Here is a 144,179-nt window from a genome sequence, read left to right on the forward strand (position 1 = left end):
ATCTGTTTGTTGACTTGGCATTCGAAGACCTTAGATAGGCAGGGCAGGATGGATATAGGTCTGTAATAGTTTGGGTCCAGGGTGTCTCCCCCTTTGAAGAGGGGGATGACCGCGGCAGCTTTCCAATCCTTGGGGATCTCAGATGATACGAAGTAGAGGTTGAACAGGCTGGTAATAGGGGTTGCGACAATTGCGGCGGACAGTTTCAGAAATAGAGGGTCCAGATTGTCAAGCCCAGCTGATTTGTATGGGTCCAGGTTTTGCAGCTCTTTCAGAACATCTGCAATCTGAATTTGGGTAAAGGAGAAGCTGGGGAGGCTTGGGCGAGTAGCTGCGGGGGGAGGTTGGAGTAGCCAGGAGGAAGGCATGGCCAGCCGTTGAGAAATGCTTGTTGAAGTTTTCGATTATCACGGATTTATCGGTGGTGACCGTGTTACCTAGCCTCAGTGCAGTGGGCAGCTTGGAGGAGGTGCTCTTGTTCTCCATGGACTTTACAGTATCCCAGAACTTTTTGGAGTTAGAGCTACAGGATGCAAATTTCTGCTTGAAAAAGCTGGCCTTTGCTTTCCTGACTGACTGCGTGTATTGGTTCCTGACTTCTCTGAACAGTTGCATATCGCGGGGACTATTCGATGCTATTGCAGTTCGCCACAGGATGTTTTTGTGCTGGTCGAGGGCAGTCAGGTCTGGAGTGAACCAAGGGCTATATCTGTTCTTAGTTCTGCATTTTTTGAACGGAGCATGCTTGTCTAAGATGGTGAGGAAGTTACTTTTAAAGAATGACCAGGCATCCTCAACTGACGGGATGAGGTCAATATCCTTCCAGGATACCCGGGCCAGGTCGATTAGAAAGGCCTGCTCGCAGAAGTGTTTTAGGGAGCGTTTGACAGTGATGAGGGGTGGTCATTTGACCGCGGACCCGTAGCGGATACAGGCAATGAGGCAGTGATCGCTGAGATCCTGATTGAAGACAGCAGAGGTGTATTTGGAGGGCAAGTTGGTCAGGATAATGTCTATTAGGGTGCCCATGTTTACGGATTTAGGGTTGATGCCATACATGTTTAATGCTTTTTGACCTGTCCCCAAATTAATGTCATTGGTTCAGAGTTTGTTTTGGTATTTTAACCTGCGTGTCGTGATCGCGTTTGGTGTAGGGGGACAAAATAAATGTATGCACGATAGCGCATGAACGCAGCAGGTTTTGGTTCCGTGTTAGTAGTCCTAAAAATAAAAATACAGCCATGATGGCATTTACAGAGAAGAAAAGAGTAAGTGAAATTATATAATGAAATACAGTACCAGACAAAAGTTTGGACACCTACTCATTCAAGGATTTCTCTATATTTTTTACTATGATATAAATTGTAGAAATATAGTGAAGGCATCAACACTATGAAATAACACATATGGAAACATGTAGTAAGCAAAAATGTGTTAAACAAATAAAGATATATTTTATATTTGAGATTCTTCAAAGTAGCCACCCTTTGCCTTGATGACAGCTTTGCACACTCTCTGCATTCTCTCAACCAGCCTCATGAGGAATGCTTTTCCAACAGTCTTGAAGGAGTTCCCACATATGCTGAGCACTTGGCTGCTTTTCCTTCACTCTGCGGTTCAACTCATCCCAAACCATCTCAATTGGGTTGAGGTCGGGTGATTGTTGATGCCAGGTCATCTGATGCAGCACTCTATCGCTCTCCTACTTAGTCAAATAGCCCTTACACAGCCTGGAGGTGTATTGGGTCATTGTCCTGTTAAAAAATGAACGATAGTCCCACTAAGCGCAAACCCGATTGGATGGCGTATTGCTGCAGAATGCTGTGGTAGCCATGCTGGTTATACATCACAGACAGTGTCACCAGAAAAGCACCCCCAAACCATCACACCTCCTCCTCCATGCTTTACGGTGGGAACCACACATGGGGAGATCATCCGTTCACGTTCATTGCTCGTGTTTCTTGGCCCAAGCAAGTCTATTCTTATTATTGGTGTCCTTTAGTAGTAGGTTCTTTACAGCAATACGAAGGCCGGATTCATGCAGTCTCCACTGAACAGTTGATGTTGAGATGTGTCTGTTACTTGAACTCTGTGAAGCATTTATTTGGGCTGCAATCGGAGGTGCAGTTAACTCTAATGAACGTATCCTCTGCAGCAGAGGTAACTCTGGGTCTTCCTTTCTTGTGGCGGTCCTCATGAGAGCCAGTTTCATCATAGCGCTTGATGGTTTTTGCGACTGAACAAATTTTCCAGATTGACTGATCTTCATGTCTTAAAGTAATGATGGACTGTCAATTCTCTTTGCATATTTGAGCTGTTCTTGCCATAATATGGTCTTGGTCTTTTCCCAAATAGGGCTATCTTCTGTATACCACCTCTACGTTGTCACAACACAAATGATTGCCTCAAATGCATTAAGAAGGAAATAATTTCCACAAATGAACTTTTAACAAGGCACGCCTGTTAATTGAAATGCAGTCCAAGTGACTACCTCATGAAGCTGGTTGAGAGAATGCCAAGAGTGTGCAAAGCTGTCATCAAGGCGAAGGGTGGCTACTTTGAAGAATCTCAAATATAAAATATATTTTGATTTGTTTAGTTACTACATCATTCCAAATGTGTTATTACATAGTTTTGATGTCTTCACTATTATTATACAATGTAGAAAATAGTAAAAATAAAGAAAAACCCTGGAATGAGTAGGTGTGTAGATCAGGGCTTGGCAGCCAACCCTCTTGGAGAGCTACTTCTAGGCAGGATTTTCTACAGTTCTATTTTAGAGGGATAGGGCACCCAAATTAATTACATATTTACATGTTGGTTTCTTATGGACAAGGAGAGACTGCAATCCATCATATGGTTAGTCACTGCCACCAACCATTAACATGGGCATTTTCTAACCAAAAAACAATGCCATACAATATCCCCCAGTTAGCAAACATTGTATCTCTTTGGGCTTCTTGCGGTCAATTTGCAGTCTACAAATGATTTGTTCTGGCCCCCTGACCAAGCGCTCAAGATGAAAACGGACCCCGGCTGAATCTAGTTGATGATATCCCTGGCCTAAGCTATGTGATAATATGTAGAATTGCAGGAAATTAGCTTTAAAACGGTTTGTTTTCTATGGGGGGGTCCTGCACAACTCCAGGGCTGTGCAGGAAAGATCATTGCCACCCCTCCCACCTCGGTCACTCTGGCAGACGGTTCATGTCACCCATGACCAAAACCACCCACCACCTGAACAGTTTCTTCCCCCGGGCTGTGGGCCTCACCATCTGGCCCATAGAAACTAAAGGACTATGCTGTGGGCCTCACCAACTGGCCATATGGCCCATAGAGACTAAAGGACTATGCTGTGGGCCTCACCAACTGGCCATCTGGCCCATAGAGACTAAAGGACTATGCTGTGGGCCTCACCCACTGGCTATCTGGCCCATAGAGACTAAAGGACTATGCTGTGGGCCTCACCCACTGGCCATCTGGCCCATAGAGACTAAAGGACTATGCACTCTATCCTGCACACCGCATCAAGGCATCTCTTCACTGTACACTAAATAACTGCACTAAACTGCATTGAACTCTGTCCATCTCTCTGCATTTAGATATACTCATACTGATACTGTAAATTTGTACATCCACTGTATATCAACCGTATACAAACTGTACATCTGCTCATTCTCTTATAGCTCTATGCTCACTCTGCCTAGTTGTATATAATGTATATCAACTTTGTTTAAACTCCGTTGCCTGTATTCTGTCTCTAAATGTTGTCTATCACTAGCAGGACCATATCACCAAGTACAATTCTGAGTATGTGTAAATGTACTTGGTGAATGATTCTGATTCTGATAACATGAGTTACCTGTTCATATAAACCTGGTTGCTGGGTTGCTAGGCAATTCAGTTTTGTTTTGAAACACCATGTTAACTAATAGTTTTTGGAGTTACAAAAAGTTTAATATTGTATAATAGGTATAATAGTTTAGATTTATTTTTATGAGGTTTGGTGTGTGCATCTTAAAAGGTGTATGAACAGTAGTGTTCCAAGAATGTCCTATTTTGGTCACCATTTGACCTCTATGTTAAATGGTTTAAAAGTATGATGTTGAGTAGCAAAAATAAACATGTAGGCAACTCAAGTTAGATATATGGTATTTGAGACCAAGTTAGTCTGAAGGGATAGGAGTTTTTCATATATATTTTTGTTGAGTCATAAATCTGGAAAGACAGACATAAGCAATGGTAAATAATCTGACCCAATTAGTCAACTGAACTGCCTTAGAATGGCTATGGTAGCCTCTGAGTTATGAGCAAACTCACAGAGCTGTTTACACCCATTTCTTTCCTTTTGTCATCTTTTATTGATTTATGGCCGGTATTATATTTTCATATATTCTGCTGGTGTTTCTGAAGAAGGAAGTATTAGGATGATTTCTTGAGTGATCCAACAGTATCTACCTTGCCTTGATGCATACACAGATGTTCTGTTCATGACTTTTTAAAAGAAAATCATATTCCTGACTCCCAGCCACACGCACATTATCTGAATGCTTTTGTATAATTTTGACCTTTGGGCAGAGTTGATGGATCCATTCACATTGAAATCACATTGAAACCTGACAACTGGTTCTAATAATTACAATTTCCTTTATGTCACATTTTTAAAGTTGAATCAATTAGCAGACACTCTTATCAAATCAAATTGTATTGGCCACAAACACATATTTAGCAGATGTTATTGCGTGTGTAGCGAAATGCTTGTGTTTCTAGCTCCAACAGTGCAGTACGTAACAATTCACAGCAATACACACAAATCTAAAAGTAAAAGAATAGAATTAAGAATATGTAAATATTAGGACGAGCAATGTCGGCGTGGCATTGACTAAAATACAGGAGAATATAATACAGTATATACATATGTAATGAGTAAAGCAGTATGTAAACGTTATTAAAGTGACAGGTCCATGTCTATGTATACGGGGCAGCAGCCTCTAAGGTGCGCATTTGAGTAACCGGGTGGTAGCCATCTAGTGATGGCTATTTAAGTCTGATGGCCTTGAGATAGAAGCTGTTTTTCAGTCTCTCAGTCCCAGCTTTGATGCACCTGTACTGATTTCGCCTTCTGGATTGTAGCGGGGTGAACAGGCCGTGGCTCACGTGGTTGATGTCCTTGATTATATTTTTGGCCTTCCTGTGACATTGGGTGCTGTATGTGTCATGGAGGGCAGGCACTGTGCCCCCGGTGATGCGTTGGGCAGACCGCACCACCCTCTGGAGAGCCTTGTGGTTGCGGGCGGTGCAGTTGCCGTACCAGGTGGTGATACAGCCTGACAGGATGCTCTCAGCTACTGTTTAGTCAATGAACAGCATTCTTACATAGGTATTCATCTTGTCCAGATGGGATAGAGTAGTGTGCAGTGCGATTGCATCGTTTGTTTATCTATTGGGGCGGTATGCAAATTGAGGTGGGTCTAGGGTGTCAGGTAAGGTAAGGTAGAGGTGATATGATCCTTAACTAGCCTCTCAAAGCACTTCATGTTGACAGAAGTGAGTGCTACGGGGGGCGATAGTCATTTAGTTCAGTTACCTTTGCTTTCTTGGGTACAGGAACAATGGTGGACATCTTGAAGCAAGTGGGGATAGCAGACTGGGATAGGGAGAGATTGAATATGACTAAAAACACTCCAACCAGCTGGTCTGCGCATGCTCTGAGGATGCGGCTAGGGATGCCGTCTGGGCCGGCAGCCTTGCGAGGGTTAACACGCTTAAATGTCTTACGTCTGCCACTGAGAACAAGAGACCCCAGTCCTTGGGAGCGGGCCCGCCGTCGGTGGCACTGTATTATCCTCAAAGCGGGCGAAGAAGGTGTTTAGATGGTCCGGGAAGAAGACAACATGGGTGCCTTTCCCTTTGTAATCTGTGTTTGTCTGTAGTCCCTGCCACATACGTCTTGTGTCTGAGCCGTTGAATTGCGACTCCACTTTGTCTCTGTACTTACATTTGCCTGTTTGATTGCCTAACGGAAGGAATAACTACACTGTTTGTATATTCCCAGTAACCTTACTATGGTTAAATGTGGTGTTTCGTGCTTTCAGGCTTATTATCCAAAGCAACTTAAAGGAAGAATTAGGGTTAAGCACCTTTCACTTAGTCGGCTCAGGGATTCAAACCAGCGACCTTTAACCGCTAGGCTACCTGCCACCCTATATTCTATATTATTGGTTTATGTCATTGACAGAAAACCCAGTGGGGATTTCACCCAGGAGATATGAGACCTTATGCAAACTATTTCTATTCTCCAGTATTTGCATGTGTTCTTCTTTGTATGGGGTATAATGTGCCTGCCTAATACAATATATACAGTATGTCTGTACATAAGCCACTCTTGTGTAGTCGGCAGCTGCTACAGATTGCTGCAGCTCTCTACTAACTGGACTGTGGTCGGCGTTGCTATCAGATAGCCCGGGCTGTGCTGCTGTCCACACTTCTCCATTAGCCCCAGTAATGAGGCTGATCACATGTGGCCCTCTAGTCCATACTCTACCGCAGCAGCCAGGCACAGACGTGTTGCAGAGCCAGGACCAGCTGTCTTCAACATGACTCAACTACTGTTTAAGGACGTTGGGAAACGGCGCCGTCTGCTCTGCTACGTGGAAATAGCATTGCTGTCTGCTTTGCTATCATCCATCTTGTCCTGGGTGCCTTTGATCAAGGCTCGGTGGCCGGTAGCCACTAAACAAAACATGTTTTATTTGGGTTGGTTTAAGGACGAGTGTCTAAGGTTCAGCACACTGTGTTCCTGTAACAATCGTTTAGAATGCTGCTCAGCTGGTTCAACAGCTAGCTTCTGTTCGTCGAGGGAACCACAAGGCAAGTTGGGCATCTGTTCTTCATTCACATTGGAATGGGATACCTTTCCAAAGTGGAGAGGGTTTCGATGAGAGGGGTTTCATGTCCTTGCTCTAGACGAGGAAGGATGTGACAACCATAGATAATCTCAACCATCCATGCCCTGGGATAGTCTGTTTTACTGTAGGTAAATCTGGGTGGCCTCCTTTATGTTCAATATGTTAGAGACATTCATTTTCCCCAAGTAGCACATTTCCAATGGAACAATTGCCACGTTATGTGCAAAGGACCCAGCAATGGAGTTTTTATTGTTGTTGTTACAATGAACATAATCCAGGCCCATATATGATTTTATGAAAAGACCCTTGAACGAGTTCATTGAGATCACAATGATGAACAGGGAACGTATTCAACCTGTCTTTGTTCAATCAACTGGAGTAAAACAAAGCAACACTAATTCCCTGCTAGGTCTTATGAGACAAATCAAAACATGGCCACAGTAATACCCTGCTTCCTCCTTGACCTCAGCATAATGAGGACGATATATGCAGGTGGCACGCAGGGCCCCGTCTCACTCCTGCCAATCTCCTACACACAGCATTTAATGGTTAACTGTCCTCGCCGCGGTCCTGTAATCACTTTGTTGCGCTTAGAGCCTCTAAGAACTCGCTAGGGCCCTCTGAAGCAGTGGTCCATCATGCTGTTAAGCATGGGCGATTCATTTCACAGTCATGGTGAGGGTTTGGCCCTGCACCGCTCCGAACGTTGTACAGACTGGAGAGTCAGCCTGATAATAGAAGGGTGAGAGGAACAGATGTGAGAGCTAAAGTGTTTATCTCTGTGTAAGAGAGGCATACCAGAGAGACATTGCTCTGAATGGACAGATTGGAGACTGACTGAAGATTTGACATGCTCCTTATATTCACACAACTTTTGTTTGCTACTTCTTCTTGGTAATACTCAAGTAGTAGAATCCAAAATGCTTATAAAATATGAATGGAAGAAAAACTACTGATGTACAGTTAATGCACTTGAATTAATGTGACATTTATTACATGTAAATTTGCAGTTTTATGTGTGAAATAGCTGTTTTACATTTTACACGTGAAACTATATTTTCACATGTATTTAATTTAGAGTTCACATGTTAACACCACCTTTTCACATGTAAGGCGGCTAATATGTTGTCACCTCACATGTGAATTTCAGTATCAAATTTGTGGTTTCATGTGAAAATCGTATATTCACTTTCACATGTGAAAAACATTCACGTGATTGTTTTTCACATGTGAACTTACAATTCCATTGGTGAAAGTGAGATTTTCACATATATATATATTTTTAAACATGTGATTGTTTTTCCCGTGAACTTGCAATTCCACATGTGAAAGGGAAAATCGAATTTGCCGTTTCACATGTAAAAAAAACGGACTTTAAGTAACGTTATATTCTCCTCGCATGAGAAAAGATAGTGTTAACATGTTGCACTATCAATGTTCCACAGGGTGGAATTAGGGTGATCACATCTAAAATGCCCAAATGCAGAACAAGGGAACGATTTTGCGGGACATTCGCAGAACAGTTTTTGGGGGGCAGGTTAATGGATCACGTTCAAATGGCGACATAGTTCTACTGTATGACGGTATCTGCCTGTTAAAGGGTCAATCAATCTTTAGTTGCTACATCCATTTTTGGACATATAAATAAATTATATATACCCATTGATTCTTAAAGAATATAACGTATGAGTTTAGTTCAGCTGTTACCCATCAGAACCCAAAATATAACTTTGTTTTCCTGCAATGTTTGTTAACAACTACTGCATAGCCTCAAAACATGGTTAAAATGATAGTTTTGATATCATGGACAGTCAGCTTGTGCCATCAAACCCCTGCAACTTATTCAGGACAGCAGTCCCTATCCCTCTTCCGAAATCACCTGAAACCCTACCCTACCTCTTCAAAGAGTGTCATAAATAATACCCCTTCTCATCTCAACCAGACTTTGGTACTTTATTGAGGAAAAGTGTACTTACTATGACTGTGATATGTGTTTGTCCCACCTAGCTGTCTTAAGATGACTGCACTAACTGTAAATCGCTCTGGATAAGAGCACCTGCTAAATAACTAAAATGTTAAATGTAATCCATAGTGTAGTCTATAGATTTCAGAGGGGTTGCATTTCTCCAGCCCTGCCCTCTGCTTTTTACCACAACTGTGGCAGGGAGTCAACTTTGTTGATGTTTCAATGAAGGATTGCTGCTTTAAACACATTTAATAGAGTAATAGTGTTATTATATGGTGCAATCCTCTAGTGACTGAGTTACTTTTGTGCTGTTAATATCAAGCCAAACTTAATAAATCATTGCAAGGAAATAATTTCGAAATGCGAGAAGAAATGAATTTTAAATGGATGAAAAAAATAATAATTCAGTCATTGTTTTTATGGTAACACGATTTTTAAATAAACACATCCTTCTTTCCTGCAATTTTCCCTATCTTTGGATGTTACCCTGGCCTATGCCTTTCCTGCCTTTTTTCCAATTGTAGGTTTTGGCACATTCATTCCAGCAACATAGCACCCTGCATCCCCTGATGGTTTGCCACTGAGGCTAAGCAGGGTTGGTCGTGGTTGGTCCCTGGATGGTAAACCAGATGTAGCTGGGAGTGACGAAAAATAACATGTGAACTCAAAAAAACCATTTGTCTGACTCATGAGAAGATAAAAATATATATTTTTTCATCACGTGAACATTTTCCCATGATTTGTTCACACGTGCCCGAAAACCATGTTTTTTTTGTAAGGGCAGTCATCTCAGAACAACCAGCGCTGGTGAATTTAATTAATTTAAGTGACTAATTCTCTCCACACAAAACACATACATTATGCTTTCAGACCAAGGATAAACGTGGATATCATCCTTCTACATTTGACAGTCCACATTCGTCACTCTGGATTATACATAGGAAGATAGGAAATCTACAAAATGAGTGGTAAACTGTGTTAACAGATGCAGTGTTACAAAAAATAAATAGATCATTAAGCTATAAGGCACGAGGGGGTGTGGTATATGGCCAATAAACCACAGCTATGGGCTGTTCTTACGCACGACGCATCACGGAGTGCCTGGACATAGCCCTTAGCCTTGTTATATTGGCCATAAACCACAAACCCCCGAGGTGCCTTATTGCTATTATAAACTGGTTACCAACATAATTAGAGCAGTAAAAATAAATGTTTGGTCATACCTGTGGTATACTGTCTGATATATATCATATATCAGCACATATCAAAGCTGCAGGCTAACAGGATGACTACACAGCTCGCATTGCAAAATAAATTTAGAAATCTATATCATTCAATTATTGCACCCACACTGCTCGCGCGTGCCAACGAGCTTCTGCGTAGCCAAGGGCTAAAATAGAAGTCAGTTCTATTTGTGACGCAGATCGCGCTGCAAGTCCTGCCTCTCCCATCTCCTCATTGGTTTATAGAAGCAGGTACCCACGTGCCATCACCTGATTGGTTATACCCACGTGAGTGACTGAAAGACGAACGAGGTCAGTGGCGGTAATGCACCTAATTTATGAAAGTTGCCAAATAAAAAATATAAAGTCAAGAGAAGAAAAAGCCTAGGAGAGATGACTAGAAACGATTCAGTTCACCGTTTTATGTGTGGATTAATTGTCGGAGTAGAGGACCTTGTGCATTTCAGGTAAAATAACAACTCCATGTTTATATCCCAGAACAAATTAGCTAGCAACAGCAAGCTAGCTAAATAGGACAAATGAGCTAGCAAGTGCAAGCTAGCTAGCTAAATTGCCATGAATGTTTAATGCTTTTCGACCTGTCCCCAAATTAATGTAATTGGTTCAGAGTTTGTTTTGATATTTTTTTTCCTGCGTGTCGTTTTCGCATTTGGTGTGGGGGGGACAAAATATATTTATGCATGATGCCGCATACGCGCATCCAGTTTGGGTTCCGTGTAAGGTTAAATCTAGACTTGGTTTTCTCTATCGTAATTGCTCCTCTTTTTTTATTTGATTTACCCCAGCTGCCAAACTAACCCTGATTCAGATGACCATCCTACCCATGCTAGATTACGGAGACGTAATTTATAGATCAGCAGGTAAGGGTGTTCTCGAGCAGCTAGATGTTCTTTGCCATCCGGCCATTAGATTTTCCACCAATGTTTCCTATAGGACACATCACTGCACTCTATACTCCTCTGTGAACTGGTCATCTATGTATACCCGTCACAAGACCCACTGGTTGATGGTTATTTATAAAACCCTCTTAGGCCTGACTCCCCACTATCTGAGATATCTACTACAGTCCTCACCCTCCACGTACAACACTCGTTCTGCCAGTCACATTCTGTGAAAGGTCCCCAAAGCACACACATCCCTGGGTTGCTACTCTTTTCAGTTTCCTGCAGCTAGCGACTGGAACAAGCTGTAACAAACACTCAAACTGGACAGTTTTATCTCCATCGCTTAATTTAAAGACTCAATCATGGACACTCTTACTGACAGTTGCGGCTGCTTCACGTGATGTATTGTTGTCTCTACCTTTCTTTTTTTTCCAAATCAAATCAAATTTTATTTGTCACATACACATGGTTAGCAGATGTTAATGCGAGTGTAGCGAAATGCTTGTGCTTCTAGTTCCGACAATGCAGTAATAACCAACAAGTAATCTAACTAACAATTCCAAAACTACTGTCTTATACACAGTGTAAGGGGATAAGGAATATGTACATAAGGATATATGAATGAGTGATGGTACAGAGCAGCATACAGTAGATGGTATCGAGTACAGTATATACCTTTCTTGCCCTTTGCTGTTGTTTGTGCCCAATAATGTTTGTACCATGTTTTGTGCTGCTACCATGTTGTGCTGCTTTCCATGGTGTGGTGTCATGTATTGGTGCCAAGCTGTTGTTGTCTTAGGTCTCTCTTTATGTAGTGTTGTCTCTCTTGTCGTGATGCGTGTTTTGTCCTATATTTGTTTAATTTTTAATCCCAGCCCACTGTCCTCACAGGAGGCCTTTTGGTAGGCCGTCATTGAAAATAAGAAGTTGTTCTTAACTGACTTGCCTAGTTAAATGAAGGTTAAATAAAAATAAAATATACCACGGCTGTCAGCCAATCAGCATTCAGAGCTCGAACCACCCAGTTGATAATATTCAGTAGTTGACTTCAGTGCATACCATATTTAAGGTGAGTTTGTGACTCATTCCAAAGTGCCTTCAGAAAGTATTCATACCCCTTGATTTATTCCACATTTTGTTGTTACAGCCTGAATTCAAAATGGATTAAATATATGTTTCTCACACATGTACACACAATAATCCATAGTGACATAGTGAAAACATGTTTGTTTTTTTAGAAATGTTAGCAAATGTTTTGAAATATCTAATTTACATAAGAATTCACCTTTGGCATCGATTACGGCTGTGAGTCGTTCTGGGTAAGTCTCTAAGACCTTTGCACACCTGGATTGTGCAACATTTGCCATTTTTGAATTCCTCAAGCTGTCAAATTGGTTGTTGATCATTGCTAGACAACCATTTTCAGGTCTTGCCATAGATTTTCAAGTAGATTTAAGTCAAAACTGTAACTAGGTCAATAACAGGACAAAAACCTTCCTTTGCTTAGCTCTATTCTGTTTCTTTGTATCATAAAAAACTCCATAGTCCTTGCCGATGACAAGCATACCCATAACATGATGCAGCCACCAACATGCTTGAAAATATAAAGAGTGGTACTCAGTGATGTGTTATGTTGGACTTGCCCCAAACATTTTTGTTTTCTGGACATAAAGTATTTTTTTTTGCCACAATTCTGTAACTGTTTTAAAGTTACCATTGGCCTCATGGTGAAATCCCTGAGCGGTTTCCTTCCTCTCCGGCAACTTAGTTAGGAAGGATGCCTGTATATTTTTTGTGACTGGGTGTATTGATACACAATCCAAACGGTAATGACTTCACCCTGCTCAAAAGGATATTCCATTTTTATCCATCTACCAATAGGTGCCCTTCTTTGCGGTTGAATCTGTGCTTGAAATTCACTGCTCGAATGAGGGGCCTTACAGATAATTGTATGTGTTTGGTACAGAGCTGAGGTAGTCATTCAAAAATCATGTTAAACACTATTGTTGCACACAGACTGAGTCCATGGAACTTATTATGTGACTTGTTAAGCACATTTCACTCCTGAACTTATTTAGGCTTGCCTTAAGAAAGGGGTTGAATACTTATTGACTCAAGACATTTCAGCTTTTCATTTGTAATTAATGTGTAAAAATGTTGAAAAACACAATTAGACTTCTACATTAGTGTGTGGGGTAGTGTGTATAGGCCAGTGACACAAAATCTAAATGTAATCAATATAACATTTGGGCTGTGACAACAAAATGTGGAAAAAGTCCAGGGGTGTGAATACTTTCTGAAGGCACCGTGTCATCCTTTATGATGATGTTATCATGACACATCAGATATCCCTCATCCCTTCAGCAGAGCTGGTCTTCATATTGTTTACGGAAACAGTCACCGACAGGAAAGAATTCCCAGCATCGCTCCTGGTACATTTTCCATACGTAGGATTCCTGTCAAGGACAAGTCAACAGTGTCAAGGGCAACAGGAATTCATATATTAGGCTACATCATGATCTTTCATGTAACTTTATGCACAGAATAGGTGGATATCAGCAGTATTACCTGGCCCGTGTGTTCTGTTTCATCTTTATTAATGAGGTACATCACAAAGAATCTGTCAGGAGAGAACAGGTTGAGAGACACATTGAGAAACTCCTACCAACATGTGACTGTTACAGGCAGTAGAACATGGTCGATTTGGAAACAGGGTTGAGGCTTTCACAACAAAGAAATGGAATCTCATTCTACTCTATTGAAAATGTACGCTATACGTTACAGTACACAATAACAGTAAGTGTAACGGAGTCAGATCGTACCGGATAAACTCACCCCACAGCTTGAATTGGCGCCAATGAATTTAATCCTTTTTAGTGGGCAACTAGTTAGTACATTCTAAAGCAGCACAGTCACGTGTTGGCGAGGCAGAAGGCTTGAGCTAGTGGTGCGCGGGTCAGCTGTTTGTTCACCTGCAACCGCTAATAACCCATCCGCCCGACTTTATGTGATAAAGTGAATCTCCGAGGCCCGCAACCAACCCTAACCCACTAATATACAAAAATGCCTTGTAGGTTTCAGTCAGAGACAGCGGGGGAAAAATTGACAGGGGGTGCAGGATTTTTTTTGTCTGATTTAGTTCATATTTATACATTGGTAGGCTACTTGTCTATAATTAGATACATGCAGCTTCCTTTCTGTTATTATATGTTGTCCTAGAACACTAAATAAACTGTTGCTCACCAGAATAATGTCAGAAATGATAGAATGAATGCTTAAATCTAGTTGACAACGGTAAAGTTCTCTGTCATCTCTGCTTTTTTTGAGGAGCAAAGACATTTAGGGACCGTGGAGAAAATGCAATAACTTTTCTTTACAAAATTCCCAAATGACATCAGTTTGACCGAATGTAACGAAATAAAAAGCTAGGAAAACCTAACATGTTTCTGATAAGGTTTCAGTTTGGCTTGGATGCATATTTTATGGAGTTGAAATATTATCTGTTTTTATGATGCTTATAAAGCACCTCTACACTCTTTTTCTTTCCACGTTGTTACGTTATATCCTTATTCTAAAATGGATTCAATTTTTAAAAATCCTTAGCAATCATGAAGTGTTTAGAGTGATTAGAGGGACTGCCAGGCCATTAGCAAGTTGGGTAGGCTACCCATCAGCGCCATTAATTTGCCCAGTTTTAGATGTGATTACCGTGACCAACAATAACAGGGAATTTGACTGCCATCATGACTCGTGACTGCCATTGTGGCGGGAATATTGTCACGTCGAGAGCTCTAAGTCAGTTTCCATTTAACCCATTTGAAGAGTAGGCTACAGTTCCCTTGACGTACCATAGGCCTATTTGAAATCTCTGTCTTGTGACTGTTGAATTTGTATAGCGCCTCACAATCATCACACAACATACCCACTATCATCCTCTTTTACCACTTCAAAACGTTTCCAAAACATTACTTTTCTGGCCCTCCCTTCTCTTTATTTACAACTTTCCATTTCACAGCTTTTCTCCTATTAAATGAAACTCCGACATTGTCCTTTTTGCCTCTGTGGATTGACGTTAACTTTACGAGTCAACCCGCGCATTACTAGCGTGAGCACAAGTACTGGCAAGGATATTGTGAGCAAGGAAGCAATACTGCTAAGCAGCACAGTGATGACTGTTACATAACCACATGCAATGTTAACTGGCCTTAGTAAACTATTGTGGATGTATTGTCTAATTTTGATGGGGAGGCCGGTATAATTGACTCGCCAATTATAACGATGTCAGTGATTTCCAACTCATAATAAAATAATAAGTTTCAGCTTACATGATTAGAGATGCATATCAACCAATAGTGCTAAAATAAAACACCCTAAATAATTAAATGGGTTATTAATATTGACATTAGTAATAAACTGTTGAAGAGAGCTAAGAGTGGCCATTTAAGCATTGATCACCACATTTAATGTAATAGTATGTATTGACATCTATATACAGTGGGGCAAAAAAGTATTTAGTCAGCCATACAAGACCACTGAAAATCTCCCTCGATCTGGGGCTCCACGCAAGATCTCACCCTGTGGGGTCAAAATGATCACAAGCAAAAATCCCAGAACCACATGGGGGGGATCTAGTGAATGACCTGCAGAGAGCTGGGACCAAAGTAACAAAGCCTACCATCAGTAACACACTACGCCGCCAGGGACTCAAATCCTGCAGTGCCAGACGTGTCCTCCTGCTTAAGCCAGTACATGTCCAGGCCCGTCTGAAGTTTGCTAGAGAGCATTTGGATGATCCAGAAGAAGATTGGGAGAATGTCATATGGTCAGATGAAACCAAAATATAACTTTTTGGTAAAAACTCAACTCGTAGTGTTTGGAGGACAAAGAATGCTGAGTTGCATCCAAAGAACACCATACCTACTGTGAAGCATGGGGGTGGAAACATCTGCAAAGGGACCAGGACGACTGATCCATGTAAAGGAAAGAATGAATGGGGCCATGTATCGTGAGATTTTGAGTGAAAACCTCCTTCCATCAGCAAGGGCATTGAAGATGAAACGTGGCTGGGTCTTTCAGCATGACAATGATCCCAAACACATCGCCCGGGCAACGAAGGAGTGGCTTCGTAAGAAGCATTTCAAGGTCCTGAAGTGGCCGAGCCAGTCTCCAGATCTCAAACCCATAGAAAATCTTTGGGGGGAGTTGAAAGTCCGTGTTGCCCAGCAACAGCCCCAAAACATCACTGCTCTAGAGGAGATCTGCATGGAGGAAGGGGCCAAAATACCAGCAACAGTGTGTGAAAACCTTGTGAAGACTTACAGAAAAGTATTGAGATAAACTTTTGTTGTTGACCAAATACTTATTTTCCACCATAATTTGCAAATAAATTCATAAAAAATTCTACAATGTGATTTTCTGGATTTTTTCCCCTCATTTTGTCTGTCATAGTTGAAGTGTACCTATGATGAACATTGCAGGCCTCTCTCATCTTTTTAAGTGGGAGAACTTGCACAATTGGTGGATGACTAAATACTTTTTTGCCCCACTGTACATTTCCTGTTGGACAAGTGAAGCTCCACATGAATTGAGATGCAATCAAATGTGGACATGATAATGATTCCTTCAATCATGGTCATATTACTGCCTACAAAACTACATTACACCTGTAAAAATATCTGATGGAAGTACATGACAAGCAATTACCTTATTTCAAAAGTTTAAAAAAAAATACTATAAGAAAATGTTCTGCTTAACAAGTCGTGTAAGGCAGAGGTATGATATGTCAGCAATCATCGTATGACAGGCATGTCATTCCTGTGATTGTGGGGTGGCAGTGTTGCGAGCATGTTAGTCCAAAGCCTAGACGTCAGGCACATGACGCTACAGATGGCAGGTTTATTTAAGTAAAGTGTTACATATCAGTGAAACTAGACCGCAGGTATCAACTCACAGATAGTTGGCCAGGTTGTGTTCCTGCAGAGTGTGTGTTTCGAATCCATGGGGCACATTGTCCAAGTAGTCATTCCCAATTCCACAGATGAAACACTTGGTCTACAGGAAATAAAGAGAGAGGTATCTCACATTTACATAACACATTTATAGCACATGCATATTGTTCCATGTGAATAACATAAAGAGACAAGCGACAAGACAAGTACTTATTGTGTTAAAGATAGTGAATGCATTCCCCTAATTCTAACTCTGCTTTAGTTGTTTTCATGCTAGAAGTAATTTGTAATATTGTAAAAGGTCATTCATTGTAGACTGGGAAATCATGAGGGCTGTTAATCAGTTAACTCGAGTTAACGTTTTTGTAATTTTAGTGCACAATTTTTTGAAATAATTGAAAATACACTGAAAACATCCAAAATACATAATCTGCTGTGCCTTTGGAAAATATTTAGAGTATTTTTCCACATTTTGTTACATTACAGCCTTATTCTAAAATGGATTAAATACAAAAAAAATCTGAATTAAATCGACACACAACACCCAATAACGACAAAGCAAAAACAGGTTTTTAGAAATGTTTGCAAATGTATTAAAAATACATAACAGAAATACCTTATATGCATAAGTATTCAGACCCTTTGCTATGAGACTCAAAATTGAGCTCAGGTGCATCCTGTTTCCATTGATCATCCTTGAGATGTTTATACAACTGGATTGGAGTCCACCTGTGGTAAATTCAATTGATTGGACATGATTTGGAAAGGCACACCCCTGTCTATATAAGGTTCCACAGTTGAAAGTGCATGTCAGAGCAAAAACCAAGCCATGAAGTCAAAGGAATTGTCCGTAGACCTCCCGAGACAGGATTGTGTCGATGCACCAATCTGGGGATGGGTACAAAAAATGTCTGCAGCATTTAAGGTCCCCAAGAACAGAATGGCCTCCATCATTCTTAAATGGAAGACGTTTAGAACCACCAAGACTCTTCCTAGAGCTGGCCACCCGGCCAAACTGAGCAATCAGGGGAGAAGGGCGTTGGCCAAGAACCCGCCGAGTTCCACTGTGGAGATGGGAGAACCTTCCAGAAGAATCCGCCCCATTTTTAAAATGTTGTCTAAAATTACATACACAAATCTAACTGCTTGTAGCTCAGGCCCTTAAGTAAGGATATGCATTTTCTTGGTACCCTTTCAAAGGAAACGTGAAAAGAATGTATGAAAACATAACACAATAGATCTGGTAAAAGATAATACAAAGAAAAAAACAACCGTTGTTTTTGTATTTTTTTTGTACCATCATCTTTGAAATGCAAGAGAAAGGCCATAATGTATTATTCCAGCACAGGTGCAATTTAGATATTGGCCACTAGATGGCATCACAGTATGTACAAAGTTTTAGACTGATCAAATGAACCATTGCATTTCTGTTTTTAAAAATTGTAACATGACTGCCCAAATGTGCCTAATTTGTTTATTAATAACTTTACATGTTCAAAATGGTGCACTCTTCTCAAACAACAGCATGGTATCCTTTCACTGTAATAGCTACTGTAAATTGGACAGTGCAGTTAGATTAAAAAGAATGTAAGCTTTCTGCCAATATCAGATATGTCTATGTCCTGGGAAATGTTCTTGTTACTTACAACCTAATGCTAATCACATTAGCCTACATTAGCTCAACCGTCCCGTGGAAGGGACACTGATAAAAGGCACATGACAGCCTGTTTTGAGTTTGCCAAAAGGCACCAAAGACTCTCTGTTCTAATGAAACCAAGATTGAACTCTTTGGCCTGAATGCCATGAGTTGCGTCTGGAGGAAAACTGGAACCATCCCTACGGTGAAGCATGGTGGTGGCACCATCATGCTGTGGGGATGTTTTTCAGTGGCAAGGACTGGGAGACTAGTCAGGATCGAGGGAGATGAAAGGAGCAAAGTATAGAGAGATCCTTGATGAAAACCTGCTCCAGAGTGTTCAGGACCTCAGACTGGGGGGGAAGGTTCACCTTCCAACAGGACAACAACAATAAGCACACAGCCAAGACAACGCAGGAGTGGCTTCGGAACAAGTCTCAATGTCCTTGAGTGGCCCAGCCAGAGCCCGGACTTGAACATCTCTGGAGAGATCTGAAAATAGCTGTGCAGCGACACTGTACATCCAACTTGACAAAGCTTTAGAGGATCTGCAGAGAAGAATGGGAGAAACTCCCCAAATATAGCTGTGCCAAGCTTGTAGCATAATACCCAAGAAGACTCGATGCTGTAATTGCTGCCAAAGGTGCTTCAATAAAATACTGAGTCAAGGGTCTGAATACAAAAATTTATAAAAACTGTTTTTGCTTTATCATTATGGGGTATTGTGTGTAGATTGACGAGGGGAAAAAATGATTTAATCAATCTTAGTACAAGGCTGTAACGTACCAAAATGTGGAAAAAGCTAAGGGGTCTGAATACTTTCTGAAGGCACTGTTTCTACCTAAAATCTACAATGCGATGTAAAAACAAATTGACATTGAGGTTAAAGTGTGCTTCTCAACAACGTGATTAATCACAGCACATCTGACAATTAACATTTTACGAGAGACACTTATCCAGAGCAACATAGTAGTGAGTGGATACAGTTTCAGATTTTTGGTGGTTTATACTGGTCCCCCATGGGAATCGAACCCACAACTCTGGTGTTGCAAGTGCCATGCTGTACCGTCTGAGCCACACGGGACTTGACTACATTTATTTTCTTCATTTGACAGCCCTAGTCATCAAATTATGAAATTAACACATTTGCATTTCACAAGATCAAGTCATTATGCAGCAAATACACTCTCCGACTTTCAGAACACATTATTCCTTAAAGTGGTGTGTGCACGTGCACATGCATCTGAGTGTTGTCTCTAAAAGGTTCCAATCTCCTTCAATTTAAAGATGTATAGGGATGCAAATATGTATTTTCTGATAAACCACAGCCCAGGTTATCTGCATATGCAATTTACAACTTTTTTTCAAAACATGGTCTAATTATCTCCATCTCATTAGAGATAAGTGTATCCTCATTAAGACTACTGATTGAATAACATGCTCTGACAACACTATCTGAATCCGCTTAAAACATGAGCCACAGTCTCATCAATTTACACACTGATTAGAGTTGACCTCAAGATAACATATGGCAAAACCAATATTGTTACCGCACCCAAAAGTGCACTAGGGTAGGGTAGGGTAAGGATAACTTCCTTTGATAAGTCACTTTTACAGATAATGTTTTAGGAAATGTTTGAAAGAGAGAATTATAGGTGCGGTAGGTTCTACAAATAATTACATAGGTGTGTGTGAATGTTTTAAAGAAAGCACGTAACTTATCTCACCTCCATGTCCTCTTTCACCTGCTCCTGCTGGTCACGGAGCTCCCCAAAGGCATCAATTATCAAACCTACAGGAAACACAGACTTGAGTGTTGGTGTCACAAGTATTTGTGCATGATTAACTGACAGGTTACAGGAGAACTTTAAGACACTGGAGGGATAAACAGATACATTAGCATTGCTCGATTCTCAATAACATATGAAATATTCATAAAGACTGACAAATCTATCTGACCCACTGGTGAATAACGGAGAAGAATGTGTGTGTGTGTATAGCGTCTACATTCTGTCTCACCCTGAATGATGGCCAGGAGGATGACGATGACGAAGAAGAAGAAGGTGATATCAAAGATGATCCTGACCACCTCAAACTCGTCCCCGGCCGGGTCCTCAATCTCATCACCGATGCCACCCCCCGCTCTCACACCCACATACATGTGGAACATATAGCACTGGAGAACAAGAAGGAGTAGCCAATTGACTTTGCTACTTAACATTGCTGGGGTAGTCCATGGGGCATTCACAGCTCTTATTGTGAACGAGTTGAGCAGTCTTATTCTTTAACTAAACATGTCGTTGCTGAGATATTGCATGCATGTACATATCTACGTGCCATACTAACATTACTGGTGAACCTTCAAGTCTGGTGTATTGTATTGTAATGCAATGCATTTCTAAAGCATAACAAGTCTGTCTGTCCTGAGTGAGTGACAGTGAAATCCATATTGGAATAAAACAGACAAGACCATATTAAAGTGGAGAATTCATTCCCATTGAGACAAAGAGCCCAGCTCAGGCTGGAGAGGGTTATCTTAATCCAAGTGTCCATCAATCTAGGGTGGATATAGAGGGGCATTAAGGCAAAGGCTATGTTCACCTCAACTATGGGCATCACTGTCAGAAATCCTTCTCTTTGGCTTCTCAGACTCCGTGGCTAGTTTAGACTATGTGTCAGTGTGTCTGCATGCATGTGCTACTACATGTGCTGAACTCACAGTGAGCATGTCGTCACATTTCATGTCCAGAGCTACTCCATTTTCACTCTTGTTGTAGAACTTGCGGAAAAAGTTGAAGGCCACCACGGTGTAGAGATACACCACCACTGCCAGCAGCCCCAAAGTCAGGACCAACTGACAAACATATACAGCATTATAAAAATGTAATATTCTCTAAACCCCCCCCACCCCACACGGCAACAGGGTTTTATAGTTGCCTATACTGTACCTGTTTTCCATTGTGGGTAACAGAGGTCAGGATGGTTCTAAGGGTCTTAAAGCCCATGGCAATATCCAACAGGTGAGCAGCGAAGAAGAAGTTATTATAGTGGCCCAGGACAGACATGGTCATATACCATGCCAGGTACAGGAAGGACTGTGTACACACACAAGATAAGACAGGAAGACAGCTTGGGTACATCACAGACACTATAGCAGCTATCATCATATGGTCTACATTATCATCTATGGAAAACAATGACTGTAAAACACATACAGTGGGGCAAAAAAGTATTTAGTCAGCCACCAATTGTGCAAGTTCTCCCACTTAAAAAGATGAGAGGCCTGTAATTTTCATCATAGGTACACTTCAACTATGACAGACAAAATGAGAAAAAAGATTCAGAAAATCACATTGTAGGATTTTTAATGAATTTATTTGCAAATTATGGTGGAAAATAAGTATTTGGTCACCTACAAACAAGCAAGATTTCTGGCTTTCACAGACCTGTAATTTCTTCTTTAAGAGGCTCCTCTGTCCTCCACTCGTTACCTGTATTAATGGCACCTGTTTGCACTTGTTATCAGTATAAAAGACACCTGTCCACAACCTCAAACAGTCACACTCCAAACTCCACTATGGCCAAGACCAAAGAGCTGTCAAAGGACACCAGAAACAAAATTGCAGACCTGCACCAGGCTGGGAAGACTGAATCTGCAATAGGTAAGTAGCTTGGTTTGAAGAAATCAACTGTGGGAGCAATTATTAGGAAATGGAAGACATACAAGACCACTGATAATCTCCCTCGATCTGGGGCTCCACGCAAGATCTCACCCCGTGGGGTCAAAATGATCACAAGAATGGTGAGCAAAAATCCCAGAACCACACAGGGGGACCTAGTGAATGACCTGCAGAGAGCTGGGACCAAAGTAACATAGCCTACCATCAGTAACACACTATGCCGCCAGGGACTCAAATCCTGCAGTGCCAGACGTGTCCCCCTGCTTAAGCCAGTACATGTCCAAGCCCATCTGAAGTTTGCTAGAGAGCATTTGGATGATCCAGAAGAAGATTGGGAGAATGTCATATGGTCAGATGAAACCAAAATATAACTTTTTGGTAAAAACTCAACTTGTCGTGTTTGGAGGACAAAGAATGCTGAGTTGCATCCAAAGAACACCATACCTACTGTGAAGCATGGGGGTGGAAACATCCTGCTTAGGGGCTGTTTTTCTGCAAAGGGACCAGGACGACTGATCCATGTAAAGGAAAGAATGAATGGGGCCATGTATCGTGAGATTTTGAGTGAAAACCTCCTTCCATCAGCAAGGGCATTGAAGATGAAACGTGGCTGGGTCTTTCAGCATGACAATGATCCCAAACACACCACCCGGGCAATGAAGGAGTGGCTTCGTAAGAAGCATTTCAAGGTCCTGGAGTGGCCTAGCCAGTCTCCAGATCTCAACCCCATAGAAAATCTTTGGAGGGAGTTGAAAGTCTGTGTTGCCCAGCAACAGCCCCAAAACATCACTGCTCTAGAGGAGATCTGCATGGAGGAATGGGCCAAAATACAAGCAACAGTGTGTGAAAACCTTGTGAAGACTTTTACAGAAAACATTTGACCTCTGTAATTGCCAACAAAGGGTATATAACAAAGTATTGAGAAAAAAATTTATTGACCAAATACTTATTTTCCACCATAATTTGCAAATAAATTCTTTAAAAATCCTACAATGTGATTTTATGGATTTTTTTTCTCATTTTGTCTGTCATAGTTGAAGTGTACCTATGATGAAAATTACAGGCCTCTCTCATCTTTTTAAGTGGGACAACTTGCACAATTGGTGGCTGACTAAATACCTTTTTGCCCCACTGTATGTAAGGATGAGTCATCATCATATATACAACACAGTAGGATGATAAAGTAAACGTCTGCTTTACTTACGTTGTCAGTGAACACTACTCCTAGTTTCCACACCTGATACTTGACATCAATGGAGTTTAATCTGAAACAGACATATCTAGTCAGTATTCTTAGGCATGGATACATCCCTGTCTGGTCTCTTCATTTAAGGGGACACCCTCAATACAAATAAGAGAGTCATACAGGTAACTGTAGATTTCAAAAAGTACTTAATCTCAAAACCATGAACCATAAATGAATAACCCAAGGAGGCCGAAATGCAAAAATAATATCACTGATTTAATTAATGCTCAAAAGAATACAAAAAGTGAGAGTGCAAGGTGCTAAAAATTCAAAAGGAACGGAGCATATCGGCCTCCTTGGGTTATTCCTTTTCATGGTTTTGAGAGTGAGTACTTTATTATATCTACACATATTTTCTCTCCCACGCACCGGCCGCCTTTCATTCCAGCCTGAGCACAAACCCTCATACTAGCTTTCTTCATGCGGTTAACTGCCATAATAAAAGGAACACTTGAGTAAATGAGGGATACAAAGTATATTGAAAGCAGGTGCTTCCACACGTGCTGTTCCTGAGTTAATTAAGCAATTCAAATATTTATATAACCCTTACATCAGCTGATATATCAAAGTGCTGTACAGAAACCCAGCCAAAAAACCCAAACAGCAAGCAATGCAGGTGTAGAAGCACTGTGGCTAGGAAAAACTCCCTAGAAAGGCCAGAACCTAGGAAGCAATTAACATCCCATCATGGTTAGGGTCATGTATAAAAATACCCAGTTGCCAGTTATTTTGGCTACCATGGCTAGAAGAGATCTGAGGGGTCTCAAAGGAGCATAGGGGGTTTAAAGGATGTGTGTATGTCACCAGATCGCAACCCAATTTAATACTTTTGGGAGATTCTGGAGTGGCGCCTGAGACGGTGTTCTTCATCACCATCAACAAAACACCAAATTATGGAATTTCTCGTGAAATAATGGTGTCGCATGCCTCCAATAGAGTTCCGGACACTTGTAGAATCTATGCCAAGGTGCATTGAAGCTGTTCTGGCAGCTCGTTTATGTTGGTGTTTCTTTTATTTAGGCAGTTACCTGTATATTGTACTTAACATAGAACTCCTTGAGTTTGAATAACCACATATTACTCAGATATGTAACCAAAAGAACTCACACGTCCTGTTTTATAATTTGTCATTACCATTTACAAAACACATTGGATTATTGCAATACAACCTGATTCAAATTGCACATTACTGCCACCTTCTGTCAAGACACTTCAGAATGTACTACATATTCTGTTTTATTCTCATTTCTTCAAGTAAGTGATACACACAGACACACCCACGCCTGACATCAGTGCTGTCACTTTAGCCGATAATGCTCAAAGTGCTGCTGAATACAAGGTCATGTTTTCTTTGTAAAGTGTCCGTCGTTGAAGTCATGAGGTGGATAACAATAGCCAAACATCCTTAAAGCGTATCTGGAATAACAATTACATATTCTATTTAGTTTAGAGACAAACATTTGTGGGGATTCTATAGATGGGTTGGCTGGCAATGTCACGAAAATGATGGGTGCGCATTGTTGAGGCAGAAGTCCGTGTAGTGTTATGATTCTGAACGGTCAGATAGCTAGCAACAACGACAAGAAGCTGCCATGTGGGGAATCGTAGGTGGCTCGTTTCAGATAGTTTTATGTTCTTATTGATACCATGTCTTGTTTGGAGACATTTTGACTCATATAGCTAACCAACAACTGAAACAATGTATCTGAGAGACAAGTGCTCATTGTGCAAATGTATGTTTTCAATAAACATTGGAGACGAAATATAGTTTACATGTTGTCAACTATCTAAGCCAACCCGGTCTGTTTTGCCACACAATTATGCACACGTCGGTTTTGATGCTAAACAACCAACACGTCTATCTATTCCTGGCTAGTGAAGGGTGTGGCTACAGTCGACTTAGTTCAGCGATGTAAGTTAGTGACTGATAGACCTAGACTCTAGCCTCACACAGAAGGTATGTACAGTACAGAACAGTATAGTACAGTAAACAGTACATGGATTTAAGGGATCACACATATCCACTCACAGAGCAGTCCAGGCTCCGTCTCTCCTGGGCCTTCTCCTCTCTTGTCCCTCAGAGCTGAAGTCGAGAGCAGCCTTATCCAGCCCCAGCAGCTCACTGATGCGGTCACAACCATAAAACTTCCCATACTTGTCCATCACCTGAAGAGAAAGGTTGAGGGTGATTGACTTTAACGGCAATGCTATGGAGAGAGTATAATTGCTTAAGCCATTACATGGTTCATAGATCTCCAGTCTCTTTTTATTACACTAGACTGTGCTGTGATATATGGGTAGACGCTGACGCAACTATACACAGAGAATCATGTGAGGTGAATAGGGCTACTGTACCTACCTTCCTTTTCACAAATTTATCCCAGTAATTACTGGGAAATGATCTGAAACAAAAAACATAATTGAGCATCATAAAACACAACTTATTATTTTGTAGAATAAATCAAAGAGTTCTACAGTAAAAGTTGTAATGGTCTATGAGAGTCTATGAGAGAGATCTGCGCATGCACAGTGATGCACTGACAAACTGGTTCTGTATGTCATTCCAGAATTCAGCCTGCTCCTCACTGAACTACACGGAACTGTAGATCAGATGAATGTAGGACTTTAGAGTGTTGTAGTTAAACCATGTCTTGTTAGCCGATAGACAGGGTTTATTAAGCAGCTATAAAGGCCCTATGAGAGGACTGACTGTGTGGTGATGACAAGCCTGTCCCATTGGCCTTTGATGTCCTCATCAGGTGGCTGCTCAGTGACATAGAGGCCGTCAAACTCCATCTTCCTCGACACGTCTTTCTCCCGCTTAAAAATAACCAGCGGGACCTACAGTAGCAGCCAATCACAAACAACAAAGTGATACAGTAAGTAGAAAAAACACTTACTTTAAAGCTCACATTTAAAATGCACTACATTTTATCCTTACACTCTTAGAAAAGATATGCTATCTAGAACCTTAAAGGGTACCTCGGCTGACCCCACAGGAGAACCCTTTTTTTCTACCTGGAACCAAAACGTTCCCCATAGGAAAACCCTTTTGGATTCCAGGTCGAAACCTCTGTAGAAAAGGTTCTACACGAAACCCAAAAGGGGTCTACCTGCAACTAAAAAGTGTTCTCTTATGGGGACAGCCAAATAACCCCTTTGGAACCCTTTTTTTCTAAGAGTGTAGTTGGTGCTGGAAAACCAAAGATGTGTAGCCCTCATCTAATTACTAGCTACTATAAACTAAAGACAGAATATGATGTAATGTAGATTGACGCAACACTCATTGGTATGCACTGTCACAGAGGACTGATTGGCTGTCTGTTCCCTGTGAGCTATTGTACCTTCAAGCAGTAGTAGCCAATGATACAGCAGAAAGAGATGAGGGTGTGAGCGATGGACAGGAAGCGGAGAGAGGGCTCCATGTAACCAGTGCTCTCCTCCAGGACAAACTGCATACTGCCTGAGGTGTTGTCATTGACCAAGGGGCCTTCTTCATCCAGGTCCTCTGAGCTGTCGTATAGCACTGCCACCTTCTCCTCTTCCTCACTTACAGAAGATGATGACACCTGGGACACAGTAACAATTAGACAGTTAAGGACAGTGAGACAGTCATTCAATTTCACAGACCAGCCGAAAATGTCAATTTAAATATTTGCACTGGCAGTCATACAATAACTCACCTTGTAGAAAAGGAGAATGAAGTTGATAGAGAAAGCAACAAACAAAGCCAGCATCCGCATGTTGTAGAAATTCCTCGCAAAGTAATTCTGAGAAATGAGATATGGTCAAATTCAGAGGGAAAAAATACTTGTGTGTCTATCTCTGTCTGTGTGTGTGTGTATATATCTGTGTGATAGAAACTCTCTAACCAACAGTCTCTTCTGGTGAGTGGTTATCATTTCCCAGAAGGCTGATTCCTTAGGCTCTGTCTCCTCAGGTTTGCTGGAGCATATCCTAACTCTCCGTTTAGCCTTTGCCTCCTTCTTCTCAGAATCTTCCCTTCTGCAAAGTCAGTTTTAAACTTCAGCTCAAAGTCAACCTAAACTGTTTTATATTTATTTGTTTCCATCCTGTGATGGAAACAAATTATGCTAACACAACAAAATATTCAGTCATTTTCTTAGTTTCAATTTGCCTGAAGTTATTCTGAGGTTGGATTACAGTCAGAATGTAATCAGGTCTTTAAAGGTGAATTTGAAAAATACTCACTCTGCTTTCTCCAACTCAGACTCTTTGTCTTCTCCTTCTTTACTATCTCCTTCTCTGGCACCTTCAACCTGAAGCCATTAATAGGATATGCATTAAACATGACCCAAGACTACATTACTAACCTCGATCACACAATAGTGTTTGGACAAACTGTCAACAGGTTTCGCCCTAAACTGAGCAAAATGTTGAAGGGAAAGATTTTATGGAATAAATACAGCATGGTTCTCCGGCACCAACAAACAAAGCATGCCATATCTAGCTCACGAAGGACAAGTCACAAAAATCTGCAATAATACCTGTTGTTTCCCATTGGGCTCAGCAGGGGATTGTTGGCCAGTGGTTGTGTTGAACAGGTCAGTCAGACTGGCTGTTAAGTCATGAGTCATTAGTCTGTATTGACCTCCTTCTCTCCTCACTCGCAGACCGAAAATGTCTGACAGGACATTGGTGTCACTGGAGGAAACTGTTGACTGGCCTAGCCCCCTCAGCTCGTCCCGGGGGGACCTTGTGCTGTATCTCCTCTCCCTGTAACCCCCTGACCCCCCTGTAACCTCATCGAGTGTGGGGTCAAGGATGCCTCCAAAAAGGTCGAACACCTTTATCTTCTTGGCCCCCTCTATGAGTCCTCCACTTACAAAAACAATATACAGTACATATAAGAAGAAGCGAACTACAGAACAGACAAAGTGGACCAGACCCATGATCATGGCCTGGAAGAAGGAAGCAAATACCATGACTAAATCTCTCAGAGTTGTCTTCTTGATATGCTTCTTCAGGTCTTTCACAGAGAGCATAGACATCAGCATCATCAAGCCATAGGGTAGAGCGTAGACGATGAGCCAAATTGTAGACATGCAGAAAAATCCCATTTTGGATCTTTCCAACTCCTCCTCGTCATTCTTCCCCCTGTCTTTTATTTCCTCTTCTTCAGCCTCTTTGCCTGCGGTCCTCTCCCCAGTGTCTGTCCCTGATATCTGGGCAGCCAGCTGCATCTCAAAGATGGTGTCTTCGCAGAAGTTGACAAACATCTCCATCTTCTCTTTCCCGTCGCCCTCATTGACCACGTCAAATATGAACTGTCTCTTGGACTCTTTGACCTGAGGCTTCTCCCACTGCGTGCGGCTGGACTCGCTGATCTCAAAGTAGACCCTCTCGATGCGCTTGCCACTGCCAAGGATCTCAATACGGCCCAGGTAGGGCTGGAAGTAGCTCAGAACACACTCTGCAAGCTGCAGAAAGGTACCAAGACGTGAATCGTGAGGCATGTGCTCAGACAGGTTGGTTAGGAGAACAGCAATGTTGAAGCCAATTTCTTTGGCTGGCTCGTGGAAGCGATCCACGAAGGCCTCATAATCCAGGAGCTCGCTTTCATCCGTCTCCGTGCAGGAGAGGAGGAACTGGGTCTCGGATTGAGAGTAGCGCTTGTAGGCCTCCATGGCCTTCTGGAAGTCCTTTTTGGAGATGTGACCTTCGCCGTCGTGATCATACTCTTTGAATGTGTCAGAGGATGTCAGGTCTTTGAGTTTGAGGAACATGTCGAAGAACTTTAGGATCATCTCAACATTGCTAGATGATTCCACCAACATGTCCACCATCTGCTTGCCAATTGTTCCATTTATCACATTACCTAGAGAAGAAAGTGAGATGAGTTCACAAGTTTAGCTTTGTCTATTGCAATTCACAAATATATTCACCATGTAAACAACTCAACTAGTTTGAATCTTACCTTCTAACATGGACAACAACATAACAACCATGTCCTTTTGCAAATCCATCAATTCTTTCAGAAGTTCAATTTGGCTAGAATCCTATAAATGACAAAACACCAAAACAAACCATGTAACAACTAGTTTGATTAAGTGTAAAACCTAAACAAAGAAACGGCCCATTGGGAAAAAGGGAAAGCTTGTTAAGCTCTACACGCATTCTTTACTTGACCCTGGTCCTCCACCTCTTGAGTTCTACACTACACTGACCTGAGACAGTTTCATCTGCATGTGAGCAAAGACATGGAGAAAGCCCACCACTGCATCCCATAGGCGACTGTGGGCCAGACTCTGCTGGTTACCAGTACACGGCCCCTGGAGAGGATAGTAATACAATGAGCCAGTTAGCTTCCCAGCTGGGTAAACTGTCAATAGCCAGAACTGAGACAAACACACATACTGTAAGAACACAAATAACAACATTCACAACCTTTAAATACATGAAATACCATTTGAAATGGGTCATCCTCTCAGTGGAGAAAATGACACCCATCCCACTGGGCAGAGATGTCAATTCAACGTCTATTCCACATTGGTTCAACGTAATTTCCTTGAAATGACGTCGAAAACAATGTTGATTCAACAGTGTTCGCCCAGTGGGATGAATCAACACCTAGGGCTCAACCAACCTGGATGTACTCTGTGAGAGAGTTGAAGACCTGTTTGGCCACATTGATGGCCTTGGAGAAGTTACGTTGGCCATGTTTGTCAATCACATCCTTCCCAGAGTAATACCAGTAGAAATCACTTATCGACTCCTGGAGACATATTAGTAGGAAGGAGATTCAAATCATGATAGTACCAAAATATTTAAAAGGCTTGTAAATTATATTGAATCAGGTTACAGGCCAAATCAATCAAAATGTATCATACAGATAATGTCTCGTAGATCAAATTGTTAACCTGCACTCTGAGAAGGTAGTCCACAGTGGATATAATGATGTTCACAGTCGTGTTGTTTCCTGTTTGTGTTCTCAAATAATTCTGAAAATCTATGGGACAATTTGCAATCGTAATCAGTTTTTAACAGCCCAATAACACACCTCTGCCATAACACACAGAGAGAAGTGCACTGTGGTTAAAACGGTTAAGGGTGAGCACCTGAGTTGTGTCCTTCACAGAGGAGCTGTAGAAAGCGAAAAAGATCACAGGTCAACTTCTCATCAGGCATAACCTTCTCCCCTGAGAGAGAGAGAGAGAGAGAGCGAGGGAGTGAGAGAGAGAGAGAAAGAAAATAGATATGTACAGAATGACAGGTCATGAGTACGTATCAGAGCCAAGGTTCTTTACATTCAATCTTAACTCACTTCAGCAGTCAGATCTTAGCGGTCAGTGGATTTTTCATTTCCATAATGTACCTGAGCTCTCCTCGATGACCATCCCTAATCCTTCGGCTTTGTTCTGCCTCTCAAACGCATTCAAATCCAGCACACTGAGTCAGAAAAGACAACAAAAGACGTAAAGAGGATGAGAGCAGTCCCTGCATGTGAGTCCTGTCATGGTCACCAAGTATAGCCTCTGTGACAGATGATATTGAGGATTATGTTACCATGTACACAGGGCCAGCCATAGCCTTTTGTGGGTCCCACACCTTGCGGCAAAACATTTTAGTGGCCACCCAACATTTTATGCTAATTTGCTTCAGTTCTACACATTTTGCCATGGGGCGGAGAGAACATTTTGCAATTTTACAACACATTTCATGCAATTTTTTAAAAACAATCCACTTTTTTGTGCAATTCTACACATTTCGCTATGACTTATGCCATGTTAATATGATATCTCAATGAGAATGACTAACCAAATCAATGGGGGCCACCTGGAGGTCAGGGCCCCTGGGCATGTGCACTGCGTGCCCGGTCAGTTTTCGGCCTTGATTACTACAAATTTAGATAGCTGGCAAGACTAACAACCAATCAAATAAAAAAATTGTTAGCTGACATGGCTAATTGAGTGACTGTCATTGGCTGACATAAGAGAAAAACTTACGATATTTATACAGTATCAGTCAAATGTTTGGACACACCTACTCATTCAAGGGTTAATCTTTATTTTTACTATTTTCTATATTGTAGAATAATAGTGAAGACATCAAAACTATGAAATAACACATGGAATAATGTAGTAACCAACAAAAAGTGTTAAACGAATCTAAATATATTTTATGTTTGAGGTTCTTCAAAGTAGCCACCCTTTGCCTTGATGACAGCTTTGCACACTCTTGGCATTCTCTCAACCAGCTTCATGAGGTAGTCACCTGGAATGCATTTCAAGTAACAGGTGTGGCTTCTTAAAAGCTCATTTGTGGAATTTCTTTCCTTAATGCGTTTGAGCCAATCAGCAGAGGATAAGTTCATTAGTGTTACCAGCCTCGGAAATTTCAGCCCAAATAAATGCTTCAGAGTTCAAGTAACAGATCCATCTCAACATTAACTGTTCAGAGGAGACTGCGTGAAATCAGAACTTCATGGTCGAATAGCTGCAAAGAAACTACTACTAAAGGACACCAATAATAAGAAGAGACTTGCTTGGGCCAAGAAACACGAGCAATGGACATTGGACCAGTGGAAATCTTTCATTTGGTATGGAGTCCAAATGTTTGATTTTTGGTTTCAACCTCTGTGTCATTGTGAGATGCAGAGTATGTGAATGGATGATTTCCGCATGTGTGGTTCCCACCGTGAAGCATGGTGTAGGAGATGTGATGGCGTTGGGATGGTTTGCTGGTGACAATGTCAGCGATTTATTTAGAATTCAACGCATACTCAACCATCATGGCAACCACAGCATTCTGCAGCGATACACCATCCCATCTGGTTTGCGCTTAGTGGGACTATCATTTGTCTTTCAACAGGACAATGACCCAACTCACCTCCAGGCTGTGTAAGGGCTATTTGACCAAGAAGGAGAGTGATGGAGAGCTGCATCAGATGACCTGGCCTCCATAATCACCCAACCTCAATCCAATTGAAATGGTTTGGGATGAGTTGGACAGCAGAGTGAAGGAAAAGCATCCAACAAATGCTCAGCATATGTGGGAACTCCTTCAAGACTGTTGGAAATGCATTCCAGGTAAAGCTGGATGAGAGAATACCAAGAGTGTGCAAAGCTGTCATCAAGGCAGAGGGTGGCTATTTGAAGACTCAATTATAAAATATATGTTGATGTGTTTAACACATTTTATGGTTACTACATGATTCCATATGTGTTATTTCATAGTTTTGATATTTTCACTATTATTCTACAATGTAGAACACTTGACTGGTACTGTATATTTCCAGTGGCTTGCGAAAGTATTCACCCACCTTGGCATACTTCCTATTTTGTTGCCTTACAACCTGGAATTAAAATGGATTTTTGTATCATTTGATTTACACAACATGCCTACCACTTTGAAGATGCTAAATATTTTTTATTGTGAAACAAACAAGAAATAAGACAAAAAAACAGAAGACTTGAGCGTGCATAACTATTCACCCCCCAAAGTCAAATACTTTGTAGAGCCACCTTTTGCAGCACTTACAGCTGCAAGTCTCTTGGGGTATGTCTCTATAAGCTTGGCACATCTAGCCACTGGGACGTTTGCTCATTCCTCATGGCAAAACTGCTCCAGCTCCTTCAAGATGGATGGGTTCTGCTGGTGTACAGCAATCTAAAAGTCATACCACAGATTCTCAATTGGATTGAGGTCTGGGCATTGACTAGGCCATTCCAAGACATTTAAATGTTTCCCCTTAAACCACTCGAGTGTTGCATTAGCAGTATGCTTAGGGTCATTGTCCTGCTGGAAGGTGAATATCCGTCCCAGTCTCAAATCTCTGGAAGACAAACAGGTTTCCCTCAAGATTTTCCCTGTATTTAGCGACATCCATCATTCCTTCAATTCTGACCAGTTTCCCAGTCCCTGCCGATGAAAAACATCCCCACAGCAAGATGCTGCCACCACCCTGCTTCACTGTGGGGATGGTATTCTCGGTGTGATGAGAGGTGTTGGGTTTGAACCAGACAGAGCTTTCCTTGATGGCCAAAAAGCTCAATTTTAGTCTCATCTGACCAGAGTACCTTCTTCTATATGTTTGGGGAGTCTCCCATATGCCTTTTGGTGAACACCAAACGTGCTTGCTTATTTTTTTCTTTAAGCAATGGCTTTTTTTCTGGCCACTCTTCCGTAAAGCCCAGCTCTGTGGAGTATATGGCTAAAAGTGGTCCTATGGGCAGACACTCCAATCTCCGCTGTGGAGCATTGCAACTCCTTCAGGGTTATCTTTGGTCTCTTTGTTGCCACTCTGATTAATGCCCTCCTAGCCTAGTCTGTGAGTTTTGGTGGGCGGCACTCTCTTGGCAGGTTTGTTGTGGTGCCATATTCTTTCCATGTTTTAATAATGGATTTAATGGTGCCTGTGGGATGTTCAAAGTTTCAGATATTTTTTATTACCCAACCATGATCTGTACTTCTCCACAACTTTGTCCCTGAACTGTTTGAAGAGCTCCTTGGTCTTCATAGTGCCGCTTGCTTGGTGGTGCCCCTTGCTTGGTGGTGTTGCAGACTCTGGGGCCTTTCAGAACACGTGTACATATACTGAGATCATGTGACACTTAAATAAAGTCCACCTGTGTGCAATCTAACTAATTATGTGACTTCTGAAGGTAATTGGTTGCACCAGATCTTATTTAGGGGCTTCATAGCAAAGGGGGTGAATAGATATGCACGCATCACTTTTCCGTTTTTTATTTGTTTTTGAATTTTTTACTTCACTTCACCAATTTGGACTATTTTGTGTATGTCCATTACATGAAATCCAAATAAAAATCCATTTAAATTACACGCTGTAATGCAACAAAATAAAGAAAAAACTTTGAATGTTCTAAAACCTCACATGGTCTCTCCTATCATTGCTATGCAGACGACACACAATTAATCTTCTCCTTTCCCCCTTCTGATGACCAGGTGGCGAATCGCATCTCTGCATGTCTGGCAGACATATCAGTGTGGATGACGGATCACCACCTCAAGCTGAACCTCGGCAAGACGGAGCTGCTCTTCCTCCCGGGGAAGGACTGCCCATTCCATGATCTCGCCATCACGGTTGACAACTCCATTGTGTCCTCCTCCCAGAGTGCTAAGAACCTTGGCGTGATCCTGGACAACACCCTATCGTTCTCAACTAACATCAAGGCGGTGGCCCGTTCTTGTAGGTTCATGCTCTACAACATCCGCAGAGTACGACCCTGCCTCACACAGGAAGCAGCGCAGGTCCTAATCCAGGCACTTGTCATCTCCCGTCTGGATTACTGCAACTCGCTGTTGGCTGGGCTCCCTGCCTGTGCCATTAAACCCCTACAACTCATCCAGAACGCCGCTGCCCGTCTGGTGTTCAACCTTCCCAAGTTCTCTCACGTCACCCCGCTCCTCCGCTCTCTCCACTGGCTTCCAGTTGAAGCTCGCATCCGCTACAAGACCATGGTGCTTGCCTACGGAGCTGTGAGGGGAACGGCACCTCAGTACCTCCAGGCTCTGATCAGGCCCTACACCCAAACAAGGGCACTGCGTTCATCCACCTCTGGCCTGCTCGCCTCCCTACCACTGAGGAAGTACAGTTCCCGCGCAGCCCAGTCAAAACTGTTCGCTGCTCTGGCCCCCCAATGGTGGAACAAACTCCCTCACGACGCCAGGACAGCGGAGTCAATCACCACCTTCCGGAGACACCTGAAACCCCACCTCTTTCAGGAATACCTAGGATAGGATAAAGTAATCCTTCTCACCCCCCCCCTTAAAAGATTTAGATGCACTATTGTAAAGTGGCTGTTCTACTGGATGTCTTAAGGTGAACGCACCAATTTGTAAGTCGCTCTGGATAAGAGCGTCTGCTAAATGACTTAAATGTAAATGTAAAACTTTTGACTGGTAGTATATATATATAGTATATATACCGGTTAAAAATGTTAGAACATTTAAGGGTTTTTCTTTCTTTCTTTTTTTACATCCATTCACCCACACCGCGTCTCACAAAGACACGGCGGTTGGAACCAAAAATCTCCAATTTGGACGACAGACCAAAGGACACATTTCCACCAGATCCTGGACTTCCTGACAGGCCACCCCCAGGTGGTAAGGGTAGGTGACAACACATCCTCCATGCTGATCCTCAACACGGGAGCCCCTCAGGGGTGCGTGCTCAGTCCCCTCCTGTCCTCCCTGTTCACTCATGACTGCATGTCCAGGCACGACTCCAACACCATCATTAAGTTTGTCGATGACACAACAGCGGTAGGCCTGATCACCAACAACAACAATGAGACAGCCTATAGGGAGGAGGTCGGAGACCTGACCTTGTAGTGCAAGAACAATATCCCTCTAGTGGTGTGGGGGCTGTGCTTTGGCAAAGTGGGTGGGGTTATATCCTTCCTGTTTGGCCCTGTCCGGGGGTGTCCTCGGATGGGGCCACAGTGTCTCCTGACCCCTCCTGTCTCAGCCTCCAGTATTTATGCTGCATTAGTTTATGTGTCGGGGGGCTAGGGTCAGTTTGTTATATCTGGAGTACTTCTCCTGTCCTATTCGGTGTCCTGTGTGAATCTAAGTGTGCGTTCTCTAATTCTCTCCTTCTCTCTTTCTTTCTCTCTCTCGGAGGACCTGAGCCCTAGGACCATGCCCCAGGACTACCTGACATGATGACTCCTTGCTGTCCCCAGTCCACCTGGCCATGCTGCTGCTCCAGTTTCAACTGGCCTGGGCCCTAGGACCATGTCCCAGGACTACCTGACATGATGACTCCTTGCTGTCCCCAGTCCACCTGGCCATGCTGCTGCTCCAGTTTCAACTGTTCTGCCTTACTATTATTCAACCATGCTGGTCATTTATGAACATTTGAACATCTTGGCCACGTTCTGTTATAATCTCCACCCGGCACAGCTAGAAGAGGACTGGCCACCCCACATATGCTCTCTCTAATTCTCTCTTTCTTTCTCTCTCTCTCGGAGGACCTGAGCCCTAGGACCGTGCCCCAGGACTACCTGACATGATGACTCCTTGCTGTCCCCAGTCCACCTGACTGTGCTGCTGCTCCAGTTTCAACTGTTCTGCCTTATTATTATTCGACCATGCTGGTCATTTATGAACATTTGAACATCTTGGTCATGTTCTGTTATAATCTCTACCCGGCACAGCCAGAAGAGGACTGGCCACCCCACATAGCCTGGTTCCTCTCTAGGTTTCTTCCTAGGTTTTGGCCTTTCTAGGGAGTTTTTCCTAGCCACCGTGCTTTTACACCTGCATTGTTTGCTGTTTGGGGTTTTAGGCTGGGTTTCTGTACAGCACTTTGAGATATCAGCTGATGTACGAAGGGCTATATAAATAAATTTGAAAATTTGAAACAACAACCTCTCCCTCAACGTGATCAAGACAAAGGAGATGATTGTGGACTACAGGAAAAGGAGGGCCGAGCACGCCCCCATTCTCATCGATGGGGCTGTAGTGGAGCAGGTTGAGAGCTTCAAGTTCCTTGGCGTCCACATCACCAACAAACTAACATGGTCCAAGCACACCATGACAGTAATGAAGAGGGCACGACAAAACCTATTCCCCCCTCAGGAGACTGAAAAGTTTTGGCATGGGTCCTCAGATTCTCAAAAGGTTTGACAGCTGCACCATCGAGAGCATCCTGACGGGTTACATCACTGTCTGGTATGGCAAATGCTCAGCCTCTGACCGCAAGGCACTACAGAGGGTAGAGGGTACAGAGGGCCCACTACATCACCTGGGCCAAGCTTCCTGCCATCCAGGACCTCTATACCAGGCGGTGTCAGAGGAAGGCCCTAAAAATTGTATAAGACTCCAGCCACCCTAGTCATAGACTGTTCTCTCTGCTATCGCACGGCAAGCGGTACCGGCGCGCCAAGTCTAGGTCCAAAAAGCTTCTAAACAACTTCTACCCTCAAGCCATAAGACTCCCGAACATCTAATCAAATGGCTGCCCAGACTATTTGCATTGCATTGCCTGCCCCCCTCTACCTACATGTACATATTACCTCAATTACCTCGACACCGGTGCCACCGCACATTGACATTGACTCTGTACCGGTACCCCCTGTACATAGCCCCGCTATTGTTATTTACTGCTGCTCTTTAATTATTTGTTATTCTTATCTCACAATTTGTTTTGTATTTTCTTAAAACTGCATTGTTGGTTAAGGGCTTGTAAGTAAGCATTTCACTGTATTCAACGCATGTGACAAATAAAATTTGATTTGATTAATGTCCATTGCTCGTGTTTCTTGGCCCAAGCAAGTCTCTTCCTCTTATTGGTGTCCTTTAGTAGTGGTTTCTTTGCAGCAATTCCGTCATGAAGGCTCTCCTCTCAACAGAGGGTGTTGAGATGTGTCTGTTACTTGAACACTGTGAAGCATTTCTTTGGGCTGCAATTTCTGAGGCTGGTAACTCTAATGAATTTATACTCTGCTGCAGAGGTAACTCTGGGTCTTCCATTCCGGTGGCTGTCCTCATGAGAGCCAAACTCATTATTGTGCTTGATGGTTTTTGTGACTGAACTTGAAGAAACATTCAAAGCTCTTGAAATGTTCCGTATTGACTGACCTTCATGTCTTGATGGACTGTCGTTTCTCTTTGCATATTTGAGCTGTTCTTACCATAATATAGACTTGTCACAATACAACTGATTGGCTCAAACGCATCAAGAAGTAAAGAAATTTCACAAATTAACTTTTAAGAAAGCAAGCCTGTTAATTGAAATGCATTCCAGGTGCCTACCTCATGAAGCTGGATGAGAGAATGCCAAGAGTGTGCAAAGCTTTCATCAAGGCAAAGGGTGGCTATTTGAAGAATATCAAATATAAAATATATGTTTTATTTGTTTAACACTTTTTTGGTTACTACATGATTCCATGTGTTATTTCATAGTTTTGATGTCTTCACTATTATTCTACAATATAGAAAATAGTAAAAACAACAAAAACTCTTGAATGAGTAGGCGTTCTAAAACTTTTGACCAGTAGTATATACAGTTGAAGTCGGAAGTTTACATACACCTTAGCCAAATAGATTTAAACGCAGTTTTCACAATTCCTGACATGTAATCCTAGTAAAAATTCCTCGTCTTAGTTAGGATCACCACTTGATTTTAAGAATGTGAAATGTCAGAATAATAGGAGAGAATGATTTATTTCAGCTTTTATGTCATTCACCACATTCCCAGTGGATCAGAAGTTTACATACACTCAATTAGTATTTGGTAGCATTGCCTTTGAATTGTTTAACTTGGGTCAAATGTTTCAGGTAGCCTTCCACAAGCTTCCCACAATAAGTTGGGTGAATTCTGACTCATTCCTCCTGACAGAGCTGGTGTAACTGAGTCAGGTTTATAGGCCTCCTTGCTCGCACACACTTTTTCAGTTCTGCACACAAATTTTCTATAGGATTGAGGTCAGGGCTTTGTGATGGCCATTCCAATACCTTGACTTTGTTGTCCTTAAGCCATTTTGCCACAACTTTGGAAGTATGCTTGGGGTCATTGTCCATTTGGAAGACCCATTTGCGATCAAGCTTCCTGACTGATGTCTTGAGATGTTGCTTCAATATATCCACATCATTTTCCAATCTCATGATGCCATCTGTATTGTGAAGTGCACCAGTCCCTCCGGCAGCAAAGCACCACCACAACATGATGCTGCCACCCCCGTGCTTCACGGTTGGAATGGTGTTCTTTGGCTTTCAAGCCTCCCCCTTTTTCCTTCAAACATAACAATGGTCATTATGGCCAAACAGTTCTATTTTTGTTTCATCAGACCAGGGGAAATTTTTCCAAAAAGTACGATCTTTGTACCCATGTGCAGTTGCAAACCGTAGCCTGGCTTTTTTATGGTCGTTTTGGAGCAGTGGCTTCTTCCTTGCTGAGCGGCCTTTCAGGTTATGTCGATATAGGACTCGTTTTACTGTGGATATAGATACTTTTGTACCCGTTTCCTCCAGCATCTTACAAGGTCCTTTGCTGTTGTTCTGGGATTGAGTTGCACTTTTCGCACCAAAGTACGTTCATCTCTAGGAGACAGAACGCGTCTCCTTCCTGAACAGTATGACGGCTTCGTGGTCCCATGGTGTTTATACTTGCATACTCTTATTTGTACAGATGAACGTGGTACCTTCAGGAGTTTGGAAATTGCTCCCAAGGATGAACCATTTACCATTTTTTTCTGAGGTCTTGGCTGATTTCTTTTGATTTTCCCATTATGTCAAGCAAAGAGGCACTGAGTTTGAAGGTAGGCCTTGAAGTACATCCACAGGTACACCTGATGTAAATTGATGTCAATTAGCCTATCAGAAGCTTCTAAAGCCATGACATCATTTTCTGGAATTTTCCAAGCTGTTTAAAGGCACAGTCAACTTAGTGCATGTAAACTTCTGACCCACTGGAACTGTGATACAGTGAATTAATAGTGAAATAATCTGTCTGTAAACAATTGTTGGAAAAATTATTTGTGTCATGCACAAAGTAGATGTCCTAACCGATTTTCCAAAACTATAGTTTGTTGACAAGAAATTTGTGGAGTGGTTGAAAAACTAGTTTTAATGACTCCAACCTAAGTGTGTGTAAACTTTCGACCTCAACAGCTTAGGTCACTTATGCCTGGAGCCGGCCCCATATGTACCCACCTACAAGACTGCATGAGTCCTGCCACACTCTGGAAGAAACCCACATCCCTCTTCTCTTTCAGGTAATCCAACATTTTCTGTGAAACAAAACATCAAACAATTAGCTGAATATAGGATGAGACAATATTGCATGACAAAGAGAAAAGGATATTCCTCTTGTTGAGAATATCATCATGATGTTGTATGTAACAGCCATGTAACTTGCAGTACAGATGCAGGATCTTAATTTGATCACCCTGTTGCAGGATAACTGTCCTGCAATGCTGGAAATGTAAAACTTGTAGTGTATTTGGGTTTCTGAAGTTTGTAATTTCCATTGAGAAATTTCAGACTAGATTTTCCCTTACGAAAAATGTATCAACCCCTACAAAAATGGCCATTAATTATAATCCACATAATAATTCACATTTCTTATTGCTGCAGGATTATTTTCCTGCTGTTGCAAACTGGCTCAAATTAAGATCCTACATTTATATAGAGTGAAAAAAATGCTTGGAGAAAGTGTGGAAAAGTAACAAATATAGTTTATTCTTAGCCTGAACAGTGTTTACCTGAACCAGCATTCAAAACAAAGTGTCCTCATCTGTAGCTAAAATCGGTAACTAATTATGTTATCAAAGACTAACCGTACCTGCTGAACAGTGGTATTTCCTCCATTCAGAATAGAAATACCAAGCTTCAGAGTGGAGGCCACCATGGACCCCATGTCACCTTTGTGAAATAAATAATTACATCAACTCAATGCCACAAATTGCAACAATCACAAGCCATTTTTCAATTGACTTTCAATCTTTAAGCATTACTGTATTTTGGATTGTAGGTAACTTTGAATACTTTAGTGATATCTAAAAACCCACATTCAAAAACAGTTGGTACTCTGGTTACCTTTACTAGCACTGATAGTCTGGAGGACCATCTGAGCAGCTCCACGGTCATGCAGCCTGGCCTGCTGATACAACAGCTTCTGTTTCTCCATCTCCTTCTCCTGATAATCCATAGATCCATCCAACAAAATAATCAAATCAATCAAATCAATCTGATGTCAGTCAGTTAATCAATATTGGACTGAATAATCAATTTGCAAACAAAGCAACAGACCACTCAATAAACTAATTATCAACTCATTAATAAACCAATACAATCTCATGATTAAAATGATAAAAATGACTGAAATATAGAAAAACATACTACATAGGAGAGAAATGACTCACTTACGTCAAAGATTTTCACCTTCTCTTCCTCTGTAGTGTATTTTTTTAAGTGTCTATCTTTCCATAATGAGATTGTATTTCCATCATGAGATTGTATTGAAAGGCGGAATTGAGTCACTTACTTCAAAGCTTTTCACCTCCTCATCCTCTTCACCACAGCAACTCTGGGGAGATTTGATTGGCCAGAAAGATGGATTGAGCAGAAGTTGAGAATCTCAGATGAACAGTGATGAATAAGAACATTCCCAAGTATAGAAATACACACTGCTACTGTATCCTCTGTCTTACCTTTGCCATTATGGCAGCATAGGACATGTAAAGACTGTCATCGCCAAGCTTACTGTGGACATGGGAAGTGGCAGAGAAATGTCAGCGCAGGCAAGGCTAATTGCTTTAGAATTTGAATAAACATTTCAATTAACTTTCCTTTGCAACTGAGGATAGGAAAAGATAATGACTTATTGCACAGCCGATAAAACTAAACTATATTGCTCCGAATAAAAAATGGATAACGCAAATGTTTCTAATTCAATAAAACTAGGAAGTTTAATAATCTGATGTTTATTTTTTATTTACTCCCTTTTTCTCCCCAATTTTGTGATATCCAATTGCGATCCAATTAAGATCTTTCCTCATCGCTGCAACTCCCCAACGGGCTCAGGAGAGGAGAAGGTCAAGTCATGCGTCCTCTGAAACATGACACGCAAAACCGAGCTTCTTAACACCCGCTCGCTTAACCCAGAAGCCAGCCGCACCAATGTGTCGGAGGAAACACACCCTCAGGTGCCTGGCCCGCAACAAGGAGTCGCTAGAGCTTGATGAGCCAAGTAAAGCCCCCCCAGCAAAAACCTCCCCTAACACGGACGGCACTGGGCCAATTGTGCGCCGTCCTATGGGACTCCCAGTCACGGCCAGTTGTGACACAGCCTGGGATCGAACCCGTGTCTGTAGTGATGCTTCATTCACTGCGATGCAGTGTCTTAGACTGCTGCCCCACTTGGGAGGCCCAATATTCTGAAGTTTTACCTCTGATTGTCCTTAATACAGGAATAACACTGGAGTGTGCACACACACACACCTCCTCTCGGTCAGAGCACTCCGACTGAACAGTGTGATGAGCTGCAGGAGCGGATCAATCTGTTTGTCATCGTCCTCTCCATCCCCTTCCTCCTCTCTCTCAGAACACTCCTGCTTTCCAGCTCTCTGCAACGTAAACACACCACTAATCAAATATAATTTTATTTGTCACATGCGCTGAATACAACAGGTGTAGACCTTACTGTGAAATGCTTACTTACAAGCCCTTAACCAACAATGCAGTTTTAAGAAAATAGAGTTAAGAAAATATTTACTAAATAAACTAAAGTAAAAAATTATAAAATAAAAAAGTAACACTAAATATCAATAATGAGGCTATATTCAGGGGGTACCGAGTCAATGTGCGGGGGGTACAGGTTTGTCGAGGTAATTTGTACATGTAGGTAGCAGTAAAGTGGCTATGCGTAGATAATAAACAGCAGTGTAAAAACAACGGGGAGGGTGTCAATGCAAATAGTCCGGGTGGCCATTTGATTAATTGTTCAGCAGTCTCATGGCTTTGAGGTAGAAGCTGTTAAGGAGCCTTTTGGCTCAACACCCACTCTGTACATGTGCGTCACACTGACCGTCTATCTAGAGTATAGGCGCCCATGGCTGACCCCCCCTCAGACCCAATGTCATATACATCAATTCAGTCACCCATCCCTTAAGCCAATGAGTTCCACCGTAACGCTGGCATGATTTAGGACTTCTATCCTCTTTTGTACATAGTGTGCTTGAGATACAGACTTCTGGGTTGTACCAGATTCTGTATACATTGGTAACAATCATTAGAGTGTGTGATTGACGGGAACCTAGAGCGGTGTTCATGAGACAAGGGATGATCCCTTGACAAAAACGTCTGTAGAGTCCAAATGGTTTGAGCTACAAACTATTAAAAGCTACTTTACCTATGAAAAGCTGAGACTCTCAAAAACATGCACATGTATGTTTTGCTCTATGGTACAAGCTACACAAGAGTTAGAAGGTAAGGGGTTCCTCTGCATAGAAGATAAAAGGAAATCCCAGGACATAGTGTCTATAATACTGTAATAAGCTCACATATAGTGCCTTCAGAAAGTATTCAGACCACTTGACTAATTGCACATTTTATTGTATTACAGCCTGAATTTAAAATGTATTAAATTGTGATTTTGGACAACTACACACAATACCCTATAATGTCAAAGTGAAATTATGTTTTTAGAAATGTTTATAAATTAATAAAAAATGAATAGCTGAAATGTCTTGAGTCAATAAGTATTCATCCCCTTTGTTATGGCAAGCTTAAATAAGTGAAGGAGTAAAAGGAGCTTAACAAGTCATATAATAAGTTGCATGGACTCACTCTGAGCAATAGTGTATAACATGATTTTTGAATGACTACCTAATTTCTGTACGCCACACATACAATTATCTGTAAGGCCTCTCAGTCGAGCAGTGAATTTCAAACACAGATTCAACCACAAAGACCAGGGAGTTTTTCCAATGCCTTGCAAAGAAGGGAATCTATTGGTAGATGGGTAAAAAAACTGACATTGAATATCTCTTTGAGCATGAAGTTATTAATTACACTTTGGATGGTGTGTCAATACACCCAGTCACTACAAAGATAGAGGCGTCCTTCCTAACTCAGTTGCCAGAGAGGAAGGAAACTTAGGGATTTCACCATGAGGCCAATGACTTTAAATGGTTACAGAATTGTGGGAAAGAAATTAACTTTATATCCTGAATACAAAGCATTGTGTTTGGGACAAATCCAACACACCTCACTGAGTACAGTACCACTCTTCATATTTTCTAGCATGGTGAATCATGTTATGGGTATGCTTGTCATCGGTAAGGCCTAGGGAGTTTATATGGATAAAAATAAATGGAATAAATCCTAGATTACCTGGTTCAGTCTGCTTTCCAACAGACACTGGGATACAAATTCACTTTTCAGCAGGACAATAACCATTTTGTCAATATGGGGTATTGTGTGTGAGAATGTTTTATTTAATCCAATTTGAATTCCGGCTGTAACACATCAAAATGTGGAATAAGCCAAGGGGTATGAATACTTTCTGAAGGCACTGTAGTTGCTGTCACAAACGCCAAACAGTTATCCCTGACTAGTTGGATATTAATTTCCCACTGAGTAAACCATGTCTGTACTTACAGCATTAATATAAATTCATTTTTTATTAGCTTTTTGCTTTGGTGGACCTTTAAACATATGAATGCAACTGTTAATGTCAAATTGTTTTGTGCTCTGGTTGTCCTGAAAATAAAATGGTAAAACACTTTATTGTGAGGCTAAATATAAGGGCTGGACATGCAGATAAATGAAAGTCAGATTTTTGCTGCGGTCTTGGGACTGATAGGGTTAACACCCTTTTTAGCACTCTATTTAGTTGTTAAGCCCACTGAGTGCCGGTAGTGTCTGGGAATTGAGCTTTGCCATGTTATTTCCCCCAATCCTACTTCCATGGAGAGAAACAAAGTTCTAATTGAACCCAGAGTAACAATGCCCTCACAGAAAAACTATGTGATTTCAGATGTTGAAAATCACGTGTTTTTTACGTAAGGGTGACAACCCAAATAATAGAGCCCTCACAAATAATCACTAGGTAAAACTCAATGGCAAATGTGTCCAATCAAACAATGAATGAAGTAGTAATGAAACACCAGAAAACTGATAACATGAATGAATGGATAGCTATAATAAGACCGTGTGAAAGAGTCGTACAAAGATGAAGTAATGAGTTGAATTAAACTTTCACACTGTTGCCGGTTGAGAATGCTCACACTGACACTTACAGCCAAATCGTCAACCAACTTTTCTTCAAAGGAGTGATCCTCAGCATATATCCAGGACTTGTCATAGCCCTGTAGAAAGAGGTTGACAGCCCGGTGCCTATAGAGGAGGTAAGTGAAAAGGGGAGAGAGGGAGAATCGAGACACAGGAAGGAATAGCGTATAGGAATGAGTTGTGATTAGACTCATGAGTTCAAGGCTTCTTATTTAATCTAAGTCAGGCTCCTTTTACATTGGACAGATGGTGGAGAATTGTCTTGGGGCTGCTAGCTTATATGTTAATCTTGTATGTAAATCTAGAAGTTATATCACTGTACAAACCCACAAGCCTTTTACTATGCTAACATTGCTGTGTTCATATAACCTGCCTGACAGGGGTATGATTATATGGACTTCCCACTGAGAACACCACGCCATTTCAACATGGATAATTGGGTAATATTTGGTTGATCAATGAGATTACAACCTATATTCACCCACTCAAGAAGACAGTCAAAATGTTGTTGAATTTATAATGTGTTATCACTATGCTTTCAACCATCTTAAAGCACAACAAAATTCCAATGGAAAACAATGTCAGATTTTTGGTTTAGTTGTCACCCAAATGTCTTTCCCTAGACGGAATTCTTACTGGTTGGTAGGTGATCAAATACTTGCAATAAATATGCAATAAAATGCAAATTAATTACTTAAAAATCATACAATGTGATTTTCTGGATTTTTGTTTTAGATTCTCTCTCTCACAGTTTAAGTGTACCTATGAGAAAAATGACAGACCTCTAAATGCTTTGTAAGTAGGAAAACCGTCAAAATCGGCAGTGTATCAAATACTTGTTCTCCCCACTGTACATCTCTTAATGTTGATATTTGGTTGCATTGTCAACCAAACACAATTCAATATCACTTTTCATTATTACAATTTAATATTACTTGTAATAATTGATATGCTGGAATCACATCAAGAATAGGACTAAATCAAATCAAACCTTAAACATACTTTAAATAATGTTTGATTTGATTTAGTCCTATTGTTTAGCTTAGATTTCTGGTTGAGATGGAGATGTGAATCCAACATATCAATGATTAATTTGCAGACAAACTGAATTTAAAGCCAGACTAAGTCAGTGGCACAGATGGAACTATCCAAGCAGAATATACTGTACATATCTTTCAAATGTTGATATTTGGTTTTGAAATCCATTTGAAATCAACCAGAGCTTGAAACACTAGGCCTATTATATTGTCTATTTTTAGTTGAATTATGGGTTGAATTGAAACAATAGCTGTTGATTACTTTGCAGGTGCTATATACTGTAGGCATAAATAGCATCATTGATGATATTTGAAGGATAAAGTCTGGTCACATTTGATTGTCTCTGCTAAATCTACTCTTTGGAATGACTTTGATAACAACAATGAATCTCTTTAGTTCTTAAGTGGAGATCTCTTTACAATCATTCTCGCGATAGCACATTGGTAATAGCCAGTGACAAACATCATAGCTAAACTGGGCTTGGTTAAAACCCTGGACGGGGGACCAAAAGGTAGCTGTAAATCAATTATCCAGTAGGTGTACTGTCCAGCCCCCCCCAAAAAAATCTGATAGTGGATATAACATTGAAGATCTGACATATTTTCTAAAGGGTTTGTCTATATTGAAATTTGGTTACCAGGATGACGATCTTGTGGTTGAAATTTCATCATCAAAACAACAGTTGAGGGTTGATTACTTTTTCAAATCAAATGCATTTTACACATAGTTTCCACGTCACAATACATTGACAAATTACGCTGAAACAATGCTGATTCCAACAGTTTGTGCCCAGTGGGTCATCTCTGGGTTTTACAGTGCATCCCAATCACCAACACACTTCAATATCCTGCTCTGCCATTTCATATTCTCACTGTACTTACCAAATGAACCACTGTTTACTGTGGTCTATTGGTAAATTAAACTGTGCCCATGTCTTTTCTATTAAACCTGACACCACTCATCCACTAGCTGAGGTTTCTGCGATACCTGGGTAGGTTGTAGAGAGGAGCCATTCTAAGGCAGGCCACCACAGCCCTCTTCCTCTGTTTGGATAACACCTTGTGCCACACTGCCTTCTTCCTCTGGGGATGCTCTACCTATAGACAAAGGCAAATGTTCAGATTCAGATAACAATCAAATTGCATTTTTAGCTAGTTTTCAAAAGGTATTTAGTTACACAACCATAGCCAAGTCTAAATAGCTTTGGGAGCCAGAGAGTAGCTAACTTCTGTGATTCAAGGCTTTACTAAAAGCTCTACTAATAGCATATCATAGGGTAAGCGAGCAGCATTCGTTAAGCCCACCTGGTCCAGGTGGTAAAGCACACAAGCAATGTCCAGGACCCTTTCTACTGTCCTCAGAGGGTCCGAGGTGTCCCGTCTGGGGCCTGGGAAGTCCCTGAACAGGACATCCTGCCATCGAGCCCCTGGAGCCTCCCGCTGGTACAACACAGAGAGCAGACTGTTAGCACAAGTGTCGCTGGGACTTGGCACATACACATTCAGTGTTTCCCATATATGCATTTAACAGCTCCACTGCAAAAATGTTTTATAAATGTAATTATAATGAAGTGTTAATGTATGCCCCAGGAAGGCCCCATCCGCTGCCCCCCGCAGGACAACATTAGTGTGTTAAATAGACTATTTAGGAAAAGTCAAGGACAGGGGGCATGACTTGAAAAATGGCAGAGATATTACAATTTTCAATTCACATGATGCTCAAAAGACATCATTGGCAGTTCTAGTTAGTGGGGTTAGATTACTGGAGCTGATCATGTGTGTTTTATACATTGATGTATTCAGTTCATTTATGTCATATGATAATTGAAGTGGCAAAATAAGCATTGTTGTAATAGCTACATAAGATGTGGGCAAGTTAATAGATAGTTTGGACCTATGGTTCCTGTGTATTCTATGTGCTATGAGTACGACAAGGAAAACCATGGGGTTTAAATCATATGTACTATGACTGCAATTACTTTGCTCTGAAGACGTAGCAGGCCATTATGAATGCTCTCTCGAATCTCGTCCTCTGTGTCCTTCTGTGAAAAGCAGTGAGCTGTCATTATTAACGATAGCAGATTGGAGACACAAAACATGGGGTTTGCACATTGCAGTTACATGACATACAGTGACAAAACATCTTTGAGCAGTACTAGGTATAGACATGTCATTTACGTGCTGCCATCATTGTAAATAGGAATTTGTTCTTAACTGACTTACCTGTATAAATAAAGGTGAAAATAAATAATAATTGTAGTTCACTGTGCAGTGAAAGATGAAGGTGTGTGTTTAGTACTCCACATAGCTCTGAATCCACAATACGGCAGAGGTTGAAAAGCCATAACACATACGTTTTTTCAACAACAGGTTATTATTGACCATAACATGCTGTTGAAAAAAAAACATATGTGTTATGGCTTTTCAACCTCTGCCATATTGTGGATTCAGTGCTATCTTTCTAATAGAACAAAGGGTTTTCTTTAATAGAAGCTTCTCTAATGGCAAACATATAAAGTATGGTGTAGCACAGGGCAGCTCTCTTTTCTATTTTTACCAATGACCTGCCACTGGCATTAAACAAAGGATTGATGTAGGCTACGTGTGCCTTTTACATTTTTTTTTAATGTAGTTCAGTCTTTGAGTTGGTCTTGTCTATTGATGTTCTGTATTATGTCATTCTGTATTATGTTTTGTGTTGGACCCCAGGAAGAGTAGCTGCTGCTTTTGCAACAGCTATTGGGGATCCTAATAAAATACCAAATTCCATACCTGGGTGAAGCGGCTCTTGGCCAGTGTGATAAGGCTGCGTTCTGCTGGGGAACACACACTCAGTCCCACAGGAAGCAATCTCTTCAGGGAGGCTACGATGAGAGAGGTCTGTGTGGAGTAGCGATCCCCTTTCCGCTTCATCTTCTTCCTCTCCTGGTCTGACACCTGCTCATTAAAAACCATGAATAGAAATACATAGTTGACTTATACTTCAATCATTCACTTTGCATGGTTAGAATGTAAATTATTTGTTCATATGTTTTACGCAACCACAAAGCACACATAATGGACACCCAGTGCTGTTTGTGGTAGTTAAGAAACAAATCTGTAAGGTTCTCACCTTAGACATTTTGTGATTGTTATTATTGACCAAGAAAGCCATGTTGTTGATCTCATTCTGGACCACATAGTTCTGTTCCTCCCATTTGAAGTTCTGCAATAGCAAATCAGACAGGTTACAAGTGAGAACATCATTAAGATGTGAGGCAACATCCAAATCTTTGTTATTTCACACACGTGAGACTTGGCCCAGAATATGAAGATCTCTGCCACCATGCCGAACATCTTCTCAGCCTCATGGTTCGGTTCCCGTAGCCAACTTGCTCTGAAACAACAATATGTGAGAGCTGTAAACAAAATGCATTAACACATTCTACACTGAACAAAAAACACAACATGTAAAGTGTTGGTCCCATGTTTCATGAGCTGAAATAAAAGATCCCAGAAATTTTCCGTATGCACAAAAGCTTATTTCTCTCAAGTTTTGTAAACAAATTTGTTTACATCCCTGTTAGTGAGCATTTCTCATTTGCCAAGGTAATCCATCCACTTGACAAGTGTAGCATATCAAGAAGCTGATTAAACAGCATAAATCATTACACAAGTGCAACTTGTGCCGGGGACAATAAAATGACACTCTAAAATGTGAAGCTTTGTCACACAGCATAATGCCACAGCATGCAACTGGCATGCTGAATGCAGGAATGTCCACCAGAGCTGTTGCCGGAGAATCTAATGTTAATTTCTATACCATAAGTCGCCTCCAACGTTGTTTTAGAGAATTTGGCAGTACGTCCAACCGTCCTAACAATCGTAGACCACATGTATGGCGTCGTGTGGGCGAGGGGTTTGCTGATGTCAACGATGTGAACAGAGTACCTCATGGTGGCGTTAGAGTTATGGTATGTGCAGGCATAAGCTATGGACAACAAATACAATTGCATTTTATCAATGGCAATTTGAATGCACAGAGATACTGTGGCGCGATCCTGAGGCCCATTGTGGTGCTATTTATCCGCCGCCATCACCTCATGTTTCAGCATAATGCACAGCCCCATATCACAAGGATTTGTACACAATTCCTGGAATCTGAAAATATCCCAGTTCTTCCATGGCCTGCATCCTCACCAGACATGTCACCCATTGAGCATGTTTGGGATGCTCTGGATCAAAGTGGACGACGGCGTGTTCGAGTTCCCGTAACTTTGCACAGCCATTGAAGAGGATGTGGCAAATGGTGGTCACACCACATACTGACTGGTTTTCTGATCTATACCCCTACCTGTTTTTTAAGGTATCTGTGACGAGTAGATGCAGATCTGTATTCCAGTCATGTGAAATCCATATATTAGGGCATAATTCATTTATTTGAACTGACTGATTTCCTTACATGAACTGTAACTCAGTAAAATCTTTGAAATTGTTGCATGCTGTGTTTACATTTTTGTTCAGTATAATATTGTCAGAATCTCAGATAAACATTTTTATAAGAAAACACCACTTTCCATGTTGTCAAAATATAACCTTGACTGTTGATATATTACTGGTATATTACTGGTTTGTTATGTATTAAATAATGATCAGTGAACATAATACTTTTACCTCCCATATCCCCATCCCCTGGGCAGGATGCCTTACCTATTGTAGTCCACAAATGGGATGAGGACAGGGTAAAAGGCGTAGAGGTCTCGCACCAGCACAATGAATTTCTCCTGAATCTGTAGCTCCGCCTCAGACGCATCGACCCTCCCCTCAGCCTTTATCTGCTCCTCCTCCTGAAGCACCGATTCTGCCCTCTTCTTCAGTTTCTCCATCAGCGGCAGGAAGTGGCTCCTCAGCAACTGGGGGTGGGCCTGGCAGATGATTGGCTGAGAGAAAACTGAAAGGAAGGATGTCATGATGTCACTCATGTCATGATTGTATCAATCAGTTCTCTCATTCTAAAGCATTAATTGTCAGTCTCTCTGAATACAAGCGTCTGCTGAATGACAAAATGAATTAGACTAAATTATTTAGTCTAATTCATTTTGTCATTCAGCAGACGCTTGTATTCAGAGAGACTGACAATTAATGCTTTAGAATGAGAGAACTGATTGATACAATCATGACATGAGTGGAAGGAATGTCTAGATGAAACAACTGGGAAATTAGGCCTGAATGTGTCTAAATTAACACTGTTGTCATGACGTTGGCCTAGGGGGAAGGTTTATGACAGTCATAAATACCTCTTCCCCCCTTTTTCCTCTCTCTACCCTACTGAGGTTACATTTGCAAAACCCTTGGTTAACATAGAGATTCTGGGAACATCAGAAGGTGGGGGAAATGAACTATGTTCTGGTAATCCGACAAATGGAACATATGCGGTGGTACTTAATGAATATGATGTCAGTTCGGTTGTCATCTGAGACATTCTCATCAATGATAAGATGACAAACTCTACAGTGGAAAGTCTACACATCAGAGTTATCGGATTCACATGGAATTGTTGTTCAATATAAATGTTTGATCATGAAATTATTTGTGATGGGATGAAATGTGATTTTAGCTTCTAAAATGTGAGATTTGGGTTTTCGTAAGATAGGGCTCTGCTCAATCAGTGGCCAGCCCCTGTGAAAGGACATGGGCTATAAAACTTTTCAAACACGCCCTCCTCTCCATTCCTATATAAGCACTTGACAACAATATAACCTCCTGTTCCGAGGACGACGGTCTGATGTCAGAATGGTTCAGATAATAACTACAGAATGAAGCCAACATCAGCGTGAGTTTTGGTTGCAAATGTTATGAACTTTGAACTCTTATTCACTACAGAAGTGATACCTCCTAGCCGTTGAGTTAGCAACAGCAGCTGCAAACGCAGGTTCTGATGTTCCCAGCAGGTTAGGAAGGAACAGACAGAATATCCCGTCTACCACACAACGACATTACTACAACGTATCCAATTGACAACCAGAGACATTCTTCAAAAGACTTGGTTGGGCAACATGGCCTTCCATCTACCACCAACCTACCGAAGCGCAGCTCAGAGTAAATATTTATTGCATTTTCCTTTTCCAAATGGGCGGTAATTTAGAATGCATAAGATACTGTATTTGCGATAGCACAGCTTCTTCCCTTTGTTCCTCAGTCTTCCCGCTCTTTCACTCAAACCCAGCCCTTTTCTTTTGTGTAACAAGCTGTCATATCTGTTTCGCCCGCTAGGGACGTTTTCCTTTATGACGTCATTTGTAATCAAGTTATGATTTAATTATGTGTATGTGTAATTGTGTGTGATTAGTTAGGTATTTAGTAAATAAATAATTAAACCCAATTTTGCATTGTTGATTCAAATTGTTAGCCAGGGTTTGTGCAGATAACCAGACAACTACTATATCATCCTTAGGGTGGACAGAAGATGCAGATGGAAAAGATAGCAGTATAGGGCTACCTGCCAGGCGCTTCATCCAGTCTCCCTGGCCTGTTCCCAGGTGGTTGTGGATGATGCGGAGGATGTTGCCCATCAGTGTGCTTGCATGCTGGGAGGTGAGTGAGGTGCAGACCAGGCTCTCCAGCTGGCCCTCGGGACCGTGCTGCCACCAACGGGACACATAGCTGCAGAGCAAGGGTAGGGTGATCTCGGTAACATGGCTGTACTGGGCTTGGCGTGCCCCTGAGCCTGCCCCTGCCAGCTCCTCCACCTCCCCCAGGAGCTGCTGCAGAGATGGCAAGAGAGGACACACCTCCTCCACCTCGTCCGGAACTCCCACATCTGAAACAAAGGAGAAGGGACAGATTCAAACACCTCAGCTACACTCCAAGAAAAAAAAGGTTATTTGTGGAAAGGGCTCTACAAGAAACCCAAAAGAGTTCTTCTACCTGGAACCAAAACGGTTTCTTCAAAGGGTTCCCCTACGGGGACAGCCAAATAACCCTTTTAGGTTCTAGATAGCAACTTTTTCTCTAAGAGTGTAACTAAACAGAGTAGTAGGTGTGTGTACAGTTACCCTCTCGCTCTCTGGGGCTCATGGTGTTGTAGATGGAGTACGGGTTGTCCTCATTCAGAGCTGGCTCCAGGAAACATACAGGGAAAGCCCCTGACAGCGCTGCCAGACACGCTCCTGCTGACGGCCTCTGCCTACAAACACATGCACAGATTGCTGACAGCTCTGTCTCCCACACAATACACCATGTGCATGACAACACAGCCATATTAAGCCACTGAGAGAGAGGAATATTGATGTGTACAAAGTCGTGCATACTTTATGACTGTATTAATCTGGAGCATTTACAAACATATACATTAACTGTCATATACTGGAATGCTACATCACACAAAGCTAAATGACAAAAAGTACCCCTCCACGTAGAAACTTTTGCTGATGCCAAGTGAGTGGAGGCTGTTGAGGATCTTATAACAGGACACCTGGACACTGTCCACTGTAAAGGAGAAGGTGAGACTCGCTGAGACTCGCCCTCTGAAGCTTAAGATTTCCAGACAACTTCCTGAGTGTTGGCTAGTAGCTACAGTGTGAAGGCTAGAGGGAAGTTGATATGTAGAGACAGCGAGGGCTCACAGCGGGTGAGATTTGATTCATGTAATAAATAATTAGTGAATAGCCGTCGTGATCACTGGCAGAGAGAATGTGCCACCTCGCCATGTAAATGACTGAGATTTAATGAGATGAGGCATGGAAGCTGGCTGGGCATTTCTGAATGATTTAAGAGGTCTTAAATCCAGCTGCTCACTGGCGTCTCACCCACTCCCAGACATATGGAAGGCATTGACAATGTACGGTATGATGGAAGATGGGCTCTTGTGGACAACGTAGTTGGAAGACAAGCGGTTGTGATTACAGATTGATTTGGATGATTGTATTTACACTATTGATACTGTGGGTTTTGAGAGTGACTCATACATCCAGCAGATTAGCATTTTTCGTCATGAATCTTGTTCTGGAGTCAGCTCTGCAGAGTGGTCACTAGCTGGCACAGCCACAAAGTCTGATTTTAAACTTTACCCTAACCACACTGCTAACCCTAATGCCTAACCCTAACCTTAAATTAAGACCAAAAAGCTCATTTGAGTTTTCATGAATTTTTACAATAATGCCAATTTTGACTTTCCAGCTGGCCTATGTAGTAAACATCACGCAGTTCTGCCTCCAGCACAAGACTCATTCCAATAAACGTCAACCTGGAAAATACACAAGAAATCCATTTATCCCACAAGTAACCATAAATACCTTACTCAACTTTGAGAGGATGAATGATTATTCTGATGTATGGCCTCCCCAAACTGACAAACTCTCATAATAACACCACACATATTATTCTACCTCCCAGGATACAGAGCCACACCTACCCAAGAGGTCCTCTCCATACTGATTGTGGCTGAGGTGTTCAAAAATGGAGGTGAGAATCGGCAGCAGGGTGGTATTGGTGTAGTCCAGGATCTGGGCCACCCCTCTGGACTGGGTCCAGTTCTGGGTCATAGAGAGGTTCTCCACAGTCATCTCCAGGTCCACCGCTGCAGCCTCGAAGAAGGACCGTAGCGAGACCCTTGCTGATTCTGGAGCAGTCTTCATCAAAGTCCTGAAGGAGGTTACCCATATTATTGAATGAATTGAATGCCATTATTGGCTCATATATAACATCTGGTCTAAATTAGCAATATACTGTTTATAATGTCAAAGAGTGTCATTTGCAAACATGAATGAAGAGCATTTTTATATAGTGTTTTTCTTCATCAAATATATCTGCTCACTAAAGAAAGAGTACTACACATGAGTCCTCTAGCTATTGGCAACACTATTTGTTCATTTATCAACTGAATCCTTTATCTAAGCAAGTGAGTTCCATTGAGATCGCAATCTTACAAGGCAGCCCTGGCACCAATAGTGATACCAACAGATATGTTTTATTTATTTCACCTTTATTTAACCAGGTAGGCAAGTTGAGAACAAGTTCTCATTTACAATTACGACCTGGCCAAGATAAAGCAAAGCAGTTTGACACATACAACAACAGAGTTAGACATGGAGTAAAACAAACAAAGTCAATAATACAGCAGAAAAATAAGTGTCATGCCCTGACCTTAGAGAGCCTTTTTATGTCTCTATTTTGGTTTGGTCAGGGTGTGATTTGGGTGGGCATTCTATGTTCTTTATTTCTTTGTTTCTGGCCGAGTGTGGTTCCCAATCAGAGGCAGCTGTCTATCGTTGTCTCTGATTGGGGATCATACTTAGGCAGCCCTTTACCCTCCTTCTGTGAGGGATCTTGTATTTGTTTGTGTGCAGGTAGTTTGCACAACGAAGCTGTTCGGTCATTTTATTCTTTATTGTTTTGTCTTTTCTAAAGTTTCACTTCGTTAATAAATTAAGTGGAACTCAAAGTACGCTGCGCCTTGGTCTCATCCTTCATCCGACGACACCCGTGACAATAAGTCTATATACAATGTGAGCAAATGAGGTGAGAAGGGAGGTAAAGGCAAAAAAAAGGCCATGGTGGCGAAGTAAATACAATGTAGCAAGTAAAACACTGGAATGGTAGATTTGCAGTGGAAGAATGTGCAAAGTAGAGATGGAAATAATGGGGTGCAAAGGAGCAAAATAAATACAGTAGGGGAAGAGGTAGCTGTTTGGGATCAATTATAGATGGGCTATGTACAGGTACAGTAATCTGTGAGCTGCTCTGACACCTGGTGCTTAAAGCTAGTGAGGGAGATAAGTGTTTCCAGTTTCAGAGATTTTTGTAGTTCGTTCCAGTCATTGGTAGCAGAGAACTGGAAGGCCAAAGAAAGAATTGGTTTTGGGGGTGACCAGAGAGATATACCTGCTGGAGTGAGTGCTACAGGTGGGTGCTGCTACTGTGACCAGCGAGCTGAGATAAGGGGGGACTTTACCTAGCAGGGTCTTGTAGATGATCTGGAGCCAGTGGGTTTGGCGACATGTATGACGCGAGGGCCAGCCAACGAGAGTGTACAGGTCGCAGTGGTGGGTAGTATATACATTTACATTTACATTTAAGTCATTTAGCAGACGCTCTTATCCAGAGCGACTTACAAATTGGTGCATTCACCTTATGACATCCAGTGGAACAGCCACTTTACAATAGTGCATCTAAATCTTTTAAGGGGGGTGAGAAGGATTACTTTATCCTATCCTAGGTATTCCTTAAAGAGGTGGGGTTTCAGGTGTCTCCGGAAGGTGGTGATTGACTCCGCTGTCCTGGCGTCGTGAGGGAGTTTGTTCCACCATTGGGGGGCCAGAGCAGCGAACAGTTTTGACTGGGCTGAGCGGGAACTGTACTTCCTCAGTGGTAGGGAGGCGAGCAGGCCAGAGGTGGATGAACGCAGTGCCCTTGTTTGGGTGTAGGGCCTGATCAGAGCCTGGAGGTACTGAGGTGCCGTTCCCCTCACAGCTCCGTAGGCAAGCACCATGGTCTTGTAGCGGATGCGAGCTTCAACTGGAAGCCAGTGGAGAGAGCGGAGGAGCGGGGTGACGTGAGAGAACTTGGGAAGGTTGAACACCAGACGGGCTGCGGCGTTCTGGATGAGTTGTAGGGGTTTAATGGCACAGGTAGGGAGCCCAGCCAACAGCGAGTTGCAGTAATCCAGACGGGAGATGACAAGTGCCTGGATTAGGACCTGCGCCGCTTCCTGTGTGAGGCAGGGTCGTACTCTGCGGATGTTGTAGAGCATGAACCTACAGGAACGGGCCACCGCCTTGATGTTAGTTGAGAACGACAGGGTGTTGTCCAGGAGCTTTGGTGACAAAATGGATGGCACTGTGATAGACTGCATCCAATTTATTGAGTAGGGTATTGGAGGCAATTTTGTAAATGACATCGCCGAAGTCGAGGATCGGTAGGATGGTCAGTTTTACAAGGGTATGTTTGGCAGCATGAGTGAAGGATGCTTTGTTTGCGAAATAGGAAGCCAATTCTAGATTTAACTTTGGATTGGAGATGTTTGATGTGGGTCTGGAAGGAGAGTTTACAGTCTAATCAGACACCTAGGTATTTGTAATTGTCCACGTATTCTAAGTCAAAGCCGTCCAGAGTAGTGATGTTGGACAGGCGGGCAGGCGAGGCAATCATTTGAGAAACCAAGGCTGTCGAGTCTGCCGATGAGGATGTGGTGATTGACAGAGTCGAAAGCCTTGGCCAGGTCAATGAATACGGCTGCACAGTATTGTTTCTTGTCGATGGCGGTTAAGATATTGTTTAGGACCTTGAGTGTGGCTGAGGTGCACCCATGACCAGCTCTGAAACCAGATTGCATAGCGGAGAAGGTGCGGTGGGATTCGAAATGGCGGGTGGGATTGTTGACTTGGCTTTTGAAGACCTTAGAAAGGCAGGGTAGGATAGATATAGATCTGTAGAAGTTTGGGTCAAGAGTGCCCCCCCCCTTTGAAGAGGGGGATGACCGCAGCTGCTTTCTAATCTTTGGGAATCTCAGACGACATGAAAGAGAGGTTGAACAGGCTAGTAATAGGGGTTGCAACAATTTCGGCAGATAATTTTAGAAAGAGAGGGTCCAGATTGTCTAGCCCGGCTGATTTGTAGGGGTCCAGATTTTGCAGCTCTTTCAGAACATCAACTGACTGGATTTGGGAGAAGGAGAAATGGGGAAGGCTTGGGCGAGTTGCTGTGGTGGGGGGGTGCAGTGCTGTTGACCGGGGTAGGGGTAGCCAGGTGGAAAGCATGGCCAGCCGTAGAAAAATGCTTATTGAAATTCTCAATTATAGTGGATTTATCGGTGGTGACATTTTTTCCTATCCTCAGTGCAGTGTGTAGCTGGGAGGTGGTGTTCTTATTCTCCATGGACTTTACAGTGTCCCAGAACCTTTTTGAGTTTGTGTTGCAGGAAGCAAATTTCTGCTTGAAAAAGGGCTATATCTCTTCCTGGTTCTAAATTTCTTGAATGGGGCATGCGTTTTTTTTAAATAACCAGGCATCCTGACGGGATGAGGTCAATATCCTTCCAGGATACCCCGGCCAGGTCGATTTGAAAGGCCTGGTTGCTGAAGTTTTTCATGGATTGTTTGACAGTGATGAGTGGAGGTCATTTGACCGCTGACCCATTACGGATGCAGGCAATGAGGCAGTGATCGCTGAGATCTTGGTTGAAAACAGCAGAGGTGTATTTAGAGGGCAAGTTGGTTAGGATGATATCTATGAGGGTGCCCGTGTTTACGGCTTTGGGGTGGTACCTGGTAGGTTCATTGATAATTTGTGTGAGATTGAGGGCATCAAGCTCAGAGTGTAGGATGGCTGGGGTGTTAGGCATGTTCCAGTTAAGGTCGCCTAGCAGCACGAGCTCTGAAGATAGATGGGGGGCAATCAGTTCACATATGGTGTCCAGAGCACAGCTGGGGGCAGAGGGTGGTCTATAGCAGGCGGCAACGGTGAGACTTGTTTTTAGAGAGGTGGATTTTTCAAAGTAGAAGTTCAAATTGTTTGGGTACAGACCTCGATAGTAGGACAGAACTCTGCAGGCTATCTTTGCAGTAGATTGCAACAACGCCCCCTTTGGCAGTTCTTTCTGGTCTGAAAATGTTTTAGTTAGGGATGGAGATTTCAGAATTTTTGGTGGCTAAAGCAGTGAATAAAACAAACTTAGGGAGGAGGCTTCTAATGTTAACATGCATGAAACCAAAGCTATTACGGTTACAGAAGTCATCAAAAGAGAGCGCCTGGGGAATAGGAGTGGAGCTAGGCACTGCAGGGCCTGGATTCACCTCTTCATCACCAGAGGAACAGAGGAGGAGTATGATAAGGGTATGGCTAAAAGCTATGAGAATTGGTCGTCCAGAACACCCGGAACATAGAGTAAAATGAGGTTTCTGGGGGCGATAAAATAGCTTCAAGGTATAATGTACAGACAAAGGTATGGTAGAATGTGAATACAGTGGAGGTAAACCTAAGCATTGAGTGATGATGAGAGAGATATTGTCTCTAGAAACATAATTGAAACCAGGTGATGTCATCGCATGTGTGGGTGGTGGAACTGAAAGGTTGGTATAATGAGCAGGGCTAGAGGCTCTGCAGTGTAATAAGCCAATAAACACTAACCAGAACAGCAATGGACAAGGCATTTTGACATTAAGGAGAGGCATGCTTAGCCGATTGATCATAAGGGTCCAGTGAGTAGTGAGGTTGGTTGGGGTATCGGCGATTCAGACAGCTAGCCGGGCTATCGGTAGCAAGCTGGCATAGGATGGAGGTCTGTTTTTAGCCAACTCGTGCGTTTCCGTCGGTAGATTAGTTCGGTTCCGTGTGGTAGAGGGGATCAATCCAATTGGCAAAATAGATATAGTTATAGTGACCCAAGAAAATTGTCAGATAGACCTATTTAGATAGCAGCCGATAAGACAGCTAACGATTAGCAGGCGTTCAGGTAATGTCGCGATGGAGGGGCCAGTTGGATAACTCCCTCGGGCAGATAACGTTAGTAGTCTAGTCGTGAAGGCCCTGTAGAGTTCCGCATCGGCAGTAAAACGGGTCCGGATAGGTGATTGTAGCCCAGGAGTGGCTGATGGAACTCTTTAGCTGGCTAGCTCCGGAATAATTGATGTTTGCTCCGGGATCGAAGTAAGCCAATAGTCACTCGGATAGCAGCTAGCTAGCTGCGAGATCCAGGTATAAATGTCCAGAGCTTGCGGTAGAAATCCAGGGATATGGAGAGAAAAATAGGTCCGGTATGTTCTGGTCTGAGTCGCGATAGTTTTTCGAGCTAAAGGATAGCTGATGACCACCAACCGTGGTTAGCTGAATACTAACGTTAGCCAGTAAACTGGCTAGCTTCTGGTTAGCTTCTATTTGTGGATTTTAGATTTGAGGTAAATAATACATTAAAAAAAATATATATATATATATATTGGTGAGGCAGGTTGCAGGATTGTGTTTTGAAGTTGCGTTTTTAGAAAATAAAATATATAAAAGATATGCGAAGAAAGATGTAAATATATATATACTGTATATATATATACACACACACACACGGGACATCTGACTGCAATGCCATCTTGGTTTAAACAAGATTTTGTAGATTTTCATTTAGTAAATAAGCTTCTTTCTTAACCAGGCAAAAGGTAGCTAACTAGAGTCACTGGTGGTGACTGGTTAGCCATGGGGAAGCAAGAGGATCAGATAACATCAAGTGCCTGAGTGACAACAGCTTAGCCGACCTGGGTAACAGTGAGACGGTGTTATCTACCTGACATCCAGAGACTGGGCCAGTATGAGAAGACAGCTGACGATGGAAGGTGCCTCACTCCCTGAGGAAACACACACAGGGGAAATCAAAATCATAGGGATCACAATCTCATAAACTGCTAATAGGATCTGGGGCTTAGGTGTGTGGACACGGATAGGTTATGTGTCTTTGTACACACTAAGAACAAATGGTTCTATATAGTGCCAAATAAGGCTTATTTGTCTTGTAACCATAGCGGAACCCTTTTTGGTGCTATATGGAACCTTTTTTTGAAGGTTCTATAAAGAACCATGCTCAAGGTTCTAAATGGAACATGTATGGTGCTACAAATAACACTTTCATAAGGTTCTATAAAGACACCATTAAAAAAAGGTCCTAAATTGCATCAAAAAGGATTCCACTAGTTACAATCCTTTTTAGGGCTATATAGAACCCATTTTTATGACTCTTTATATAACCTTTATGGAGAATGGTTCTATAAAGAACCTTGCTTAATCTCAAAGGTTTTTTGTTGAACGATTCAAGTTTTTTTCTTCTTTTGTAACAGCCATATTAAATAGTTACAGGTTGTGTTTATAGGTGTGTGTATTAACAAGTTGAATTAGGTGTGCTAGCTCTGGAACAGTTGGGAGTTCCTGAGGAGAGAATTGAGAACTACTGACTTAGTCAACAGTTCTCAAATTACACAAGGCCATACGTGAGTCTTTCACAAGACACCATCACTGGCCATAGTTATATACAGTATAACATGCAATAGCATAACACAATAGATTAGATAAACTGAAATGACACTCATTCATTGTTGCACAAAAAGACATGCCCCAAAATATCTGAATAAGCCACCGGCCCTACATTATAATTATTACTAAATGAGGAAAGAAACATTTTTTGAACAGCAAAGAACCACTGAAGGGCTGGAAGGGTTCTGTGGGGCAGTATGATTCCACATTAAACCATCACACCCTGATCTGTTTCACCTGCTTTGTGCTAGTCTCCACCCCCTCCAGGTGTCGCCCATCTCCTGAGTCATGTTACACCCTTCCCAAATCATTTTGTATTGTATATGCAGATGAACGCAAACAGTAGCAATATGAAAACATGAACAGGGACTTGAGATGTAAACAGATCTTGAGTAAATAAGCTTCATGTTAACTTTACACCATCCTTACCAAACAGAGAGATCCTTTGTCTGACAAGAGCTCCCAATTTGCAGAACAGGCTGAAGATGGGAGGACAAGAGAGAGGGATGGAGAGAAGAGGAATAGAAATATGATGAGAATGTAAAAGGTAGAGAAGACAGAGGACACCTATGTTCCTGGGCACATTTAAAGCCACGTTGGTTTAAATGCCCCTTTTAAAGTGCTTAGACAGTTATGACAAAAACACTTAAAATCTAAATACTGCTAACATGTTATTATTGTAATATGTTAATAACTGATACCTGGTGACCATCTCCTTCTCCTTATTGGAGGCATGACCTCCGTTGCCTCGTGATCTGGCTGCGGTGGAAAGGAAGTAGAGGCGATGGTTCTTCAGGTACTGCTCCAGAAGGGGTAACGCCACCTGTGGGAGATGTGTTTTTAGGCAAATCTAACCCAATAGACCTAACATACTATTTATTTGTGTCAGCACACCAATATGGACTATTCATATCACTTTATCAATGTAGTTTGGTAAATTAACCGTGTTTTTACCCATTGCATCTGTTTTGAGTTATTTCCTATGGAAAAGTCATAGTTGTTGTGCTGTATTTGTTGCTATGTCTTAGCATTGATCTCTGTGTGGAGACTGCAGAGATACATGGCTGGCTGCAGCATGAATCAGCGGTCCCATCAGTGGGAATTAGACCCTTTTATTTTCTGTCTCTTTACAGGGAGCGTGGGAGGCTTAATCAACGGTTTGATGGCAATCGACACGCCCACATGGGTTTCGAAAATGGCTGTATCAATTCCTGGAGCCACAATAGCTTTCACTTACTGAGTTGCCCATGGCAACCTCCCAACAAAACAAATTAGCCTATGTCAGTGTGTGGTTGTAAAGAAATGAATAATAGCCAGGGACAAATCAAGCAGGACTACAGAGTGGAAACTGTTCTTTCACATCCACCTACAGTACATGCCCATCTCAGTTGTTGGACTGGAAAATAAAAGTGGTTTTAGATTTACAAACCTTGCTGAAAAAGTCAATCTGCTGTTGGTTGGGAGCCTCTACTTTTGGCATCTGACCTCTTGCCTGCATAAGCTCTGAGGAAAAACACAACATATCCAATTACATGCTATGTGTTGTAAGAGATGAGTGAAACTTCTGACGTCACTTATAAAAGGAAAGATGTCTGGTGATGTATGGCTACCATCCTTACCCAGCTCCTGCATGTATTCTTGGGCCTCCTCTGTGTATGAGAGGAGCTGCTGTAGGAAAGTGTAGGCAAAACGGTTTGCTATGGCTGGTGAGTCCATCTCTGCTGCCTTTCTGTCCCTGTGCAGAGATGCAGCACAGTGATGTCGTCAAGAAGTCAGGAAGACAGATTGTCTGGACACTGAGGCTAATAGAGGTTTACTGTATACATTTGAGTAAGGCACATAACAGTTCGATATTTAATGAAAGTTTTAGGTTAAGGATGCACAACAATCATTAACCCCTTACACGGGTGGAAATTAGACTATATGGATATGGCTACATTTAATAAATATGGATATCATATGCATAAACATTGTAGCAATTAAAAAGTAAAAGTTTGGAGATTATGGGAAAATTATTAGACTAAAAGTTGAGGACTGAATCCAAACGTTACACTGTTGATTTCATGTGCATTACTGTTCTTTTCACCGCATTTGTTGACAACAAAATCAGAAAATACTCTGGATACATTCAGTAACATAAGAATATTCTTTGGGGTAGGCGCAACATAAGACCAAAAAATCACAAGGGTTTGAGTGCGAGGTCTAACTGTTATTTCCTAATGGCCACACACCTCTCCAAAGTGTAAACAGTTCCTACGTAATTTCGATGCACTTTTATGACTCAAAGAAGAGTCTTCAACTATATGGTGCTTTTCTTGGCACTCCTAGCTGTGCCGTTGAGGAACTAGAGCAAAAACACGTGTAGTTATTTTCTTTGGAACACAACTCTGCATCCCCACCTTCACATAATTAGTGTTGTTGTTTACGCAATCCAAAAACGGTCCATTCTAAATTGCAATCTGGGTCAGGTGGGCCTAATTTGAAAGCTTCTTCTATTGCCAACTTGAATAGCTAAATTATAAAGTACGACCTTATAGTGTTAGGCTTTCACTAAGCAATTCATATGCATAGAACGGAGTCATGGGTGCATTCAGATGCGCGGTCCGCAGGAGATTTTCTTCACAATACAACAAACATAGGCTCATTCATGTTCAGAACAACCCAGAGTATAACGTCATGTCATCTTGAAACTGTACATTAAACATTATGAGGTTTATGATATGGAAATTTGAAGTGCACATTCATATTCACGGGTGTTTGGCTTGCTTGTTTGACATCAAAGCGGAATTCATTATAATCCTCAACTTCTCATATTTGAAAATAAATGACAGCAATTATTTTTGCAAAAGTTGCACAATTAGCAGGAAGGATAGGGGCAACTTCTTGATGCTTGCGGTGCTCAAGATCAGAACAGCTGTCAGTCAAAACCCATACAGCACTGTGAAGTGCAGACCCAGAGCTTTGACGTCATATATAGCATGTTACTGTACAACCACTGCGTTCCAATTTAGGCGCTTATCAAATCAAATCACATTTTATTGGTCACATACACATGTTTAGCAGATGTTATTGCAGGTGTAACGAAATGCTTACTAGCTCCAACAGTGTCCAAATCTGCCATTTTGAACCTGTATACAGGTACAAGTGTACAGGGCTACAGAACAATGACCACTGGCCATTAGCATCAGTTGTCATAGTCATTGACAGACAGTTCCTCACCTCCACACTGTGTAGCCGTTCAGCTGGAAGAACTTCAGGACATCCTGGGCTTTCTCTCTCAGTTTGGCTTTCTCCTTGGTAGGGAGAGCATCATAGGGCACCAGCGTAGAATGACCCCCTCCCCCTGGAGTAACACATTAGATCAAAGTATAATAGATTAACATATATGAAATTCAGAAAGGATAGCCAGCGCATTTGAGAGAATTTACCAATCTTTTTCACATAAGCATTTATTTGAGATGAAAAGTCATTATGTAAATTAATCATTCTGCATAACACTTTGCTTCAGAACCACTGAGTAACTTTTTGGCATGGTTTCAAGTTGCCAGAGGTACACAAAATCACCTACAGTAGAGGCAAAAACCCTGTTAGAGCTTAATTCATCATGGTTTGTGATGAAATGATACCTTTAGCATCCACTTCCTGCTTCTTCTTCCTGGACCAGGTGTTATGGTAGTTCTCAGCCAGCAATTCAGTCACAGACTGAAGGAAAGTATAAAACAATCAGTCAATAACAATAATCCTAATTGTATATGAATACAGTATGTCTATGTCCTCACTTACACACTGGTCCCATGAGAGTGTCACACTGCTCATGTCCATTGGCTTGGGGGTGAAGGTTGATGCTCCTTCAAACGACAGCTAAACCGCAGAGACAGAGACATGCATTCATTTACATCTTTTTATGCATCCATTGCAATAGTTCAGTAAATTCAGTGTGAATGAAAGCAACAGCAACAACAAATGGGAACAACATCTACAACAACAATATGGACAGTACAGCTGCTCAGTTTCAAAGAAGAAAGCAAGGAAGGAAGAAATGCAACAGATGGGAAAAAGTCAGGTTCATATCAGAGCAGGACTTAAACAAGATCATGCCAACAGTACTGTGTGAGATCTTATGGATTCAGGTCCTATAATAATGTAGTACTTTACCTGTCCAGCCTGGGAGATGCGGCTTGAGCAGGTGAGTAGGCCAAGGCCATCTCCCTCTTTAGTTCTCTCTATGGTCCAGCCAAAGGCCAACATACTTCGCACGGTCTCCTTTACAGACCAGCGATACGCCTCTTTGTCCTGAGGAAAACCAATGTGACAGTAGCAGGATGATAAAACTTTGGAACTGCAATATGTTCACGACAGACAAATATTAGACAAATCAATATTTTATTCAAAATATCAATCAAATCCTAAAACAAACAGTACTCTGTATGTTGTAGCTTAGACCTACCCTCTCAGCCAGAGCTCTGTAAGGCTTCAGGAGAGGGTGTACTTTGGTCTTTTCACAGAGCTCCCCATGGACCCAGCCATTTGCAAACTGAGACATAGGAAAGATAAACATACATAATTAATCATATACAGTATGATATTCCTATACACACAGCATAATCTTCTCCATACACAGCAGTTCACACATTACATAGAATGACAGTGTTCACAGAGTTCTTGTACAGTACATATTTTAAACTCAAAACTAATATACTCATAGTAAACTCAAAGCTCAGTTACCTTGTCCATTGACCACTTCTCATGGGTGTGTTCTGCATATTTATTCACCACGAATTCCAGTTTCTCTGGTACTGACACACTAATAACGGGAAAAAAATAACTTTATATCACATATCAGAACAATATAATATATAAAATGCTCTTTAAATGGACATACATATTTTATAATATATATAGAGGGTGACAGGTAGCCTCGCAGTTAGGAGCATTGGGCCAGTAACCGAAGGGTCGTTGGTTCAAATCCTTGAGCCGACTAGGTGAAAAATCTGATGTGCTCTTGAGCAAGGCACTTAACCCTTAATTGTGCCAGGGTCGCCATCAATAATGGCTGATCCCTGGCTCTGACCCCACTCTCAGGGGAAGTAATATATGCAAATGTCCAATTCACCTGTGTGAAATAGGGCAAATGTAAGCACCCACTTAATTATTTTATATATATATATTTAAAGAGCATTTCCACAAGAGAGGAGATGAATAATGGTATCACTAAGGTTCTAGCCACAGGCTCACTTGGAGGTGTCTACAGGCTGGGGGTCAAAGTGTCCCTGTGCGTCCATGGAGGGGTGTCTCTCAATCCAGGCTACACAGCCAGGGTCCGTGTGGTCAGGAGGGAGGGCTCCAGCTGTAGCTGCCAGACACTGCAGAGCCAGCTTGGAGAGCTCAGCGTCATAGTGCTATTTAGGAGAGGAGACAGGGAGATGAACAAACACATGCCTTGGGGCTACACGGGAAAAGACATATGTAATATAAATCATAGACTGGGTGGGTTAGTGTGGGCAGTAGCATTAAAGCTTGGTCTGAAAACAAACCCCATGCCCCCTCCCATATCCAATAGATGTTTATAGATGTGAAGGGATCCAATTACAATATGACTTATCCTTCAAATAGGCTTTTGGGAGCTCCCATTGCAGGCTGTTGCTTACACTCATTCCATTAGCTTTGTTAATATCAAATGGTTGTTTTGAGACAGGCTGAAGAGTTGGTCCACCTGTACCTTCCTGGACAGAGCATTGAACACTCCCCAGAACAGCTTCCTGGAGAGGTGAAGCTCCTCCTCTGAGGCGGAGCCCAGGTGCCCCAAACCTCCAATCAGACAGTAGTACTTCCAGCTCTGCTCATAGTGATTGGTCAACAGCTGGAAGGAGGGAGTGGTGAAAGTACATTTTTTCAGAAATGCCATACATGTCCAAACACACACATTACATGGCCTGTGTAGGTGTGTGACTACTATTATATAACTAACCTTGAGTGGTATTTTAGTGTGGATTGTCAGAAGGGGCACATCAAAAACAAGCCGTCGGAGTAGAGGTTGCATCATGGACGGCCTGAGCTTACTGAGGACACAAGCAGAAACACATACACAGAAATAGAGTATGCACCGACAATTCCTTTTGAATTATATCTGATTCTAAATAACTGCTCCCGTTCTGCCTCTATGGTAGAGAAGGTGTGCAAGTGATAGAGGAGAGAAGTGAGCTGTGTGGAGTGACTATAATAATATTAGTTCCTCCATGTCCCCACCTGCATATGGCCAGCATGCAGTCCTCGATGGCATCTCTCTGGGCCTTGGTGAGGCTGAGGGCCCTGGACAGGCGGTAGACGGCCTGGAGGAGAGCATCCACCAGCGGCCCCTGGCCCTCTGTCCCAGAGAACAGGCTGGAGCACTTAGTGAGCAGGGGCAGCACTGCTGTACACAGGTACCTGTTCAGTGCCAGGGCCATGTCTGTGGCACTCAGATCAGTCTGCAGGGAGAGGAGCAGCCAGGTGACATTTTGTTTACAGAAGTGTCAGGACCAAAAAGAGAAGGGAAGTTTTAGCCTAGGGGAGGCAAAAGAGACAGAGAGAGAAAAAAGGGTTTGATCCATAAAAGTCTGACAGAGTCAGAAATGGAGAGGGATAGGACATTGAAGACTAGTAAGAATGAGTGGAAGGGGGAGTGAATGAGTGAGGAAATATGCAGTGGGTAAGGTAACACTGCCCCACGTGTTTGTTAGTAGACACTCCAAAGCCTAGATCTCCAACACTAACCCTAACTCAAATCTCATGAATGTATTAATGTTGCACGTCATTTGAGTTACAGGATAATCCTTGTGATGTGATAGTCACACTCTGTGTCCCACAATGTGCAGTGGCTGAACACTCGAATGGGGGTTATAGTGAATCACTCCAGTGGGCATTCCCGTAGGTCCCTCAGGTCCATAACAGTGGATCATTCCAGTGGTGCTGTGTCAGTATGGTCAATGTCTCCCTCACTGTGTCCAGGGAGGCCACAGCCTGCAGGTCTGGCAGGAAGCCCACTTCCAGCAGGTGGAGCAGGAAGTTCTGGTCCTCAATGCCGTACACACGGTCCAGGAACAGCACCATGGCTGCCTTGTGGTCTGGGCAGAACACAGTGGATGGGTCTGGTTCGACTACTGTGCCATCTGGATAAATGACAAGCACAGAAGGAGATTTGGACAATCATTTCACCACATTATATTTTGGCTAATTTTAAATTATGGTGGTTCTGTAATACATGCTTGGCGAGCAGTCTCAAAACTTGAGCCAACTTAACCCCAGGCTAATTGCTACCATATAACAGAGAAAGCACCAGCGGGAGGATGAGACTAGAACAAACTTATCTGTAAAAAAAAAATGTAAACAGTACTGTACAAGCTGCAAAGATTGGGTTTACAACCACATAAGACTATAGTGACTTCTCACAGAGGACTGACCTTTTGCTAGAGAGGGGATTTGGAAGGGGATGCCGATGACTCCCTCCAGGTCCTGGACGGGGATGAGGGACCTCAGGATGGCCCGGATACGGATGGCCTCGCCCTTCCCAGCATGGATCAGCTGGACAAACATAATCAAGTCAAAGTGATCAGCTTTATTGGTCTTTAATTCTTGAGGTTTGCCATTCATTCCAATGTCTTCAAAGACTTTAGAGAAACAGCCAACGTCAAATGATCTAGCTGTCAGGTAATGTGCAGCATATGACAGACACATGACACAAATGACACAGTTGCCAGAGGTACACATATGACACAGACACAAATAAAGCTTCTTAACCCATAAGGTTTGGATTATTCTGCAGTGTTAATCACTGCATGGCCAATCAATGTAGCCCCAGGGGAGCTTTTTCTAGTCCTACATTAGAGCACTAGTCTATCGGACTATTGACAGGGTCCCATCAGGAGGTGAAACAGACTAACGTGCATCTCCGGGGCACAGCGGCCCAGCAGGTCGATGAGGGCGGAGTAGAAGGTCATGATGGAGTGGCCCATGTGGATTATGTCATCCTCCTCATCCTGCAGCACGTTCCTGTGTGGGCGGGGAGAGAGAAGCGTTTTCATGACTCAGGTGCTGTGCAACATAATGATTTTACTCATGTTTAAAGGTCAGTTGACATAACTGGATGCCTTATTGAATCAAGCTGAAGAGGGGACGGTCATAGAATTACAGTACATACAATATAGTATATATATATATATATATATATATATATATATATATATATATATATACACATATATAGTATTTGTCTTCTAATTGTGTGTGGGGAAGCCTATCTTCTGGCTGACCAGTAGGAAAAACCAAAAGTCACTGGTTTACTAGGGCAAAGACTTGTTCTTCCAGTGTTCCCTTTCTAACTCACAGTGTTCTGTTGGACTCGTAGGTTGTGGAGGGTCCGTCCATAGTCAGGTCCTCTGAGATCCTGATGGCTTCCTCCATGGCTGCCAGGAGACCATCGCCACCCTCACCTCGCAGGGCGGGGCCAAAACACTCCGGATGGCGAATCAGCAGCCTCACCACCGAGTAGGCATTCTCCTCCACACTCTCCCCTGTCAGGAATCAACTGATTATTAGCCTAATTTTACTGTGTAGTCTAGCTGTTATCAGTCATGAACTACATCTACAGTTAGAGTATCTGTATAGTCAGTTGTAACAGGTTACCGTTGCAGAAGACAGCAAAGCGTAGGAAGTCCAGGTAGCGTTCCCCCTCCACAGGGTTCCAACCAATGTCAGGGTAGCCTTTAGACACCAGCATGGGACAACTCTGTAGACCACAGCCTGCCAAGTACTGCACCACCTACAGAGAGACACAGAGGACAGAGAGAGAGAGCGAGAGAGAGAGAGAATAAAGGTAAAGGAGAGAGCTGAACAGACTTAAGAGGATAACATACTGTATGCAGTCAGGGACAGAAAAAAGATTGAGGGAGATAAAGAAGGAGGGACAGATCTTTCTCACTTTTTCCAGGTCTGGTTCCCTCAGGGCCAGGGCCAGCTCATTGTTGTCCATGACAGAGGCAGCTGCCACGTCCAGAGGGGTGGCTCCACGCATGGACGGAGATGCTAAGGAGAGTACTAAACATATTTAAATCCTCACTGGGATAATTTAAAAAATTATAATAATAAGTATAAGGCTTACAGTGTTGCTGATTTGCTGACACTGGGAAACATGCAGAGAGAATTACATTTCAAGTTACTGTTGATAGTAATCATATAGTCTTCCACAGCTCACCTAGGCCAACACTGCTATTATCCAACAGGTAGCTGAGGTGCTCGAACATGGATCCCTGATTGTGCCTACTGATGCGACAGAAGTAACAAAGGAAGCGACAGCAATGGGCCACCATCTTAGGAAAGGTGATCTCCTAAAGAAGCAGAGAGAACAATTCACACTTAATTCCATTTTCTCACAATGGACACGTTCATTATTTTTTCTATACATATCACATCAGTCTCACCTTGGACTCTCCCTCCCCCAGGACGTTCACCATCACCTCCATGACTGTCTCGTGCATCCCCAAAGCCCTCATCAGGTTGGGGTGCTGGTAGAACACCTTATTGTTCATTATGTCTCTGCACAGGAAATAAACAATGGAGGGGTTCAGCGCCAGGGCTGAAGATTGGTGAACAGATATTATGAATGTGTTTTTGGGCTCAATGTTGCGATCACATTTTTAGAAGTAAATTGAATTACATTTCAACATTTCCACAGAACAGAGCTTGTATTATGAATCAAGACATGGGTTAGCTTGGCATTTATGTAGAGGCAAGAGTAGAGCTAGCAGAGAACTAGCAATTGTTCTCCATTCGTACCCCAGTCCCCGGATCATGAGTCTCTCCTCCTCCTTGCCCATGCGAACGCTGAGCAGAGAGCGAATCTGCACCAGAGAGGCCAGCAAGGCCATGGTGTCCTCCACTGACACCTGGCTGATGGTGTAGGCCTTGTGGAGGGGAGTGCCCATCTGGCCCCTCAAGCCCTCGTACTGCCGGTGCAACAGAGAGAACATGGCCCTGACCAGAGCTGGGTTCTCTATCACACACTCCTGGGCCCAGCACACCACCGTGTCAGAGATGAGCTGCTGAAGAGTCACTATGGGGGAGAGACAATGACCAATGTTAGTAGCCTACTTCTAGCTTGACCATATAAAAAATCATCCTTAATGTTGTGTCGTAAGATCCACCCCCGTTGTGGAGCTTGGCTCACTAGTATTCTGTGCTCTGTCTTCCTCTTCAGGATCGGCAGATCTCCTCGTCAAGCTGATTACTCTCCCAACCAAGCTGAAGAGACGATCTTTGATGGAGCGATTGGAAACCTCCACAACCTCTGTATCATGGTCAACTTCAATTCCTGCACATTGAGTGACAAGAAACAATATGCGAACCCTTTGGAATTACCTGGATTTGTCATAAAATTTGATCTGATCTTCATCTAAGTCACAACAATAGACAAACACACTCTGCTTAAACTAATAACACACAAAGAATTACACGTTGTGATAAAAAGTGTGATAAATAAAAACATATACCAATTTAATTTAAGGACCAAAAAACTGACAGCTGTGCCATATAAATTGCAAAATAGTTGGTTAGAGATTTTCGATATACCCATTCCATGGCACATGGTTTATGAATTGATACACAAAACAACGCTGGATTCAAAACTTTTTCCATTTAAATTACTATTACTAAATTATTGCAACCAATAGAATGTTATACACTGCTCAAAAAAATTAAATAAAGGGAACACTTAAACAACACAATGTATCTCCAAGTCAATCACACTTCTGTGAAATCAAACTGTCCACTTAGGAAGCAACATTGATTGACAATACATTTCACATGCTGTTGTGCAAATGGAATAGACAACAGGTGGAAATTATAGGCAATTAGCAAGACACCCCCAATAAAGGAGTGGTTCTGCAGGTGGTGACCACAGACCACTTCTCAGTTCCTACGCTTCCTGGCTGATGTTTTGGTCACTTTTGAATGCTGGCGGTGCTTTCACTCTAGTGGTAGCATGAGACAGAGTCTACAACCCACACAAGTGGCTCAGGTAGTGCAGCTCATCCAGGATGGCACAATGCGAGCTGTGGCAAGAAGGTTTGCTGTGTCTGTCAGCGTAGTGTCCAGAGCATGGAGGCGCTACCAAGAGACAGGCCAGTACATCAGGAGACGTGGAGGAGGCCGTAGGAGGGCAACAACCCAGCAGCAGGACCGCTACCTCCGCCTTTGTGCAAGGAGGAGCAGGAGGAGCACTGCCAGAGCCCTGCAAAATTACCTCCAGCAGGCCAGAAATGTGCTTGTGTCTGCACAAACGGTCAGAAACAGACTCCATGAGGGTGGTATGAGGGCCCGACGTCCACAGGTGGGGGTTGTGCTTACAGCTCAACACCGTGCAGGACGTTTGGCATTTGCCAGAGAACACCAAGATTGGCAAATTCGCCACTGGCGCCCTGTGCTCTTCACAGATGAAAGCAGGTTCACACTGAGCACATGTGACAGACATGACAGAGTCTGGAGACGCCGTGGAGAACGTTCTGCTGCCTGCAACATCCTCCAGCATGACCGGTTTGGCGGTGGGTTAGTCATGGTGTGGGGTGGCATTTCTTTGGGGGGGCCGCACAGCCCTCCATGTGCTCAAAAGAGGTAGCCTGACTGCCATTAGGTACCGAGATCGGATGCTTTAGTCGAGGTCTGGGAGGAGATCCCTCAGGAGACCATCCGCAACCTCATCAGGAGCATACCCAGGCGTTTTAGGGAGGTCATACAGGCAAATGGAGGCCACACACACTACTGAGCCTCATTTTGACTTGTTTTAAGGACATTACATCAAAGTTGGATCAGCCTGTAGTGTGGTTTTCCACTTTAATTTTGAGTGTGACTCCAAATCCAGACCTCCATGGGTTGATAAATTTGATTTCCATTCATCATTTTTGTGTGGTTTTGTTGTCAGCACATTCAACTATGTAAAGAAAAAGGTATTTAATAAGAATATTTCATTCACTCAGATCTAGGATGTGTTATTTTAGTGTTCCCTTTATTTTTTTGAGCAGTGTATATGTGGGGGATACAATCTTCCCAGCTCTGCAGATTTTGCTGTGAGGAGGCAGAGTCATTAGATCATTTATTTTGGTATTGTCCATATGTAGCTCGTTTTTGGTCACAGGTCCAGGAATGGCTGAAGAATTGCAACATTTGCCTAGAACTAACGCTGCAGATAGTAATACTGGGTGATTTGAAAAGTCATATTCAATCAATCAATACTTTTTCCAACCTACACTGTGAAAGTTTAAATGATGTATTCAATATAGACAAGACAAATGATGAAGATCAGATTAAATTGTATGACCAATTCATGCAGAAATCGAGGTTCATTCAAAAGGGTTCACATGCTTTTTCTTGCCACTGTAGTAAGCCAACCAACAGAACATTGTTTATAGCTTTGGAGAAATACATGTAAAAAAACAAAAAACCCAGGAGGTACCATACCATGCCCTTTCAAAGTCTCTAGAAAGCATAGTAGGACAAGTTAGGAACTGTATGCTCTCTTACACAAGCTTACGCTGTTGTATGACACCCCACCTGTTCAGGTTATTCTCTATGACCTACCACAGTGAGTCATGAGGACAGGAGTACAGTAGTCTAGACTGATCCGGTACCTACCACAGTGAGTCATGAGGACAGGAGTACAGTAGTCTAGACTGATCTGGTACCTACCACAGTGAGTCATGAGGACAGGAGTACAGTAGTCTAGACTGATCTGGTACCTACCACAGTGAGTCATGAGGACAGGAGTACAGTAGTCTAGACTGACCTGGTACCTACCACAGTGAGTCATGAGGACAGGAGTACAGTAGTCTAGACTGCTCTGGTACCTACCACAGTGAGTCATGAGGACAGGAGTACAGTAGTCTAGATTGATCTGGTACCTACCACAGTGAGTCATGAGGTCCTGGTGGAAGTCCAGCAGCTGCTCTCTGATGTCCTCTGGACACGGACAGTCCCCCTGCTCCTCTCTGAAGCCCAGTAACATGTTGATCTGAGTGGATGGGAGTAGAGGAGATACAGTAATGCTCCAGTAGATATAGATCTTATTATTTCATTTGACACTTTATGGACATAGACACAACTATGAACTACAACTGCCCCCCTGCATGACAGCACCAGTTCTTCTGGACGACTGTGTGATCAAGCTCTCCATAGCCAACGTGAGCTAGACCTTTAAAGAGGTCAACAAGGCCGCAGGGCCAGATGGATTACCAGGACTGGCAAGTGTCTTCACTGACATTTTCAACCTCTCCCTGACCGAGTCTGTAATACCTACATGTACCTGTAATACCTACATGTTTCAAGCAGACAACCATAGTCCCACTGCCTAAATGACTACCACCCCGTAGCATTCACGTCAGTAGCCATGAAGTGCTTTGAAAAGGTTGGCCATGGTTCACATCAACACCATCATGCCAGAAACCATAGACCCACTCCAATTCACATACCTCTCAAACAGAGAGGACTTCCAGACCTTGCCTACCCTTACCACCTGGTGGCGGCCCAACATACCTGCCATGCTGATCCTCAACACTGAAGCTACTCAGGGGTGCGTGCTTAGTCCCCTCCTGTACTCCCTGTTCACCCACGACTGCGTGGCCAAGCACGACTCCAAAACCATTATTAAGTTGGCTGACGACACAACAGTGCCAGAGCCTGATCACCAACAACGATAAGACAGCCCATAGGGAGGAGGTCAGAGACCTGTCAGTTTGGTGCCAGGTAAACAACCTCTCCCTCAATGTGAGCAAGACAAAGGAGCTGATCGTGGACTATAGGAAAAGGAGGGTCGAACAGGCCTCCATTAACATCGAGGGGCCTGTAGTGGAGCGGGTCGAGAGTTTCAAGTTGCTTGGTGTCCACATCAACAAACTATCATGGTCCAAGCACACCAAGACACTTGTGAAGAGGGCACAACAACACCCTTTCCCTCTCAGATGACTGAAAAGATTTGTCATGGGTCCTCAGATCCTCAAAAAGTTCTACAGCTACACCATCAAGAGCATCCTGACCGGTTGCATCACTACCGGGTATGGCAACTGCTCTGCATCTGACCGTAACGCACTACAGAGGGTAGTGCGTACGGCCCAGTACATCACTGGGGCCAAGCTTCCTGCCATCCATGACCTATATACTAGGCGTGTGAGAGGAAGGCCCCAAAAAAATGTCAAAGACTCGAGTAACCCAAGTCAGACAGTTCTCTCTGCTATTCCACAGCAAGTGGTACAGGAGCGCCAAGTCTATTGTCCAAAAGGCTACTTAACAGCTTCTACCCCCAAGCTATAAGACTGCTGAACAATTACTCAAATGGCCACCCCAACTATTTACATTAGCCCCCCCCCCCCCCACCCTTGTTTTTACACTGCTGCTACTCACTGTTTATTATCTTTGCATAGTCACTTTACCCCTACCTACATGTAAAAATTATCTCAACTAACCTGTACCTCCACACATTGACTCGGTTCCGGTACCCCCTGTATATAGCCTTGTTATTCTTATGTCATTTTATTGTGTTACTTATTATTTAATTATTCTTAACTCTATTTATTGAAATGCATTGTTGGTTCATGGCTTGTAAGTAAGCATTTCACGTTTGTTACGCCCTGACCTTAGTATTCTTTGTTTTCTTTATTATTTTGGTTAGGTCAGGATGTGACATGGGTGATATGTGTTTTTGTCTTATTCTAGGGTGTTTGTACTGTCTAGGGGTTTTTGTAGATTTATGGGGTTGTTTTCATCTAGGTGTTTATGTTGGTCTATGTTTGCCTGGATTGGTTCTCAATTAGAGGCAGGTGTTTATCGTTGTCTCTGATTGGGAACCATATTTAGGCAGCCATCTTCTTTGGGTATTTCGTGGGTTATTGTCTTGTTATGTTGCATGTTTTCAAAAAAATGTATTGGAGAAGGGCACACGGGGAGTGTGGCGAAGTCAGGTAGGAGACCTGCGTCAGCTCCCCGTGCTTACCGTGGAGAGAGAGGGCGTTGCACCGGGCAGGCACCGCGTTATGCGGTGAAGCGCACTGTGTCCCCGATGCGTGTGCATAGCCCGGTGCGGTACATTCCAGCTCCTCGTATCGGCCGGGTTAGAGTGGGCATCGAGCCAGGTGCCATGAAGCTGGCTATACACATCTGGTCTCCAGTGAGTCTCCTCGGGCCGGCATACATGGCACCAGCCTTACGCATGGTGTCCCCGGTTTGCCTGCACAGCCCAGTGCGGGCTATTCCGCCTCGCCGCACTGGCCTGGCTACGGGGAGCATTCAACCAGGTAAGGTTGGGCAGGCTCGGTGCTCCAGATCTCCAGTGCGCCTTCTCGGTCCTGTCTATCCGGTGCCATCTCCACGCACCAGCCCTCCGGTGGCAGCCCCCCGCACCGGGCTTCCTGTGCGTCGCCAGAGCCCAGTTCTCCCTGTTCCTCCTCCCCGCACTCGCCCTAAGGTGCGTGTCCTCGGCCCAGTACCACCAGTGCCGGCACCACGCACCAGGCCTACAGTGCGCCTCGTCTGTCCTGAGCCGCCAGAGTCTCCCGTCTGTCCTGAGCCATCAGAGCCGTCAGTCAGCCAGGAGCCGCCAGAGCCGTCAGTCAGCCAGGAGCCGCCAGAGCCGTCAGTCAGCCAGGACCTGCCAGAGCCGTCAGCCAGCCAGGAGCTGCCAGAGCCGTCAGCCAGGACCTGCCAGAGCAGTCAGCCAGGACCTGCCAGAGCCGTCAGCCAGCCAGGAGCTACCAGAGCCGTCAGCCAGCCAGGAGCTACCAGAACCGTCAACCAGCCAGGATCTGCCAGAGCCGTCAGCCAGCCAGGAGCTACCCTTCAGTCCGGAGCTGGCCCTCAGTCCAGAGCTGGCCCTCAGTCCAGAGCTGGCCCTCAGTCCAGAGCTGGCCCTCAGTCCAGAGCTGCCCCTCAGTCCAGAGCTGCCCCTCAGTCCAGAGCTGCCCCTCAGTCCAGAGCTGCCCCTCAGTCCAGAGCTGCCCCTCAGTCCAGAGCTGCCCCTCAGTCCAGAGCTGCCCCTCAGTCCAGAGCTGCCCCTCAGTCCAGAGCTGCCCCTCAGTCCAGTGGGGCCCCTCAGTCCAGTGGGGCCCCTCAGTCCAGTGGGGCCCTTTAGTAGGGTTGCCAGTCCTAGGTTGGCAGCGAGGGTCGCCGTTCCTAGGAGGCCACAAAGCGGACTAAGACTATGGTGGAGTGGGGTCCACGTCCAGCACCAGAGCCGCCGCCGTGAAAGAGGCCCGGACCCTCCCCTTTAGATTAGGTTTTTGCGGCCGGAGTCCGCACCTTTGGGGGGGGGGGGGTACTGTCACGCCCTGACCTTAGTATTCTTTGTTTTCTTTATTATTTTGGTTAGGTCAGGGTGTGACATGGGTGATATGTGTGTTTTTGTCTTATTCTAGGGTGTTTGTACTGTCTAGGGTTTTTTTGTAGATTTATGGGGTTGTCATCATCTAGGTGTTTATGTTGGGCTATGGTTGCCTAGATTGGTTCTCAATTAGAGGCAGGTGTTGATCGTTGTCTCTGATTGGGAACAATATTTAGGCATCTTCTTTGGGTATTTCGTGGGTTATTGTCTATGTTATGTTGCATGTTAGCACATTGTTTATATAGCGGTCACGGTCGTCTTATTCGTTTTGTTGTTTTTGTTTAAGTGTTCTTCGTGTTCTTCATTAATAAAGAAGAATGTATTCTAACCACGCTGCGCTTTGGTCTACTCCATACAACGATCGTGACAACGTTTTTCAGCGCATGTGACAAAAAATGTGATTTGATTTGAACAAAAAGTCTCTCTCTGTGTCTATTTTGTATTCAAGTTATTTAATTCCTCCAATAATCTTAGCCACTTAGACCAGATGTGTACATTTCCCTCAGCAGTCTCCTCTCTGACCCCTGACCTGTTCTTGTGGTGGGGAGCGGAACTCCTTGGTCTTGCGGGCGGTGAGGGCAGCAGACATGTGGAGAGCCTGCATCACCTCGTTGTAGCGGAAGCGCTGGTTCTCCTGCAGGTACCCCACGAAAGTGTCTGAGAATGCCACCACCGCCTCCACCCTGTGACGCACCTGACAGTCACACAGGTATTGGAACAGGTGGCAGATCTGAACAGAGAGGGACAGGAACATCCAGGTCAGGGGTGTGAGTGTCAAGTCATTCAATTTTTCCATTGACAAAGAAGACAGATCATGTACCACAAAAGAAAACATCAGATCCAAAATCAAGGTATTTCTTCCTAAATTGTACCTCAAGTTTGACAGCTTCTGGTAGCTTCATCTGTAGCAGTCCTTTTGTTGGAAGCTTTGGAATTTTCCTCCTTTTATCCCCCTCCCTCTCCATACTTTCCCTATCACTATCTGGCACATTTTCATCCTCCTGCTCTTCCTCTTCCTGCTCCTCCTCCTCCTCCTCTTCTTGGGAACAATCTGCAGGTTGGGAGAAGACTCCAGGCTCGATCAGTGTCAGCACTTTCCCTAGGTCCTCGTCCCCAAACAACCCCATCACCAGCAGGGTGTGGAACAGCCGAATTAGGGGCACCAGCAGCAGCTCAATGCTGCCCCCTTCAGGATCCCTTACACCCTGCCCCACAGCCCACACAGCCTCAGTCAGCATATTCCCTGTCAGGTCCTTCAGAAGTTCCAGTGGGATCTCTGGGCTGTCTATATGGATGCCTTCCCCAGTCACAACCACGCCATCACCACAGGTATCACCATTGACTCCCATGCCATCTCCTCTGATGAAGCAGGGGGAGGTGAAGTGCATCCGGGGTCTGAGGGAGGTGCTGAGGCCCATTCTGGGAACCCACTGGGGGCTTCGACTAGCCCTGGGGCTGGGGTAGAGGGTGATGGCCCTGGTCTGCTCCGTCATGGGGACGATGTACTCGTGGTTCATAGCGAGGCGGGCCCTGGCGTGGGTGTTGAGGTGCACCTGGCCAAGGAGGTGGTAGAAGGCGGAGCGGAGCGGCCCGGGGAGACGGGGGCTCTGGATTGCATAGAGGAGCTGTGATTGGTCCAGGTGGCTGCAGAGAGCGTGGCCCACACGAGTATTGCCCAGAGCACAGAGGGCAGAGTAGAGGAGCAGGGTGTGGTGATGGAAAGACAGAAGGTCACCTAACTCAGAGAGTTCCAGGATGTCCACACACCTACAGGGGAGAGATAAATAGTATGACCTAAATGCAATGTAAAAAAAGCTCAGGTTTAACCATTAAATTGTTGGGAGCATATTTAGAGTGTGCAACTTTATTTATTTTTAAGTGCAATGTTACAATGTGTCTTTGCTTTGACAGTAAATTCATTCCTGACTCATTACGTTCCTCCTGGAAAGCTCTGAGGCATTAGTAAATATGACCTTTGACCTCTGACCTGTTCTCCTCTGGGATGAGCAGGGTCATGACCTGCAGGGGCTCTAAGCACTGGACCCTCCAGCCGAGGCGGTCTTCAGGGTGGGCAGCCTGCACCCTCAGGGTGTGGTCTGGTACACGGGTCCAAAGGATGGGCGACAGCACCTGCACCTGCAGCCTGGGGGGACACTGGGGCATAGCATTCCTCCTCTGGCTCCTGAACAGACCCGCTGACAGGGGCAGCATGTTCTGAACAGAGAATAACACAGGGTTTTTCATTCATGACAATGTTAAGTAGCCCTGTGGATGCGGTAGCAGGGCCATTATGGTAATATATATATATATATTTTTTTTTACAGTATGGACATGCATTGGGGATTGTATAGTATTGTAAACAACACATTTGAAATTGGACAAACAGAGAGTCATCACAGTGTGACCAATGAATAAAGCATTCAGGTTACCTTCACACGCCCTAGCTCAAACTGGAACACATTGGAGCTGTTGGCCTTGGCAAAGACTGCAGGAAACAGCCTAGTGCCGGGCTCCACCTGGTTGATAGCAGTTTGGTCAGTTAATAAGAATAGCTCAGAGACACATTCTATCATATCCCAACTGGTAGTAACTTCTCTTTATAAATCAACCTATTGATAAAAACACAAATTCACATGAAATACTAATGACTAATATGTATTTGCTTGGGAGCCTTCTTCTCTTTGTCACAGCAACATTGTCTTTGCAACATTGTTAGTTGCCTTTAACAGTTGACTTTACCTGAAAGAAGGTCCCCAGCTCCATGCCATTGGAGCTGAATGTTAGCAGACCAGTGGTGGTGTCTATCAGACAGCCTATGGCCAGGCCTGCACTCCTCCTGCTCTGCCCCAGGCCTGTGCTCTCTCCGGCGCACACCATGTAGCAGTTACTACGTTTCACACTGACATACAGAAATATGGTGGGAATGTCAAAATCTAACTTTCGCCTGAAAGCATTGTAATAATAATACAGTGATTGTAAAACACTTTTTAAACATTATGATCAAAACATGTCTAGAGAAAATGGAAGACACAAAATGATGTTGCTTTGCCCCTTATTGAACCGACCTCTCATGGACCTTGCCCATGTCATTTCCGAGGGTGACGGTCACTGTGCGGATCTTTTCCAGGTCAAAGGTCAGCTGGTGCTGGTGGAAGTCAGAGGTGACCCAGCCCACCCAGACAGTGGAGGGGTCCTGACCAGGTAACACCCTCACTGAGTAATAGTACTGTGGAAGATTATAGGGAGTTACTGATTTTCCTTATCAAATGCCCTCAATTGACTTTGCTATCTTTACCCTTTTCATACACAGACAAAAATCTAACTATTTTACCATGCCTGCTTCTTTTTACCATTTGTACATCTGAAAGCGGTAGGGGGAAAAACATGGAAAAATAATACCATCGACATACTAAAGACATAGTCATGATTCCTGAATTTTGACAGACTCGGTTACCAAAATACAGCTATCGGGGCTGTGTGAATGGTTCTCTGCTTTCTGCAGGTAAATTCATTAACACTTTCATTGTTTAACACCTCCCTAATTTCAAATGCAAACAGACTCCATGGTTTAACAACACCCCCCACCCCTCCCAATTTGCCAGTTACCCACTGATATGTATAAAAGTCACCCAGTCACTGATTTCCTCACGCCAGGATTACTGTAACTCTTTGTATACCTGTCTCAGTCAAAACGTCTACAATTAGTTCAAAACGCTGCTGCTCGGCTTTTAAGGCACCAGGTAATTTAACCATATCACACTTATTTTAGCTGCTCTATACTACCAGTCACTTTTAGAATATATTTTAAAATGTTATTAATCACGTTTAAGGCTAGGCTTGGTTTAGCTCCATCCTATATCTCAGATGTTATCTCCCTACGAGCCAGGACACTGCCTGAGATCCTCTGACATGATGCATTCTCTCATGTCAACCATACAGCCCACCACTTCACCACTATGCCAGGGCCAACCCAGGGGCTCACCAACCTGGTGACACCTCTAGGCCTGTGTGAAAACTAAAGGAGACCTGTCATTTTCCATTAGGGCCCCTAGACTTTGAAATGGTCTGCCAGAGGAGATCAGGCTTGCAGATTCAGTGCCTCTTTTCATCTCCCTGCTGAAGACACTTTTATGAAGATGCTTGATTTCAATGTATGATTTTAATTACATATATTGTTTTTCTCCTTTTGTTTTTGTTTCTTTGTTAGTAATTTAATTTTATTGTATTGTTTTATCATTTGAATCACTTTGTTACCTGTATTGAAAAGCGCTACACAAATAAAGTTATTATTATTAAAGAGATATACCTGCAAGAAAGTAGTTCATAAGGGGCTGTTTGAAAGGGAATCATATAAACATTGCCTTATATTTTTGTACAGGTAATATACCACATATTCTGTCTGAAATGGGTAAAAATAGTTGAAGAGTATTACCGTAGTGGACTGGGCCAGATGGTCATAGTCATCCTTGTCAGCATGAACCTCCTGCAGTAGACGGGCAGATGAGTGGCTTTTGTTCAACTCTGGTTTGGGTTTCTTCAACATGAACCTAGGAGCACACATACACATATTTACTTTTATTTAAAAATGCATATCAACACCATGAAATGCGAGCATTTTCCCCCCTGAAAATGTTCCCAAACCATTATACAGTATATGTATTGTTTGTCATAGCCTGGTCTCTTCTCCCTACCGTTGTTTGAGTTTGGATGTTTTATCATGGCTGTAGTCCTTGTGGTTAAGCTCATCCCTGGAGCCAGTGTAAACATGAGCTGATTTCAGCAGCATCTCAAAGTCAGAGTCCACCTCAAACTCCTGCAGGTCTTTCCTGGCTGTGGAGACACTGCTGCTGATAGGTAGAGTAGCCCCTACTGGTCTGGAGAAGGCCTCAGCACACTCTATAGGCATACTGAGTCTGTAGAACCCCATGTCACTGCCACAACTCTGGGGCCCCAATGACCTCTGTGTTACCTTTAGGCACGGTGGGCTCTCAGTGGACCCAGTGATTCTTGTCACCTTGTAAAACAAGACAACTTATAGAATTATACTCACATTTCTACATTAAGACCTATGCTACTAAATATAATGGTAAGATTAAACTCCCTTGTACATGCTTTATAGAATTATACTCACATTTCTACATTAAGACCTATGCTACTAAATATAATGGTAAGATTAAACTCCCTTGTACATGCTTGTAGTGGAGAGATTGACCCATACAGTACTGAGGGGTATACTACAAAGCAAGATCAATGACTTTAATAAATATTCTGAAATAACTTTCCATTTTTTAGAAAGATAAGCTTGAAATGGGCATGGTCTAATTGACTGAAAAACCAAACACATCCAGTATTTAAGTTTAACTTTAGTCAGTAGGTATCAAATCTAGGGCTGTCCCCAACCCCAAAAAATCTTGGTTGACCTAGAATCATCTGTTCTTTCGACCAATCGATTGGTCAAATTGTTTAAAACGTGTATTTTTCCCTATATAGACACACCCTATGTGTTTTAATAAAATCAACTATATGTAGGCTACTGAGAAAGTCTGATGCTTTAAGCACACTGTGATTAAATAATTAAGACACACAAATGACTCGAGGGAGCCAGAGATCAAGATAGCCTAACCAGAAGAGAAAAAACTGTTCCTCCCACTGCTCCTGGCTTTTGCAGATTCTGCTGTTACGCTCCTGCTGTTACGCTCCTAATAAGCAACACCAGGGGACGGCAACCTTTTCCATTTGGAGTGCCAATTTATCTTACCATTTCTACTGATCTGCGTACCAGTTATAACTTTTATATGAACATTTTTGTGGAACAGTTTCATTTAATTTATAATAGTCTTCGTATTTCAACATCATTATCATGTGGTTAATCACAATTCTAAAAGTAACTTCTACTCCCATCTATGTAAAAATAGCCTACATAAAGCCAACAAATAAAAACATTGCAGCCTGCAGGTTGAAAATAACCTGATAAAAATAAACATGCTATGAATCACATTGGCTACGCATGGACTGTCTGCACGGAACTTGAAACATTGTATCAACTATTCTGTGCCCTCAGAGTTTCTCTTCCAGTGAGCTCCAGACAGACACAGCTGTAGGCCATTTGCGCAAGGTTTAAAACCTCTCTGGGATAGGGGGCGGTATTTTCACATCCGGATGAAAAGTGTGCCCAGAGTAAACTGCCTGCTACTCAGGAGGATATGCATGGATAGTAAACACACTGAAGTTTCTAAAACTGTTTGAATAATGTCTGTGAGTATAACAGAACTGATTTGGCAGGCGAAACCCCGAGCACAATCCATCCAGGGAAAAACATTTTCTGAGGTCAATCTGTTTTCCATTGGTTTCCTATGGCAAGCCTGTTTTAAAAGAAATATGCTTGCAGTTCCTATGGCGTCCAACAGATGTCAAGAATTTTTAGAAATTGGTTGATGTTTTTCCTTTGAGTAGTGAAGAAGTAGCCCTTTCCTTTCTGGGTGTACAGCCAAGTGTACTCTTTTGTTTGGGGCGAGTGACCTGAAGCTCGCTCCACATTCATTTTCATCCTCTATTGAACACAGTTTATCCCGTCTTAAATTTGATTGATTATTTACGTTTTAAAATACTTAAAATTGGATTAGGAAAATTGTTTGGAGAAAGTTTACAGGTAACTTTATTAGATATTTTGTAGTCATGCTGGGCGAGTTGGAACCGGTGTTTTTCTGAATCAAACGTGCCAAATAAATGGACATTTTGGGGATATAACGAAGGAATTAATCGATTGGAGTGCCAACAGAAGAAGATCTTCACAGGTAAGGCATGAATTATATGTTATTTCTGAGTTTTGTGTCGCGCCTGGCGTGTTGAAATATGATTGTCATGTATTTGTTTGATGCGGTGCTGTCCTCAGATAATCGCATGGTTTGCTTTCGCCGTTTAGCCTTTTTGAAATTGATACGGTGGCTAGATTAACAAGAAGTTAAGCTTTCATTTGGTGTATTGCACTTGTGAATGTATGAAAGTTAAATATTTCTAATAGTTTTTATTTTATTTTGCGCTCTGCCATTTCACCGGATGTTGTCAAATCGATCCCGCTGACCTGATCCATAAGAGGTTTTAAAGTCCACTGAGACAGGCGTGAATAAGACAGGTGTCTCATGTGCCATAAAAAAAATCATATTTTAGACTGCTCAAAAAACAAAAACCTGGGTCGACCAACAGCCTATCGATCAAACAATCATCCAGTCGACTAAATGGGGTCAGCCCTAATCAAATCAATAGTTATTTCTGGTTGTTTACCAAAGTTAGCCGGCTAACTCATTGATCCTGCTTTGTAGTATACCCCCTGGTTCAGGTCAGGTTGGCTTGTGGATGTGTGGTGACTAACCTGTATGCTATCATGGTCTGTCTGTACAGGGATGAACTGTGGTTGTCTCCAGCTCATCCACAGGGCTGGGTCTCTGGCCATGTTTACAGCAAATGGCTTATAACCTTCCTGTAGGCCACACTCTGTGAAGTAACACAATGAGGCCACGTCACGACCCAGATTCAGCCTGGCCTTCTGGTTCACCCCGAGACTACACACAGGGAGGAAGCCTAGCAACGACAGGAACAGGGGAAGGAGGGAAAACCAACAGGTCAACACATTAAGTTGGTGTTTATGAGGTTGAAGAGATTGACCAAATTAACAAACCCTGGTTGATGTCAAAGTCCTTGGCAGCCAGCTCTGATCCGCGGTCGTTCAAAAGCACCTCTCCATTGAGAGTGACCATCATGGTGCATTCACCCATGTCAACCATACAGCCCACCACATCACCACTCTGCCAGGGGCGACCCAGGGGCTCATCTCCCCGGTGACACCACTGGGCCTGTGTGTGAGAGACAGAAGTGAGCAATTGCAAGAGAACTTACCAATGGCTACACGCCTAGCTGTGTGTAATGTCCAATCCATGACTCGCTTCTAACGGTGGGAGCTTATCTATGTATCCTAAATAATATTATTGATTACAGCATGTCACCAGTAGTCATTTCAGTCTTCTCACCTTGGAGCCGTCAAACACAAAAGCCTGCATGTCTGATCCGAGTTCCCCATTCGGTGGGCAGTGGGGACGAGCCCAGCCTACCCTCATGTCCCCTGCCGTCACCGCCTCAAACTCAAAGTACCACTTCCCCCTGGTCACAGCATACAACTTGTCTGCCCTGAAGACCCTGAACTTCTCAGCCACTGTGTGACATGGGTCTGGCATCACAGCTGAAATCCAAAGGAGTAACAGCACAGAAATACTAGCATATAACGAGACAATTCTTTAAGCAGTAAAACCTGGGATAGCATGACAAATTTTCCACCACACAGCACATTAAAATAACCTTTGAATAATTATTAGAGGTATATACGATTATAATAATGATTAAAATCATTGCTAAGGTGGAACGTGAAATCATCCATACCTCTGTCCTGGTCCAGGGGCTCCAGACTGTAGCCGTAGCCCAGCAGGGTGCACACAGCCTCCCTCACACCGTCTCTGCCAGATTGTCTGCTCCTCTCATCCAGCAGGCTGTAGGGCACCAGGTGGGGGCTCCGCTTGGCCTTCACATCCTAGACAAAACAGAGAGAAAGAATTAGCACTCATTACCGCTATATTACTATCACATACACTGAGTGTACAAAACATTAGACTGACCAGGTTTTTAAAATTTATTTTACTAGGCAAGTCAGTTAAGAACAAATTCTTATTTTCAATGACGGCCTAGGAACAGTGGGTTAACTGCCTGTTCAGGGGCAGAACGACAGATTTGTACCTTGTCAGCTCAGGGATTCGAACTTGCAACCTTTCGGTTACTAGTCCAACGCTCTAACCACTAGGCTACCCTGCCGCAGGTGAATCCAGGAGAGCTATGATCCCTTATTGATGTCACTTGTTAAATCCACTTCAATCAGTGTAGAAGAAGGGGAGAAGACAGGTTAAAGAATGATTTTCAAACCTTGAGACAATTGAGACATGGATTGTGTATGTGTGCCATTCTGAGGGTGAATGGGCAAGACAAAATATTTAAGTGGCTTTGAATGGAGTATGGTAGTAGGTGCCAGGCGCACCGGTTTGAGTGTGTCAAGAACTGCAACCCTGCTGGGTTTTTTACATAACAGTTTCTTGTGTGTATCAACAACGGTCCACCACCCAAAGGACATCCAACCAACTTGACACAACTGTGGGAAGAATTGGAGTCAACATGGGCCAGCATCAGGGCCTCCCGGGTGGTGCAGTGGTTAAGGGCGCTGTACTGCTGTACTGCAGCGCCAGCTGTGCCATCAGAGTCCCTGGGTTCGCGCCCAGGCTCTGTCGTAACCGGCCGCGACCGGGAGGTCCGTGGGGCGACGCACAATTGGCCTAGCGTCGTCCGGGTTAGGGAGGGCTTGGTCGGTAGGGATGTCCGCGACTCCTGTGGCGGGCCGGGCGCAGTGAGCGCTAACCAAGGTTGCCAGGTGCACGGTGTACCCTCCGACACATTGGTGCGGCTGGCTTCCAGGTTGGATGCGCGCTGTGTTAAGAAGCAGTATGGCTGGTTGGGTTGTGTATCGGAGGACGCATGACTTTCAACCTTCGTCTCTCCCGAGCCCGTATAGGAGTTGTAGCGATGAGACAAGATAGTAGCTACTACAACGATTGGATACCACGAAATTGGGGAGAAAAAAAAGGGGTAAAAAAAGAAATAAAAAAAACATGGGCCAGCATCCCGTGGAATGCTTTCGACACCTTGTAGAATCCATGCCCAGACAAATTGAGGCTGTACTAAGGGCAAAAGGTGGTGCAACTCAATATTTGGAAGGTGTTCTTAATGTTTTGTACACTCAATGTACAGACGAAACTAGTCTGCTCCTTCAAATCCTTCATCAAGACATATCGGGAAGGTCTTCTCATCCAAAATAACAAGCCAGGTTTACCACTATCAAAAGACCAGCTAACATTTTTATGGATTTCTATTTCAAGGCTCTTGGTAAAGCAGATATTTAATTCATTCCGCTATTGTAGTTTGGCTAGGTCTACCCTTGTGTCAAAGCCTACCTGGTGTGAACTGTAGGTCCAGCCCTGCCTGATCCGGTCCCTGGCCCACACGTTGTGATCGTTCTCAGCCAGCAGCTCCACCACCGTCTCCTGGGCAGGACTCAGGATGATGTGGCTCAGGTCAACCGGGGCTGGTCTGTACCCACTAGGCATCTCATACCTAGACAGGAGAGGAAAGGTTCATTTAGTACAAAAGACAGGAGGAACACTCATTCATAAAGAGTCTCAAGAGTAGAGCTACATACTTGTTGGAGAGCCTAAGGTATCTCACTCCCTCATCAGCATGGCCATCTGGCAGACCAATATGCAAACCAAGGGCAATGAGAGTCCTTCACAAAGAAGTAGAATAAAGACAAAATAAGTGTCTTGACAGGTCCTTTTGATGTGAATGTGTGAATGGCAGAGGAGGCTTACCGGAGTGTGTCCTGGGACATCTGAAGGCTGTGGTTTCGCTCCTGTTCTGGGAGCCTGGAGAACTCCACCAGACAGGGGTCCTGCTTCTTACTGTCATCTCTCACCTACATCACAATACACATTGGTCAAAATACATATACACTGTTGACATGAACAGCTGTGAGCAGCTTGCTATGGAAACCATACAATCAGTAGACCAAGAAACAGGAATGTATGTAAGGGATTTGGATACAAGGCCATAACCCATTCAGTTGCTGCATCACTCACAGCTCCATGGGTCCATCCAAGGTCAATCTTGTCCATGACCCAAAGCTCATGGGTGTTCTCTGCTAGTCTCTCACGAATATGCTCCAGTTGAACGGGCAACACCACCTAAGGAACAACATGGGGTTGGGGTATATGATAAAAGAGGGAAGATAGGTCCTACTCTGTTTCCACTTAGCTAAAGTAGGTTGTATACACCGACATGCTTTAAAGGCCATGGACAAATGTGCAAAGTACTACTGGATTTGGTACCTGGCTGATGTCTACTGGACTAGGGGTAAAGGTTGCTGGGGTGAGGAGTACAGTGGGTCCCAGAAGGTATTGCTCCTGGGTGAAGTCCTGACAAGGCTCCAACCTCAGCTTCACCCTGGGGAGCAGAGCCTCGGAACACGGGGCGAAGCCTGGAGGGGGCAGGAAACGGAACTCTCCATGTCTCCCACCCAGCAGAAAACGCACCCTGTGGTCACAGTCCAGACAGACAGATAGATAGATTTGATCAGACAGAGCCATCCATTTATTACCTGGACATTGAAACAGAATCAGATCACATTCATATAGACATTCATATAGAAATGGGAAATTGTGTTTTCAGAAAAGCACTCCAGAAATATAGGTAGATGCAGTGAAAGAACGGAAAGCATGCCAACAACACATATAGGTAATACTCTCACTTGACACCAGCAGAGAAGCTGACCACTGGGAAGAGCAGTCCATCAGTGTTGAAGTTCTCCAGCATGCCCTGGACCGGCTGCCCGTTGACCCGGAAGGAGATGCAGGGGGCAACGAGGTCAATGCAGCAGCTGACCACATCGTCCTCCCTCAGAAGGTGGTGATAGGGAGAGCTCACTCTCCGACCAACACAGCCTGATGTACAGGACAGATATAGTGCCAGACTTTACATTCATAGTTGGCAGACGTAGATTCTGTATGAAATACTTTCCCCTGTAACCTGAGTATGTAATAAAACTAAATAAACTAATCACAAAAAGTTCATGGCAGAAATGACATGCATTTGCTTCATGATTGTGAAGACTTTCGCAATGAAACTGCTCCTATCCAGCACATAATAACACCAGCGAACATTCATTAATCTTCCCTTCTTGTAGTGTTCCCTCACCTGACCAGAGGTACAGCCCGTCAAAGCCATAGGAGCTGAGGTCATCTCCTACCCCGTTGCCCCCCCAGGCCTCTCCACCCGTGAGATAGGGGTTGTAACCCTCAGTGTTGGCCCAGCCCACACGCAGGTGAGTGGGCTCAGCCGTGAGGAAGGGCTCCACCTGGTCTACAGTCATCTCATAGTACCACCTCCTGTATTGGGCCGAATCATCACCCAGGGCCAGGAAGATGTTGGGCCTCATGCTTTAGTAAAGAGGAGATGTGTGATGAATACAGTTCATCATTACTTTCAGCAACTGGACAAAAGACTTATGACACTGGAGCACTTGTTTATCTTATAGTGACTGGTCTAACAGATATTCATTTAATTGGTTTGTTTCTTTCTTATTTTGTTTGTTTGAAACTAGATAGATTTTTTTAAACAGAATGGTTTAATGTTGATGTGTAGTGAAATGTGGTAGGCTAGTACTTCTTATTCCAGTATACCACAGAGCCAGGTCTTATTGATGATGAAATACAAATAGTTATTTCTCACATTGTAAATGTGATACTGTTGGCCATAAAGCTGTTTTATTCACTACCTCAACATCAACTGATTATGACATTACAGTTGATGATGTTAGAAAGAACCATGCCATCACAAGATAATTAAAATTCTAATTCAGGAGAACATCAGTTGAAACGGCATTCCGTCAGTTCTTTCAACAGAGAACAGAAACCATAAAGACAGAAAAAGATAGAAACCATAAAGATAGAAACCATAAAGATGTATCCTGATTACCATAGCCTGGCAATATCCAGTACAGAGCAACAAAGAGTAATTGAGTAAGTACTCATTCATAAATATTTAGCGAGACGCTCCATGTTGGTACTGAAAAAGTATTTAACTATCAAACACTGGTATGAAATAATACTAAAATCAATGTTTCCGCTGCAGTCATTTAGCTGTGGCGCTGCACCATTGCAAAATCATTGACACCATGGCAAAAAAATATAGAACATTAACTTATATTTCTGCCGAGGCGCTTTGAAGTAGCTACAACAGTCCACATTTACTTTTCCTCTGCAAACAAAACGAGTCTCCCCCCCCTTAAAAGACCTAGATGCACTATTGTAAAGTGGCTGTTCCACTGGATGTCATAAGGTGAAAGCACCAATTTGTAAGTCGCTCTGGATAAGAGCGTCTGCTAAATGACTTAAATGTAATGTAATGTAAATGTAAACACAACCCCATTGTAGAATAGTTTATCTATTTACCTAGTCAGCTTGTTGTGTGTTCTATGAGAGAAATATTCCTCTCGAGGCGCATTCAAGTTACAAGTGCCATAGGGAGGGAAATATGCATTCTGACAAGCACTCAATGTACAACAATACTTCTAATCCCGGGAAAACAGCAGTTCTGCTCTCTTCCTGATAGCCACATGGTTTCATATTATCATAAAAATATGATAACTAATTTCAATCAAATTCTCATCTTTGTATATTTGATGGTGAAGGATGTAAGTGTGGTCACTGGCATTGGTATGGTCATCATTACTTTCACGACATCTCTGAAATGTGTACCATATCATATCATAATTTTATAAAACATGGCATTGTTGAATACTCATTTCTGATTGGATTGAAGGGCATTTTGGAGCATGCATTATCTCCCTATAACGCACGGTATATTGTACGGCACAATTCAATGGCTATAGCTCATACATGTTCTATGTCTAAGCTGCTTTTGAAAGCAAAAGTAAAACTGAAAACATTATTGCCATTTGATTGATGCGCCGCGCCCTCAGAGCATGCGCAGACCAGCTGGCCGGTGTGTTTACGGACATATTCAATCAATCCCTATACCAGTCTGCTGTTCCCACATGCTTCAAGAGGGCCACCATTGTTCCTGTTCCCAAGAAAGCTAAGGTAACTGAGCTAAACGACTACCGCCCCGTAGCACTCACTTCCGTCATCATGAAGTGCTTTGAGAGACTAGTCAAGGACCATATCACCTCCACCCTACCTGACACCCTAGACCCACTCCAATTTGCTTACCGCCCAAATAGGTCCACAGACGATGCAATCTCAACCACACTGCACACTGCCCTAACCCATCTGGACAAGAGGAATACCTATGTGAGAATGCTGTTCATCGACTACAGCTCGGCATTCAACACCATAGTACCCTCCAAGCTCGTCATCAAGCTCGAGACCCTGGGTCTCGACCCCGCCCTGTGCAACTGGGTACTGGACTTCCTGACGGGCCGCCCCAGGTGGTGAGGGTAGGCAACAACATCTCCTCCCCGCTGATCCTCAACACGGGGCCCCACAAGGGTGCGTTCTGAGCCCTCTCCTGTACTCCCTGTTCACCCACGACTGCGTGGCCACGCACGCCTCCAACTCAATCATCAAGTTTGCGGACGACACAACAGTGGTAGGCTTGATTACCAACAACGACGAGACGGCCTACAGGGAGGAGGCGAGGGCCCTCGGAGTGTGGTGTCAGGAAAATAACCTCACACTCAACGTCAACAAAACTAAGGAGATGATTGTGGACTTCAGGAAACAGCAGAGGGAACACCCCCCTATCCACATCGATGGAACAGTAGTGGAGAGGGTAGCAAGTTTTAAGTTCCTCGGCATACACATCACAGACAAACTGAATTGGTCCACTCACACAGACAGCATCGTGAAGAAGGCGCAGCAGCGCATCTTCAACCTCAGGAGGCTGAAGAAATTCGGCTTGTCACCAAAAGCACTCACAAACTTCTACAGATGCACAATCGAGAGCATCCTGGCGGGCTGTATCACCGCCTGGTACGGCAACTGCTCCGCCCTCAACCGTAAGGCTCTCCAGAGGGTAGTGAGGTCTGCACAACGCATCACCGGGGGCAAACTACCTGCCCTCCAGGACACCTACACCACCCGATGTTACAGGAAGGCCATAAAGATCATCAAGGACATCAACCACCCGAGCCACTGCCTGTTCACCCCGCTATCATCCAGAAGGCGAGGGCAGTACAGGTGCATCAAAGCTGGGACCGAGAGACTGAAAAACAGCTTCTATCTCAAGGCCATCAGACTGTTAAACAGCCACCACTAACATTGAGTGGCTGCTGCCAACACACTGACATTGACACTGACTCAACTCCAGCCACTTTAATAATGGGAATTGATGGGAAATTATGTAAATATATCACTTGCCACTTTAAACAATGCTACCTTATATAATGTTACTTACCCTACATTATTCATCTCATACGCATACGTATATACTGTACTCTATATCATCGACTGCATCCTTATGTAATATATGTATCACTAGCCACTTTAACTATGCCACTTTGTTTACATACTCATCTCATATGTATATACTGTACTCGATACCATCTACTGTATGCTGCCCTGTACCATCACTCATTCATATATCCTTATGTACATATTCTTTATCCCCTTACACTGTGTATAAGACAGTAGTTTTGGAATTGTTAGTTAGATTACTTGTTGGTTATTACTGCATTGTCGGAACTAGAAGCACAAGCATTTCGCTACACTCGCATTAACATCTGCTAACCATGTGTATGTGACAAATCAAATTTGATTTGATTTGATGGTTAGCTAAACTAGCAGGTCTGTTTGTTTGGTAACCAAGGCAACAACTGTCCCTATCTAGAAACTTGTTAGCTACAGTGGATGTTGAACACATTTCTACCTGCAAATGAACACATTTCTAGTGGCAAATGTGTTCAATTATAGCCATGGTATAAAAGGGATAATCAACTCAGGGCTCTATGCGTTCTCTGGAAAATAATACAACTCCGTGGAAGTTTGGTTCCACTCCACGTCATTCATCATGTTCCAGAGAACGCATAGACCATCATTGATTATCCCTTAAATATTTTTATGACGTGTACAACGCTGCACAGAACTATAGTCATGGTTATCAAACATTATGTCAGAATGTTGTCACGAGATTGTTGACAAATTAACTGTAGAAAAAAAGTGTCTATGGCAACATGACCCAGTGCAATATCACAATGTAATTCTAATTTTATAGAGACTAGAAAACATTAAAGCAATAGCACTACGAGAGTGAGTGCACCCTGTCGGTTGTAGATGGTGGACGAGCTGAAAAAGGAGTTGGTGGGACGGGAGGAAAGTGTGACAGAACGAGAGAGGAAGGTAGAGGAAAGGAGACAGAGAAGACAGGAGAATGAGTGAAATTGAGACTATTGCCGAGATCAGGGAGACAGGGGGCAGAAATGGAGAGAGAAACTAAAAAAGGGAGAAGAAGATAAAGAGGGAGTTGGGCAGGAAGAGGGATGGTCTCCAGAAAGATATGTAGAGTTCCCTCGATCAAAGGGTACAAGAAGAAAGGAGGAGGTTGGAGATGAAGAAAATGGCGGAGGAGATGAGAAGAAGAAGAGGCTGGGACCTCTAGAGAAATAAGTGATGGTGAGTGAGATGGAGGGAGCATCTGAGCCTTGCAGGGATGGAGAAAAAGTATTGAAAATGAAGGAGAGGAGATAGGGGGACCAAGCAAAGCAGGACAACATTTAGGAAGAGGAAGATTGACAAGTGCTGTGGGAGCATTAAGAGCAGAGAGAAGGAGCAGGTGAGCGGTGAAAAAATGAAGAGCTGTGGGAGTGACAGAGACATTGCTTGTGAATCTGCCTTTGAAAGCTCAGAAGATGAAGAGCAGTCAAGTGTTGAAATGGAAAACGAGAATAAGGGTAAGAAAGGGAAAATCTTCACCGGGTGGTTTCCTAAGTAATGGTGATTTGACAGAAACAGAGAGGGGTGGTGAGAAGGAATAAAAAATATATATTTTAAAATATAAGGTAGTTTACTACCACAAAACATCCCTTGTCATTTCTGAATTATAAATGGTTAATCAACAGAATGTCATGATTTGGTTTCACTAACTCCATAAATCATTGACAGCTGAGATCCTGTCAAATTACTAGTCACAATTTACAAGTAACGAAATAAGGTGTTCTGGTGACACTTTCACAAAAGCTGTTTTTCTTTAAATAGCCATGGCAATACTTGGGAATATAATGTACAGTTGAAGTCAGAAGTTTACATACACTTAGGTTGGAGTCATTAAAACTTGTTTCGCAACCACTCCACAAATGTCTTGTTAAGAAACTATAGTTTTTGGCAAGTCGGTTAGGACATCTACTTTGTGCATGACATAAGTAATTTTTCCAACAATTGTTACAGATTATTTCACTTATAATTCACTGTATCACAATTCCAGTGGGTCAGAAGTTTACATACACTAAATTGACTGTGCTTTTAAAACAGCTTGGGAAATTCAAGAAAATTATGTCATGGCTTGAGACGCTTCCGATAGGCTAATTGACATCATTTGATTCAATTGGAGGTGTACCTGTGGATGTATTTCAAGGCTTACCTTCAAACTCAGTGCCTCTTTGCTTGACATCATGGGAAAATCAAAAGAAACCGCCAAGACATCAGATTTTTTGTTTAGACCTCCAGAAGTCTGGTTGATCCTTGGGAACAATTTCCAAACAACTGAAGGTACCACGTTCATGTACAAACAATAGTGAGCAAGTATAAACACCATGGGACCACGCAGCCGTCATACCGCTCATGAAGGAGAAGCGTTGTCTCCTAGAGATGAACGTACGTTGGTGCGAAAAGTGCAAATCAATCCCAGAACAACAGCAAAGGCCCTTGTGAAGATGCTGGATTAAACAGGTACAAAAGTATCTATATCCACAGTAAAACGAGTCCTATATCGACATATCCTGAAAGGCCGCTCAGCAAGGAAGAAGCCACTGCTCTAAAACCACCATAAAAAAGCCAGACTACGGTTTGCAACTGCACATGGGGACAAAGATAATTATTTTTGGAGAAATGTCCCCTGGTCTGATGAAACAAAAATATAACTTGTTTAGCCATAATGACCAGCGTTATGTTTGGAGGACAAAGGGGGATGCTTGCAAGCCGAAGAACACCATCCCAACCGTGAAGCACGGAAGTGGCAGCATCATGTTGTGGGGGTGCTTTGTTGCAGGTGGGACTGGTGCACTTCACAAAATAGACAGCATCATGAGGCAGGAAAATTATGTGGATATATTGAAGCAACATCCCAAGACATCAGTCAGGAAGTTAAAGCTTGGTCACAAATGGGTCTTCCAAATGGACAATGACCCGAAGCATACTTCCAAAGTTGTGAAAAAATATCTTCAAGACAACAAAGTCAAGGTATTGGAGTGGCCATCACAAAGCCCTGACCTCAACCCTATAGAAAATGTGTGGGCAGAACTGAAAAAGCATGTACAAGAAAGGAGGCCTACAAACCTGACTCATTTACACCAGCTCTGTCAGGAGGAATGGGCCAAAATTCTTATTGTGGGAAGGCTACCCAAAACGTTTGACTCAAGTTAAACAATTTAAAGGCAATGCTACCAAATACTAATTGAGTGTATGTAAACTTCTAACCCACTGGGAATGTGATGAAAGACAGAAAAGCTGAGATAAATCATTCTCTCAACTATTTTTCTGACATTTCACATTCTTAGAATAAAGTGGTGATCCTAAATGACAGGGAATTTTTACAAGGATTAAATGTCAGGAATTGTGAAAAACTGAGTTTAAATGTATTTGGCTACAGTGTATGTAAACTGCTGACTTCAACTGTATGTATTAACAAATGGAAATGTCAGTCTGAGTCAGAGGGTGAATAATGGTTGTGTACCTTGTGACCTGGTTGATGAGGCGAGTCTGGAGAAGCAGGTCTCGCTCTGGTAGCAGATTATCACAGATCAGATGCTGGTTGGAACGCACTGCCATACCATGACACACACAAAGAGAACACAGCACATCCAGGACCTGGGATAAAACCATACACAGGTTAATATGTCAATAAAACAATTATTTAACAGAGAAATGGTACTGTAGTGTATGTACCTTATGGTTCCGCCCATGCTTATCAAGTAGAGAGATGATGGATTTAATGTGTCCTTCCCTTATAAAGTTGAGAGTCTCAGGACTCTCCACAAGGACACAGTGTAAAACCTCCAAGACACCTACACAACAGACACAACTTAGTGGCAGCATCTACATGTAAAATCTAATGTGTGTCACCCCTTTATGGAAAAAACACATATATTTCACGTGATCACATGTGAAGTGTTCCAAAAACACATGTTTTCACGTGAAATCATGTGGTTTTTCTGAAAGGGACCATTCTTGTCCTAAGAGGTCATGGGTAAAAGTAGAACCCCAAAATTATGCACTGACCAGTGGAGGCCTCCAGTCTCTCCAGTCTGCTCACCAGCCAGTCCAGAGAGCCTGAGAACTGGGCACAGTTCCTGCGATTTCCCCTGATAAGAGCAGCTGGAGGGGAATAGAAAACAAAGGATGTGATTGTAGGATTACTTCTAGATCTGTACAGATTTCCCAAGCATACTTTTTAAAGTCACTCGAATGTGGGGTGCATGAAGTTCTTATACAGAGTATTTGATGCTGAGTGGGTCATTCTCACCCAGTAGTTCATAGAAGGAGTTGAGGATGTTCTCCCAGTCATCTCCTGCCTCCTTCCCAGCAGCTGCAGCGAAATGAGAGGCACTGCTGTATAGGTGTAAACGGTCAATGCAGTCAAGAACTAAACCGATGACCCCCTGAAAGAGAAAGAGATAAAATAGCAAATTTCCGAACAAAAACATCCTTGAACCATACAAATGCAGAAAACATATTTTGTCATGGCACTTCTAGAGACAATAGATTCAAGGGCCCCAAGGCTAAAGAAATCCACTATTACCTCCTCTTGAAATAGATTCTGTCTGTTCTTCAGAGCTCGCACACTGTTCTGCCTAGCCTCATGTCCTAGCCCCTCCCCAGGTGGCTGGAAGTAGCCAATCAGATCCTGCAAACTTAGGGCCACTGTTCCCAGTGGCAGGTTGAAGGAGGGGATGTTCGCTCGCTGACTGAGACCATCAAGTCTCCTAAAAACAAGAGAGGAGATTGAGAGAAGATAGAAAATATTAAATTAGAACATTTTAAATTTCCAAATGTATAGATTTTTTGTCCAGGCCTTGCTAATACGAGCCCAAATGGCCACATCATTTACACTCTGCACGCTCAACCAATCACACTGTTACCTCAACTAAATCCCTCACCGGGGGAACCCAGTTAGCCAGGTTTCAGAGGGCTGTATGATGGCCTACCTGATGAAGCCTGTGAAGAGGAGGACGGTGCTGCGGATGAGTCTGGCCGTATGGGACTCCTTCCACTGAGAACGGGACAGGCTCAGACCATCATCCATGTGACCCTCACTGTGCATAATGGCCTGGAGAAAAGGTCATAGGACAATGTGACAATAAAACACAATACAGTACACATTTAACAGAAAAAAAGTCAACAACTAAAAGCTACGCATATGTCCAAGCAATGACTCAAATACTGAGTAAGCCTACAGTGTGATGAAGTTCAGCAGAAATGAGTACTGGAAAAATACATTATATTACCTTGCGCTGCACCGCTCCCAAGCGGGCACACTTGGCATCAATGGCTTGGTAGGTGAGCCACAGACCAGAGTCCACATGCTGGACGTAGCACAAGGAGTCTCCATACTTGATCTCTGAGGCACCCATACCATCAGTGTCCTTCTTTGGGCCACATTCTAGCTTCTCCTAAAGAGTGATATGGAATTGTAATTCTGATCAACATCAACAATTGACACCACTGGTTATCCGATTTGGCCTATGTATTTGGGGTAGGCAAAAAACTATGAATTTGGCATTTGACCTCAGACCTTGGAGGGTCGGAAGCAGAAGGATGTGGACTTCACGTCGGCCCTCTCCCTGTCCACCAGGTGAAGGCCTCTCTCCTCGGTCAGACTCAAGTACCTCCCTGTGGTGACATGACGGAGCCTGAATGGCTGACCCCAGCGTGTGTGGCTACTACTCCAGCTGTTGGAAATAGTTGATATGCTCAGTCAGCTAGAGCTCAGTCAGTATGCAGTAAGTGCATGGAGTTATGGCAGCAGCGGTAAGGAGAGGGAAGAATGCTGTCCGCACTCAAATCTTATAATTATTTTTTGCCTCATCTTACCGTTACCACTCTACCTGACCAAATACAAGTGAGCGTATATTTAACGACCACAGATACACATGCCTGCATTTTATGGGGTGGATTTGGAAAATGTCTATGAAAGGTATGGGAAAAAGATGTGAGAGACTTACGCAACACGAAGGATCTCCAGCCTCCAGAGAGAGCGGGCATGACTGGACACTGCTCCACCCTCGTAGTGCACCACCCTAAGGAAATGAGAGAGCGCAAGAGAATGAGCGATGAGAGAGCACAGGCTTGCCTGAGTGAATGATTGGGAGCATTTAAATAATCAAAATGCTTGGTCGTGTGTATGGGTGTGATTCTGGGGCTTACTTGCGTAGCTCCTCCCCCTGATCTGTAGACGGGACAGTCAGACATTCGTCTGTGTGTCCATGCAGCAGCCTCAATGTGTCCCCGCCCTTCAGATACCCTACGATTAGCACACAAAGGAAAGTCAAGGATTACAATCAAGAAATAACACGTAATAATATCCCATATACAGTACACTCCCAAAATGGCAGGGGTTGTAATGTGCATTTAGGTTGTGTTCTTTGTAATGACAGAAAGAGGTAACCTGCCTTGTGCAACTCCACTCCCAGAACAGATGGGGGCGACCCTCCAGAGGGTCTGCTGGAAGGCTGCGTCCACAATAAGGCTACCACTCTCACTCGTATTGTCTATCACACTCCCATAGGACAAATGCTGCAGGGAAACAACCAAGACAAGAGCCTTAACAAGATCATGACAGTTATGGAGAATCAAGAGAGATCAGGATTAACAAGGATTTCACATAATGGAAACCGTTTCTAAATAAACCATCCATAAAGTGGCTGCTATTATTCTGGGGTCTATTTCAGACACTATTGAAGTTTATTCAAACATTAGCACGTTAGCTATTTCTCTCCTCTTTGAAGGGTACCTGCCTTGTCTGCCATCTCATTATATCTCTTCATGCACTTCTCTGGTAACTCACCAGGTATCTCTCAGATGACACACTGACCAGGATGAGGTCGTCCCCGACACGGACCTTCTCCCCCTCTGACCTCTGCTTGGATGCAGGGTGAATGGTCCACCAGCATGCCTCACCTGGACACACAGGTCCAGGAATGTGGTTGATTGCCAGAACAAAGGGCATACTACTCATAGGCCTACTGAATTGATATCTAAACATCATCAAAAACAAGCACTTTCTGATGTTCCACCAAGCACTGGAACACATCTTTAAAATGATGTGAAATACCTGTTTTATCATCCTGCAGACCAACATCAAACGCTAGCTTATCTGTCGAAGACTGGGATGTGGACAAACAGCAAAGATACTGAAGAAGAAGAAAACGTAGAAAGGTCCATTTAAACCTTGAACAACCCCTTATGACTGGAATAAACGGCATAATCAAACACACAGGTTTCCTCATGGGATTTACACAACCAAAATTAAAAGTCTTAGTTCTCCAGAGAGATACTGTGATTGGTTGAGAAAGCTCACCATCCTGCTGTAGGAGTGTATGAGCAGTACAGCATGACCGTAGAGGAGGGTGCGATGACCACCTCCCTGACCAGCCTGCACAACACAACATAACTACAGCTCTTATTAGAACACAACCATGAACCATGACTTCACAGAAATCCATTATAGTTAGGCTAGAATGAGACCCAAGCTGTTAGCTCACCCCTGCTGCTTGGTCCTCCCTGTTAGCCAGCATCTCCTGCAGAGCTCTGACAGACAGACACTGGGCCAGCACAAAGGAACACACCGACAGGTCTGGAGGAACATTCTGGGGAACACAGTGCACATACTCCTGATTAATCAGACTCTTATCAATCCTCTGATCTGGCATTCTCTGATTCCAAAGACCATGCTGTGGGATGAAGCTTTACCTTGCAGTTGGAGGTGGACTCCAGACAGCAGAGTCTGCAGCCAAAGCCCTCTGCAGCCAGGCACAGTTTCAGATGCTCCTGTTGGGATGTGAAGATGCACTGCAGCACCACCTCATCATTCTGTCAGAGGCAGGGGCACATAGTAGACCACATCGCTGTTAATAAATATTGTGAGCTAGTTGTTTTCACCTGAAAAACATCCAATGAAACTGACAGAAATAATTCCATGCTGTAAAATAAACTTAGACAGTACTTCAACATTGTATAACAGTGAGTGATTAACCCTAAATCAGGTCACAGCCATATAAGGAGAGCTGAGAGACTGGAGAGGAGGGACTAGCAGCCAGACTGGAACACCTCTCAGTTCCCAGGGCATGATGCCACCATTGAGGTGTCACTGTGTTGTCTGACCCCTGCCTCACACTCCATTCCACTCTACTATCAGCAACCTCTGGACTTTATCAGTCCCGCTGCACAGTAGAACCACTTAGGGACCTAACTGAATAAGGAATAGGGCTCAGAGCTGGCTGGGGTCAAGAATGCCCTTTCCACTCAGGCCATAAATAAAAAATGGTCAATATCCCATAAGCTTTCAAAGGGTCTGAATTGGATCCTAACCTCAATCATGCATTGCAGAGTTAGTCAGGTCAGGGCAGAGAGGCTAACATGGCCCATCACAAGTTCTTTACGAGCAGAGATAAGGGCCACAGCCAAATCAGTTTTTCCCCATATTAATTTAACAGCAGCGGGCCGCCACTTCTAAATTATTCCCACCCCTCCAAAAAACATGGTAAAAAAATATAATAGTTGGTCAAATGTGTTCAGTGTAAACTGACTAAAACCAGAAATACAGTATTCACACTCCTGAGTCAATAATTTGTTGAAGCACCTTTGGCAGCGATTACATCTGTGAGTTTTTCTGGGTAAGTTTCTTAGAGCTGGATTGTGCAACATTTGCCCATTATTATTTTCAAAATTCTTCAAGCTCTGTCAAATTGGTTGTTGATCATTGCTAGACAACAATTTTCCTGTCTTGCCATAGATTTTCAAGTCGATTTAAGTCAAAACTGTAACTCGGACACTCAGGAACATTAACTGTCTTCTTGGTAAGCAACTCAGGTTGCTGTCCTGCTGAAAGGTGAATTCATTTCCCAGTGTCTGGTGGAAAGCAGACTGAACCAGGTTTTCTTCTAGGATTTTGCTGTTGCTTAGCTCCATTCCATTTATTTTTTCTCCTGAAAAACTCCCCAACAATTACAAGCATACGCAGATACCACTATGCTTGAAAATATGGAGAGTGGTACTCAGTAATCTATTGTATTGGATTTTCCCCAAACATATTACTTTGTATTCAGGGAAAAAAGTTCATTGCATTCCCACATTTTTTGCATAAGAACTTTAGTGGCTTGTCGCAAACAGGATGCATGTTTTGGAATATTTTTATTCTGTACAGGCTTCCTTCTTTTCACTCTGTCCATTAGGTTAATATTATGGTGTAACTACAATGTTGTTGATCCATCCTCAGTTTTCTTCTATCACAGTCATTTTAAAGTTACCATTGGCCTCATGGTGAAATCCCTGAGCAGTTTCCTTCCTCTCCGGCCACTATGTTAGGAAGGACGCCTGTCTCTTTGTGGTGACTGTGTGTATTGATAGTCCATCCAAATTATAATTAATAACTTCACCCTGCTCAAAGGGATATTCAATGTCTGCTTTTTAAAAAAATTTGTACCCTTCTACCAATAGGTGCCCTTCTTTGTGAGGCATTGGAAAACCTCCCTGTTCTTTGTGGTTGAATCTTTGTTTGAAATTAACTCCTCGACTGGGAGACGTTACAGATAACTGTATATGTGGGGTACAGAGATGAGGGAGTAATTAAAAAATCATGTTAAACACTATCACTGCACAGGGAGTAAATCCATGCAACTTATGTGACTTGTTAAGCACATTTTTACTGATGAACTTATTTAGGCTTGCCATAACAAAGGGGTGCCTCCCTACCACTGAGGAAGTACAGTTCCCGCTCAGCCCAGTCAAAACTGTTCGCTGCTCTGGCCCCCCAATGGTGGAACAAACTCCCTCACGACGCCAGGACAGCGGAGTCAATCACCACCTTCCGGAGACACCTGAAACCCCACCTCTTTAAGGAATACCTAGGATAGGATAAAGTAATCCCTCTCACCCCCCCCCCTGAAAAGATTTAGATGCACTACTGTTCCACTGGAGGTCATAAGGTGAATGCACCAATTTGTAAGTCGCTCTGGATAAGAGCGTCTGCTAAATGACTTAAATGTAAATGTAATGTAAATGGGTTGAATACTTATTGACTCAAGACATTTCAGCTTTTCATTTTTAATGAATTTGTACACATTTATAAAAACCTAATTCAACTTTGACATTATAGGGTATTGTGTACACCAGAGACAAGACATCTCAATATATTTTAAATTCAGGCGATCTTTGTTGGAATATTTTATGAAGGCACTGAAAGAACACAGCGTAAGCCATGACAAAATGTAAAGAATTGCAGGAAATTAGCTTTAAACTGCACATGTTCTTTCTGCCCCTTGGCAAATGTTCTCTCAACTTTGCCACCACTGCTAAAAACAATCACAGGGGAAACACTGAAAATGAACTGCATACTTAGTTTCTGAAACTTTTAGTATGGGCTGAGAGACCAAAATGCCCTCACCAGTACCTGTCACCATAGCCCTCACCAGTCAACCGAAGCATGTGACTGTCCCACACAGCATCAACCAGCACTCCACTAGTGACATGTCTTTATCAGAGAGCTGAGATACCAAGCCCTGAGAGGACTCAAACACAACCACACAGAATGATAGGCCTCCATCATTCTCTGTGGTTGAAAATACAGTTAAAAATAGAACAAACACTTAACCTCAATTTACTGTAGCCTATGTAGTTGCACAGAAAAAAAGAAATAAACGAATACATTTCTACAAAAATAGGTTAATGAGTTTGAATTTGGAGTAAAGGTTAACAATTCATTTGTCAGAGTGACAGAAAAGGAGACAAATGGCTGTTGTTATTCGCTCAAATGAGAGGAGAGCAATAGAGAGTAACAATTCTGTAACTCTTATTTCCTTAGCAAACAAAACATGTCATGGTAGCCAACACACAGTTCGTTTTAAAGACAAGTAATAGCCATTCAATACATCCTAGTAACTTTCAAATAGACAAAAAAGTAACAGTTTCTACTCTAAACTCTGTCATGAAAACAAAGGTTTGGCTTTTCTTATTTGTTTAAGTAACTTTCAAACAAGTGAGTGACCGTGGGAAAAAGTTAACAACTAAAAAAGCATGTAACGTTACACCTGACAATTGTGGCCAAACGTCCGTGATTATTATAATACACCTGTAAATGTTTCTTTTTCTGGCTACCGTATCGATGCCCTGCAAAACCCAACCTTCTTCCAACTTTGCCGAAAATGCCACCTCCAGAGTTAAATACTCCGTAGCATTAGCCTACTTACCGTACGTAGAAATTGGATTTCATCTTCGCTTTCTCCTGATTCAGCCATGTCCGAATATGTAATGCAGTTCACTGTCTGTAGAAGGCCTAGTTGAAAAATAATCAGTGAGATTGACCAACGCTCATTGGGTGGCGCCTTATCAGTTTTGACACAGCGCGAGCTTGGCAGGTAAAAATAGGCTACAGTCTACCACTGTCCACGACCACGCACATGCATCGACCAACCTGCGCAATTCCGTGCATTAAAAGCGCAATATGCTAAATTTATTGTTGCTCAATAGCTTGGCCACCCACGTCTCTCATTGTCAAGGCGCACAATATCTCACAGGCAGCCAAGGGAGGTGATAGGACAGGTAGCCCTATAACACATGAGGCAAGACGATTTATTGAAAAGTGCAGAGTAGGCCTAATGAATAAGACTTGCCACAGCAAAAGTTCCCACTTTAAATATTTGAAAAATGATTTATTGTTATAAGTGGCAGCTCTTCATTCAGGGTGACCTCACCTGTTTTGAGCCCCACCGTTTTTTGTGTGTGCCTGTTTTGCATGTTATTTTGGAATTAATACATGTCACATATCAGTTTGCAAACAATGTAAAAAATAAAAAAAATTACAAAAAAACATTTGAGTTAATAAAGCCGCATACAAATATGGTCTCTATTTTGCTTTCTTGAGTTATTAAGCAGCTCCAAAATGCAGGTGTTTCAGCCTAGCTCAGTGCTTTCTGTAGTGGTGGGGCAGCCAGCAGAAAAAACAGAGTGTAGGGGTTGGTAATGTTCTCTAGTTGCTCAGTGATTGGCTCAGTATTCTGTCACTCATGGGAACACTATGTCACCGCAAAATCTACGGGGAGAGCTCAACAGCATTCTTACATAGGTATTCCTTTTGTCCAGGTGGGCGATGGCAATGTGGAGTGCAATAGCGATTGCATCATCTGTGGATCTGTTGGGGCGGTATACGAATTGGAGGGGGTCCAGGGTGTCTGGGATGATAGTGTTGATGTGAACCATGACCAGCCTTTCAAATAATTTCATAGCTATGAACATGTGCTACAGGTGATACCCTGCAAGCAATAATGAGTCGTTACGACGTCCCTGGCACATCACAAAATGGTTGCCTAAAGACATTGTGTCATGTTGGAAGTTGGAAGTTTTGTCTAGTTACTGATTGGTCCCAGAGGATGTTTTTAGGACATTTTGGGGATGTTGTGTCATTGTCCCCTGGAGGTTTTGTCTAGTTCACCAGGTGACATGCTAAAATGGACTTCAGTTTCCCTGCATTATAATCACCGGCCATGAAAAATGCCACCTCTGAATGTGCATTTTCTTGTTTGCTTATCGTCCTATACAGCTCTTTGAGTGTGGTCTTAGTGCCAGCATCAGTTTGTAGTGTTAAACAGACAGCTATGAAAAATATAGATGAACATTCTCATGGTAAATAGTATAGTCTGCAGCTTATTATGAGGTATTCTAAATCAGGTAAGCAAAAACTTAAAACTTCCTTATTAACATTAGAGATCACACACCAGCTGTTGTTAACAAAGAGACACGCCCCTTCTCCCTTCATCTTCCCATTCGGTCTTGACAAAGCATAGCAAAACCAGCAAGACATCGTCACAACTGATTGGCTCAAATGCATTAAGAAGGAAAGAAAATCCACAAATTATCTTCTAACAAGGCACACCTGTTAATTGAAATGCATTCCAGGTAACTACATCATGGAGCTGGTTGAGAGAACGCCAAGAGTTTGCAAAGCTGTCATAAAGGCATAGGGTGGCTACTTTGAAGAATCTCAAATATAAAATATATTTAGATTTGTTTAACACTCTTTTGGTTACTACATAATTCCATATATGTTATTTCATAGTTTTGATGTATTCACTATTATTCTACAATGTAGAAAATAGTCAAAACAAAGAAAAACCCTTGAATTAGTAGGTGTGTCCAAACTTTTGACTGGTATATTCATATCCTCGTTCAGCCACAAGAAACATGAGATATTACAGTGTTTCAGGTCCCATTGATAGGATAGCCTCAAACAGGGGCTCATCCAGTTTGTTCTCCAGTGATTGCACATTACCCACGCTAACGCTGGGTAGTTCTGACTATGTGAAAAACTGATAGTGAATGTTTTGAGGCCAAGAATACTTGCTAGCTACATAATTAATTGCACAATCACTGTCTAATTAATGTGCCACCAGTCAAGAACAGAAAGAAAGAGGGCACAAGAGTTTTATTCAAAGAAGTTCAAATGACTGTAAGTAAGGTTCTTGGAAACTGCCTGCACATCACTCCTGGCAAACTATCTGGAAAATGTGAGTGCTTTAAGGTCTTGAACTTCATCACAGTAATTATGGGTCATGAAGGTGTGTTCCATGTGTTAAGACTTTGTTTGTTGTTATCATGAACAGACAAACAGGCAGAGAGGGAGTGATAGAGAGGCCACAAACCAACAGGCATGATAGTGAGAAGTGCCTCTCCAAACCCGTAGAGTTCATAAACTAATGATCTGTCATAGTATGAATCAATCAGAATTATCATATATCAGTGCCTCTAGGATTCTGCAATTCTGCGATCTCAATGCGAGGGCTTGCAAATTTTACCAATCTCACACTATTTCTGCATAAAACAGTCAAATCATCTCAATATTATTGCACAAAACTGACCCATCACAGCAGTACAAAAACAAGGCTCGCAATATATGGTTCAATCAAGCCACACGTCAACAAACTATATCCCCCTCATTGGCACATTTGCGTGACAATTAGATAAAATCATTGCATATTGCCATGCAAAATTTCATAATTGCAGCAGCAGAATCAAGCATTTCTGCCCGCAAATATAACAAAAATCCATGCAAAATCCTGGAGGGACTGATATATAATCTCTGATGAAATGATTGCAGCATAAATCTGGAGGGTGTATTGCATGCATGCAGAGGCAGCCATGATGATATTTTATTTTGGATAATTGTGTCAGTTTGACCTTTAAAAAAAAAAACATGTTTTAACTGTGTATGTTGCTGGTTATTATCACAGAATAATTAGTGTATTATAATTAGAATATATTACGTTAAGTTTCAAACCATACAGTAAGTTGAGCAGCAGTAGTACGTACTGTAACAATCTGACATAGGGGAAGTGAGAAAAATACTAGGAAATTAATCAACAGCAGAGAAAGAGTACACATGGTTTGTTATTGAATATATCCATATTAACAGTGGATATTCAGTATTCAGTACAGTATGAATGGCCATGGCAATGAAACTGTACCAGACTAAGTGCCCCTTTTCTAATTCCTTTTGATTAAATGTGTAGTAGTCTTAGTGTAGTTGTTTGTGATGAAATATGTGATCTAACTGCCCAACACTCCAAAAATAATAAGGTTACATTTGTACATTTGAGTCATTTAGCAGAGCTTACATTAGTGGATTCAACATAAGATAGTTAGGTGAGACACCAAGGTTGATATAGTAGTCTGTCAAAGTAATCAGACCAGATATTTTAATATATTTAACTTTAACTATATATTTCACTGCTTCACTTGAGTAAAACATTTTAAACTTCTAACACAAAAACTAACACAAAAATACTTTTAAAGTGTTAAAGTGCTGAAGCAAGTCACAATATTTTACTTAATGTAAACTTCCATTTCTAGTCATTCAGATTGCATTCGTGTGCTCAATACTAAAGGAGAAAAAACATGTATTCCAAAGAAAGACACTTGGGCTCAGTGTGACATTGCAAATAACCTGTATCGAAATAAATTGGACCAAACTTGACATATCGTACCATACATCTGTCTGTTCCCGGCCTTCTCATCTGAAGTACATAGTGGGACATTTCCATGTTGGCACAAAAGTACTCAAAAAATGAATATGTGTCTCACAAAGTAAACACCCCATCGTGACACGACAATGTATACGCTTATTCATAAACTACTACCTGCACTCCACTGGCCACATGCACACAAAAGCAACATACCCCTCCCCTGGGAAACATAGACAAGATACAGGTAAGAAAGGTTTTTCTTGAATACTGGATTGATAACAACAATTTCTCAAAGGCAGGAAGATATTGACAACAATTTTAATGAGCTACAGGGAATATGTCTGAGATATGAATATGTTAACAACTGTCACTGTATGCGACATTATTAGCATCAATTAACGCTGAAGAAAATGTTTTTCAGTGTGGGTCACACATTTTTATAGTTAATGTCTAACTGTATTTAGCAACATTAAATAGTTTGTATGTAGCGGAAATAGTGCATCACTACACACATGATGATGGCCCTCTTTGGGCTCATAATCACACTCATACAGTATTTTGTATTTATTATGGATCCCCATTAGCTACTCTTCCTGGGGTCCGTAAAACAGTTAAACCATTTTAAAAACATTACAATACATTCATTACAGAATTCACAACACACTAAGTGTGTGCCCCATATTCACATCGGATTTTACAGACAATTTTTATTTGATTATACAGATCTTAATTTGAGCCAGTCTGCTACAGCAGTAAAACAATCCTGCAGCAAAAGGAAATTAGATTTATTATGTGGATTACAATGAATTTACATTTTTGTAGGGCTTGATACATCTTTCGTAGGTAAAAAATCAAGTCTGAAATGTCAAAGTGGAAGCTTTTTTAAATTTTTAAACTTTTGACATTTCCTGCATCACATGAAAGTGATCCTGCAACTGGGTGATCAAATTAAGATCCTCCATCTGTATCCATATGTTTGAATTGTGAATTTAATTTTCAGTGTCTTAAACCAGTAGCCTACTGGCTGTAAGAAACAGAAATATGGCTTTTACAGTCTAGGCCTACAAAAAGTATACTTTCCACATTTCTACCCCCAAAGAGAGAAACACAATGTTGTATTTAACTGCACTCTCTTAATATGTAAAGTAAAATAAACATAAGTGATAAGGGTTTATTGAATAATGAATTCACTTCAAAGCGCAAAGTATACTACTCTTGTCAACATTACAGTGTCTCAAACAGTCACACATTTAGTACAGTGATTATCTCCTCCCTCCCCATCTTCAACTGGGAAATCCCAACTGCTCCACAGGCAGCAGGCTATGAGAGTCAGGCTAAGCCCACTGAAATTTGATACAAAGTATGTAGGAATTTGATAGGATTTATTTAAGACAATAAACAACATCATCAAACAGGCAAAGCTATTCATTTTGGTGTGACCAAACTCCTTTTGTCCGCAAATAAGAAAATGATGTGTGGCAAAGATAATTCTAATTTTCAATGAACATTAAATCCTTGCTTTACCTCAGAGAGCAGGCAAAGAGGCCCAACTCGGGTGAAAATCTGTCTCCCTCCAGCAGGTGGCGTTTTTGTCACCAACCAATGAGTTTTTGTATGGACGTCAAAGAGCGTCGAAAAAAATGTATGGCTTATTTGCTAAATGAGGTTTATTTGCTCAAATTGAAGTTACGCCATGCTTAGGCTGTTACTACTCTATTGATAAGTAGGACACGTGATGGCAACTTTGAGAAAAAACACTTTATATTGGAGTTGCCTTGAGATGCCTATGCATATTCATGAAATAAAGCTAACAGCGTAGCATCGCTCTCCATTGAGTACATGTGGTTGACGTCAACAACACTCATCGAATATTTTTTAAAGTATTAAAATAATTAGATGTATGCACCAATCCAAATAAAGCATAGGCGGGAGCTAGGACAGCCCGATGTGTCACTGGACAAAAACTCTCATTGTTCGGGAGGAGAGACAAGTATATTGTCAGTATATCAATAATCTTTGCTTACCATTTTTTGTGGCTGGCAACGGAACATTCTTGGTCCGCGACCGCAGCTCAAATTGACCATAAATATCACAGTATCCATTAGCCGATAAGCACAAACTATTCAACAATGACAGAAACCGTTCTTGTAAAACGTATTACACTATTGAATAATGCAACCAAATCATATTACAATCTTGAATAATTCAACAATTAAAGGGGTTTATTTTCTCGTCTGTAGGCTACACTCATTGCATGTTTAGCTTCAAGACAAAATCACGGCGTTGCTATAATGGCATGTCTTCAAGTACTGTAACTTTAGCCTATCAAAAACAAACTCAGATCTCAGATCTGTTCATTTGTCTTTTTTTGTCCAATGGCAGTTGTTCTCTCTTTGTCTGTGTAAAGGGTTTTAATGTTTCCATCCTCCTTAGCGCCAGGAGTTTTCCAGGGGCTTTTAAAAAACACATGACGTGATCAGAAAAATTATCTGGTGCCATCATAGCCCATATAAAACCTTTTTTTTGTACAGCTGATTTATTACTACGTCAAATGCTACAACTATAGTACAGAGTTGTTTAGGTTAGCCTACTGCCAGATCGTGAAAAACATTGGGCCCTAGGAAAAAAAATTCTCCCACCACTGTGGGACCTGTGGTGCCACCTCTGAAATCACCACACAAATGTTACAATTTAAAAAAAAATCATAGCCATCATTTGACATGTTTCTGGTGGTGAGGATGGGCTTCCATAGTTTTACCTGGCTCAGTGCAGCCAGCAGGTACTGCAACAATTTCAGAATGTAACAGACTGTTACTGCAATATTTAGTCTCAAATATTAGGAAAATGTCTATACATTTCAACTGTTTGAAAAACATTGCTCAACTATTACCATTTATACTGTAGGAGTGTTGGCCCAATTAACCAGACAATTCTGTTTACACTGCTTCAAGGGGGGCAGCTGTTGAGAGAGTGTTGTGCACTAGCTCCAGAGGTTTACATTTGAGTAACGTGTAGCCGACATGTTTACGAAAAATGTCAGGTAAGTGTGTGAAGAGGCTCTTAGCTTTGGGTTTGAGATGTATATATTGTGTATGAACTGTGGAACGTATTGTTCAATTAATCACTCATAGCCTTTAGCCAAACTGTTCTTCATTTATATTGGGTAACTTGCGAGAAAAGTTAGCATAGAGCAGGCATCATGTGCTATGATTATATCACAAGTACATTTTGTTGACATAAACAACATGTTGGTCATTACTTTTTTAGAATGGAGTATGAGAGGCACACTTGATAACCTTACACAGTTATCAGTGTGCTATCATAGAACCTATTATGATACTTAAATGGCATACTTTACTGTCATTTCAATCAAGCTTTTGCTAAAATAGTCCAGATCTAATCTCACAAATCAGCAAACGGATATCCCAACATTTAAATAATCATAATCCTGATGTTTGGATCATCATATACCACTCTTATTCCCAATCAGAACTCATACTGTATGTTAGTTCCTGATGAGGCACTAACAGGAGATGAGGACACAATGTTTACTATTAGGCTGCTATTTTTCTGTTCTAGCTACATATCCAACTGCTGCTATTACTGTAGTCAACTGTTCTATTATATCAAACTATTGTAGCTTATACAATCATATCATTTTTCTTAGAAGAACAGTTGTTATCTGCTATCTTCACTTCACCGCATAACTCATATGAGGGAAACTACTGTGACACACAATAGTAGGCAAATGTACAATATCTACCTAATGTGAATCTAACATAGCTAACTTTGCCTTGCTTTTACAGTGTGTTTGGTTAAAGGGGATTTCATCCAGAAGTGTTGGCTGGCATCAAAAGGTCAATCTTGGGGGTCATCTTGCAGGGTTAGAGGTCACTCTCTCCGTAGAGGGCAGTGGAGAAGGCGGTGTAGTCTAGAGCCCCCGCGGGTCCCCCTGGACCACTGTAGGGGGCCATCCTCAAGATACAGTACTCTGCCTGGTCAGGGGGGAGCTCCCTCCTCAGCTCCTCAACCAGGATGTAGGGCTGTGGAGGGGGGAGGAGAAGGGGTAGGGGGAGAGAATGGGCTCATTTAGAGAAGTCCGCTCTACCAAATTTTCCTAATCTGACAGAATAATATGCCTCTTTACTGTTATACTGAATTCACCCCTTCTGTGTGATTGACATGGTACACTCAATTGCCACACTCCCATTCACATTCTCTCTCTCGCACACACACACCTTATTGGCTGCCAGGATTCTGAAGGATGCCACGACCTGGTCGGCGGTGTCTGTGTCAGTGGTTTCTCTGGTCATAAAATCGATAAAGGATTGGAAAGACACCATGCCAGTGGCACTGGGATCTACCAGCATCATGATGCGGGCAAATTCCACTTCACCCTGAAAGTCAGAGACAGAGATCAGGGAGAGAGAGATCAGAGAAAGGAACACATATCTTTATTCGTCATTGCGTCATTACACATACAGTATATTATCAATACCTTTTGGTATTATTATGCATTGTTTGCATACTGTAATTCTGCATGAGCATATTGAGACTCCTACCAAATCATAACCCATGGAGATCAGACAGGCCCTAAAGTCATCAGTGTCCATCGCCCCGTGTTTCTTCTGTAGTCAGAGGTCAAGGGTCGTAGGGTGGAGGTTGGGAGTGGGTCACCGCACAGGGAGGAGAAGGGATGGGACAGGGAGGAGAAGGGAGACCAAGAGAAGGTGGATGGCAGAGCAGTGGAGATCGGGAAGGGGAGAAGGCCAAAGCTAACACAGAGAAATGGACACAGACACAACCAGACAGATGGACACAGTGACAGTAACATTAGAAGACATACTTTAGGAGTCAATTCTAAATGAACTGTCATAACAGGCCAAAGCTGCTGCCACCAACATTGTCATGCTGTAGAGCCCAACTGTCAAAATATCGATACAACTAAAAACATATGAGAGGTAGCAGCAGGTGTGGTCTACTCAAGAAGGGATGGAAGAAGGCCAAGTCATCAGCGAGAGGTCAGTCAGGGATCATGAAAGTTTAGAGGTCAGTAGGGTTGAGTACCTGATGGTCATTGCCCACATGACCCAGGCTGATCAGACAGGCCTTGAACTCCTCACTACGCAGTTTGCCTGTGTTCTCCTGGGGCCAGGTGTTAGAGGGGGTGTTAGTCACACTCAGAAGTGTCTCTCTCTCACACACATGCAAGTGTTTATAACATATAGCATTACAACTATGTGGAACCAATATCAAATACTTTGTTTTTTATAGACCTGTACATTACACTATCATACAATAGTTGTTGTATTATATTGTTTAACTATCTAAACAACCAAGCCCAGAGAGCAGTGACCGTAGTACAGTATCAACAACAATATACAGTTATCCCAGTTTCCTTACGTAGCTTCTGAATAAGAAAGGCAAGACAGGTGAGCATGATTTATTTTGTCAGTGGTATTATGCTACTTATCATGCCATTCAGGTTAAATGTTAATATATGAATCAGAGAACCGGGAGTACAGGAAGCGGAAGGAGCACTGTACCCGATCAAAGTGGTTGAAGGAAGAGCGGAACTCGTGCATCTGTTCCTGACTGATGCCCTTGGCATCACGGGTCAGGATCTGGGTCTCGATCTCGTTGATGGTGCGGGCGATGGTGGTGAGGAGGAGCTCCCAGCCCACACGGATGTGCTGTTACCATGATGCCAAGACAGGTATAGACACAGACAGGCAGATTAACCAGCTGCCAATGAAATCTCAAAGACATCCATCATCATTATCCCCCTGACCACATATAATCTTAATAGACTGCATGCAGAGACCGTCTCTCTGTGGTGGTGCTCTGCAGTACCTCCATAGTGTAGTTGGTGTGCTTGTTGTCAAACACCAGAGACTCCTGGATGAGCTGGTGGTCTCCCTCCAGCTTGTCGATGTTGGGCTTGTAGGTGACGATGACGTGCTCAAACTGCTTCAGCTGGGTCATCTGGTCCTCCAGGGTACCACCCACCTCCAGGGAGCAGTGGCCAATCTCCTGTCAGAACCACACACATGAGCAATTCAGGTTTTTGTTCCAGATACCCCTAGACCAGGGCTCTCCAACCCTGTTCCTGAAGAGCTACCATCCTGTAGGTTACAACCAGAGAGTAGCTCTCCAGGAACAGTGTTAGAGACCCCTGCCCTAGACACTAAACAGATGGCTGACTCTCTGACCTCCATCCTTGTCTGTATCCATGGTCCGATGAGGTTAGCCTGGACAGCAAACTGCCGTCTCAGCCTCTCGCTAGCATGCTGCCGGGCTAGCTCTTCCTGGAGGGAGCCTTCTCTCTGGGGAACCAGCTTCTTCACCTGGTCAGCAACATGACGACAACATATACATCAATCTGACATAGAAAGTGACTGTATATGCATGCGTGTCTCAAGTGTATGTATGTGAATTTCGAGGTCCTACCCTGTCCCACTTGGCGAGGAGTTCCTCGGTGGTGATGGTGCTATAGGGGTTGATGAGGTTGGCCTTGATGCCGTAGCTCTGGGAGATCTTCTGCACCTCCATGTGGATCCCCAGGATGGCCTGTCTCTCTCCGTCTGCCTCTGGGAGGGTGGCCTTGAACTGCTCATGGGAAGAGATCAGGCTCTGCAGGGAAGGAGGAGAGGAGAAGTTGCCGTGTTGGTTTGTACTTACAAGAACATGGCAAGTAATGGGCACTGTGTCAAAATGACATAACAGTTGTAACAACCATAGAATGATTAAAATACTAATAGCAAGCATTATGGGGCGGCAGGTAGCCTAGTGGTTAGATCATTGGACTAGTAACCGAAAGGTTGCAAGATCAAATCCCCGAGCTGACAAGGTCAAAATATGTTCCGCCACAGAACAAGCCTGTTAACCCACTCTTCCTAGGCCATCATTGAAAATAAGAATTTGTTCTTAACTGACTTGCCTAGTTAAATAAATAAAAATTATGTACCTGGACCTCATCGATAGTGTGTACAAAAAACATGTCCTGCAGATCCTCCATGGCCCCTTCCATCCAGTTGTTGAAGGGTGCTGATCTCTTGGCAAACTCCAGGAACAACTGATCAATGGTTTCCAGCAACTTCTCTGTCCTCTGGAAAACAGGAGAGAAAAAAAACACTTGTCATTAATCTCATTGACAATTCACCAACATTGCCTGTTTGGACTGCTAATCCCAGGATGCATCACATTGACATGACCCAATTGACTGCTGAGTTGGCAAGGTGGTCTGCATGGATTAGACCCCTTCCTTTGGGCAGGGAGAGGGGGCAGACAGCAGCCCATTTGAGTCAGCCTAATCCCAGGCCTGGCTGTTTGTCTTGACAAATTTGTAGGTCATGAGTGCCCAGTATGGATCAGAGGAAAAGGACTGTGGGCATCCTGCCAGCCAGATGCTGGACAGGTAACCATATCTATATACAGTGCCTTCAGAAATTATTCATACCCCTTGACTTATTCCACGTTTTGTTGTGTTACAGCCTTAATTCACCCATCTACACACAATACCCCATAATGACAAAGTGAAAACATGTTTTATTGAAAATGCAATACAGAAATACCTCATTTACATAAGCCTCTAAGAACATTCCACACCTGGCTTTTGCAACATTTGTCCATTATTTTGTAAAAATTGTTCAAGCTCTGTCAACCATTTTCACGTCTAGCCATATATTTTCAAGTAGATTTAAGTCAAAACTGTACCTCGGTCACTCAGGAATATTCACTTCTTGGTAAGCATAGATTCGGTCTTGTGTTTTAGGTTATTGTCCTGCTGAAAGGTAAATTCATCTCCCAGTGTCTGGTGGAAAGCAGACTGAACCAGGTTTTCCCCTAGGATTTTCCCTGTGCTTTTCTCTATTCCATTTATTTTTTATCCTGAAATACTACCCAGTCCTTAACGATTATAAGCATACCCATAACATGATGCTGCCACCACTATTCTTGAAAAAATGGAGAGTGATACTTAGTAATGTATTGTACTGGATTTGCCCCAAACATATAACACTTTGTATTCAGAAAAAAAAAGTTAATTTGCTTTAATTTTTGCGCCTTGTTGTAAACAGGATGCATGTTTTGGAATGTTTTTATTCTGTACTGGTTTCCTTCTTTTCCCTCTGTCAATTAGGTTAATATTGTGTTAGGGCGTGATAGTGACTTGGGTGGGTCATCTAGGTGATTAATGGTTTATGTTGGCCTGGTATGGTTCCCAATCAGAGACAGCTGTTTATCGTATGTGGAACTCTACGCACGCTGCGCCTTGGTCCGCTCATTTCAACGATCGTGACAACGACAATATTGTTGATCCATCCTCAGCCATTAAACTCTGTAACTGTTTTATAGTCACCATTGGCCTTATGGCAACTGAGTTAGGAAGGAAGGCTGTATCTTTGCAATGACTGGGAGTAATTGATACACCATCCCAAGTGTAATTAATAACTTCACCATGCTCAAAGGGTTTTCAATATCTGCTATTTTCATTTTTAACCATCTACCAATAGGTTCCCTTCTTTGCGAGGCATTGGAAAACATCCCTGATCTTTGTGGTTGAATCTGTTTTAGAAATTCACTGCTCAACTGAGGGACCTTACAGATAACTGAATGTGTGGGGTACAGAGATGAGGTAGTTATTCAAAAATCATGTTAAACACTTATTGCACACAAAGTGAGTTCATGCAACTTATGTGACTTGATGAGAAAATTATTTACTCCTGAACTTATTTAGGATTGCCACAACAAAGTGGTTTAATACTTATTGACTGACGACATTGCAACTTGTCATGTTTTATTTATTTGTAAGCAGTTCTAAAAACACAATTCCACTTTGACATTATGGGTTATTGCGTGTTTAGGCCAGTGACCATAAATCTCAATATAATATAATTGAAATTCAGGCTGTAACACAACTTCATGTGGAAAAAGTCAAGGGGTGTGAACTTTCTGAAGGCACTGTATATGTGCCATCAGTAGACTAAGTGGACCAATTACCCCACCCTCCTCAATCAGCTGTGTATTCATATCTCACCCCTAGCTATCTCAATATAATATACATGAGATTTAGCATTACTATGGGTTAAGTTGTCCTGTGAACAATCCGCCCCACCCCAAGGTAACGTCATCGACTGCCTTACCTCTTCAGCTCTCTTCTGGATTCATGGAACTGGTTCTCATTCCCACACTACCAAGCTGTACTGTGCTGGCTTACTTTTCACTTGGCACAACAGCTTAGCCAGTTTACCTTAGCTGAGAATATAACATGTCATGTCCCAAACTTCAACCCCCTTCACTCACCTCCAGAGCCTCTCTCCTCTTCTGGGTCAGTGTACCAAGTTGATCCCACAGGTCACAGATTCTCTGGCACCTCTGGTTGACAGCAGCCACATCATAATAGTCCAGCTCACTGCACAACACCACAGGCAGCATATAGGTCAATGAAGAGCAACTTCAGACGGTTTGGTTGTCACACTCTGACCATTATTTGCGTTGTTTGTTTCTATGTTTTGTTTGGTCAGGGTGTGATATGAGTGGGCATTCTATGTTGCATGTCTAGTTAGTCTGTTTCTATGTGTTTTGGCCTGATATGGTTCTCAATCAGTGGCAGGTGTTTGTCGTTGTCTCTGATTGGGAACCATATTTAGGTAGCTTGTTTTGTATTGTGGTTCGTGGGTTATTGTCTATGTCATGTTGCATGTTAGCACTCAGTTTCTATAGCGGTCACGTTTGTTTTGTTTGTTTAGTGTACTTCGTGTTTTTTCGTCCATTCATTAAAGTATGCATTCACACCACGCTGTGCTTTGGTCTCCTCAATACGACGATTGTGACATTGGTATTATTTAAGAATAATTCCAGTCGCAGTCCTTGTCAAAGCCATGATTTTAGGAATAGGACTTGGTTGGGATGATGGTTAGGAGGGTTAGAGGGTCCTTTTTTCTCAATTTCTGCCTGACTGACGTGCCCAAAGTAAACTGCCTGTTGCTCAGGCCCTGAAATCAGGATATGCATATAATTGGTACCATTGGAAAGAATACACTTTGAAGTTTGTAGAAATGTAGGTGAGTAAAACACAATAGATATGGTACGAGAAAATCCAAATATATTTTTTTTTTGAGAGCCCATGCTCTTACAATGGAACGTATAGGGGAATTATTCAATCCTATGGCTTCCACTAGGTGTCAGCACTCAATGTTCAAGGCTTCAGGCTTGTTTCTTCCAAAACGAGTAAGAATAATGAGTTTAACTACAGGGACACAGTCTTGGAAATTCGTGTGTGAGCGCGCAATGAAGAGAACACGCACCTGCTAATATTGGTTTCCTATTGAACATACATACATACTTGTTGAAACAAAGGTTAGGGGTAGATTTTCGGACTCCTATCTTGGCATGTTGAATGAGTGGATTACTCAAATCGATGGCGCCAACTAAACTGACTTTTTGGGATATAAAGAAGGGTTTTATCTAACAAAATGACTACATGTTATACCTGGGACCCTTTGGATGACAAATCAGAGGATGATTTTCAAAAAGTAAGTGAATATTTCATCGCTATTTGTGAATTTATGAAACCTGTGCCGGTGGAAAAATATTTTGATGTGGGGCGCCGTCCTCAAACAATCGCATGGCATGTTTCCGCTGTAAAGCCTACTGTAAATCGGACAGTGCAGTTAGATTAACAATCATTTAAGCTTTCAACCGATATAAGACACTTGTATGTACCTAAACGATTAATATCCCAAAATTTTATGATTATTTATTTGAATTGCGTGAATTCCAATTATTTGAATTGCGTGAATTCCCCTCCAGTTTCACCGGAAGTTGTCCCGCTAGCGGGATGCCTAGCCTGAAGATCAGAGGAAGGATCCATACTTGAGCTCCTGTGCGATGGCAGCGATCTGCTCCACCCTGTCCTGATGAGCAGCCAGGTCACTCTCAAATGACTCGTGTTTCCGTAGCAACGCCCGCACCTCCGTCAGGGTGGCCGTCTCGTAGTCCTTCTGAGATAGAATCAGCTCTTTACCTGGGTCATACGCACAGACAGCGAGAGAGACTAAGACATTAGCCAAAACAAATGCTGAAGATTTACTGACATTTTCCCATTGACAAATCTCTAAGGATTTGGAGCTAATCAATTACATTCAAACTTCAAACTCTAGACAAACCAGAAACATAAGTAAAACCCTCCACAGACAGACAGACAATCATATCCCAGACAGACCATTAGCCCAGGTCTCATGGGTGCTGGCTTTCTGGCGAAACTTTTCAGCCAGGTGGTCCAGTCTCTCAAGTCTTCGGATCTCTGTCAGAAGCCACTCCTCGTAGCCTTTCTCTGCCCCCTCCAGCCCCTGCCATGCACTGGCTATGTCCTACAGCCACACCGAGACACAAAGACACGGGTCAAAACCAGCAAAGCACCACGCTCAGTAGATATGCTATTAAAAAGGCTTTTAAGTCTATCAGCGTTTTGGCAAAAGTGCCTTGGTGTTTACCTTGGTATTTTGAATGATCTATATCCTTAGCTATCTACAACTACTGTCATTTGACTGATGACTATTTCATCAGTTTGATATGATGTTTCATTGAATGCTGGGTGTTTACACTTACAGACACCATCTTTCCCTCCGAGGGCATGAAAGCGGGACGGTTGCTGATGCGCAGCTTGGTCTGCAGGGTGTTGAAGCTGATCTCCAGCTGGCACTTCTCCTGCACCTTGGGGGGCTTGTGCATGCGGCGGTAGTCTCGGAAATCTTCCAGCTTTCTCTGCATCTCAACCATGTTCTTCTCTGCAGTCCTGTTCTCCAACCATGGGGTGGTCCGGCGGATCCACTCCAGTAGCTACAAACACAGTGGGTGGTGATGGGGTGGAGCTTCATTTGCGGTTCATTTGTTGTCATTCCTCTCGATTTAGTTAAGTAGGAATTCGACATTGAATTTGATTTAAATACTGTGAAATTCCATTCCTACAAGTTTGTGTAAGACAATTTACTTTTTGAGTATTCAGATTGGGGTAGCAGTAGCTCTCCTAAGAAAGTTGACCTATATGAAAGCATACGTCCAAATGTATGCTTCTGTTTTGCTTTACCTCGCTGGCCAACCTCTCGTATTCCTCCATCAGTTTCTCATTCTCCTGGTTCACACCCAGCACTTTACAGATCCTGTTGGCTGCCGTTTCAGCCTACCAAGGGGAGGGAGGAAAGAGAGGTGAGGGGTCAAAGATACGTGAGGGGAGAGGAGAAAGAGAGGTGAGGGGAGGGGGGAAAGAGTGGTGAGGGGAGAAGGAAAAGTGAGGGAAGGTGGGAAAGAGATTTGAGGGGAGGGGGAAAGAGAGGTAAGGGGAGGGGGAAAGAGTGATGTGGGGGAGGGGGAAGGAGTAGTGAGGGGAGGGGTAAGGAGAAGTGAAGGAAGGGGGAAAGAGTGGTGATGTGAGGGGAGGGGGAAGGAGAAGTGAGGGGTGGGGAAAGAGTGGTGAGGGGAGGGGGGTAGGCATATGGTAATCATCATCAATTGGTTTAGGAAGTATTGTACCCACAACACATTGAATTCAAAAACTTAATTCAAACTGTTCATGGTGCAAGCTGTATACCTGCTCGGCTCCAGCAAATGCATGATAGAAGCAGGACACATAGGTCATGATAGCTCTCTCATCAGGCTTGGGGGTGTTGATGATGTCTACAGAGGGAGGGAGGGACAGAAGAGGGTGACAGACAACAAGTACAAAAGGAGGAAGATAGGGAGGGTGGAGACAGGAAACACAAGAGCACTGACAGAGGAAAAGGACCACAGATCGACTCCAAACCTGAACATCTTAGCGCAGGGCTATCCTGGAGGGAAGGTGGGGTGGTCTATGGCAAAGAGATCTAAACAAGGACCAGGTCACGTTGTATCTAGGACTACACAGCATCAATGTCCCCTCACCTTCTGTACCACTGCAAATGTGTGATACAAACTGGACATATAGGTCATAACAGTCCTGTCGTCTGGCCTGGCTGCGCTTATAAAATCTGTGTGGGGAGACCAGGCACATAGGACTTCATCATTACAATGTGCATACAAGTACAGACAATCTTCCTGGAAATCTCTTCCAGGCAATCCTGTAACAAAACCCACAGTCTGACTCCCACCATTACAGTACCAGATAAGATGGTTTATGTTTTCATAATGAGCAGAATGATATGCCTATAGCTAATACCGATTTTCAAAACTTTGTTTCCTTAGAAGACATTACCTTCTGCATCCAGCATCTTGGGAATATCCAGGTGCTTCTCTGCTATTTCAAACGCCAGGTTCAGGTTCCCCATGGGATCATCCTAGAAAATTATAAATATTATAGAAACATACTTTCCAATTAAACGAATAAACAAAGTAATCTTCTCATTTACTTTTTATATGAGAAAACATGTGCATATGTACAGTATTTGAAACCCGTTTACAAACTGTCGTGTATCCAGTGATGGAATTAACCATCAGGTGACAGACAGTCAGTCAGTAAGTGCCTCCTCACTAATGGGGTAGGGTGAGTCAGTGTGTTTAGTGGGAGGAGAGGGCTCATGCTGCTGCTATTGTCCTAAGTCTGTTCCACTGATGCCGGCCGAGGGGAAAAGGCCTGTTACAGGACAGTGGCAGCTGCAGAGATCCAGGGCGGGCAGATACCCATGAGCCTGTTCCCCACACAGAGACATTTCAGCAAGCTAACACTGAGGGCTTACTGAGCCTGCTCACCTGGAGCCAGACATGACAGCTGACAGGGTCTGTCTAGGCTCAATGCACTCGTGGGAGTGTTGGGGGGGCAGAGGGGCATATAAAGGTGATTCTGATATAGGTGTGTGTGTGTGTGTGTGCGTGTATGTACGAGAGAGGGGGGACTCCTCTACTGAAACCCAAAGCCTCTGGCTTTCCAAAAGATTTGGGTTCCACTGATCTATCCATTTTCCTGTCTATTTCCAAAGAACCGTGAATAGATTGATTGCCCTATAAAGAGCAGTACCAGGCACAGGTATCTGCCAGCCACAGCTGAGGTAAACCATGGGCTCTCCTGGGATGTGACTCACATTTCTCTGTCTATTCCCAGTCAGGACTAAGTCAGTTCAGGATGGAGATGTAAATGTCAGTCACTATTAAAAAGACCACAGCTTACATGGTGTAAGGAGAGACATGTATATTCCACACTGTGGCCTACTCTTTACATGTACACATTTTATTTGACTAAATGTGTCTATACACAACACCTGAACACCGATACACCAATATACTCTTGGACTCTAATGAACGCACTACAGTGACCCAGTCTACCAAAGGATATGCCTAGAACAGCATACAACTACACAGTGCACACGCAATTCTACACACAACATAGTCTACTTTTTATTTACACATACGATACCTTCAGATTGTGATAGTTGATTAGATCTGGCCTGTGTTTGTGTATCAGGGCGCAGAAGGCTAAACCGTCCTTCCAGCTTTATACAATGGTGGGCCAGGTGAGCATGTCATTAAGACAGTGAATGCAGACATCAGTAAGGAGAAATTGGGAGAGTTAAACATAACAAAGCACTCTATCTGCTTCTCAAAAGTCAATAACTTTCTGTTAATCCACGCTGTGGGAAAAGACTGTGGAGTTATTACTCTGGACATAGGGAACCCAACTCTGTTAGTATGTGGGAGGCACTTGACACCATCATGGTTAGTGTTTGGGACACACAAGAGACCTTGTTGAGCTTAGCGTAGTCGATGAGGTCAGGCCTGTGTCTGTGAATCAGGGCACAGAAGGCCAGTCCGTCCTTCCAGCTTCACCAGCAGGCAGCAGAGATAACCAGGTCAGAGGTCAGAAGTCAGAGTTGTATGATAACTGAGTTTACCAGTGCTGGTCCTAGAGAGCTACAGTGTTTGCAAGCTTTGCCTATCTTATCACTTAGTACTAACACATTAGTACAGAATATAATAAAATAGAAAAAATACATATAAGTCAAAGCCTAAAAAGTGTTCTCACCTAACATGGAAGTTCTGGACATTGACATTCCTGTAGGGGGCAGTCTTTCTCTGGCACCACAAGAGAAGGCCTTCCTTTGCAGAGGTTTCTGAGAGGAGAGATAAATAGTTCTTCAACAGCTCTATTCCCCAGTGAGATCTCTATTTCATTAAACCAGGAAGTCAATACAGATCATCTCTTTTCAAGGGAGACCTGGCTAAGAAGGTAGCTGCAGTATAAAAACACTGTGTATCCATATGCAGGACATCATCTATTATACAATGGTAATAAAGGCATCTTTTTAAGTATCCTATTTTGTTTGAATTGTATCTTACCTTCTACAGAGATGTCCTGGATGGCAAAGCGGAGGATGATGGTCCATATCATTCCAAGTGTCATCTTAATGTTACCATCCACAATTTCTGAGGGGAAAACATCCAATTACCATCAGATCATTCACATAATTAGAGTGGGAACTGCAAAAAGATAATGGGGTGGCAGGTAGGCTAGCGATCAAAAGTGATGGGCCAGTGACTGAAAGGTCGCTGGTTTGAATCCGTGAGCCAACTAGGTGAAAAATCTGTCGTTGTCTCCTTGAGCAAGGCACTTAACCCTAATTGCTCCTGTAAATTACTCTGGATAAAAGTGTCTGCTAAATGACTAAAATATAAAATAATGAATGGATTAATCAAATCAAAAGATACTGAGCTGCCTGAACATGAAGTACTGCCTGAATAAAACATCACCTTCAGCTCCAATCGAGACAAGTTTCACTCCTTTGCTGGTGATGAAATCTAAGGCTTTGTTGACGTTGGCAATCTTATGAAAACGCATCTTCCCTCTGTCAGGCTTGGGTAACCTCTCACCTGGGAGAAACAAACAGCATAAAACTCGAAGTTGAATGACTACCAATCAATGTATTCAACTACAGTATGTATACAACTACATATTCAACAAACATTACCTGAAATAACTTCCAAGAGAAGCATGAGTTTGAGGCCATTCCTAAAGTCGTCCTCAATGTTCTCAATCTGTGTTCCTGCTTTCCTCAGGTGGGAGTTACACCAGGCTGTGAAGGTCTACAAAGGAAATTATATTTTGGTGAGTAGAATACAAATAGTACAATTTAATTTTCACATAACTTTGATGCAGTGAATTCAAATTAGGATGGGGTTGAGCATTGATGATAGAGACTTCCTGTGAGCTCATCAGAGAACCTTGAGTGAGTTTTCCATCAATGGTCTTATTCATCTAAAGTAGAATGTTCCACGTTTTAAAACTTGAACGGTGAATTTGACATGAACTTTTCCAATTGGAAGGATCATATACGCTTCCCATTTGAAAGTGTTTGCCAACCAACGTTATGAATGTAGCTACCTCCCCAATTTCTTTCATCACAATATGGATTTTTGTCCATATTGCCCAGCTCTGGTATATAGCCTGGTTGTAAACATACAAGAGAACAGCTTAGCAGGACTTAGCCGGAGGTCATAAATTGTGATGACTCTGGTCCCTGTGGCAAGTGCCACATATTGAGATGAACCTATTTGTTGAACCCCTTGGTTTAAAATAACACTTTCCCTCCAACCAACCTAGTGCCTATTGTAAAGGATAAAATAATTTGTGCTCCCACATACACAGGAATTTGATTTTAATTATGTGTTCATGCTTTGTACTGTATCATTATGCAAGACTTCAACATGAGCACTCTCTCCTGCTATGTTTATATTAAGTTATCTCACAACAGCAAACAGAATGCAAAGGCAATCAACACGGTACAGTTGAAAGCCCTGAGCAGACCCCAGCTCACTTTCCAGAGGATATAAGGTGTTCAATTTAGCATGCTCTGGTGGTCCTAGTGATAAGAGACAGGGAGAAAACATTTTCACTGAATATCAAGATGAGATGAAAATGCCACATGCAAACAGTGCACTCTTCTCTCACGTGATTCTCTTTGCAAAGAAAAGAGACACACTTTTACAAAAATGTTAACTACTGTCGGGTAAATCAAAAATGCTAAGTGGAGCTGTTGCGATATTGCTTTCCCAATCTATCCAGCCCTTCCAGGTATGTGAATACCGAAAGAGCAGAGGCTAAAACGGGTGGAGGGCTATGGGACTAATTTGAAACACCTAAATATGTCATTTCTTGGATGTGTCACAAACTGGGAGTGATCTAAAGTAAATTGAATGGGATACTTTGAACATCTCTTCTCAAAAGGCCTCAGTGGATCAGCCTCAATTAGACTCCTTACAACAACCAGGAATGTGATTTCTAAATCTGCCTCCAGCTTCCATCTACAGTGTTGATGGTACTGTGTGTAAACACAGGGAATGTTTGTAGGCTTTATTGACATGCTGTGTTCTCAAGCCATTCCAGTTCACGCAGCATGACTGGGAGAGTGATCCTCTGGCCCTTAAGTTCTTATAGCACATAGCCTGGTCCCCCAGAGGCTGTGGGTTAATGTCACCCATCTGGAGAGGCTGCCCGGTGGAATGCCTGTCCAAATTAGGAATATTAGAGGCTTTGAAACAAAGGCCGCATTCCACATGACAAAAGAGACCAAAGTGTATGTGACATTGAACGGCTGCCTCCTCGTTAGAACATGGCTGGCCCTCCAGACCCGACCCCGCCAGAGTTGCTGACCCCCCCACCCCTTTTCCCCCTCCATCAGCCCTGACGATCAGAGCTAAATATATTTATGAATCATGTCCAATGAGGACCACCCGTCATTGAAGTAGCTGAGCATTTGTGGCTTTATGGGGTGTGTTCCGGAGGTAAAGAATCTAAGTTCAATAATGTTTTGTAAGGTGTCTAAGAATCCTACATTTATTTGATGAAAGAAAAATAGGTGATTTTACTAGATCATTTCAAACTTGTTCAAACACCTGAGGCTGTTTCTTCATTGTTCTTCTTGATTCCAAGAATGTCTTATGTGCCAAGGTTATTTTCACGACACCAGGCCAAATCAGTGGGTGGCATACCTGGTTGTGTCAGGTGGAACACCTAGCATGTGCTACAACATTGTAGCCTAATGGGCATGTTAGGATACTGTATAAAGGTAAGGACAGTTCAGGGTGTCAACAGGTCTTATTCAAGGGCAGCCCTGTCTTCCCCTGTGGCTCTTACTGGGTAATAGGATTAAAGTTAAGGGAAATTATTAGAAAAGATAATATAGAATCCTACTTAAGACGCCAGAGAAGATACTGAGAACTGAAACAAATCCCACGTGGTCAAAATTGCTATCCAACTATATCAGGCAGAAGGCCCTCAGTAGGCACATGCAGTTGAAGTCGGGAGTTTACATACACCTTAGCCAAATACATTTAAACTCTGTTTTTCACCATTTCTGACATTTAATCAGAGTAAAAACTCCCTGTCTTAGGTCAGTTAGGATCACCACTTTATTTTAAGAATCTGAAATGATTTATTTAAGCTTTTATTTGTTTCATCACATTCCCAGTGGGTTAGAACTTTACATACACTCAATTAATATTTGGCATTGCCTTTAAATTGTTTAACTTGAGTCAAACGTTTTGGGTAGTCTTCCCACAATAAGAATTTTAGCCCATTCCTCCTGACAGAGCTGATGTAAATGAGTCAGGTTTGTAGGCCTCCTTGCTCGCACACAGATTTTCAGTTCTGCCCACAAATTCTCTATAGGTATGAGGTCAGGGCTTTGTGATGGCTACTCCAACCTTAACTTTGTTGTCCTTAAGCCATTTTGCCACAACTTTGGAAGTATGCTTGGGGTCATTGTCCATTTGGAAGACCCATTTGTGACCAAGCTTTAACTTCCCGACTGATGTCTTGAGATGTTGCTTCAATATATCCACATAATTTTCCTGCCTCATGATGCCATCTAATTTGTGAAGTGCACCAGTCTCCCCTGCAACAAAGCACCCCCACAACATGATGCTGGCACCCCCGTGCTTCAAGGTTGGGATGGTGTTCTTCAGCTTTCAAGCCTCCCCCTTTCTCCTCCAAACATAATGATGGTCATTATGGCCAAACAGTTCTATTTTTGTTTCATCAGACCAGGGGACATTTTGCCAAAAAGTTCCATCTTTGCCCCCATGTGCAGTTGCAAACTGTAGTCTGGCTTTTTTATGGCGGTTTTGGAGCAGTGACTTCTTCCTTGCTGGGCGGCCTTTCAGTTTATGTCGATATAGCTCTCGTTTAACTGTGGATATAGATACTTTTGTACCTGTTTCCTCCAGCATCTTCACAGGGTCCTTTGCTGTTGTTCTGGGATTGATTTGCACTTTTCGCACCAAAGTACGTTCATATCTAGGACGCGTCTCCTTCCTGAGCGGTATGACGGCTGCATGGTCCCATGGTGTTTATACTTGCGTACTATTGTTTGTACAGATGAACGTGGTACCTTCAGGCATTTGGAAATTGCTCCCAAGGATGAACCAGACTTGTGGAGGTCTACAATGTTTTTTCTGAGGTCTTGGCTGATTTCTTTTGATTTTCCCATGATGTCAAGCAATGAGGCACTGAGTTTCAAAGGTAGGCCTTGAAATACATCCACAGGTACACCTCCAATTGACTCAAATTATGTTAATTAGCCTATCAGAAGCTTCTAAAGCCATGACATCATTTTCTGGAATTTCCCAAGCTGTTTAAACGTCTGACCCACTGGAATTGTGATACAGTGAGTTATAAGTGAAATAATCTGTCTGTAAACAATTGTTGAAAAAATTACTTGTGTCATGCACAAAGTAGATGTCCCAACCCGACTTGCCAAAACTACAGTTTGTTGCCAAGAAATTTGTTGAGTGGTTGAAAAACGAGTTTTAAATGACTCCAACCTCTATGTAAACTTCTGACTTCAACTGTAGGTCTTCTTTAGCATGCCCCTAAAATAAATATTTGTTTTGCCTTGTTAAAACAAGATATTTGAGGTACAGTTCAACCTCTTCCAGAGCAATAAAGTTTGGGGAAATGGTGAAATGCTCTGCTGACAAGTATTTTTCAACCCGCTCATACAGACCAAGTGCACAAATATTATAATTTTTGTATGTATATACATTACAAGTCAAAGGTTTGGACACACCAACTCTATCCAGGGTTTTTCATTATTTTTACTATTTTTTGCATTTTAGATTAATAGTGACTACATCAAAACTATGAAATAACACATATGGAATCATGTAGTAACCAAAAAAGTATATTTGAGATTCTTCAAAGTAGCCACCCTTTGCCTTGATGACAGCTTTGCACACTCTTGGAATTTTCTCAACCAGCTTCATGAGGTAGTCACCTGGGATCCGTCTTGTCAAAAGTTCATTTGTGGAATGTCTTTCCTTCTTAATGCATTTGAGCCAATCAGTTGTGAGGTGACAAGGTAGGGGTGGTTCACAGAAGATAGCCCTAATTGGTAAAATACCAAGTCCATATTATTGCAAGAACAGCTCAAATTTGCAAAGAAAAATTACAGTCCATCATTAATTTAAGACATGAATGTCAGTCAATATGGAAAATTTCAAGAAAACTAACCATCACTATGATGAAAATGGCTCTCATGAGGATCGCCACAGGAAAAGAAGACCCAGAGTTACCTCTGCTGCAGAGGATAAGTTCATTAGAGTTACCAGCCTCAGAAATTGCAGCCAAATAAATGCTTTCCAGAGGTAAAGTAAAAGACACGTCTCAACAGCAACTGTTCAGAGGAGACTGCGTGAATCAGGCCTTCATGGTCGAAAATGCTGCAAAGAAACCACTACTAAAGGCCACAAACAATAAGAATGGACTTGCTTGGGCCAAGAAACATGAGCAATGGACATTAGACCGGTGGAAATCTGTTCTTTGGTCTGATGAGTCCAAATTTGAGATTTTTGGTTCCAACTGCCCTATCTTTGTGAGACGCAGAGTAGGTGAACGGATGATCTCCGCATGTGTGGTTCCCATCGTGAAGCATGGAGGAGGAGGTGTAAGGGCTATTTGAGCAAGGAGAGTGATGGAGTGCTGCATCAGATGACCTGGCCTCCACAGTCACCTGACCTCAACCCAATTGAGATGTTTTGGGATGAGTTGGACCGCAGAGTGAAGGAAAAGAAGCCTCAGTATATGTGGGAACGCCTTCAAGACTGTTGGAAAAGCATTCCAGGTGAAGCTGGTTGAGAGAATGCCAAGAGTGTGCAAAGCTGTCATCAAGGCAAAGGGTGGCTACTTTGAAGAATCTCAAATATATTTTGATTTGTTTAACACTTTTGTTTGGTTACTACGTGTTATTTCATAGTTTTGATGTCTTTACTATTATTCTACAATGTAGAAAATAGTAAAACAAAAGGTTATTATGTCTTCCTTTCGAAATGCTCATCGCAGCGGGAAGAAGGGGTGCACTGCACCACTCGGGAGCCCATATATATATCCCAAGTGGTGCAGTGCTCTAAGGCACTGCATATCAGTGCAAAAGGCGTCACTACAGTCCCGCATCCAGCCGTGATTGGGACTGGGTTTGGCCGGGGTAGGCCGTCATCTTAACTGACTTGCCTAGTTAAATATAGGTTACAAATTGTGATTTATCAGGGGTGCTGCAGCACCCTCATGACGGATACTGATTTGGGGGCCTAATATTCAGATGCTTGGAACAGTATTCTGTGGTTTCAATAAACAAAATAATTCCACACTAAGGACACTGGATTAACCTACTATAATGCCTTTTGGTCTCGACACTAAAATTAGATATAGCATCCATTTTAATCCCAAGGACGTCATCATGTGTTAGAAGCATCTGTTGACAGTTCTCATTCCTCGCGTATCAGTGGAATGGCAAGTTAAGAGCCGCTCATTGAGCTATTGTTAGCTGGTACCCACCGCATCCGTCCGTCAATATTCCCGTCAACTGGAGCCAAGACAGACCCCCGGCTCCGGCTGAACCAAATACCAGGAACAAGAGACAGAGTTTTGAGCCTGCGCTCAACGTGAATAATTCAATATTAAATAAATAAAACAATGGAAATGCAAACAAATGTTAATTTGCTCTCATATGAACTCCCAATCACGTGCGTAAAATAGTCCTACTGTACTGCGTAAAGTTAATTTGTTAAATTGGTTATCTGCAGGTCATCTTCTCTTGATTTACCTTTCTTTGCTGTTTTTCCCAGGCAGGGTCCAGCAACATGTCCCGGTCCCACTCATCCTCCTGTATCATGTAGTCCTCCTCATCCCCGAATCCGTTATTATAATGCACTGTCGTCTCTATTTCGGTCATCATTGCGTCTTAAGTCTTTGTATTCTCCCAAATTCAATTAGTTTTTGTCTTCCAATATCCTTATGTATTTAGACTGATAATTTAATATTTTTTCTGGGCTGGGTAACTTCCTCTGTCTCCCTATCTTTCTATTTGACTCCCTCTCTCACACGCTTGCCGGTGTTCGGTCTGGCCGCAGTTGCCACAGTGGAACAAATGCTGATAGCAATTAGTACTGACAGGTCACATGACAGGCACGCAGGGCTCTATACACTTAGAGGAAACACTCTTATCACGCCACTTCGATGTAGCCGGTTAGGGAAACGTATAAAGCAGGTTAGGAGACTGAGGTTAAAGTTAGGGAAAGGGTTAGTGAAAATGCTTCCCTAACCTGCTACGAATATCACTTTGTATCGAAGTGGCGTGAAAAGAGTGTGCCCCATCATGATTGTGGGGGATCGGTAGGCGGATCGGCTAATAAGCCAGGGGAGGCGTTACTCTACGGATCTTAATTGAACAAAGCCTATAATTTGTCAAGGAATCCTATTTGTAGATCAGTGATTCTACACCTCACTTTGCTCAAGCTGACCTTCTCCAAAGCACTCGGAAGTTGTAGTAATTTAGGGGCAGTTGAGACAATGAAACCATGTTGTGGCGAACTCGTTGTGGCGAACACCTTAACCGTTATGCCAAAATGTCCGACCTATTGGCGTAATGGTTCATGTGTTGGCTTGACTGTCTTGTCAGAAATGGTATGGGGCATGTGAGGTCATCGGAGAGGCGTGTACAAGTGAGAGGCTTGGAAAAGAGAAAAATGAAGAAACGCTATCCCCTTATAGTGTCCGCATAGATAGGTTTGGTTTGCTCCTGGCAGAACTTGGCTAGGCAATGCATACTCCCGAAAGACCTTCGCTTGAAAAACAAGGAAAAAGCTGCAAATTGACTGTTGTTTTCCCCCGTGAGCCACCATAGCAACAACATAGTCAGAAACACATTCTCTAAATAGTCTGAATTAATTTAAGATAACTAAAGAAATCTGTCATTAATGTTAAAGTTTTGGCAGAGGTTAGTCTTGCAATTTTACATATAGCTAAGATGTTTGGTGCAGTATTTCGAAGAGTGACATTTTTTTCATTAAAATTTGTCATCTATTGTTGGATGACAACAAACACTTAATGACTTAATGTTTCCACTTTTACTAGGAGTAATACTGTTGATCAATCACCAACGAAGGGGCCTAGACTTTGACTACTGGACTTGCCTCAAGAAAAAATGTGTGCACAAACAGCCACATAATTTTTTGACTAAGACCAAAAACAAAAACGTCATTAAATGTTATCAAAATATATGCGTCAAATGTTTCAGCTGGGAAGCATAAAATATGCTTTAGGAAAGGGATAATGTAATGACCTCAGGCTCCTCAAGAGGTTCAGAGCTCTTGGCATAGAGTCACACAGTGGAGGTGTCATAATACCCATAAAACCTAGTGGCCAATCGTTTTTCCACCATTCATTTTTCCCAGGGGGGATTTTAGAAAGACTCAAATAAGGGCTGTTTCGTGTAGGCTTACCCTGGCATGACGTTTTGATATCCATGTACATCTCTCTAGGACAAGGTGACTTTTATCAATATATTCAGCTCTATTTACTCTCAGATTCGAGAATGCTAATCAGCGTCAAAGTAGACATCAAGCAAAACTACAAATCCCTGCAAGCTCCTGCGTGTCATCTCTAGCTGAGACCTTTGCTAAAATTTAAAACTTGCACAAGACAGTTCACAAAATTGTCCATTTAAAGACATTTTTCCCATTTACTCATTGCTACATGTATCTAACATTAGATAGTTCATCCAGAGATTCTTACCTTTGCCTTGATTTGGCAGCTTCGTCCATATCATCATGGCATTTGTAGTTCTTTATGATAGGCAAATGAACAGCTAATTAGCATTTCATTTTTGGGTCACCTTGTCCTAGAGAGATTTACATGGTTACCAAAACATCATGCCTGGATAAACTTACACAAAACACAGCCCTTATTTTAAGCGTTTCTAAAATCCCCTACCGGAAAAATGAATTGTGGAAAAACGATTGGAACCATTTCCCTGTTTGACCGCTAGGTTTAATGGATATTATTTATTCTGTATAAAACTTTATTTAAACAGGGATTGAGATAAAAAAAACTATTTTTACAAGAGAGCCCTGTATATGTTTACAAATAAAACCCAATACATAAATAAAACACAATAGTGCATTCAGAAAGTATTCAGACCCCTTCCCTTTTTCCACATTTTCTTACATTACAGCCTTATTCTAAAAAAATTAAAAAATGTCCTCATCAATCTACACACAATAACCCATAATGAAAAGCGAAAACAGGTTGTTATAAATGTTTGAAAATGTATAAAAAAACTAAAACAGAAATACCTTATTTACATAAGTATTCAGACCCTTTGCTATGAGACTCGAAATTGAGGTCAGGTGCATCCTGTTTCCATTGATCCTCCTTGAGATGTTTCTAGAACTTGATTGGAGTCCAGCTGTGGTAAATTCAATTGATTGGACATGATTTGGAAAGGCACACACCTGTCAGCTGGCCGCACAGCCAAACTGAGCAATTGGGGGAGAAGGGCCATGGTCAGGGAGGTGACCAAGAACCCAATGGTCACTCTGACAGAGCTCCAGAGTTCCTCTGTGGAGAGGGGAGAACCTTCCAGAAGGACAACCATCTCTGCAACACTCCACCAATCAGGCCTTTATGGTAGAGTGTCCAGACGGAAGCCCCTCCTCAGTAAAAGGTACATAACAGCCCAGATAGAATTTGCCAAATGGCACCTAAAGGACTCTCAGACCATGAGAACCAAGACACTCTGTTCTGATGAAACTAAGATTGAACTCTTTGGCCTAAATGACAAGTGTTACGTCTGGAGGAAATATAGCACCATCCCTACGGTGAAGCATGATGGTTTCAGCATCATGCTAATAAGATGCTTTTCAATTACAAGCACAGGGCGATTAGTCAGGATCAAGGGAAAGATTAACAGAGCAAAGTACAGAGAGATCCTTGATGAAAACCTGCTCCACAGCGCTCAGGACCAGTGGTGTAATGTAATTAAGTAAAAAGACTTCAAAGTATTACTTAAGTAGTTTTTTGGGGTGTCTGTATTCTACTTTACTATTTATATTTTTTACTACTTTTACTTTTACTCCCCCACTTTTCTAAAGAAAATAATTTACTTTTAACTACATACATTTCCCCTGGCATCCAAAAGTACTACTAACATTTCAAAAGCTTAGCAGGACAGGAAAATGGTCAAATTCACACACTTATCAAGAGAACATCCCTGGTCATCCCTACTGACTCTGATCTGGCGGACTCACTAAACACAGATGCTTTGTTTGTAAATTATGTTTAAGTGTTGGATTCTGCCCCTGGATAACCATAAATAAAAAATGTAATTGTGTGGTCTGGTTTGCTTAAAGCAGTGGTTCCCAAACCTTTTATAGTTCCGTATCCCTTCAAACATTCAACCTCCAGCTGTGTACCCCCTCTAGCACCAGGGTCAGCATACTCTCAAATTGTGTTTTTTTGCCATCATTGTAAGCCTGCCACACACTATACGATGCATTTATTAAACATAAGAATGAGTGAGTTTTTGTCACAACCCGGCTCATGGGAAGTGACAAAGAGCTCTTATAGGACCAGGGCACAAATAATAATATAATAGTAATCAATCATTTTGCTCTTTACTTAGCCATCTTACATATAAAACCTTATTTGTTCATCGAAAATTGTGAGTAACAGGTTATTGAGAAGGGTGTGCTTGAAAGGATGCACGTAACTCTGCAATGTTGGGTTGTATTCGAGAGAGTCCCAGTCTTAAATCATTTCCCACACAGTCTGTGCCTGTATTTAGTCTTCATGCTAGTGAAGGCAGAGAATCCACTCTCACATAGGTACGTGCTTGCAAAGGGCATCAGTGTCTTAACAGCTTGATCTGCCAAGGCAGGATACTCTGAGCGCGGCCCAATCCAGAAATCTGTCAGTGCCTTCTGATTAAATTCAATTTTCACAGAACCGCTTGTTGCAATTTCGATGAGGCTCTCTTGTTCAGATATCAGTAAGTGGACTGGAGGCAGGGCATGAAAGGGATAACGAATCCAGTTGTTTGTGTCATCCGTTTCGGGAAACTACCTGCGCTGTAATCCTAGATTCAGATCATTCAGGCGAGAAAAAACATCACCCAGATAGGCCAGTCGTGTGAGAAACTCGTCATAATGCAAGCAGTCAGACAAGTGAAAATTATGGTCAGTAAAGAAAACTTTAAGCTCGTCTCTCAAAACGTGTCAATACTTTACCCTTGATAACCAGCACACTTCTGTATGTTGTAAAACGTGACATGGTCGCTGCTCATATCATTGCATAGTGTTGAAAATACACAAGAGTTCAAGGGCCTTGCTATAACAAAGCCATTAACCATTTTCACTGTAGTGTCCAAAACGTCTTTCAAAATGTCAGGCATTCTTTTGGCAGCAAGAGCCTCTCGGTGGATGCTGCAATGTACCCACATGGCATCGGGAGCAACTGCTTGCACGCGTATTACCGCTCCACTATGTTTCCCTGTCATGGCTTTTGCACGATTCAATACAGATACCAACACATCTTGAACACCAAAGTCCATTTGATGTCACAAAGCTGTCCAATAATTAAAAAATATATTCTCTTGTTGTCCTGGTTTCCAGTGGTTTGCAGAAGAGGATGTCTTCCTTAATTGACCCCCATAAACGTAACAGACATATATACCAGAAGCTGCGCCAGGCCCGCCACGTCTGTTGACGCATCCAGCTGTAACGCATCAAATTCACTGGCTTGTATGCGAAGCAGTAAGTGTTTCAAAACATCTCCTGCCATGTTACTGATGCGTCGTGAAACAGTGTTGTTTGATGAAGGCATTGTCTGTGTAGTTTTTTTGTCCTTTTCCCCCAGCCATAACCGCGGCAGCAGGAAGAATTATGTCCTCCGCAATAGTATGGGGCTTGCCTGTCCTAGCCACTCGGTAGCTCACCATATAAGATGCTTCTAGCCCCTTCTTATTAATGGTATCTGTTGCTTTTACAGGTCTTACTACTTGAAAGTCATCTTAATTCTCGCAATAAAACCTCCCGTGGCTTTTTCAAATTGGCATGTTTTGTTTCTAAATGCCTGCTGAAGAGTGAAGGTTTCATCTAGTTGTTAGATAGTCCTTTTGCACATATAACACACTGTGGCTGAGGAAAGGCACTACTCTCAATATAAGTGAACCCCAAATCAATGTATTTCTCATTATATTTGCGCCTCTTCGATTGTCCAACCTCCCTGTCTGTTGTTCAGTGCTTTCCCGGGTAAGGGGGTAGTAGTTCTTCGGCTGCATCAGATTCACACTGTCAGAGTCCATGCTAGCTGGGTTTAAAACAAATGTAGAATTAGCATTGGATGTGCTCGTGGAAGAACAACTTGTGTCGTCGACAGGTGCAGGTGTAGTACTGCTGGTAGTAGCAGTACTACCAGTAGAGCTGGTATGTCTCCATGGATGCGGACCTTACTTTTTTGAACCATTCATCAATTTTCGAGCAAATGGAATGAGCAGCAGCTACGTTTGGCTACATAAGGACCGTTAGTGGAATTCCCGCGAGAGAGTAACAGTTAATGTGATTGGATGTTAATTATTTGACCAGGCTACCTGTATTTGACATTGTGTTGTTATTTCGCACCCAAATTTAACTGCCTGTAGCTCAGGACCTGAAGCAAGGATATGCACATTCTTGATTCCATTTGAAAGAAAACACTTTGAAGTTTGTGGAAATGGGAAATTAATGTAGGAGAATATAACACATTAGATCTGGTAAAAGATAATACAAAGAAAAAAATGTTTATTTAAAAAACATTTTTTGTACCATCATCTTTGAAATGCAAGGGAAAGGCCATAATTTTCCAGTCCAGGTGCAATTTGAATTTTGGCCACTAGATGGAAGCAGTGTATGTGCAAAGTATTGGACTGATCCAATGAACCATTGCATATCTGTTCAAAATGTTGCATCAAGACTGCCCAAATATGCCTTATTGGTTTATTTATCTATAATTGTGCACTCTCCTCAAACAATAGCATGGTATTCTTTCACTGTAATAGCTACTGTAAATTGGACAGTGCAGTTAGATTTAACAAGAATTTAAGCTTTCTGCCCATATCAGATATGTCTATGTCCTGGGAATTTTGTTTGTTACTTATAACCTCATGCTAATCACATTAGCCTACGTTAGCTCAACCGTCCGACAGGGGGGACACCAATCCCGTAGAGGTTTTAACATAAGCAATGTGAAATGAAATATATACTTTTAGTTTTCTTAAGTATATAACAATTACATTTACTTTTGATACTTAAAGTATATTTAAAACCAAATACTTTTAGACTTTGACTCAAGTATTATTTTACTGGGTGACTTTCCTTTTAACTTTAGTCACTTTCTATTACGGTATCTTTACTTTTAATAAAGTATGACAGTTGGGTACGTTTTCCATCTCTGCTCAGGGCCTCAGACTGGGTGTGAAGGTTCCCCTTCCAAAAGGACAACAACCCTAAGCACACAGCCAAGACAACGCAGGAGTGGCTTCAGGACAAGTCTCTGAATGTCCTTGAGTGGCCCAGCCAGACCCTGGACTTGAACCTGATTGAACATCTCTGGACAGACCTGAAAATAGCTGTGCAGCGACACTCCCCATCCAACCTGACAGAGCTTGAGAAGATCTGCAGATAATGGAAGAAACTCCCCAAATACAGGTGTGCTACACTTGTAGCGTCATACCCAAGAAGACTTGAGGCTGTAATCGCTGCCAAAGGCGCTTCAACAAAGTACTGAGTAAAGGGTCTGAATACTTCTGTAAATGAGATTGTTCAGTTTTTTATTTAAATTATTCTAAAATCCTGTTTTATGCTTTGTCATTATGCGGTATAGTATGTAGATTGATGAGGGGGAAAAAACAATAAGTCAAGGGGTCTGAATACTTTCCGAATGCACTATATACATTACAAATAAAACACATAATACACAATATTAAACATCTATCCGTCTATCATAAAAGCCTGGGTTCTGTCACTAAGATAATTCTGAAACCATACAGGAATCAGTGCCAAGGCTTAACACAGACAGCTTACTCAACGAGATTGAATGATCAACTGCATCAAAAGCATTTGACAAATCTAGGAATAGGGCAGCACAATTCATCTTAGCATCCAAAGCATTGACAATATAATTTCAACTGATGTGGTTGCAGTAGTAGTACTTATGACTCATACTGTGGTACTCTATAGTTCATTTTGTTGGCTTGACAGGTGCTAGACCCGGGTTTGAGTCCCGGTCGGATTCATTGATTGGAGACAGCTTGTGTCAATTATATAACTTTTCTTAGAATTTTCTACAGGCAGCAAACCTAGTGGATAATGCTGGAAATACCAGGTAAAAAAAAGAAAAGAAAATGGCCCTAGTGATAATAACTTTGGAGATAATAAGTGCTTTCCCATCTGTGTACACACAGAGGCACTGTAGGACACCATAGGATAATTGAAGTGATTAGGGAGAGAAGCCGCAGTTAGCTCTTGGAATTTAATTCCCAGGTCTGGACACTGTCCCCTCCAACAGTGCAGATCTTAGGAATGTTATTCTGGACTCTAATAAGGCAAGGGTGTGTGAGCAATCAGGTCCTAGCAGTGATTTAACAGGCGCATCCTCACCCACAATATTGTATTTCTGATGATACCAAACACACTCTTTCATTCACCAACACAGACAGAGGCCTCCTCCCTTCCAATTTTTTTATTTTTTATTTTTTTTAACCTTTATTTTACTAGGCAAGTCAGTTAAGAACAAACCCAGCTAGCATGGACTCTGACAGTGTGAATCTGATGCAGCCGAAGAACTACTACCCCCTTACCCGGGAAAGCACTGAACAACAGACAGGCAGGTTGGACAATCGAAGAGGCGCAAATATAATGAGAAATACATTGATTTGGGGTTCACTTATATTGGGAGTAGTGCCTTTCCTCAGCCACAGTGTGTTATATGTGCAAAAGGACTAACTGCCTGTTCAGGGGCAGAATGACAGATGTGTACCTTGTCAGCTCGGGGATTCGAACTTGCAACCTTTCAGTTACTAGTTCAACGCTCTAACCACTAGGCTACCCTGCCGCCTGGCTCCCCTGCCGCCTGGCTCCAATCAATCTGGAGCCAGGCCAGTGTTCTGATATGGCCCCGTGTATCTACAGCTGACCACACACACACACTTTCTCTTCCTTCCTCACACATAAACAGTACATAGCATCTCTCACATCCATTGTAGCTTTTATAAACCATCATAGACTACACTACTTCCTATTGGATATTTTAGTGAAGATGGCCTACAAAACACCCACCTGAAAATGTAGGGGTCATAGCTGAGGGCTTTAAAAATGTAGTTGATGAGAGGGGAAAAAACAACATCACTCAGGTGGGTAGCAATGACATTTAGACTTTATTTCTATAGAAAACATTAATTTCACACTTCCAAAAATATTCCTGCATATTTGAAAGGACGTACAAACCACACAATGGGTGAATCTTGTCAGATATAAATATCATGTTTCTCCTTGAGGCCCCCAGATAGTATTACATAAAGAAACAGGCCTCACAATAATTTTCAGTGGGGAAAACACCAGAAATTATTTGTCTTGCCTTCTAAAAAACACCACAACTTTTTTGGGATGGGCCCACATTGATACACTTTAAGGTTGCATGAATCTGATTGAATTTTCCAAGATTTTAAAGACACCATGTCCAATGTTTCTCCCTCCCTCTTTTCCATCACACAAATGGGGAAGTGCAACTCATCTGTATGGCCAAAGAATCAAATGTTCTGTTAAAAATGTGAGTGACTATTCAAATCCAAAGTCAGTTAAATACCAAACCAGATCTTAAAAAACAATAAACAAATGATACCTCAGCTATAAACAGTTAAACGTCACATAAGATTGTCTGTGCTGTATGTGGGAGTGTTGGAGTGTGTGTGGTGTGTGTTTTTGAGAGAGATATGTTAGTATAAACTGGAGCGACATCAGTATTGAAATAAGAGATGGAGTGAACACTTGACCTGAATTGAGAAAACAGTCCATGGCATACTATGGACATGCACTTAGAGAGGACATATTATTTACATTAGAACAGAGCAAGACGCAGAACCTGTGCTCTGAAATGACCATTTTTGCTGTGTACAGAGCCCGTAAAGAGTGCAAACAAAGACATAAGGGTGAACACACAATGTGTTCACTTGAGACATATCAAAGAGCCATGAGAGCATCATGTCAGTCAGAACACCACTAATACTGTCCAAGCTGAAAGCCCCAAAACATCCTGGGCTCAGAGAGGTACAGAGCTGGAGTAAGGAATGGATGACGTAAAGGAGGTAGGAAGAGGAGTAGAAGGAGGGATGCCAATGGCCCCCTTTTCACGGACTGTCATCCACAGCAGTGCTCTCAGGCCCTGGGGTTGAAGAGAAAGCAAGGGGTAGATGAGGAGAGGGATGGAGGAGGAGAGGGGTAGAGGAAGAGGGGCGTGGAAGGGAAAGCCTTCCCCTATCATGCAGTCTCATTCAGGCCACAGGGTCGCCGGAACTCCTGCCCTCTTTCATGGATCCATTTGTTAGATACTGAGGGTGACAAGGAGGACAGAGAAAGAAGTTAGCTACTGTACCATAGCCTAGTCTGGTAAAAAATCTACAGTACTCTAGTCTGGAATACTGTGTACAAAACATGAGGAAAATCTGCTTTTTCCATGACATAGACAGGTGAATCTAGGTGAAAGCTATGATCCCTTATTGATGTCACATGTTAAATCCACTTCAATCAGTGTAGATGAAGGGGAGGAGACAGGTTCAAGAAGGATTTTTAAGCCTTTAGACAATTGAGACATGGATTATGTATGTGCCCCTTTCAGAGGGTGAATGGGCAAGACAACATATTTAAGTGCCTTTGAACTGGGCATGGTAGTATGTGCCAAGGACTGCAACATTGTTGAGTTTTTCACTCTCAACAGCTTCCAGTGTATATTAAGAATGGTCCCCCATCCAAAGTACATCCAGCCAACTTGACACAACTGTGGGAAACATTGGGGTCAACATGGGTCAGCATCCCAGTGGAACGCTTTCGACACCTTGAAGAGTCCATGCCCCAACGATTTGAGGCTGTTCTGAGGGCAACTCAATATTAAGAAGGTGTTCTTAATGTTTTCTACACTCAGTTTATAACTTGGTGAAGACCACAACAATGATCACTTGAGAAAAGTAAAGGAATGACAGTAGCGGGAGTTATAACTACAGATTTAGGAATGAACTAGTAACTAGTAATAATGGTAATTTAATAGGATGTCTATGGTTATAACAGTGTCATAGACATTTACAGAGCTAAATTTAGGAGGTTTCAACACACAAACTCACCCCACTTGTTGCCCACCAATACTGGGCAGGCTGCGTGCCTTGTACTGTAGTCTCCCTCCCCACTGGGAAACAGGTTGTACCAGAACACTGCAGTCCCCTGTAATACATCACACACAGCACAGAGAGGTTACAGGGAACTATGTACCTACAGTCATACACACACTCTAGGCTGCAAATACACATGCTCATTGCTCACAAGCTTTTACTCACCTTTTTGGGCCATACTGCAGCACCCACATCTGGGAATACTGTAGCACCTCCTGCTGCCACGTCACTCATCTAGAATCGATTAAAAAAATAAACTATTATCACCTTGGACTCTTCAAGAGACCAAAGAAAATAGTATTTATTTTAGGGTAGGGGGCAAAGAAGGAAGCAGTCCCATGAATACAGAGCACTCACATAGAAAAGCCAGGTGGCTATGCGGTTTCCAGTGCCCAGCTCTTTGAAGGCATCAGGCTCATCTTTCTGTAGAGCGAGAAAAACAAATGATCATGACATCACGTGATCATTATGAGCAGAAATGCCAGATCCTCAATGTCACGGTTGCCCATTCGATTTTCTTGTTTACATCATCAAAACAGCTCCAAGTTATTTTAATTTTGGAATTCTGTTCCAAAGTAGTCCCATAAATAATAGAGAGATATGTCATTTGACTAAAACATAATCATTTCAAACCTTGCTAACATTTGTGTACAATCACATACAGCATATCTGTTTGGGCTTCTTGCGGTCAATTTGCAGTCCGCAAATGATTAGTAATTATGGTCCGGCCCCCTGTCCATCTGCTCAAGAAAAGAATCGTCTGGCTGCTGAATCTAGTTGATGATTCCTGCTATATGCAATCCAAAAACGTCATACAGCAGTAATGTGTGCGGTCATTAAATCAAGGCTGCAGGGCAATACTAACCCGTCCAAAGTCAAAGTGGGGCTCATACTGCCCACCCACACCATAGTTTGCAACCTGCAAAGCAACAGTGAGATCATTAATATTGGAAATGTAACTGTCAACCATCTCAAACAACGACACACACACAAACACACACACTTTACCTGCAACTCTTCCGCAGTGTCCATCTCCAGACCTGTGAGGTCTTCAATCCGCTGGTTTATCTGGTCAATCATTGGGTGTTCATACGCTGTCAGCCATGCACTGGGACAGGGGAAGGGCACAGGGGTGCAGGGATAACAGGTCAAATACAGGGGGGTGGTAGAGTCACTATAGTACAGTAGTTATTACAGATGAACAGTCTAGGAGAGAGAACAGACAAAGCATGCTGCAAGCTACTGCTGAAGATGAAATATATAAACTACAATAGGTTCATGTGTTACGTGCAGATGATACATGAGAAGTGGGAGGAGCGTAAAGACAGGAAGAGGAAGGACTTTAGAAAGCGCCCCGACAGAGTCTCCAATCAGCTCAGCGTACATTGGTCAGAGTGAAGTTTAGGAGTAACTAAACTACAGTTGTGCGTATTTTTTATGTACTTTTCAATAATGTAAGCCTTCTATAGGTTGAAGCTCTGAGTTTGCAGTCATCGCTTGACTTGGGAGAGTTCTGGAGGTCACAAGGGCTTTGGAGGTTGATGAGTTTACTTTAGGGGCCCAGAGGGGAGAATTATTTGAATGCTTTTAGTGAACACTACCAGCCTTTCACCATCCACCCTGGCCCAGTGGTCTAAACCACCCCCTCCAACAGGGAGCATTCCATTCTCACTGGGAGTCATGGCTTCTTTCACATATCATATAAAGACGTCACAATAACCTATCTGTCATTTCATGGACCTCAAGATTTTTTCGTTTTTCTGGGTCATGCACCACAAGGCACAGTGTGAAAATAAAAAAGTGTCAAACCACAGAAAATAGCATTAAAATTGTAGATTCTCTGCTTAGTAGATTTGCCATACACTGCATAAAGTGAGAGTTGTAGCAGTTGTGGCCGTAATGATTTCACGGCGAGAGGGCTAACGTTTGAGGTCCATTCAAGTTCAGCCATCTGCTCTACACACACCATCCCTTTTTATTGGATACATTGTTGAATCTCTCAGCCAATAAGATGACTCCTCTTTCCCGGTGCAATATACTGTGTGTATTACTTAATACTGACATTCCTTGTAAGGTTAGCCAAATTCAAAACTAAGATGTGTGTTAGTCTATGTGTGTGTGAGAGTAAAGTGATTAGTGATTAGAAGTTGCTGTTAGGGAAGTGAAGACAGTAAAATATAAATTGGACATGATAGAGTGGTGGTTAGGTCAAAAAGTCTCTCTTCCTTCAAATTCTCTCCCCTGCGGTGATTACTCTCCCACTTTGACCTCGTTGTCAGTTTAAATGAGGTTCACGCTCAGTTCAGTTAACCCTTCACCACACACACAGTTGCACATACTTCAACACGAAGACACAGACCCAGACACACAGGCAGACAGACACACACACACATCTACACTTGCATGCAGACACACGTGCACACCCTAGCAAACACACACACACAAATATACACTCCAATATACACAGTAATAAGCAGGGGCAGTAAAAACCAAAGTGATGTGGGATGGTATGGATGTGGTATGGGTGTGGCATGAGCATTTCTATTTTTAAGAAGATGAAAGTTATTAAAGTAACTATGACTAAAGATTGGCATGTTCCCCTACAATCAGCAGTCTGACCATAGATTGGGGTTGTCTGGTATATTAGATCTATACAAGTGGGCACTCACTACTCATCAAAATCATGAACTGAGAGAGAGAATGTGTGTGGATGTGCGTTCGTTCGTGTGCACAAACTTGAGGTGTAATTGGCCCTGTCTGCACAGTAGCACAGAGGAGGAGAGAAGCCAGAATGACCTCATTCATCTGATTGTAAGAGAGCAGCATAGATTCATTGCAGAAAGAGGTGGCCCTACTGACCCAAAGACCTGCCAAAACCTGGATAGCACATCCTGGGGATGTAGGGCGGTATGGGATGGGAGACCAGAGGGGATGGGGGGGTCTCTGGAGACCCAAATGTATTATGACCTTTGACCCCTTACCTCTTGGAGACTCTGTACATGGCCGTGGTGAGTTTCCCAGTTAGGGGGGTCATGTACTGTGGCTGCCCGGGCACACGAGAGAGAGCAAGAGCGAGAGCGAGAGAGCGAGAGAGAGAGAGAGAGAGATAACACACCAAAACGATAGATGAAGTAGAGGGAAACGGGAAGTGAAAGAAACAGAGAGAGGAGAGAGAAAAGCAGATTCGGTCACAAGCGGTTAATGTTATTCCAGCAGTATGCCAGGGGTTGTTTCAGGGCCAGTCCTTTAACCAAGGGTAGTATAACTTAATGGTTTATTCTCTAGTTTAGGAGAATGCTAAACTAGTGTTTACATTAGTGATGAAAGGAACAGAGGATTTGTGAAAAGTACTGCTCCCGACACACCCTTAGTTGGCCAAAAGCAACTACACCTTTTCTCCTCCCACTCCACTGGGTTCACATCCTAGAGAACTCCTGAGCAGAAACACATTTTCACCACAGACAGGACCATACAATCATATCTCCTTATTCATTAGCTTATACTCTGAGCTTCTAGAACACCCCTGGACTATTCTAGAATCTGATTTATGGTTAGACTAAGAAAATGATTCAGAGAGAGTGAAGGAGGGTTCAGTAAAAGTATGGTTCTGTGCTTCTGCAGAGGAGTCTTCCAGCATTGGAGGGAGGGAGGAATACGGTCTGGACTCAGAGGCATAGGCCAGTGGCAGGTGTAAGAGGAGGGGTTTGAGCTGGGGTGTGAATGAGGAGAGGGGTTATGGGTGCTCTCCCTCCTGCTCCACCCCTCCCCT

At 42.7% G+C, this 144,179-nt stretch overlaps 3 protein-coding genes across 5 annotated transcripts in view; all 3 read right to left on the reverse strand.

The window, feature by feature from the left end:
• Positions 1–9,560: 9,560 nt before the first annotated feature.
• Positions 9,561–104,080, reverse strand: LOC115136514 (ryanodine receptor 2-like). Its single transcript, XM_065023157.1, has 102 exons — positions 103,932–104,080; positions 100,438–100,557; positions 100,230–100,334; positions 100,046–100,120; positions 99,800–99,878; positions 99,533–99,645; positions 99,130–99,261; positions 98,893–99,008; positions 98,691–98,765; positions 98,261–98,417; positions 97,974–98,138; positions 97,674–97,795; positions 97,268–97,451; positions 96,992–97,127; positions 96,748–96,843; positions 96,415–96,533; positions 96,203–96,336; positions 89,492–89,733; positions 89,046–89,238; positions 88,627–88,831; positions 88,378–88,482; positions 88,111–88,214; positions 87,942–88,025; positions 87,697–87,856; positions 86,084–86,231; positions 85,678–85,886; positions 85,329–85,503; positions 85,023–85,231; positions 82,345–82,667; positions 82,086–82,200; positions 80,719–80,879; positions 80,393–80,552; positions 80,083–80,169; positions 79,641–79,867; positions 78,526–79,420; positions 78,183–78,383; positions 74,191–74,296; positions 71,462–71,605; positions 71,071–71,347; positions 70,716–70,830; positions 70,490–70,622; positions 70,217–70,320; positions 69,922–70,057; positions 69,623–69,809; positions 69,180–69,288; positions 68,700–68,820; positions 68,239–68,408; positions 67,507–67,727; positions 67,229–67,319; positions 66,980–67,120; positions 66,496–66,659; positions 65,986–66,064; positions 65,708–65,794; positions 65,416–65,553; positions 65,044–65,121; positions 64,887–64,962; positions 64,480–64,603; positions 62,880–62,995; positions 62,690–62,763; positions 61,962–62,083; positions 61,690–61,739; positions 60,521–60,581; positions 54,665–54,894; positions 53,658–53,739; positions 53,307–53,437; positions 52,751–53,071; positions 50,962–51,202; positions 49,561–49,648; positions 49,385–49,477; positions 49,045–49,209; positions 48,252–48,314; positions 47,578–47,712; positions 47,261–47,370; positions 45,244–45,340; positions 42,443–42,567; positions 41,653–41,704; positions 41,487–41,528; positions 41,039–41,138; positions 40,785–40,864; positions 40,154–40,230; positions 30,849–30,922; positions 30,592–30,672; positions 30,394–30,482; positions 30,120–30,248; positions 29,701–29,805; positions 29,451–29,532; positions 28,021–29,351; positions 27,725–27,792; positions 27,385–27,517; positions 27,196–27,282; positions 26,857–27,081; positions 26,223–26,353; positions 25,872–25,914; positions 25,542–25,678; positions 23,471–23,531; positions 21,535–21,681; positions 21,306–21,440; positions 20,606–20,762; positions 20,314–20,378; positions 16,953–17,053; positions 13,571–13,622; positions 9,561–13,458 (listed from the first exon to the last, which is right to left on the reverse strand). Exons 1-102 carry the CDS (start codon positions 103,977–103,979, stop codon positions 13,363–13,365), a joined length of 14,964 nt encoding a protein of 4,987 aa, XP_064879229.1. The 5' UTR covers positions 103,980–104,080; the 3' UTR covers positions 9,561–13,362.
• Positions 104,081–110,838: 6,758 nt separating this feature from the next.
• LOC115135053 (alpha-actinin-2) lies at positions 110,839–130,088 on the reverse strand. 3 transcript variants are annotated; one of them, XM_029669275.2, is made up of 22 exons: positions 129,764–130,088; positions 123,635–123,749; positions 123,417–123,536; positions 123,006–123,092; positions 122,692–122,779; positions 122,411–122,489; positions 120,931–121,012; positions 120,289–120,374; positions 119,788–119,880; positions 119,310–119,540; positions 118,924–119,071; positions 118,575–118,725; positions 117,003–117,111; positions 114,667–114,807; positions 114,150–114,332; positions 113,912–114,046; positions 113,553–113,732; positions 113,246–113,392; positions 112,767–112,844; positions 112,262–112,327; positions 111,938–112,096; positions 110,839–111,742 (listed from the first exon to the last, which is right to left on the reverse strand). In XM_029669275.2, the coding sequence occupies exons 1-22, from the start codon at positions 129,893–129,895 to the stop codon at positions 111,584–111,586; spliced, it is 2,769 nt and encodes a 922-aa protein (XP_029525135.1). In that variant the 5' UTR covers positions 129,896–130,088; the 3' UTR covers positions 110,839–111,583. The 3 variants fall into 3 exon arrangements, with proteins under 3 accessions (XP_029525135.1, XP_029525133.1, XP_029525134.1); XM_029669273.2 differs by lacking the exon at positions 112,767–112,844 and having other exon boundaries at positions 118,575–118,755; XM_029669274.2 differs by lacking the exon at positions 112,767–112,844 and having other exon boundaries at positions 129,764–130,087.
• Positions 130,089–138,390: 8,302 nt separating this feature from the next.
• LOC115135054 (prolyl 4-hydroxylase subunit alpha-1-like) overlaps positions 138,391–144,179 on the reverse strand; it is an 18,113-nt gene continuing 12,324 nt past the window's right edge. Inside the window, exons 10-15 of the mRNA XM_029669276.2 lie at positions 141,419–141,518; positions 141,276–141,329; positions 140,768–140,833; positions 140,576–140,644; positions 140,366–140,462; positions 138,391–139,579 (exon numbers count right to left, since the gene is read on the reverse strand). Of these exons, the coding sequence (XP_029525136.1) occupies positions 139,509–139,579; positions 140,366–140,462; positions 140,576–140,644; positions 140,768–140,833; positions 141,276–141,329; positions 141,419–141,518 (457 nt within the window). The 3' untranslated portion in view covers positions 138,391–139,508. The remainder of the gene's footprint in view (positions 139,580–140,365; positions 140,463–140,575; positions 140,645–140,767; positions 140,834–141,275; positions 141,330–141,418; positions 141,519–144,179) is intronic.

This window comes from Oncorhynchus nerka, linkage group LG10, assembly GCF_034236695.1.
Source record: "Oncorhynchus nerka isolate Pitt River linkage group LG10, Oner_Uvic_2.0, whole genome shotgun sequence".
NCBI lineage: Eukaryota > Metazoa > Chordata > Actinopteri > Salmoniformes > Salmonidae > Oncorhynchus > Oncorhynchus nerka.

Excerpts from the sequence above, each read along its gene's own strand:
- LOC115135053 (XM_029669275.2), bottom strand. The coding sequence starts at position 129,895 with ATGATGACCGAAATAGAGACGACAGTGCATTATAATAACGGATTCGGG. Across the intron at positions 122,490-122,691 it reads GTCCAGAACTTCCATGTTAG|CTGGAAGGACGGACTGGCCT; the intron begins GTGAGAACACTT and ends CTGCTGGTGAAG. Across the intron at positions 114,047-114,149 it reads TCCTCGCCAAGTGGGACAGG|GTGAAGAAGCTGGTTCCCCA; the intron begins GTAGGACCTCGA and ends GTTGCTGACCAG.
- LOC115136514 (XM_065023157.1), bottom strand. The coding sequence starts at position 103,979 with ATGGCTGAATCAGGAGAAAGCGAAGATGAAATCCAATTTCTACGTACG. Across the intron at positions 65,795-65,985 it reads AGAAGTGGTCAATGGACAAG|TTTGCAAATGGCTGGGTCCA; the intron begins GTAACTGAGCTT and ends CCTATGTCTCAG. Across the intron at positions 27,518-27,724 it reads TCTGAGTTGGAGAAAGCAGA|AAGGGAAGATTCTGAGAAGA; the intron begins GTGAGTATTTTT and ends CTGACTTTGCAG.